At 44.0% G+C, this 112,938-nt stretch overlaps 3 protein-coding genes and 1 pseudogene across 3 annotated transcripts; all 4 read left to right on the forward strand.

Moving 5' to 3' along the window:
• Positions 1 to 320: 320 nt before the first annotated feature.
• LOC149310142 (coiled-coil domain-containing protein 12-like) lies at positions 321 to 26,832 on the forward strand. The gene is made up of 7 exons (XM_089533783.1): positions 321 to 419; positions 15,868 to 15,941; positions 19,443 to 19,522; positions 20,821 to 20,882; positions 21,988 to 22,022; positions 23,314 to 23,390; positions 24,892 to 26,832. The coding sequence occupies exons 1-7, from the start codon at positions 324 to 326 to the stop codon at positions 24,969 to 24,971; spliced, it is 504 nt and encodes a 167-aa protein (XP_089389909.1). The 5' UTR covers positions 321 to 323; the 3' UTR covers positions 24,972 to 26,832.
• A 1,600-nt stretch (positions 26,833 to 28,432) lies between these two features.
• Positions 28,433 to 52,396, forward strand: LOC149310143 (D-serine dehydratase-like). The gene is made up of 9 exons (XM_089533784.1): positions 28,433 to 28,616; positions 30,115 to 30,339; positions 31,487 to 31,638; positions 32,843 to 33,123; positions 34,546 to 34,723; positions 41,890 to 42,011; positions 45,543 to 45,732; positions 47,377 to 47,482; positions 47,982 to 52,396. Exons 3-9 carry the CDS (start codon positions 31,490 to 31,492, stop codon positions 48,069 to 48,071), a joined length of 1,116 nt encoding a protein of 371 aa, XP_089389910.1. The 5' UTR covers positions 28,433 to 28,616; positions 30,115 to 30,339; positions 31,487 to 31,489; the 3' UTR covers positions 48,072 to 52,396.
• Positions 52,397 to 56,666: 4,270 nt separating this feature from the next.
• On the forward strand, positions 56,667 to 97,418 carry LOC149310144 (tumor necrosis factor receptor superfamily member 16-like). The gene is made up of 6 exons (XM_089534028.1): positions 56,667 to 56,765; positions 78,882 to 79,014; positions 80,331 to 80,714; positions 92,337 to 92,559; positions 96,306 to 96,451; positions 97,073 to 97,418. The coding sequence occupies exons 1-6, from the start codon at positions 56,667 to 56,669 to the stop codon at positions 97,375 to 97,377; spliced, it is 1,290 nt and encodes a 429-aa protein (XP_089390154.1). The 3' UTR covers positions 97,378 to 97,418.
• LOC149310145 (U1 spliceosomal RNA) lies at positions 73,591 to 73,732 on the forward strand (annotated as a pseudogene).
• Positions 97,419 to 112,938: the final 15,520 nt, after the last annotated feature.

Below are 112,938 nucleotides of genomic sequence, written 5' to 3' on the forward strand. Positions count from 1 at the left end.
TTGAAGTCCAAAACACCTGAAGGAGCAAAGGTTTGGGAGCTTTGCTATATTCTATAAAATAGATATTCTATAATATAATATAATATATATGTATTATAATATATATTCTATAATACATGTTAGAATATAATATATATTCCATAATAAAACATATAACTGATCTCCTTTTGCAATTCTTTGGAGGAGAAGGGAAAGGCTGTCCTCCTCCCATCGATGAGCTGGGCGCTCTGCTCGCCTCCCTTGGGTTCGTCGATCGATGAGCTTGGCGCTCTGCTGACGGCCTCTGCTTTTTGGCCCATTGCGCCTGCGCAGTGCGCGGCAAGATGGCGGCCGCGCCGGGAGGGCTGCAGGAAGAAGCGCTGAAGCGGAAGGAGCGGCTGAAGGCGCTGCGGGAGAGGACCGGGGCAGCAGCCAGGCAGGTGGGTCGGGGGTCCCGGCTGGGAGGGAGGGAGGGAGGGAGGGAGCCGCTGAATGCCGGTGGCTCCGGAATGCGAGGGCTTCCGGTACTTGACAGAAAGGGGCGGAGCCTCTGGTGATGTCACTTGTGACGTCATCGTGGAACCATGGGATTTGTAGTTTGGTGTACCTTCCGCTGTATCTGCATAACCTTCTCAACTTTCTTTTCTGTTGTATTACATTTGTGTTATTTGCTTCAAAGAGGTTGCATTATTTCCTATTTTGTTATTGTTCTTGGCTATTATTGCTATGGTTTATCTTGTATCCTTTGTATATATTGGTTTTGCATACTTTTGTTTTATACACACACACACACACACACATATATATATATATTGCTTGTTACCCTTTTCAGCAACTATAGTTAAAGCTTATCCCTAGTACCCTTTCTTGTTTTTTGGTCTTTTCCAGTCCATTGCTTCAACAGTATCCCATGGGATCCTGGGATTTCTGGTTTGGTGGGAAGTTGTATAGACTCCTTTGGGTGTGTCTACGCTGCAGAAATAGTGCAGTTCGTTCCTGCTTTAATAATAATAATAATAATAATAATATAAAATTTTTATTTGTATTCCGCTTCTCTATCGAAGATAATAGAGGCAGCTTACCTATTAAAGCTCCATACAAATCCTCAAGATCCCCTTCCGTCCCTCCCCTAATTAGCAGAATTAAACAATGAAATATTAAAACAATCTCAAAATAAAATAATCCAATTGAAATGGACAACGAGGGATTAGGCACAAGGCAGTCAATGGCAGCCCTTTCAAAGCTAAGGCCCCATACAGACAGGCCAAAAGAAAGCTGCTTTGGGTCACTTTGGAGGTGTGCTGTTTCAATGATGCATGCGTCCTAAGAGTCCAGAAGCTGCGCCAAAGCTGTGCTCCAGTCCTAAGAACATGATTGTGGCTTTGGTGTGGCTTCTGGACTCTGAGGACACATGCATCATTTAAACAGCATGCCTCCAAAGTGACCCAAAGCAGCTTCCTTTTGGCCTGTCTGTTTGGGCCCTAAGATAGCAATAAGACGCATCTCCTCCGTCAGGCCATTCCATGGTCTGGAAGCGGCAAAAGAAAAGGCCCTCTGGGAGGTTGGGGTTAATCTGGCCTTTATAGGTTGCAATAATCCCCCCTCCCAGAGGACCAAAGTGCGCAGGGAGGATTCTATGGAAGGAGGCAATCGTGCCAATAGGTTGGGCCCAAGCCATGTAGGGCTTTAAAGGTCAGAACCAGCACCTTGTCCTGCGCCCAGAAGCTAATAGGCAGCCATTGGAGTGATGGGGTCACTTCTAGATTTTCCCATGACCAACCTGGCTGCCATATTCTGTACCAATTGAAGTTTCCGGACTAAGCACCAGGGTGGCCCCATGTAGAGCGCATTGCAGAAGTCGAGTCGTGAGGTTAGCAGAGCGTGTAAGTGATGGGGTCCAGTCCCATGGGATACTGGGATTTGTAGTTTAGTGGGGGGGGGTGTTTAGGCTTCTCTGGGTGCGTCTGCGCCGTAGAAATAAGGCAGTTTGGCACCGCTTTAAGTGCTGTAGCTCCATCCTGTGGAATCCTGGGATTTGCAGTTTCCGTCAGATATAACTCTTTGTGCTTACTCTTAAGACTGGATGGATGAGAGAGTAGAGAGGGTCAGTGCTTCCAGGAGAGATTGTACTCTTGCTTTTCATCAGGGGATGGCTCCTCCTCTTAAATAAGAGTTAAGATGCTTTACTTACATTGACCCCATGGATGTCGACTGAGGCTTTTGGGGTCAATTTTTGACCTACATTTTTAGACTTATACATGAGTATATACAGTAATCGAGTTTGAGACCACTTTAACTGCCCTGGCTTAGTGTTAGTGAATCCTGGGAACTGGAGTTTTGTGAGACATTTAGCCTTCTCTGTCAGAGAGGGTTCTGGTGCCACAACAAACTACAGTTCCCAGAATTCCCTAGCACTGAGCCAGGGCAGTTAAAGCAGTCTAGATTATTCCTGCAATGCCTCAGAACAATACACAGATTAACGTGGAAATCACTCCTCCCAATTTAGAGTCATATATATATCTTATATACCCCACTCACTTCCATGCCAGCATTCTCTGAAAATGCCAAAGCCACAGCTGCTGGAGAAATGTCAGGAATAAACTCTTCTAGAGCATGGCCACAGAGCCCCCCAAACCCACAAAAAACTATTTGGGATTTAGCTTAGGATAGTTTGTGAGATTTTTATTTAGAGGAAAGTGAAAAACATTCATTTGCTGTCCAGCCACCACAGTAAAGGACCCATCCTCTGAAACTGATCCGTAATAGAGTCAGGATATTCTGCTAACAGACACAGAGATGCATAAATAACCTAGAAACATTCCTAGTGATGAACCTTGTTATAAGGAACTTTTCAAAGGGTCAGCCAAACGCTTGGAGGAATAGACCTGTCAGTGGTAGTTAGCTTTAATAGGAATCTTGTTTGGAATGTTTTTTGAGGAGCAGAAGCTGGAGAGCAACAGGAGCTGACTATTTCCATGATAATTTGCTTATGAACTTTCCAGGGGTTAGCATGCAAGGTAAGACTACGATGAGGCAATTCCTTTGTTTTCCTCATTTCAGTAATTCCTTTAAAAGAAGCCTGCCTGCCTAGATTTAGCCCATGTTGGTTTGCATGCATCCACTGCTCCATGTTAAAATCTGCATCCAGTCCTGAGAAAACTGGACAGTGTGAACTGAACTGACAATAATGTAAAAGAGGAATGCCATTGGCCAGTCCCAGCTGTGACTTGCCCAAGTCCTGCATGTCATTGTTTGTTTTCAAAGGAGAAAACCGTTGCTCTGGTCCCTCCAAAGCCTTTTGTCTTTTAATTAAAAAGGAAGATGATAGCTGAAGGTTTGCTGGTGCTCTCCTTGCCGCTAGTGCCCCTGAGAAGCTATGGTCCCATGAATTATCCATGCTTAGAATAAAGTGATCTGTCTGACCCATCTGGCAAGATAAACCGTCTGCCTCGTCGCTCATGGTTTATTAATAGTTTGACTAATAAAGTTTTCTAACAGCTCTGGGAAACAGATTGCTTTAGACGAGGAGGCTAGATTCTGTAATTTGCTTTGGAGAGAAGCATCTGGGTGACATAAAACAGACCCAGCGACAGGCACTGCCACCACTGAGGATGTTTCCTGGGCAAATCCTATTGAAATAAATAGTTGTTGCAATATTATTGCTATACAATAATGGTCGTAAGACGCAGCGTGGCATAGTGGTTTGAGTGTTGGGCTTCAACTCTAGAGACCAAGGTTGGATTCCCAGCTCAGCCATGAAATCCACTGGGGGACCTTGGGCAAATCACATGCTCTCAGCCTCGAGGAAGGCCATGGCAAACCTCCTCTGAAGAAATCCTGCCAAGAAAATGCCATACAGGTTCACCTTAGCGTCACCATAAGTTAGAAATGATTTGAAGGCACACAACATCAACAACAAAGTGTATCTTGGAGGTATGTTGTGGAAGGCAAGAGGAAAAGAGGGACATTACACTATAGGTGGAGCGACTCAGATCAAGGAAGGTGTGTCCCTGAGTTTGCAATGCCTGAGCAACAAGACTGAGTCTCTTGGAAAGCTCACCTTCATAGTGGTGCCATAGGTCAAAGTTGGCTTGACTTGGTGATGGAACACTGCATTTAGTCTCTTGGGAAGGTCTCTGTACTCTTTGTTACGGAGATAGCTTTAGATGACCAAAGAAGTAAATTCTACATACCTTCCAACATTTCACAGATTAAAAACCAGGACACATGTGGCCAAGAAACATCAGAGTGTGATTCAGATGGCAAAGGTTATTAATGGGAAAGTACACACAAGCTATTTGCTACCTAAATCCCCTAAAGGCGCCAGATCCCACCTGATCTTTGGAGATAAGCAGAGTCATCCCTGGTTAGTACTTGGATGGGAGACTGCCAGTGAGTACCAGGTGCTGTAGGCTACATTCCAGAAGAAAGAACTGGCCAAACCATCTCTGAGGGTTCCTTGCCTAAGAAAATGCTATGAAGTTCATGGGGTTGCCATAGGTTGACAGGTGACCTGAAGGCGCATACACACACAACTTGGTTAGGAAATCATTTGTGCCTTACATGTTCGGCTTTGTTTTCTTCTTATTGTGTGCCTTCAAGTTGTTTCCAATTTATGGTGACTCTGAGGTGCTGTTTGAGTAAACAGTTGTTGTCAAGGCTCAGGTTGGATAAAAATGAGCGGATTTTAAGGGGGAAGTATGCTTTTAAAAATTTACACCCGCTTTTTAAAAATTTAAATCAGGGTTTGTTTGGTTTTTTAAAGAAAAAAACATTTTAAAATTATTAACTAAAAATAACCGATTAAAATGAGATCAGAATGTTATATTACAGTCAGTTTTTATAATCGATTGAAGAGCAAGCATAATCTTGCACAGAATGCACCAGTTATGGTCCTGATAGAGTTAAGCATTTTAAGCCCAGTTGAGTTCAGAGAGATTTGCTTTGCTCATGCTTTGGTTTCAAGTAGCAGGGCAAAGAGTACTTAAACCTTTCCATGGAAACCAAATTGTTTAACTTTAGTCAGATCTTATCCCTTGAGGACAGAGTCAGAACTCAAGATGACCTTAACAGATTAGAGAATAGGACCAAAATAAAGTGGATTTCAGCAAGAATAAATGTGAGGAGCTACATTTAAGTATGGGGAAAATCAGATGTGCATGCTTTTGAGATGGGTGACACCTGGCTTGGCAGCAGTATGCGTGAAAGGATCTAGGGTTCTAGCAGATCACAAGATAAACATGAGTTAACAGTGTGGTGCGGCACCAAATAAACCAATGTAAGTCTAGATGTAGTAGTACCACTCTGTTGTTCTTTGGTCAGACCTCATCTGGAATGCTAAGTCTAGTTTTGGGCGCCACAGTTCAAGAAGGATATTGACAAGCAGGAGCTTGTCCAGAGAAGGGCAACCAAGATGATCAAAAGTCTGGACACCAAGCTTTATGAGGGATGACCTAGGAGCTGGGTATGTTTAGTTAGGAGAAAACTGAGAGGTGGTGTGATAACCATATCTAAAGGGATGTCACATAGAACCTAGAATCATAGATATGGAAGAGACCCCGAGGGGCCATCTGGTCTAACCCCCTGTCATGCAGGAATACACAATCCAAGCACTCCAAACAGATAGCCATCCAAATTCTGCTTAAAAGCCTCCAAAGAAGGAGACACAACCACACTCCGAGGGAGCGTGTTACACTATCGAGCAGCTCTTACTGTCAGGACGTTCTTCCTAATGTTTAGGTGGAATTCCTTAGCTCGAATCCATTGCTCTGGGCCCTATTTTCTGGACCCCCTTTGGCCATGCAGGAAAACACAGTGTAAGCCCTCCCTGCGACCAATGGCCATCCAGCCTGTGTTTAAAAATCTCCAAAGAAGGAGATTCCACCACACTCAGATGGAGTGTGTTCCACTGTCAAACAGCCCTTACTGTTAGGAAGTTCTTCTTAAGGTTTAGGTGGGATCTCTTTTCCTGTAGCTTGCATCCATTGTTCCAGGTCCTGTTCTCTGGAGCAGCAGAAAACAAGCTTGCTACATCCTCAGCGTGACATCCATTCAGATACTTAAACAGGGCTATTATATCACCTCTTAATCTTCTCTTCCCCAGGCTAAGCATACCCAGCTCCCTAAGTCACTCCTCATAGGCTTGGTGATTTCCAGACCCTCACCATTTTGGTTGCCCTCGTCTGGACACGCTCCAGCTTGTCAACATCCTTATTGAATTGTGTCCCCTAGAAGTGGACACAGTATTCCTGGTGAGGCCTGGCCAAACCAAAACAAACTGAACAAGTTTGTTTTCTGCTGCTACAGAGACTAGAACAGTGGAATAGACTGCCTTGGTGGGTGGTGGACTCTTCTTTGGAGGTCTTTAAACAGGTTGGATGACCAACTTTCATGCAGGTGGCTTAACTAGATAGTTCTTGCAGCTCCTTCCAACTCTTAAGATTCTACAATTTTCAGTAGTTTATGCCCAGAGGATGGTGACCAAAATGATGAATATTCTGGGAACCAGGACCTATAAGGAATGATCCCCAGAACTGGATATATTTAGCCTGGAGAAGAGAGGACCAAGAGGGATATAGTAGACATTATTGAATGTCTAAGAAGCTTTCACATGGGAGATAGAGCAAGTTTGTTTTCTGCTTTCTCAGGAGTAGTACTGAAGCAGTCATTCAAGTGACAAGAAAGGAGATTGTGACTTCCTGACAGTAAAAGTTGGTTGACGGTGGAAAGGACTGACTTGAAGGGTGTTGGCATTTCCTTCACTGGAGAGTCTTAAATAAAGGTTGGAGAGCCATGGTCAGGGATGCTTTTCGGTTTTCATGCATTGGCTGAGTTTGAACTAGATCTCCCTTGGGGTCCGTTACAGTTCTGTGATTGAAATCAATGCTTGTTTTGTTCTTTGGGGGGGCGGGAATGGCGGCAATAATATGTCGTCAAGAATTAGAAACCACTGCCTATCATCTTTATATGCAGATCATAAACGTTCACGTTCTGTCACTGTACAGCACAAATTCTTTATTTGCACGCCGTCTCTTCCAACTCTGTGATTCTATGATTCTAAGCATTGTTCTGCCCAGCGATCATCAGCTTTGGTTCTGGGTTTAGATTGTGCTGCTATGTAGCCTCCTTGAACTGCATGTTAGCCATGCCCTCCAAATGCCAACATGCCTTCTTGATTCATGTTTTGCATTAATGAACTCTTCTCTGGGTCAGCCAAGTGTCCCAGTCAGTGGGCTCACAGTCATAAGGATGAACCCTAAATGCATACAGTGTGGTCTGTTATTCTTGTCTTGGGGATGGTAGGACTTATAGTCTACACAGTCTTGAGAGTACCAGGTTGGGGAAGTGGGGTACTCGGTGACCGGAATTTCTCCTGATATTCTAGGAGTTGCCTAAGGTTTTCATCTGCCTCTTCTGGAGGCAATAACTTCCAGTTCAGCAATTGCATATTTTATTTTTTGAACTACCCCAAACCCAGGGATTCAACTGGATTCCTCCTCCCTTCCCATACAGATTTTATTTCTTGGAAATGAGGTGTTGCTTGAAGTTGAGAAACTCAGGCTCTCACATCGCCAGCAAAGGTTGTAGGAGGTGTTGAAATCTCTCGGTTCAGTGCAAAGGATGTGACAGCTTTGAAGACTTGCAGTCATATTTTTAAACCTGTTGGCGCCAGTCGGTATACTGGTATAAATAATGAAAGTGGAAGGGGATTAATTGCAGATAACAAATGCTGAGCAAGCTGGCAAGACTGGGAGAATTTTCTAAACACATTTTACAAGTATTTGGGGAATGTGGAATTCATAGCAAAATACCTTCCTCATAAAACTGCACTATGTTTTCTTCTGCCTTCCCCTGCTAAACCCACAAATGCTCCAGTCCTGGACATTTCTCCCCTCTGTATGTTTATACCTTGCAATATTTCTTTCTTGGGACCCTGCAAAGGAACCAGAACTTATTTAGGTGGGGAAGTATTGGTTCTTTGGGGCTTTGTCTTCTCTTGCAGGTGTGAGTAGTTCTGTGACCCAACAGAGCTTGCTGGAAACTTCTGGAGCTAAGCTCAACATTTACGGCAGTAACTCCTGTTGCCTTTGTTCATCTCCATGGGTTTTGTTATCTTCAAACTGTCTGCTCATTGACTGCAGAAGTAGCTTAATTCAAGAAAGGAGATGACCATTTGCTTTGTAAAACCACTACAGAGATGTCTACTTGCCACTGCAACTAAGTTAGAATCATAGAGGTGGAAGAGATTGCAATGATAATCCAGTCCAATACATAACTAAAGCACTCCCAATAGATGGCCATTCAAGTTCTCTTTAATGACCTCCAAAGAACCAGGTTGGAGTCCACCATCCTTTGAAGCACTTCATTTTACTGTCAAACACATCTTACAATCAAGAAATTCTTCCTAGTGATTTGGTGGTGTCTCTTTTCTTATCATTTAAATCCATTGGTTCATTCCATGGATGTATTCACACTGCAGAAATAAAGCAGTTTGACAAAATTTAACTGTTATGGCTCCATTCGGTGGAATCCTGGGATTTGTAGTTTGGCGAGGTATTCAACCTGGTCTGTCAGAGATGTGTTATTGGTGTCAGACTTTTCTTTGTACTGTTCCACATTGAGAACACTGGCTGTTTTTTGAGGGGTCCATTGGCACAAGAGAATTAATAGTGCTGTTATTCCCTTTAAATGCCATGGTTCAGTCCTGTGGAATCCTGGGATTTGCAGTTTAGGAAGGGGCATTTAGAATCCTCGGCCTGAACCCTCTGTTGTCTCACCAAACTATAAAGCCCAGGATGCTGTCAGATGAAACCATGGCATTTGAAGTGGAATAATAGTGCTATAATTCTGTAGTGTGCGTTAGCCCCAGGGTTGAAAGATTGGCCATTTGGCTGCTTGGTTTTCTAGGATTGCCTTTTTTTTTGGTGGAAGCTTTATTGCAAAAGCTGGTTATGTGTCCCTCATATTTTTCTTAATGTACTTTGGCAATTTTCTGTCTGTCCTTCTTTCTCTTTTGCTTGGATAGGAAGGAGTTCCTCCGATTCAAGGTAATCTTTAATTGTTGGGTTCCTGACCAGCGCTGAGTTCCCCTCTTGTTTCCAAGCTTATCGTCGTCCAGAGATAACAGCAAGGACTGGGGCCGCCATAACTCCCTTCATGAAGAAGGGGATTTTTTTTTCAAGGACCTTCCGGTTTTGAAAGTGCAAATTAAATGTTTGATTAAAGCAGTAGTTCTCAAATAGTGGGGCGGGCCCCCCAGGGGGGGCGCGAGGCTCCGTAAAGGGGGGCGCAAGGCTCTGTTATGCAGAGGTGTACTTATAACAATTTTATAGACAAATGATACTATTTACAGTCGTGCGGGGGGCGTGAAATGTTTTCTTCTTCCTAGGGGGGGCATGACAGAAAATAATTGAGAAGCACTGGATTAAAGCATGCTTTTCTTTTTGGAGAACATAGGCCCCAGCTTGATAGCCAGACTTGTGTTTTTGAACTTACCTTTGTCAAACACCTCTGCCTTTTTCTGAACTAGCCAGAGGTTGTGGTTTTTTATATGCTTTTAAAAACATGGGGTCTGGCTAGAGAAATAGCTCTTGGAAACTAGGTTAATGATCAACTCCAAAAATGCACAGTTAGGTTTGTCTTGCGCCCACTTGGGAATGCTTCATTAGTATGTGCAAAGCATGTGATTTACATCTGCAAATGGCTCCCTGTTGTTTTTCCTGAAATTAACCTGTTAGGCTTGTTCAAAAGTGTTATCTGTAAAAGCCACTTCTGACTTAAAGATTATTAGTGGCGAGCACTAATTTAGCTCTTTGCGAACAGCTCAAGCAAAAAAGACAGGCCTTTGCCAGTGAGGACCGTGCAAGATTGGATATTTCTATATTTGGACCAAATTATTTTCCAAACATGGAAATGAATAGCTAACTGGGATGGATGGATGTATAGATAGATGATAGAAAGAAAGAAAGAAAGAAAGGGGACAAATGGCTGAAAATAAGTGAAAGAGCGCTCAGATTTGTTATAAGGCAGCTTCACACTGATAGGATTTTTCCTCTGTTTATTACTAGGTTGCTGTAGGCTTTATTTCAGAGGCAGAAACTGGCAAAACCATCTCTGAGCATTCCTTGCCTTAGAAAACCCCATGGAATTTATGGGGTTGCCATAACTCCGAAGGCACATAAACACACAAAAGATCTGACCTTGGTCCCTTTCCCCCCAAATATTGCAGGCTGGAAGTGGATCTTGCAGAACATGAGAAAAAAGATGCCTTTTTGGAGTACCACTCTCAGAATCTGGGAGAGATACTCCAAAAAGAAGAAACTTCCCAAAGCCCAGAAGGACTGCCAATGAATCCCAGGTGCTTTAGGCTCTATTTCAGAGGAAGGAACGGGCAAAATCACCTTTGAGGATTCTTTACGTTATGTATGTATGTATGTATGTATGTATGTATTTACTTACGGCCCTAGACCAAAATATCTGAGTATTTCATGCCTAAGAAAATCCCATGAAATGCATAAACCCCATAAATTGACATAAGAAGATCTGAAGAAGGCACAGAAACACACACATTGTGGATAGAGAGGGAGTAAGAAATGGAAATAAATGGTTCTCCCGCTTCCTCACTCCCTGAGTGTCCACTCTGCTGTGGTCAAGAATCCTCTTTTGTCTTCTTGCTCCCTGGAAATTTCGAGTTGTCCTGTGTCGATTTGCTGATAGCTTCTTCTTGGCTTGCTAAGAAATGCTTCCTTCTTTCGGAGGGCTGAGAAAATCCCAGGCAGCTCTTTTATTCTTTGGAGTGCCCCGAGGGGAAGTGTGTGCAGCCCTTTGATAAAAAGTCCGAGAGTGGAACAATCCTTATCTGCTTGAAGTCTCCATTTAAAGCCAGGAATGTGGCTGCCGGGGCAGTAGTTTTAATTGGAATCTTTTTATAAACAAATTGGTTTCTAACTGCCTGTGCCCTTGACATCTTTTCTTTTTTCCGGTCCAGTGGTGGCATGTAAGGGTGATGATGCTGGTTTTCTCCATAGAAAGAGCAGGACTACAAGGTTCAGGGTGTTCTGCCTCCTTCTGAGGCAGAAGACCCTGCAGATTTTGCTTCTCTCTAGAAATAAGGAACTATGGTGCAGTACAGACTGCCCAAAACGCGTGGTCTCGCGCCGCTGCCAGTTGCTCCGTGAGGGAGCTGCAGGAGCCAAACCGTGCGGCTCCCCCGCGGAGCAAAAAGAAGCCCCAAAATGACACTTCTTCTTGCGTCCCGGATGGGACGCCGCAAGGCGCTACTCGCGCACTTGCGGCGTCATATCCGGGGCGCGACATGCGGACACTATGCGCCGTTTTTACGCCCCCGTCACGTGCTAGGGGTGAGGCCAGTGTGGACGCTAGGTCCTCGGCCAACCCCTAGCACGTGACGGGGGCACCGCAAAGGGCCTATCTCATAGAATCATCGGGTTGGAAGAGACTGACCCCATTCTGCCATGCAGGATGACCCAAAGCACTCCCAACAGATGACCGTGCAGCCTCTGCTTGAAAACCTCCAAAGAAGGAGACTCCACCGCTCTCCAAGGAACCATTTTCCACTGTCTAACAGCTCTTACCATCAGGATATCAGTGATAAAACTTTGAACTTGGACTCATACATGAGCCCCAAAAGGTTGCTAGCTGGGGGATATGGGGATGCCTGCAGGTCTCAGGACACAGCCAGCTCACCTGATAAACCTGGATCTGAGCTGTACGAGGGCTTTACAGGTCATCACCAACGCTTTGCATTGTGCGCTTGAATGGTATGCCTCCTTCTGGGGCCTTTGCCACTGCATTGGCTAAGGCTGAATCTATACCGCAGAAGTAATGCAGTTTCATACCACTTGAACTGCCATGCTCCATGCTAAGGAATTCTGGAATTTAATTTTGTGAGATCTTTAGCTTTTCTACCAGAGAGCTCTGATGCCACCACAAACTACAGAGGATGAAGCCGTGACGGTTAAAGTGGTGCCAAACTTCATTATTTCTTCAGCCTAGATGAAACCTAAGTGACAGTGCTTTGCTAGCATTTTACTTTTTAAAAAGCATTTCTTCTTTTGCTGGCATTTGTAGGCTTAGTGCAACCTTTTCCCTTCAAAAATCTGCATACTTCCTGACCTACCTTCCTGGGTTCATTCAGCAGAGGGAGCAGACTTTTTTATTAATTTGAGGTTCAAGGAAGCTTTGAGGGATATTTGGGTTTTTGAAGTCCTTTCCCCTGCATATTTGGGTTTTTTTCCTCCTGCAGGAAGCCATAATACACTGCAACTTCCATTATTTCCATAGCAACCCGCTGTGATTTAGCAAGGATTACGACTTCAATGAGGACCAAGCAACATGAGCTGCCGCAGCTTTAAAATTTGCTCTGAGGCATTTGCTCTTGGAAACCAATGGAGGAGATAAGCACATTTGCTCCATGTAGACAGGAATTTTGTAAAGATCTTTAAATTCGATGTGCCCTTACAAAAGGAATTGCAATTTGGGCAATTTTTCAGACGCTATCACCCTTTTGCAAGCACATTCCTGCAGAGATTCAGAAGGAAAGTAGTCAGATTCATGCTGGTAATGGTCAAATGTCCAGCTGCCTGTAATGTTTTTAGCCTGTCTTGTTGGAATCCACTCCATGAGTCTCTACCATAGAGTCTTCTGGCCATTTGCAAAGGATTCTTGGAGAAAGTGGGTAGGACAGGGTTAAAGTTAGCCTGAACAATTTAGTTTGACCCAGAACTTTGAAGAATTAGGGTTTGGGAGGAGTAAAACTCCCAGAATCCCTCAGTCAGCCTGGTCCCATGCTGATCAGAGGATTCTGGGAATTGAACTCCAAACAAGCAAGTTTTCAGAACTTTGTTCTGTCTCTGTTCTTCTTGGGCTCCTTTCTTGAAGGAAGAATCAGTTGCACTCTACACTTGCAAACATTTTGCTGCCCACTGGATGTGATATTCCACCTTTTTCCTTTATTCCTATTAAGTGTCTGATTTGGAGGCAGAGTGTTAACCATGTAAGACAGTATTTCCTAAATCCAAGGTCTTCATAATTTCTCCTAAATAATTAGAGTTCTATGAATATATAAATTGAAATTTATGATTATAGAAGATGGGAAGAGAACTGACTTTTCATGTATTCCTCAGTAGCAACCATGGGAATGCTTTTTATTTGGTTTGGTTTTTAAACCCCTATTTGCTTTCGCTTAATTTTTATATCAAATTTTCCATACTGAGGAATGCATGAAAAGTCAGTTATGCTTGGTTTACCTTCAGAACAAAGGAGTTGCCAGTAACTTGGGAAGGAACCGAAAGCATGTTTTGCTGTGCCTGAAAGCATGGGTCACCACCTGCCACCTGTTAGATGGAGTGCGGCCAAACACAACTTTTCCACCATCTGTCCACCTGCAAATGCAAGGGCGCATAAACACAAGGCTCACACAAGGTTACTTGGTTTGTTGTTGTTAGCCGCCCTTGAGTCAACCCCAACACACAGCAACCCTGTGGATGAGACATCTCCAAGATGTCCTTCACTGCTTTGCTCAGGTCCTGCAAATTCATGCCCATGACCTCTCTGATTGAGTCTATCCACCTGGCATATAGTCTTCCTCTCTACTACCTTCCCTACCATTATTGTCTTTTCAAATGGGTCATGTTGTCTCATGATATGTCCAAAGTACAACAGCCTCAATTTGAGAATCTTGTCTTCTAGAGAGATTTCCATCTTGATCTATACTAGCACCCATTTGTATGTCCTTTTGGCTGTCCATGGGATCCTCAGCACTTTCCTCCAGCTCCACATTACAAATGAGTTGATTTTCGTCCTATCCTCTTTCTTCTCTGTCCAGCTCTCACATCCATACATGATGATGGGGACTACAGTGGCTTAGACTATTCTAACTTAAGTGGTCAGTTGTATAGCTTGACTCTTTAGGATCTTGTATAATTCTTTCATAGCCACCCTTCCTATTCCTAGTCCTCTTCTGATTTCTTTTCAGCTGAAGATCCCAGCTGGCTCACAGAACTGATACTGTTGTCAGAAAGACCAAGAAAGGGGAGACTATGGGATAGTTGGAGATACCTGAAACTGGGCAGGGTTTTCTCAAAAATAGGTTGAATCTACTGTGCGGATAAAGGGGGAAGAAAATAGTTGAAGCATGGCTCAAAATGCTGGTGTGCCCACAGTGCTCTCTTGGCTACTAATTGTTTGCTTCCAACAACAATGTCCTGTCTCAAAATCCTCCCCAAAGCTGCACCTTTGCTACACCTTCAGCAGACCGCAAGCTTTTGCTGGAGTGCAGTGGGGCAATTGGCTTCCTGGATTTGAAGGACTTTACTCTACACCTTCATTATTAATCTTGTTATATTGTGAACCATATTATTGGGAAATCGACCACAATTTTTTAGTTTCCACTCATTCCTCCCTAAGACAAAACATTTTCCCAATCCCTGTTTCATATTTGCCTGCATTTTAAAAAGAATCTGAATAGCTAATGTTTTACATCAGATAAATTCATGGGAGCAGCCAATGGAAAAACACAGAAGACTCTGGTCCTTTCATGAATGCACTTCTTGGCTATGGAAATTAATGTGCATGTATCAGTCTGTTAAAAAATGTCATTGCCCAATGTGCTAAGGTGTACAGTCATAGAGTTGGAAGAGACCCCAAGGATCTCAGTCCAGTGTTGGCTGGTGGGTGAACTTGTAGAAAAGATGCCCTAGTTTAGGAAAAGTGGTTGAATTGAGGAGTTGGTTTCTTGGGGGAACAGGTAGAGGTAAATGGCAGAAGCTGAAGAGAAACTGGCCTGGCCAAGGGCATCTTGATGTGGTGGTAACAGATTGTTAATCATGTTTTAGGACTAGGATGGACGTGGCTGGAGAAGCTTGTATAGGGCTTCCAATCTATCAAAAGGGGACCAACCAAGAGAAATCTTGAAGGAAACAAGAAATGGTGTTTGACGTTCTGCTAGTTCCTGGCTTTTGCCCTGGACTTGATGGGATTCAAGTCAAACAGAAGATTTCTCCCATACCCTATCAAATGACAATTTTTAACTTCAGTTGTATGAACTGCCTTCTTCTGTAAAAGGCTTGTTCTTTGCAAACCCTTTTTCTCACATCATCCAGTCTGGCTGCTTCACACCTCCAGATCTAAGGGAGGAAAGTCACTCCTCTTGTTCTCATGTTGCTATACAGACAGAGCATGGTCCCAGTTTTACTTGCTGCCTTGGTATGCTGTCTCTGTTTCTTCACCCTATGAATTCAGTACAGCTGCATTGAAGTGCCAAAGGAGGCAAGGTTTATTCCAGCATTTATTGTGGATTTGACCTTTTTTAAAAGAAAAAGAGAAAGACAGAAGTTCTGCTGTATAACAGTGCAACCCAGACTGTTGGTGGTTTCAGCATCATTATTTTGAAACATTGGTTCAGTTAAAATAATAATAAATCCATCTGATGTAGCCCTTCAGTAGGGTCTCTGTTGGGTATTTCCCTCTCCCATCTCTGGCTTGTTGTTTGATTTGAACTTGGTTGAGTAAGGACGATAATGAAAGTACAAATGCTGAAACACATAAACCGCTGTGCACGACCCAGTTGCCACCACAGAGCTAATTCCATTTTCCCCTTGCTGTGTTTTGCCTTTCCAATTTCTCTTGCGTAGTCAACTCTCAGTAGGAAATTGCAGGGGAGGGGAGTGCTTTTGGAGTGAAATGTGATTAAGCCCAAGTACTGAAGGGTTTTTTTTGGGGGGGGGACGTGGTAGCCTGCGACACCATTGGCATGCTGTTCTTGTGGTCAGCCCTGTGTGCCTTCCCCTACCCAGCTAGCAAAGCTTTCCACCTGGTGAGTTATATCATTTCTCCAAATTCTCTTTCTCTTCTCCCTGCTCCCAGCAGAATAAAGATGAAGCTGCGCCAGAAGCCAAACAGTTCCGAAGTGACAACGAAGAGGAAGAGACACCAAAGTACAAGTAGGTTTCTGCTCCTGCTCTCTGCCATTTAAGCATTTTCTCACCTTTGCGGTTTGGCATAGGGATGTACCTCTTCATAGAACTTCATTCTTACAACCAAAACTGAATAATTTTGTTACTGTTTTCTCAGTCTAAGAAAGAAACAAACTGTTCAGTTTTTGAGGACTTTCTTGGGGTGAGGAGAAAACAATAGCAAAATTACTCAGTTTTTGTTCAGTGTTTGAACATCGTTTGGTGTTTGGGACTCATTCCACCCCCCACCCCCCCAAAAAAGCCAGCATGTGGCTTTTGTTTGCCCAGAAAACAGCATTTCGGGCACATAAAATTATGTTCTGTGCACAGAAAGCTTGCTTTCTATACCAAAATTGTATTTTATGCACAGTCCGCATCACGTTCTCCCCCACCCAGAATAAGTTCCAGTCATACTCTCCTCATCAGGGGGTTCCCAACACTGGGGGTACCTACCTACTCTTTCCTCTGTCATAAGACTAAATTTACACATTACATCCCTAGTCTAGCTTAGCCCTCTACAAATCCCTGTTTGCAAATCAAGAGCCATGTCATGGACTTGCTCAGGAAGGAAAAGCCAGTTCGTTTCTAAGGTCCGAATTTGCTTTTCCTGTCAACAGTGCTAGAAGGTAAGTGAGTTGTGAGATGTCATGTTACCTGATCCTGAGGGTGGTGAATAATGAATGCCTTGGATATTGCCTTACCTGTTTTTGCTGATTAGGGCTGACGGGTGGAGCATACTGTAAAACGGAGACCTCAAGTGGCAACGTAAGACAGAATTGTAGAAATGTTGAGCTGGGGGGGGGGGGGGGAGAGAAAAGTGCATACTTCCGTTGTCTCTTTGGCCTTGTGAATGGAAACACACTGACAGATGACTGGCTAGGTTCTCTCTGTTTACTTTTGAAATATCCAGTAATGGAGGTATTGTTACTATTTGAGTGTATATGTTCTGTTGTTTGAAAGTTCTTGCACTTAAAAATGTTTTCAGGCTGCTATTCGAGCCCACACCTATGGAGGAGGAAAAATGTAGGCACATAGCCATTTCTGAATCCTGTTCGGAGGAAGGAGGTATCAAATCAGTTTGATCCCAATGTCTGGAACCTAAGAATTTGAAATACTGCACCAATCCTGCATAATCACTCCTATTCCCCCCTTTTAGTCCTGCAGTAGTACTGAGAGGACATTAGCAGAGTATTAGTAATAATTTTCTTAAGCCACATATATGCATACTATGTCTGTCCCAACAAGTGAAGGGCTAAATATCTGTCACCCTTGGTCTCACCTGTGTCTTTAGCTCCTCACTCACTCTGCCACCATCATTTTATATCTTCCTGATCCCTGTCTTCCTTCCCTTGTCCTGTTTCTCCTCTCCGTTTGGAAATAACATTGGCATGGGTTCTTGGTTGGCTTGAGTCCCAGTGTTGGGGAGCAGGCAGGATATAATTGAAATGATAATGACAATAATAATAATGGTGATGGTGGTGGTTGGCATCCTGTTGTTTAATCCCAACTAGAGTAGACCCATTGAATCAGTTGTTGGACAGTGAATTAACACATACGGTAACTCACTGTTATCTATGTGTTGACTCACTGTCAACAGGAGTGAGCCTGGTAAGAACAACAGTGATGAAGATGATGAAGGTGCAGTGTAGAAGGGCAGCCAGCAAAGCAACAGAGGTAACAGCTCAAATGTGGTTCAGGGGTGGATACTTGGGTAGTAACTGAGGTGGCCAATTTTCTGCCCCTGAGCCTCTCTGCGGAGCTGCTCAGACAGCCCCAAATGGTTTGAAATGGTCAGCAGGCTAATCCAATTAACCAGTAAAGCAGACTGCCCCAAATGGCTCCAATGACAAAACTGGAATGGCTACAAGTCCACTTTAAAAATGGTATATTGTAAGCCTGAGGACAGGGGAATGTCTAATTAACAATTTGTAAGCCACTCTGATAGCCTTTTGACTGAAGAGCGGGGTATAAATAAATAAATATTATATTTTATATTTTTTTTATGTTAAACAGCACATTGGGCCTCATGTCTAATTAGAATTGGAAGTGCTGCTCCCAGAAGCTTTCTCTTTTATTTACTTTCTCATTTGGGGCACAGAAAGGATTGTCCAGGAGTTTAGAGGGGCCAGGAGCCATGAACACAGTCCCTGAGGCCATCTGCGGCCCCAGTGCTGTGTTCCATGCACTCTTGGTGAAGGGGGAGAAATCTAAGGCAAGTCTAGCTTAAGGGCACAGGCTTGGGCCCTCTTGTAGGGGACGATGGGGGAGCCTTCTCTGTCCAAGGAAAGTGTGTGTAAAACTTTCTCTGTTTCCAGTGTTCTTGCACAATGGTCCTGGGCAGAGTTTTTCCAACCTGTCAGTGGCCTTATTAGTTCCAGGCTGCCTCCCGAGAATGCAGTCTCCCCACTGTGACATGCTTTGAAGACATGCTGGAGATAGCATCTCTCACAATTGCTCTGACCTCCAGCCTGCCTTGATGTCCTGGAGCATTGTTGTCCATTCTGTTGCCACGTCAGGATACGGTAGACTGAGGATGTGGGGCAGCATTTTGTAACAGCCAGTTGGATGTTTTGCCTGTTCTGTTTTGTGGATGGAAGTGGGCCAAGTCCATTAAACTGGAAGCAAAAGGGTGGTCCCTGGTCCTCTTAGTTGGCAATTCTGAAAAAGGCCTGCTTGGATCCAAGGTGCTGCTGATCAGTCTTGAATCTGCTCTCTTTGGGGAAGATAACAGACCCACATGGTGGCTTATCAGCTTCAGTTTCATTAAGATGGCAGTAATTGTCTAGACTTGCTTCAGGCCTGGATTTGGGGCAGAAATCTACTAGTTTGTGCTGATATGCAATCTTTGCAAGAAGATATGCACCCGGATCACTTCCCTATAGATGCTCCAAGACCTCAGAGGTCTTCAGCATCATTAGCCATTGTATCCTTCTGAACTGGCTGTAAAGAGTTGGAGACACTGCTTTGCAATGCTTCTTGTTCAGTTTGTCCAGGTAAGTTCCACAATGTAGTTCACTCCCCTCCCCCCCCCCCCCAAATAGATAGGCTAGTTCATATGAATTCCTCTCCCAATGCCAAACCGGCCTTGTTTCCTGGATGACCTTTTCTGCTCCAAGCCCTGGGTTTAACTGTTCTCTCTTGACCTGTTGCAGATGTATGCAACACAAAAGCAAAATAATGCTTTAAACAGCCTTTTTTCTGATGCACCTCTGCTGAGCACTACACACAGCCTGTCTGTCCTCCCCAAACAAGTATAAATGTGTTTGGAAAACAGTCCTTGTGATTTCCTCACGTTGTACTTGCTCAGCACACGCAGACACTATGGATAGATCCTATCCAGAATTAAGTATGCTTGGCTTTTTGTCATGATAAAATCCTGGGGGACCCTGTCGAGGCTCAGGCAAGGGACCATACAGTAACCTCATATAATCGAAGTGACAGCATGTGCAAGGGTTGGAGCTTTCTCAGTTCTCCTCTTCTCTTTTCTAGGGAGCTCAAGTTGCGGAATTATACTCCAGAAGATGAAGAACTCAAGGGTCGGACGGTGCCTCAAGCCAAGCCTGCCTCAGGTAAGGGCCTGTTTGGAAAGAAAGGTGTAAGAGCTCTGCTGAAATAGACTAGTCTTACCTAGAACTTGGAAATTTTACTTTTAAAAAAGCTATGGGCCACAAGTCACAGAATCTTCCAGGTAGCATTTGGGGGGCTTCTGAGAACTGGAGTCCAAAATACAGCCAGGTTCTTGACTCACCCAGCAATGACCAAGTGAAATCCCAACAGAGGCAAAGTCACAAAGGCAGAGCCCACTTTCTCTGGCTTATGCTGCCTCTGAAGATTTAAAATTTAAATACTGGCTTGAACAACCACATTTTTTAAATTAGTGGGTGGTGATCCTGGAACCAAACTCCCACAGATGATGAGGGCCCACTGTAATAATGGTTTGTGATTTGTGGTTTTTCCACTTTCACAGAGGTCCTATGTCCCTAACCCCAGCAAAGGTGGAGGGCCCACTGTAATTTGCTAGAGATCAGGGCGCTTCATGGCTGCCCTGATACAGGTCTGCTTTTCGTTTCATTTCTTTTTTAGACCAAACTGGTCTGGCTGAGAACAGAGCTGTATTTCATCTATAAACCTTTTTTCTGTAGCTTTCCTAGAGGGCATCATGGGAATTGAAGTGCCACACAATTCCCTAGGCCTATTTCCACTTGCTAACCCTCACTAGATTATAACCATTGATTCAGTAGGATTCACATAAGTGTTGACTTACCCTTCAGAAGTTTATTAAGTGGATCTGTTCTAATTGGAACTGGTAACTGGATTTCAGATGTGGAGATCACTGGAAGTTTCATGTCTCCTTAATTCAAGAGTCTCCAAATCCAAACAGGACCCCCTCCATATGTGTTGAATAGCTACTCCCTGCACCCTCTAGTTAATCTTTAAAAAGCATATTTTGGGGGCTGAAAAAGGACCCCCATACCTCAAGGCTGTTTTTAAGCCTAAGAGACACCTTTTTGGTAAATCGGGATTCAACGTAAAACAGCTGGATGGTATTAATGTGGCAAAGTTAACCCCACCACTCTCTAGGGGACACAGGACTTCATTTTCAGAGGGGTCTTTGACACAGTTTGGGGTTCTGCATGAGGTCCATGGACTGCCTTTGTTGAAGGGCAGGGTCAGCTTACAATGCCGCAGTCCCATGAGTGTTGAGAATCAGAGATTTGCTCTGGAAATCCCTAGAGAGCTTTCCAGCCCCCCTCCCGCAGGCTTTGTTTGTGTTATCCTGATGTGTTTGTGTTTGTTTGTGTTTCCTTTGTTTGTGTTATCCTCTGAGCCAACTTGTAAAGTTCTGCTTTTGTCTTCTGCCCTCTAGTGGAAGACAAGGTGAAAGATCAGCTGGAGGCGGCCAAGCCGGAACCGATCATCGAAGAAGTGGTATGTGTTGACCTTCCCTATCTTTCAGTCAAGGGTCGGAACTTGGAGTGGGAGTGGGGGTCAGGGACTCACGTTGCCCTCTCACTGCTCTAGCAGGTTGCCTAAATGTATGTTGGGTGGCCAGAAGTGACATCAGTTGACTTTTAGCTCATAATCAATTTTAGCACCAGATCAGCCATTTTTGGTGGTATCTTGGAGGTGGGTTAAAGAGTTTGGGGAGTATAAGGAGGGAAATTCTGAGAACCAGTTTAGCGTAGTGGCTTGAGTATTGGATTTTGCAGAACAGGGTTCGAATAGCCATTCAACCATGGAAACCCATTGGGTGACCTTGGGTAAGTCACACTGTCTCAGCCTCAGAGGAAAAGAAACTTGCCAAGAAAACCTCAAGATAGGGTTGCCTTAGGGTCACCATAAGTCAGAAACAACTTGAAGGCACAACAACAACAGCAAGGAGGGAAATTGCTCTGAGCCACCATGTTTGCATGGCAGTTAATATGATTTTGATTCATTTTCAGATAATTTTACACCTGAATTTCCTTTTCTGGAATCTTCGATTAGTCTGGAAACTACCCAGGGTACTGTGTGGATGCAAGGAAGGGATTTGGGGGTTTTGCCATTGTGAAGACATACTTTCCTAACCCCTGCTGTAGATGAGGTCTTTGGATCTCCTTTGTTATGATAATAATTAGTAGCACATAAGAAAAGATTTTGGCACCCTATGAGAGGAGGCCTAAATACCATGAAAGCACCAGATCCTGTCTGATCTTGAAAGTTAAGCAATGTCAGCCCTGGTTAGTACTTGGATGGGAGACCATTAATGAATACCAGGGGCTGTAGGCTATATTTCAGAAGAAGGAACTAGTAAAACTGCCTCTGAGTATTCCTTGTCTAGGAAATCCCGATGAAATTCATGGGCTTGCCATAGGTCAACAAGCAACCTATGGCTTGAAGGCACATATGTATGCATGGAGACCTCCAGATCTTCTTCTTATCAACAGTCCAGTACAGACCTTGCAAACACAGGGCAGATTTGGCTTCCTTGGACAAGTCTATCCACCTGTAATGCTGTGTATAATTATTATTTTTTTCCTTTTGCTTTTTATAGGATTTGGCAAATCTTGCACCCAGAAAACCTGACTGGTGAGTATGAAGATCTGAAAAGGCCTGGAGGTCCTTTCCCATCTCTAATTTTTTTAAAATATAGAAAGATAAAAGTAATTAACCAGACATGTCCAATGATCCACTAATATGGTCATCAGTAATGATCAGACTCTGGCAACCAGCAGGGAAAAACTCCAGTTTACTCCACAATAGCAAAGAGCCAGTGTGATGTAGTGGTTTTGAGGGTTTGACTACAGCTCTGGAGACCAGGGTTCGATTCCTCTCTCAGCTATGGAAACCCATTGGGTGACCTTGGGCAAATCACACTCTCTCAGAAGAAGGCAATGGCAAATCCCCTCTGAACAAATCCTACCAAGAAAACCCCATGATAGGGTCACGAAATATTGGAAATGGACTTGAAGGCACACAATATCAACAACAGGAAAGTCTAATGCAGAAACAGACTGGATTGCAGCTTCTGTCAGCCCTTGTCAACTTCTGTGCTGGCTAAGGCTGATAGGAGTTACAGTCCAACAACAGATTGGAGGGCCACACTTCCTTCATCTCTGGCTGAGGGAAAATTCCAACTGTGGTGTCTTCAGAGGGAATTACAAATCTGACACTTACATTGCATGGCAAGGATCTTAACTAGGTTCAATCTCACTTTCCTTTTCTCTCTCAAGTTCTTTTTTAAAAGCTTTACAGTAGCCCCTTCCAATTCATGGGGGATCCGTTCCAGACCCCTTCGCAAAAATGGCAATTCGCACATATTCAACTCCTGTAGAAAAGAATGGTGTGCCTGCCCATGGCGTGTGTGCAGGACTGCATGCAAGCATGCGCTGCCATTTTATTAATGGCTGCATGTCCCTTCCACGAAGAGCAACACCGCGGATTCCAAGTCCACAAAAAGGGAAGGACAACTGTATTTGGTTTGATGGCCCCTGACATTTTAAAAATGATGTTGACTCATAATAGCTATGGTGATAATTCCTTTCTTTGAAATGTACTTCTCTGCTCAGAGCACTTGGAGATATTGCATGGGCCATAAATCAAGACTTTCCTCAAAGGACTGTCAGTTCAGTTCAGTCGCTTGCTTCTTTTTTCAGCCAATGGCTGTTTCTTCTCTAACACTCTAGATATGTTCTGAGTTTCCTGCAACCACTCCAGCATCTCAGGGTCCTGTTTCTTTCTTCACTTTCTTGGCCCCCAACCCTACGAAGGACTGGCCCTTGTGGTCTCTCTGTTGTGGCTCCACTCTTTCCTCAGTACACAGGTGTGTCTATGCTTACCTGGGCTCAGTTGGTTTCAGTTTCCTCCTCTTTCTCCTCAGGGACTTGAAGCGAGATGTAGCCAAGAAGCTGGAGAAGCTCGAGAAGCGAACACAGAGGGCAATTGCTGAGCTAATACGTGAGTGATTTGTTGGCAGGTGGAAAGGTTACAGGACTGGGAACAAGACTCAAATGGTGGAACCAGAAGCTGTGAACTATGTTGAGAATGTGACCATTTTCTTCCCCTCAGATGGCTTCCACTCCTATTCTTCTCCAGGGCATCCTGGCATCTTTGCTCCAGTAGTAATTTTGCCACACAGTGCCTACCTCCTACTATAAGAACTGGATTTTTATTACTCTTTCATAGATACTGAGTTAAATGTCCACATTTTGCATCCTGTTCCTGTACAGTCATTTTGCTACCCCAAAGACTTCTGCTTCTAGAACTGGGTTGTCTTGGGAAAGAGCCTGTACAGTGTCTAGAGGAACTTTGTAAATGATGCCTAAAAGTGTTAGACTACAACTCCCATCATCTTGAAGCAGCATGGCCAGTGTTGAACAAGGACTAGGGAAGCCTAGGTTCAAACTCTCCACACTTACTCAACTGTGGTAACACGGTGGCTTTTATTGGAACCAAAGAGGCATCAACATTTGTATAAAGTGTTTGGAGTAAGAGTGGGGACCCTAGATAATACCTGATCCTTGTTTCACCTCTGTATCTTTCTTGGATCTATGTATTCAAGCCTTTTGCTTCGTTCTTACCTGCAAAGATCACATCCCCCTTCTTCAATAGGTTTTCTAGTCTCTTTGTCCATTTTGTGTGGGAAGGAAGCATCCCTGGGGATCTAATGCCAATAAAGGTTGCTAGTTTATATCCACACATGAGAGCCAGCTTTATATTCCTATACAATGCTTGTGTTACCCCAAAGGCTTCTACTTCTAGGGGCTCTTTTAACCAAACATAGGTCATCTTCTTTGTCCATTTTCTTTCTGATCTTAAGATAGATTTCCCAAGGCAATAAATATGTTTTTTTTAACCTTACAACCAAAATGGTGAAAGGTGTGGAAACCAAGCTCTATGAGGAGTAGCCTAGGAAGCTGAGTTCCCAGAATAACTCCTATCTCTACCACAATAAGCTCATAGTGCACTAGCTCTGCTGTACTCTGCTTAATATGGATACCAGATATTCCTACAACTTTAAGCCACTTGCACTGTTTTACTGACTTACCCTTCAGGGTGGTTGTGGGTATTAAAAGGGGAGAGAACAGTGTATATTGGTCAGTACTCCATAGAATAAAGGAGAGTTAGAAATCTTCTCTCCAAGAAGCGTTGGTGCTGTTCTGTACTCTGCATCCTTCTGCTTCATGATAAGGAATGTGGCAGCAAGAAGCACTAAGCTACTTGCCTAGAGAAACCCCAGGACTGTCTAGATGGAAGTCCTACTTGCTGGGAGTATTTGGATAACTGAGCATTCAGTCCTGTAACCATGATGCTGTAGATGCCTACGAAAGGGAAGGAGGGTGGGAGAGAGGGAAGCTTATATCCTATGGTGTGAGGTTATGCTTTTCATTCTCTACACATTGCTTAAAATGATGTAACCATGACAAATGCTGAAGGGATGTCTCTGCCTCCCTTGTAGGAGAAAGGCTAAGAGGCCAAGAGGAGAACTTGGCATCGGCGGTTGACTCAGCAAAACAGGACGGAAGTGATTCGGACTGAAGTTCCCCTTCAAGCCAAGTTGGGAAACCTTCTCGTGATCCTCTCGGGTTTGGCTCAGGTGGTCAGTGAAGAAATTTCCCACAGTTTCCTCTGCTTACAGGGCTTTGTTGAAACAAGAGGGCCAGGCATATTTGATTCAGATCCACAAAATATAAAGGCATGCTGATGTGTATGTGAGACTCATAGCAGGGAGACAAAAGCGTGAGGCATCTCAGGGAGTTGTTTTTATGTAGGAAAACCTCGGGGAGATCAAGGAGAAAAGGAAGATAAAAGGACTGAAGAAGTGGATTGCAATTACTTTCAGGCCTGTGTCCAGGGGAGATAACATCTGCCCACAGAAATGATTGAACAATGCCAGAAGAAAGCCTAAGGAATCACTGTAAAAGTAGATAACCCCAATTTGAGAAATTGCTGGGTAGGCGGCAGCCCCTTGAAATTATCTCACATGTGTTACAGGTACTTGCAAGCTGAATAAGTCCATGAGCAGAACTTGGAAAACTTGATTTTGTACACTACAACTCCCAGAATACCCCTGCATGGCCAGTGGCCATGCCAGCTAGGAGAGCTGTGCAAATGGGTATATTTTCCAAGCTCTGCTGATGAGCAGGACTTTGCAAACCTGTTTGCTGTAGTAAGTGCTCAGTAGCCATGGTTAGCCAATTCCATGTGTGCTCAGAGGGTGCCTTTTCAAAATAACTACAACAAATCCAGCAACAATTGAATGTGGTGACTGTTACAGGAGGCACTCAAATGCAGTTTGGGCTCCCCCAGATTTGAGCAGAGCACACCTTCCTGATGATTTTGACTTCTTCTGAATGCCTTTGCCTACCCAAAACGCCAGGCCTCAGCTGCAAGAGTTCTCCTGACTGATCTGTTCCCCCTCCACAGCTACAGACTGAAACCATCTCTCAAGGGGGACAATGTGCTAAAACAGCAAGATGTCTTTTTAAAATAATCTTTGTTCAAGAAACACAAAACAAATACACAAACTTTTAAAATAAACAGCAAACATTAATAAAAGAGAATCCTCCATTCCAACCATATCCCATTATATCATTCCTATGGTACCCTTCCTATCGGTCTTAAACTTATCTTTTATCATAGTTTCCTAAATCCCATTCACATCTAAAATCTAATATCTTAGTCTTCTAATGGAAATCACATCTAAGATGCTATTCAGACTTCCATATTCCTTCTAACATACTTTTAACCATTATCCCTCCTTAACCCTCTTTCCAACTTTTTTCATATTTCATGCCTCTTCCATATATCTTCTACTTTCCCCCTTCTGTTTCTCATCCCTTCTTTGAACAGCAAGACGTCTTTGAACATCCACTCTGTGATCCAAGTCCCTCCCTACACTTCCACCCTTTCAGGCCTTGGTGGACCTGAGTTGGCCTTTTAGGTGGCCCTGGCATTGAGGTGGTGCAACTGGTTGCCTTGGCAGGAGCTCCTGTCCTCTTAGTGTGGTGCACTTGAAAAAATACGATCCTCCTTCCTCTTGGTGTTCTAGTGACAGTAATAGATTGGTCCCTGCTACATTTTGCATGTGAAAGAGGGGCAGTATTACTTTATGGGTCCCCTGAACCAGTTCTGAACGGAGAAGACAAGAGAGGAAAGAAGACCTCTGATGTCTTTTGTCGTAGTTTAACAGCCAAGCAGTCCTATATGAGTCCTCTCTCATATTGTTGCCTTGAGATGTTAAGTTTGCATCTTAACATCTCAAAGCAACTTGGAATATATGTATGTGTAGACACACACACACACACCCCTATGCCACTCCTTGAGATCTAATTTTTATTCTCAGACCAAATTGTACTGGTTAATATGGAATTATTTTTTTATAATAAAAAACTACAAAAGTGATGAATAAAGCCTTGTATGTACTTTGTAAATTATATCCTTTTGGGGAAAAGGATGGGAAAGGCAGCATCATGCTCAGTGCCTTATTCCTCACAAAAGTTTCACGTACCAGAGGAGCAGCTCTGTGGATTTCTAAAGCTTTCACATATTCTCCTCCCAACACTGGAGAGGGTTTTTGTTTTCATCCGCTTCTAAACAGCTGTTATCTGCAGCCAAATTTCATCCAGCTAATACAAGCTGCATTCTGCTAAATATTTATGGAGGTTTCAGTGAGGCGTATGCTTGGTGTGTACTTCTGACACACTCTTGACTTCTTCACACAGTACTGGAAAGCATGTCTCTCCTTCTTTCACAAGAGGAATCCTGATTGAAGAAACTTCTGGGTGAGAAAAGTGGTCAAGCAAGCTGGGCTGGATTGGGCTGCAGTCCCAGGATTTCACACTGTTGGCTTTGCTTGTCGGAACTGATGGAACTCGCAGTTAAACAGCTACAGACACTAGCCACCTCTGAAGTTCTGGAAACAGGCAGAAACTGCTTTTCTCTTTCCTCCTTCTTCCAAAAACATGTTTTGGGATAATTGGAAATACATGTAATTTTTAAACCTAAACTTATTTTACTACTTTTGCAACAGAAAATGATTCAGCAGCTACCATATAAGCTTGCATTATTAATTGAAAAAGGAAAAATATATAGAAGCTTCACACACAGTGTCTGTGAACATTTAGAAGGGAATGCCATAATCACAAAAAATCAACATGAGCTTCAGAGAAACAAGTCATGTCAGACCAACCTGATTTCTCTTACCAGCTTGGTAGATGAAAGGAATGCTGTGGACATAGGATATCTTGGTTTCAGTAAGGCCTTTGTCAGGGTTCCCTGTGACAAATGTGGGCTAGACAATACAAGTGATTGACCAGCTGAACCCAAAGACTCCTCTTTGTCCTGGAGAGAAGTGACCAGTGGGATGCCAAAGAGTTCTATCATGGGCCCAGTGCTATTCAACGTCTTTAACAGCAACTTGGACAAAAGAATAGCGGGGCATGCTTATCACATTTGCAGATGATGCCAAATAAGTTTGAATTTTGATCCTCTCCTCTAGGGTATTAGCTGCTACTTCTAATTTGGCATCGTTTGCAAATTGGATAAGCATGCCCTCTGTAACTGTTCATCTAAGTCATTGATAAAGAAGTTGAATAGCACTGGGCCCAGGACAGCCCCACTGGACACCACACTGGTCACTTCTCTCCAGGCTGAAAAGGAGCCATGACTGACCATCCTTTGGGTTCGGCCGCTCAACCAGTTACAAATTCAAGTAACAGTTGCATTGTCTAGCCCACATTTTGCTAGCTATTTTGCAAGAATAACTCATCGTTATAGGTCCCAGAGTTACTTCTAGTTTTCAAGACTTGCAAACCTAGTAGCAGGGGGTAAAGAGCATCTAGGCTTTGGGCTGGAGAGGCTCTATGCCCCCTCCAACCCACTATAATTGGGGGTGATATTGGAACCCTTCATTTTCCCATGTTTCCCAGTCCAGATGCTGCAAAAAGATTAAGATTAGAAACAAATCTCTGCTCTTCCCCCTCCCACCTGCAGATGGCGCTGTTGGTGTTGCCTTTGAGGAAAGAAGAGAATCCGTGCGGGCGGAGCGCAGCAAACAAAACAAGGCACATCCCGCATAGCCTGGAATGCGCATGCGCATATTGTCTGAGCCCTTGGCAGTTTTGTGGTTCTCTACTCGAGACGAGGAAGGACAGTTACGCGGGCGGTGCAGTTCCTCCCAAGGTCAGGTTTTTGTTGCAGAATTAACGCAGTTTGATACCGCTTTAACTTGTCATGGCTCCATGCTATGGAATCCTGGGATTTGCAGTTTGGGGATATACTTACCTTTCTCTGTTAGAGAGCTCTGGTGCCCCAAGAAACTACAAAGCCCAGGGTTTCTTTTTAAAAAATGGAGCCATGGTGTTTAAAGTGGTGTCAAACTGGGTTAATTCTGCAGTGCAGATGCAGCCAAATTGTTGCTGGTTGGAAAGAAGAGACTTGAGGGGTTGGATTCACTGAATCGTATGGCTTTGCTCCCCTTCTTTTCACTCCTTGTCCTACCTTACAGGGTTGTTGTTCAAACTGGATGTAATAAAGCTGCCAAAATAAATGAAGCTGGACACTTTCTGGGCATGGAATAGATTAAATTATATAGAGACTCCTTAGTTTTGAATTATTATTAAAAGTACAAAATAAACAAATATAAAACATACAAGTAGCAAATTCACATAAATAACAAACAATAAAAAGGAAAACAAACAAACAAAAGACTTATATGCAACCAATTGACAACATTTGCAATAAGATTTTAAAGACTTTTATGCTTTTGGTTAATTAATAATTTCTACATGTGACTGACAAACCAAATGTCTCATTAAAGTTGTGTAATTCCAATTTTCTAATTATGTATATAATTTCATTTCTGTAACTGTGTTGATATTATTATCCAAAAGAAAAATCAGTTATTTTTGGTATCATATCTATTACTTTCCCTTTTCCCATTATTGTTTAAGCCTCACGTTAAACTACACATCCCAGGATTTCATAAATGGTACCATAAAATTTTGGGCTGCATCCACACTGCAGAATTAATCCATTTTGACACCGCTTTAAACTGTCACAGCTCCATCCTATGCAATCCTGGGATTTATAGTTTGGCGAGGCATCAGAGCTCTCTGGATAGAGAAGGCTAAATATCCCAAAATTTCATAGCACTGCGCCGTATTAGGCTGCATCCGCACTGCGGAAATGATCCGGTTTGACACCACTTTCGCCTGTCCTGGCTCAGTGCAGTGGAAATCTGAGATTTGTAGTTTTGTGCGACATTTAGCCTTCTCTGTCAGAGAGAGCTCTGGCGCCACAACAAGCTAGGAATCCCATGATTCCATAGCACTGAGCCGTGGCATTTAAAAGTGGTCTCAAACTGGATCATTTCTGCAGTGCAGATGCAGCCCATATATTGAATATGGAGAGAGAGAGAGAATGAGATCCGATGTGGAGTCCAGAGGAAGCTAAAAGAACAAAAATTAATTTAATGTAATGATTTAATTTAAGCAAGTCACACTCTCTCAGCCCCAGAGGAAGGCAGTGGTCTTTTGGCAGTGGCTTAAAATGTTCCTTCTCACTTTAAACTCTTCTGGGATCAGCTCCAAAAGGAGTCTGCAAAACCTTTCAGTGTGCAAGAATTTCTACTTTTCTAACTTCTAATTTGATTTCTAATTTGGGGATTTGCCTTTTTCAGGGACAAAGGTCAGGAATCCAAGAGGCGCCAGACAGACAGACAGCCGGAGCAAAACCTCTCCAACCGCTTTTCGCACCCTGAACCCGGCCACACGAACTTTGCATCGTCCTGCGACAGGCTCAGCGTTGTACCAGTCGCCGCTGATCCCTGCGTTTCAAAAACTGGACTTTCACCCCGTCCTGGGAATAGCTGCAACAGAGGAAGAGAGGCTCTTGCAACTACAAGGTAGGCGTCCTTTCCCAAATTAAGTACAAAAAGTCCAATAACCTCCAAAATCCACCAAATAGTGATGCCTTTGTGGGGCCAACCAAAATGCACAGAACACACGTTGCAAGCTTTCCAAGCTCAACCGGCTTCTTCGCCAGGCAAAGCTTGCAACATGTATATTTTGGTCCATTTTGGTTGGCCATATAAACCCACACCTGTTTGGGTGGATTTGGGGTGTTGCTGTACTTTGATACAGGGCCAGACAAGGCTACCCCCGGAGATGTTTCCCAATTTAACCAATACACATTGGAGTAACTAGACCTTGATCAAAACAACAAGGTGATAACCTAAACCTGAAACAAGACAGTAAAAGAAACAGAAAGGTCTAGGAAAAGAATATGCTAAACAAATGAATCATAAAAATAATTTTAATGTCTAAAAATGCATTCAAATAGTGCAATGAGAAAGAATTCCCTTATATCAAAATATACAGTGTATAAACAATGCAATGCACTGTGCAAATATGCATGAGAAACAAGGAATATAGGAACATCCAAATGTGTTTCGACATGCGTCTTCCTCAGTGGTGAAGCGAAGCTAAAAAAACGGGAATGTAGTAAAGTGAGTTAGTATATAATTCACATATGAACACACCATATTGTAAAATAATAATCCAACAGATATAGCTGTGATAACGGCAGAGTAATTATCCTATTACCAAAGAGTCATCCAGTATCTGTAAATAGGACGGCTTATAATAAAAAAAATTCCTGTAGGAAACATATATAAATGTAAATGTTTAAAACTTATTTAATTCTTTAAAAATATTACTTCCCCATACTTACTGCATCCTGGATGCTCAAAAACGTTAGATAGGCTATTATGGAGCTTGGCCTGAAACACTGCATGTGATGAGAGAGCGCTCAGTATTACAATGGGTGCATCTACTCTGCAGAAGTAATGCAGTTTAAAACCGCTTTAACTGTTGTGGCTCTGCTCTCTGACACCAGAACTCTTGGACAAAGCAGGGTAAATATCCCATAAACTACACATTTCAGAATTTTGTAGCCTGGAGCCGTGGTAATTAGTGTGATATCAAACTGCATTAATTCTGCAGTGCAGATGCAGCCTTAGCTACAGACTCTGTTTTCCTGTCTTTCCTCAGATCATGTGGACCGGACGGCGCATGGAGGAGCTGCCGAGTCCAGCTTTCACCGTAGATCTTGACGTGGCGAAGAGGAACGCACAGCGGATGAGGGAGCGCTGCTGGGAGCTTGGGGTGGCCCTCAGGCCTCACATGAAGACCCACAAGACCCTGTGAGTGCGGCGGGCACCTTGGATCATGACTAAGGAACCTCTGCAATACCTTTTCCCTCCAAGGCTGCATCCACACTGCAGAAACAAAGCAGTTTGACACCACTTTAACCACTGTTGCTCCATGCTGGGATTTGTAGTTGGTGAGAGCCAGTATGGTGTAGTGGTTTGAGTGTTGGGCTACGACTCCAGAGACAAGCGTTCGATTTCGCAGTCTTCCATGAAACCCATTGGGCAAGTCACACTCTCTCAGCCTCAGGGAAGGCCATGGCAAACCACCTCTGAACAAATCTTGTCAAGAAAACCCCAGGATAGGGTCACCATAAGTCTGAAATGACTTGAAGGCACACAACAACGACAAATGGGACCCAGAGTGGATTACAACGGCAATTAAAGCAAGCTCACAAACAGTACAGCAAGCTAGCAGAAAGCTCACAAAGTTTAAAAAGGATTAAATAATCCAATTGAGCATTAAAATAAAACCAATTAAAACACATTAAATGCATATTACACAACCCTCTACCGCACCCAGTTAAAGACTGAAGGCATGTTTTAGTAGGAAAGACTTTGCCTGCTGGTGTTAATAGAGCAGAAAGGGAGGGAAATAGCCTCTCCCACAGAGTTGGTCAGTTTAAACCAGGTTGTTATTTTTGTTGTTGTTGTATCCCAAAATTGGGATACAAAGCAGCTTACGAACTAAAAGAAATACAGTTAAAACATATAGAAATTGACATTTTCTTTGTTAAAACTGTTATATTAACCATGTTTGTTTAAACCATGATTTAGACCAGGTTTATTTAAACAGAGTTTGTTTAATCCATGGTTTAAACTGGGTTTGTTTAACCCATGGTTTAAACCAGGTTTGTTTAATCCATGCTTTAAACCAGGTTTGTTTAACCCATGGTTTAAACCAGGTTTCCTTAAAGCATGGTTTAAAACAGGTTCGTAATTCAGTGGGAGGAAAGAAGAGGTGAAATCTTGCCCTTCCCAGTAGGCTCTGGCAAAACCAAAGTGCTGCAACCCATCCTAATTGCTTTTTCTTCCTCATCAATAACTCTTTGCTATCTTGACCACATTCTGATGTTGCTCGGTCCTGGTTTTTATCTATGAAATATTACAAGGTATAGGTCTTTCCATCCTTTATAGGAAGGGAAAGATCCACCTGCCACCCTTAATGTTAATTCTCTTTTGCACACTCCTCCTCCAGGGAAGGCGCCCGCCTCATGACTGGAGGCACCCAGCGCAGGATGGTGGTCTCCACGTTGGCCGAGGCCCGGCTCTTCGCAGACGGAGGCTTCGACGACATCCTCTACGCTTACCCACTGCCCTTCGACAAGGTGGAAGAGTGTGCCATCTTGGCCGAAAGGCTAGACGCTTTCCACGTTCTGGTGGACAGCCCTGAAGCCCTGGCGCTCCTGAAGGAGAGACCGCTGGGCAAGGACAAGCGATGGAAAGTGTGGCTGAAAATAGACTGCGAAAATAACCGAGGTATTTTTCGCACTCAAGGCCTGTTGAGGTGTAAGATTACGCATGTTCTTAGTGGGGGCTGTTGGGCTGCCATCTTGGTGAGAGAGCAGTGTGTCTTTTATATTTAATTAATTAATTAATTAAAATACTAAAATATTTCTCAGAATGGGACGTTGGCAACATCTATCTAATCAGAGTAAGCCTGGCAACAACCCCGGGGTCTACTCCCAGGAGCAAGTATGCTTATCCCTCCACATTTGCAGCTTTGACTTTTGCAGATATGATTATTCACGGATTTTATTAACATGTTCTCTCCAGGAATATCTCGGTCCTCCAGCGCAATTCTGTGGTCACTTTTAGCCAAAAGTCGCACTGAAGGACCTAAAGATTCCTAGAGAGAGAACACTCCACTCGGCATTTGTAGCTCCTACAGCGCAACTCTATGGTCAATGTTTGACAGATGTTGACCACAGAGTTGCTCTGGAGGACCTAGATTTTCCTAGAGAGGTAAAAACATTGTGATTTTGTTGTCTGTGGTTTTTCCACATTCACGGTGGTCCGGTGCCCCTAACCCCAGCGAATGTGGAGGGACAAGCATATAAATAGGAAGAGAGGAGTGTGTGTGAGTTAGGGACCAGATAGGGACAGAGCTCTGAGTTCAAGGTTTATTAGACCCTGAGAGGTTTTGACAGCCAAGGAGGCTGAGGTATACTGCTGAGAGAGGTATCATCTGCAAATTGGATAAGTATGTTGGATAGGGGTTTTGAGTACCCAAGTTAAGGACTAGGAGTCCTTGGTAAACAGTGTCCAGGAAAATCCTGAGGGATTGTAGCCAGAGAAAAGGCTGGGGAAGCCTCCCATAAAGGATTTGAGTGGTGTGTGGCCTTAAAAGAGGTCAAGTGTGGAAACTGAAATTGGTGTGACTATGGAAGCTGAAATGATCCCAAAGACAAGCTAAAGGGACGGTCAACCTGTGTAACAAACAAGGTATGTAAACTCCGTATCCAGTGCGAACACCATCCATTAAAAGAAATACTGTATTCAGCCTGACTTGTAAATAAATCTATATCGTTATTTCCACAAGCAGCTATTTCAATATGGAAATGGAAATGGCACTTTTAAAAGTAGCATATCCTTGTTCTGTGCCTTTGAGTCATTTCTGCGTTAAAGTGAGCCAAGGCGAACCTATCGTGGGATTTCTTGGCTGAGTTTGTTAAGTCTTTGCCTTCCTTTGAGGCCGAGAGAGTGTGACTTGGCCAAGGTCTCTGTGGATCTTCATGGCCCAGCAGGGAGTCTCCCAGTGTCCAAAGTCCAGTGCTATAACCACTCCACCACGCTGGCTCTCAAGGCATGCCCTACAACCCATTTCAAAGATGAACTTCCAGAACATAATAAGACTGGTGCAACAAAACCACACTCCCTTTCTCTCTGCTTCCTTTCCAGCCGGCTTGAGACATGATGACCCAGCTGCCCTTGATCTGGCCAAGGCGATTGCGGAGGGGACCACGGAGCTTTCCGGAATATATGCCCATTGTGGCAACTCATACAGCTGCCAAGGGGTGCCCGAAATACAGTCAGTCGCTCGGGCCACCACTGTACTGACCCTGAAGTTCATGGACAAGTGAGCATTATTATTATTATTATTATTATTATTATTATTATTATTTATATCCTGCCTTCCTCCTGGTCCAGGGACTCAAGAGTATGTGGCTTTGGATGGCTGCTTTACCCACTGGATGAGCAATGATCCCGTTTGGTGGAAGAAGCAGAATTTAGACAATTTGTGGGCTAGACAGAGTTGTTATTTTTAAAAAATATTATTTTTATTAATAATGAATAAACTTAAATGTATAATTAAAAATTGCATAACGGAAAAGGACAAAACAACAGCAAGATTAACAACAAATACAATGATACAGATGCAAAAATAACCTTTTTTGATGGAATTACAAGTTTGATAAATCAGGGGAATGCTGTGGATGCAGTATATCTTGATTTCAGTCAAGTCTTTGATTAGGTTCCCCCTGATATTATTCCAAACAACCTGGTAAAATGTGGGCTAGACAATATAAGTTGCGTCTCCCTAATCCGGAATTCCGAAACGCTCCAGAATCCAGAACCTTTTTCGTGAAATAGTGATACCTTTGGTTTTTCTGAGGATTCAATGTACACAAACTTTGTTTCATGCACAAAATTATTTTTTAAAGTTTGTGTAAGTTGTATAGTGAATATGTATGTGATTTGTATGTGTTACAAATGTGGTGTGATTTCTTTTGAATGTTTTTTTTAAAAAACAGTATGAATAAAAATTATAAATAATAAAAATATAGTGTATAATATTTTATGCAAAATGCTTGGCACCAGAAGTCTTTGGATTTCAGAGTTTTTTTGAATTTTGGAATATTTGCATCATCTTGGAGATGGGATCCATGCCTAACCATGAAATTCATTGATGTTTCATATATACCTCATACACATTGCTTGAAGGTAGTTTGACACACAATATTGTGGATAACTGGGTGCATGAAAAAAAGTGTGTGTACACTGGACCACCAGAAAGCGAAGTCCCAGCCATTCAAGCGGACAGGTATGGAGTATTTCAGATTTTGGAGTTCCAGATAAGAAAAACCAGAAGGTTAATCAGGAACAGGCCTCTTATCTCAACCAGTGTCTGATTGCATTGTCCCCCAAAATATAGTATGTTTTGTGGGTGAGTTGCTTTTTCAAAGGGTGGTCTTTGTGTGCGTTTTGTCAGGATGGACATGAGGGGGCAGTAGTATGTCAGCATCAAAGCCCCCATTTTGGGTTCTTGGCAGCAATACATACAGATGGGGTGCCTGCATGTGTCTGATGGTGGTGGGGGAGGCTTTTCTGTTCATGGGGCAAATTTCTCTCAGATGTTTCTTGTATTCTCAAATTAGTTGCAGACAGGAAGTGGCATGAAGTTGGGGGGCACTGAGAAAGGATGGGTAAAGGAAAGGGGGGGAGCATGCAAGACTTTCCAGGGCTTTAATCATCCACATGCAAAGCAGACGGCGGGAAGAGACAAATGCACGAAACACGGGTCTTTTTCAAAGACTTTGGGATCTGAGCCCCTTTGATGTCTGCAACAGGCCAGATGAGAACTAGAACTTGGAACTGAAACGCAGGTGTTCTCTTGAAATGATAGAGCTGGAAGAGACCCCAAACGATATCCAATCCAACCTCCTTTGGCCATGCAGGAAGATACCATCAAAGCCCTCCTTGTGACAGCCATCCAGCCTCTGTTTGAAAATCTCCAAAGAAAGAAACTCCACCACACTTCAAGGAACATTGCTGAACATCTCTTACCATCAGTTCTTTCTAATGTATTAAACTGTATTAAAATATATGTATTTTCAAGTCATGGATTATTGAATCCGTGGCTGCAGAATCCATAGAAGCAGAAAGCTAACTGGATTTAAAATGGTGGCAACATGAATGCAAACACCACCATCATTTAATAATATGGGATGCAACCATGCACGTTTTTGTCATCTGCGGAGGGTTCCAGAACCGAACCCCCACAGAGCCAGAGGATGCGCTTTTGCTGCTGTTGCCATTATTATTTCTCTCCTACCTCTCCTTATGGATCGAGGCAGGAAACCAGAGGTTAAAACACAACAAAGGGATGGACACATAAAACCTGTTAAAATATGTAATACCAGTGGAAAGAGCATGCAGATTAAAAACAGCCGATTCATAAATTTAAAACTCATGGTTTAAAAATCCTCTGGATAGACCCTCTGCCTAAGACAGTGACCGCCAAGGCCTCCCATGGTGGCCAACTCCAACCCATTAATGACCCCTCTTGCAACGTTTCTGTCCCTGTTTCCATCCGCCTCCCCCCCCCAAAAAAAACCCTCCATTGCCCCACAGCAACAATAGTGCTTTCAACTTGTTCTTCCAATTTAAAAGAGGCCATAAAAAAGCTGGTTTCTGGCTGCCTTTTATGACCCCACTAAGAACTTCCTGGGCTGATCTCCTGGTGGGAGGACAAAGGTGTTAGATGGCCTGGCCTTCACAACCCTCCAGCCCATGGTCCCTTCCTCAGGTGAGCCCCTGTCCCTTTGAAGCCACCGCTTCAAAGCCAGCACACCCTTCCAGCTGCAAAAAAACAAAAGCCTTCATGCTTTGGGTACCATTCCCTCCCTGCTTGTGCAAAGTCACAATCCCCAGTTCACACCCAGAAGGGAAGAAAAGATGCAGGAAGGGATTAGTGTTGTTGGGCCACAAAACAGGGCTGGGATGGAAGGGAGGGGGCTTCAGCTACTTGGATGAAGGAAAAGAAGGCATGCTTATCACATTTGCAGATGACACCAAAGCAGGAGGAATAACTAATACCCCAAAAGGCAAGATTAAAATTCAAAATGACCTCAATAGATTAGAATGCTGGGCCAAAGCTAACAAAATTTCAACATGGAAATATGTAAGGTACTACGCTTAAGCAGAAAAAAATGAAATGGACAGATATAGGATGGGGGATCCCTGGCTTTACAAGACTACATGTGAAAGGGATCTAGGAGTCCTAGTAGACCACAAGTTGAACATGAATTAGCTGCGTTGGCCATTTAACAAATCCAAACAAAAATCCAGTAGTGATACCTTTATTGGCCAACCGAAATGCACAATATACTTGTTGCAAGCTCTCAAAGCACCATGGGCTTCTTCAGCAGACAAAATGTTAAAAGAGTATTATGCTGCAGCTAAAAAAGCCAATCCAATTCTAGGCTACATCAATAGAAGTATAGTGTCTAGATCAAGGGAGATATTAGTCCTATTCTGTTCTGCTTCAGTCAGGCCTCACTTGGAATAATACTGTATCCAGTTATGGGCACCACAATTCAAAAGGGGTGTTGACAGGTTGAAGCGTGTCCAAAGAAAGGTGACCAAAATGGTGAAGAGTCTAGAAACCACCAAGCCCTATGAGGAGCAACTTAGGGAGCTACTGGGGATGTTTAGCCTGTAGAAGAGAAGGTTAAGAAGTGATATGTTTATTTGAAAGGGTGTCACATTGAGGATGGAGCAAGCTTGTTTTCTGCTGCTCCAGAGAATAGGACACAAAGGAGTAATGGATGCACACTAAAAGAGATTCCACCTCAACATTAGGAGGAACGTCCTGGCGGTCAGAGCTGTTCAACAGAGGAACACACTCCTTCCTTGGAGTGTAGTGGAGTCTCCTTCTATGGAGGTCTTTAAACAGAGTCTGGATGGCCATTGGTCACATGGAGGGCTTTGACGGTATTTTCCTGCATCATGGCCAAAGGAGGTTGGATGGATAGCCTTTGAGGTCTCTTCCACCTGTATGATTCTGTGATTCAAAACCATGTCCAGAAGTTCCCAGAGATGCTCAGTCAGGAGAGGGCAACCCCACCCCAGAAGTTTGGCTGCTTATTTCTCTGCATGGAATCAAGACTAGATTTGTGTACCATGCAAATAATAATAAAATAGTTGGCGCTCCCTATCTGTGGATTCTTTACCCACAGATTCAAGCATCCACAGTTTGAGAATATTCCAAAAATATATAAATTCCAAAAAGCAAACCTTGATTTTGCCATTTTATATAAGAGAACACGCTTTTACTTGAACATCCACTGATTTTGGTGTCCTCGAGGAGTTCCCTGGAACCAAACTCCAGCGGATACCAATATATTTTGGAATTTATATTTTTAAAAAAATATTTTCAAGCTGTAGATACTTGAATCCATGGATAAAGAATCTGTGGAGGGCCAACTGTACTCTCAGACCTAGTGTCATCATACCAAAAATGATAATAGAAAGAAAAGAATTATCTTTCTTTTTAATAAAAAATAAAATTTTAAAAGTCATAACAATACTGTGACCATGGCACATATATTCACTGGATAAAATGAATTAGTTCCCAAAAGGTTTAATTAAAAGCCACATTTTGACTTGGTGCCAGAGCAATACCAATGTTGGTGTCAATTTGCTCTCGGAGGGAAGGTCTTCTATGATAGAGATGCCACAAAGGAGAAGGTATTGGGGAACATTTTTGCTTTGACATTGTAGGTTGAATTCTGAAACCATATGAGTAATTCAGTGACTTATCTAAAAGTTCAAACCAAGATCCCCAAGTTCCTTTTAGTTGGGATCAGACTAGATGCTCTCAAGGTGGAGTTTTCTATGATAGAGAAATGTTCGTTTCCAAAGGCCCAAAGTCAAGGAGCACAAGCAAACTAGAGTTGACCCATATGGATGGTGGGGGTGAAGACAGTAAGAGTACTGTGGCCAAACCACAGCAGGGCATCACAGAGTTATTTTTGGCTCAGCCGCCTGTGCTTTTCCCTCCTCCTTCATTTCTTTCTCTCTGTTCTCTCCCTGTTGCTGACCAGATCTCTTTCCAGGAAGGAATGCCTGCCAGATGTTCTGTTCAAATGTCCTCCCTCCTCCTTTCCAGAGCCAGAATACAGTCAGGATGGAGGATGGATGAAAGCTAAAGCACCAGACCAAAAGATACGTGCCTTTTTTCAAGGGCAAATGCCGCTGAAGCCGCTTTGCAAATGGAACTGATCCTGGAATAATAATAATAATAATAATAATAGTAGTAGTAGTAGTAGTAGTAGTAGTTATTTTTACCCCGCTTTTCCAATGTGATCAAAGCGGCATACAAAATATCAATAAAATACGTTACAATCCATAAAACCAATGACACAGAATTAAAAAGAACAATACTCAGCCAGCTGAGTGGGGGAATCCAAAAACAGTACAAGAGTCGTGCCAGGTGGAGGGCGAAAACCATATGATCAATAGTCATGGGGGAAAGCTTGGGAAAAGAAGAAGGTCTTAAGATTCTTCTTAAAAAGATCCAAAGAAGTGGTGGAGCAGAGCTCATAAAGGAGATTGTTCCATATTCTTGGGGCCAAGATGGAGAAGGCCTGTTGTGAGGTCCTCACATAACGTGCATTTGGGACCTCCAGCAAATGTTTCCCTGCCGACCTGCGTGTGCGGGGCGGATTATATGGGGAGCCTTGCTTTTGGGGATACTGAAAGTTATTATTATTATTATTATTATTATTATTATTATTATACTTTATTTATATTGTGCTGTAGATTTACACAGCGCTGTACATACAAACAATAATTTGCACAAAAAGTTGTGCAAAAGTGCCCCCAAAAAGGTGCAAAAGTAACTTTTCAAAGCCCAGTCACAAACATCTCTCAGCATTGGCACCCAGTATATTGGGAACCCTTGTCCTTCCTGGAAGCATTGCTTTTGTGGATTCTGGAAGTTGTCTATCTCTATATATTATCATCTGGATTTCATTGTCTACTTTAAGCTCTGTAACTCCATCCTATGGAATACTGGGATATGTAGTTTTACAAGGTCTTGAGCCTTCTTTACCAAAGAGGGCTGATGCCTCACCAAACTACAATGTCCATGATTCTGTGGGCTGGAGCCATGGCAGGTAAAGTGGTGTCAAATGGCATTATTTGTCCAGTGTAGATGCACCCTTGGGCTTCTTGCCCTGCTTTTATCCCTCAAAGAGGATAATCATTAAAAGAAAAGGAAAACTCACAACTAAGACCTTTAAAAATATTTTGGATAAGAAAATGAGATAAATCAGATTGCAATAACCGTTGGATCCTACAATTCCTCTCTTGCTGTGTTCTCCAAAGAAGCTTTCAAGAAAGGAAGGTGCTTTTGAGACAAGGCGGTTTGGCATTCCAGCAGCCTGAAAAGGTTATTTGTTATTTATAGCTGGGCCTGTCTCTCCATGAACCTGGATCCTGTTGATGTTCTCCAGGCCCTAAGACGAAGTCTCTGGCTTTTGCTGATGCTGGAAACTGATTCAGTTGCCTGTTGAAAAATCTCTCCTCCTTTGTAGCTTGATGTGATGCTGGAAGAGCGTTCTGCAGATACCTTGGGCTGCTAAAAAGGCAAATAAATGGGATAGACTCCATCAAGGAAACCATGGCCACCCTGAGTCTTCTAGGTGGTGGTTGCAAGTCTCTCATTCATAGGGTCGCTATAAGTGGAGGTTGACCTGAAGGCAGTTAACAAAGTCAACAGATAATAGCACCAAACAGTGGTGTAGCTATGGAGGGGGAGCTGGAGCAAAATGAGCACATTGCCCCTCCAGAAACCATCATCTTCAGCATCATTTTGGGTATTTATGTTGTTGTATGCCTTCAAGTCATTTTTGACTTATGGCAACCCTAAGGCCAACCTATTGGGGTTTTTTTGGGGGGGAGGGGGGCAAGGTTTGTTCAGAGAGGGTTTGCCTTTGCCTTCCTTTGAGGCTGAGAGAGGTAAAGTGGTGTCAAATGGCATTATTTGTCCAGTGTAGATGCACCCTTGGGCTTCTTGCCCTGCTTTTATCCCTCAAAGAGGATAATGCCCAAGGTCACCCAGTGGGTTTCATGGCTGATCTGGGAATCGAATCTTGGTCTCCAGAGTCATAGTTCAATACCTCAAAGCACCCTGGCTCTCCTGTCACAACTATTACCATGATGTTTAGTGATATACGGGAATTACAATTTATGAGTCACATTATATTGCAGTCCGCCTTGAACTCCATTGTAGGAAAAAGAGTGGATATAAATCCTTGAAATAAAATGAATCAATCCATCAATAAGAACAGAAAACATGAGTCCGTAGTGTGGTTATGGGAGGAAGTCAATGGAAGGGTGGCACCATGAGTTACTACTGCACCCGGTGATATTAACCCTAGAGATGTCACTGCTTCTTCTTTGCCAAATGTCCTTCTTTTCAAAACCAAACGTTTTGTTTTCTTCCATGGCTCCCAGACTGAAGGAGGCCGGTGTGGCGTGTGGCGTGAGCAGCATTGGCTCCACTCCTTCCTGCAGCCGTCCTGTGCCAGAGATGGCCAAACTCACCGAAGTTCACCCTGGGAACTATATCTTCTATGGTAAGCTCAGAAGAGTAAAGGAAGCCAAGACTTTAAGGGTTTTGGCTCCATCCTATGGGAACCTGGGATTTGTAGTTTTACAAGGTCTTTAGCCTTCTCTACTGAAGAGTGCTGGTGCCTCACAATACTGCAAATCCCAGGATTCCATAGGATGGAACCATGGCAATTAAAGTGGGATCAAACTGCATTATTTCTACAATGTAGATACACCCAAAGAACTTTTTAAACAGTTGTTGCAATGCGGGATGCAGTACTGTTTGCCTCATTGGCTATGTTTTAAATGCTTTTGCATTATTTTAAATAACTTCTGCATTTAACTGGATAGTTTATTTAATTGGTTTTTCAAAAAACTTTTCTTTAAATACAGTCATAAGGGATATTTAAAGCTGAAGTCCCATGTTGGGAAACGGGAAGATATAAACTGGACACAGTATGCCTCAGTTAACAAACCTTCTGATAAAGAAACTCCTTTGTGTAAAGTCTTTTTATATCAGTCCAGCCATTCCCCTTTCTTCTTCATCCTCTGTCTTTGCTGTACGTTTCTAAGCAGCATCGACATTGGGAAGACGGCAAAGGAGGCCTGGAGAAAAACAGATATTTAATATCAGGTGGAAGGAGTGTGTCTCTAACAAACAGTTCAGTGAAATTTAAGCTGGAAAAGAGTGGGATTTTATCCTAGCAGATCCTACTTTAGGTTGTGTGCCTGCCTACAACAGGCAAGACAAAATGGCAGCGGCTTCCAAAATACCTTATTGAACCTGCATGCACAGAAAAAGAAAAAGAAAAGGGGAGATGCTTCACCAGATATCATAGCATGTTTAAGTGTAGATCTGTAAGTGTGGTCACACTGGGTCCCATAGCACTACAACTTCCAAAATCTGCTCCCAACAACACCTAAAAGGCACCTGACTACAGAGGAAAACTTGGTATGGGAATGCAAGTATGAATTCTCTTTGCAAGGCTCAATTTCTGAACCATAGCCTCAACAGGGACAGCCTCTGCTGAGGAATACAGTTGGCCCTCTGTAGCCACGGATTCTTTATCCAGGGATTCAAGCATCACAGCTTGAAAATATTTTTAAAAAGTGATAAATTCCAAAAAAGCAAACTTTGATTTGTAATTTATATAAGGGACACCATTTTGTTATTCCACTGTGTTTCATGGGACTTGAGCATCCACAGAGGTTGGTATCCACAGGGGGTCCTAGAACCAAACCTCTCAGCAGATACCAAGGGTCCACTGTACACATGGGAAAGATTACAATTGGCAAGCAAAATCCGCCTGGGTTTTGCTAACATCTTCCACCAGGATGAGCAGTGCGTTCGCTCAGTTGCTCTCGTCTCAGCCTTCTTTCCTGCATAATTTATGTAGATCTGATGCTCCCTGGCCTGCCTAACGCTTTCCATGTGTTTCTCCCCCACAGAGATCATTCCAAAGCAGATTCAAAGAAAAGGAGGAACAGAAAGGATGTGTCTAGAGAAGCTTCCCTGATAGTGCAAGAAATCCATAGTCGTTTCAGGCAGCCATTTTCACCAAAATGCTGATAAAGCACCGTGTTGCATCTTTGAGGCAAACCAAAACTTGACTGGAGTGTAATAAATTCAGTTTGGGGGGTGAAAACTCCCACAATCCCCCAGCACAGGGGAGCGGCATAGTGTTCCCTCCACATTCACTGGAGTTGAGGGCACAGGACCTCAGGGGGGAAAAACACAAATTAAAAAATACGTTGTTGTTTTTTTAATTGAGAGAACACCTCTCTAGGAATCTCTAGGTCTTCCGGCACAATTCGCTGGAAGCTGAACATGGAGGTGTTCATTCTAGGAATCTGTGGGAATCTGGGAGAAATTGTCTATAATAATAATAATAATAATAATAATAAATTTTATTTATATACAGGACCGTTTTTCCAAAAGATCAAAGCGGTTTACACAGAATAAAAACCAGTTACAAACACATCAAAAAAATAGATAAAACCAGTAACACAATATACACTATACAAATCTAAAACAGTCATTCAATAGGGTGAGGCAGAGAGTTGATGGGATGAAAATACCCAACTTCATTTTCCAGAGGGGAAGGCTTGACAGAAGAGGAAGGTTTTAAGCCTCTTTTTAAATGTTTCCAAGGGGATGATAAGGTGGAGCTCCTCAGGAAGACTGTTCCAGATTTTTGGGGCCGCTACTGAGAAGGCCATCTGGGATGTAGTAACATATTTAGAAGGTGGGATTTCCAGCAAGTCCTTCCCGGACGTCCTGAGTGTGTGGGGCAGATTATATGGGGAGATGCGGTCCCTCAAGTAACTCGGGCCCAAGCCATGTAGGGCTTTATAGGTAATAACCAACACCTTGCATTGCGCTCGGAAGCGAATAGGCAGCCAGTGCAGATCTTTCAGAATAGGTGTTATATGGTCAAACCTGGAAACACCAGTGACCAATCTGGCTGCCATATTCTGTACTAGCTGAAGCTTCCAGGCTTGGTACAAGGGTTGCCCCATGTAGAGCGCATTACAGAAATCTAAGCGAGAGGTTAGAGTCGAGCTGGAGGACCTAGAGATTTCTAGAAAGAATATATTGATCAACACTGAATAATCAGATCCACACCAGTTAAAGCTGCAAATGTGGAGGGCTGACCATAGTCCAAAAATGGAACTTCCCCCAAGCCCCGAACTGATGGTTTACATCCAAAAAAGTGAGTTTTCCAAACTCTGGAGTGGCCCATACAGAGGTGTGCAACGTGTAGCTCTAAATGTTGATGGACTCCAGTTCCCATCTCAGCATTGGCTAGATCTGATTGGGAATTCCACTCCAAAAGCATCCAGATGGTTGTCCCCACAAACCCACACTCCTGCTCTGCAGAGGGGTTCAGAGACATCGTCCCATTGGCCGAGCTGACTGGGGGATTTGGGCTGTTATGGTCTGGAAAAAAAGGAACTTTTCCATGCTCTGTGGTCCCTACTGCTCAAGAGATGACATGCTAGTGACCTTTGCCCTTGACTAAAGACATAAGGTGTATTCTCAGTTCTTAGAATCATAGAATTGTAGAGTTGGAAGAGACCGCAAGGGCCATCCAGACCAACCCCATTCTGCCATGCAGGAACTCTCAACCAAAGCATCCTTGACAGATGGCCATCCAGCTTCTGTTTAAAGGAAGGAGACTCCACCACTCTCCATTGAGGGAGTGTGTTCCTCTGTCGGACAGTCCTTACTGTCAGGAAGTTCCTCCTAATGTTGAGGTGGAATCTCAGTTCCTGGAGCTTGTATCCATTGTTCCAGGTCCTGTTCTCTGGAGCAGCAGAAATCAAGCTCGCTCACTCCTCAATGTGACATCCCTTAACCATCTTTTCTCCAGGATAAACATCCCCAGCTCCTTAAGCCTTTGCCCATAAGGTATGGTTTCCAAACCCCTCACCATTTTGGTCACCCATGTCATATTTCTTCCGGCCGCCCAGTGGCAGCTGAGGTCTCAGCTGTCGTCGATGTATCTGGCATGAGAACCACCAAACACCAAAGCCATTATCTCTCTCACTTCCAGATGTCCAGCAGATGATGATTGGGTCTTGCCAACTAGAGGACATTGCCGTCCGAGTCTTGACCAGAGTGATTGGCCACTACCCGCATCGCAACCAGATGCTGGTGGACTGTGGCTGGACCGGCTTGAGTCTCCACAGCCTGGGCCAGTTGCCAACAGGCTATGCACTTGTGGAAGGCCATCCTGACCTCAGGTGAGTAAAGCACCTCGTGATCTCACTGGGACAATGTTACAGGTTTGGGGAGTGCTTCAGATCGTGGCTGTGATCCAGCATGACTCAGTCTCACATAGTAGTTGGGCATTACACTGATGAGCCATTTACCACGATCCCCAGATCTTCTGTAGATCCCTTGAAGCCCCTGTCCCCACAGCCATATGTGCCTGGAGGAGGCTGGGGAGAATGAGAGATGTGTCTGGCGATGTCCCTGTGGCCAGTTGTGAAACGATTATATCATTACCTGCACTCCTATGGAGTTTTGCCATCTGGGGTAATCATTTTGCATCTGGCTATGGGGGATTGAGAAGGGGGATTATTTTTAATGTAATTGTTTTGTTTGTTTATTGCTATGTAATTTGCTTTGTTAATTTTATTGCTGCTGTGAATTGATATGTACTTTTTGCTATTTACTGATATTGTGAATTGCTTTGTTATTTTATTATTATTGTTTATCTGCTTTGTACTTTATTGTTGTAACCCGCCCTGATTCCTGGTGATTGGGCGGGCTCTAAATAAATCCTTATTATATTATATTATTTTGCATCTGGCTACAGGGACACAGCCAGATATTTCCCTGATCCCCCACCACTGTCCTTTAGGCAAAGGTTATAGAATCTTAGAGCTGGACAGTCTAGATATTTGATGGACTGAGATGTAATCATTTTGGATCTGGCTACGGGGACACAGCTAGATATTTCTCTGATCCCCCACCACTGTCCTACAGGCAAAGGTATAAAATCTTAGGGATTTATTACACTGGGGCTAATTTCGGCATTAAAGAGAGATTAAAGCACGTTTAAAGCATCCTGCAAATATAGCGAAAATGGAAAGTAATTGTGTGAATGATTATCACACGCGATTGCGCAAATAAAGTGATATCAGAAATGCGTTGTCGCTGAAAACTCAAAAGTAAAAAGATGCATGTTAATGCTTCTTTGTGACTACTTTAATGGCAGGTTTTGTGTGACATTGTGTGGAATCGTTTTGCCTAATTACGTGATTTTTCCAGGATATTCATGGGCTAAACTGATTTCCTTCACGTGATAAACTCTTTAGATTTGGAAGATCTTGAGTTTTCAGTGGCTGAGGTAATCATTTTACATCTGGCTACAAGGACACAGCCAGACATTTCTCTGATTTCCCCTACAGGCAAAGGCTATAGAATCTTAGCGCTGGAAGGGTCCAGCCCCCTGCCATGCAGGAATACGTAGGATGGTCCATGGGACCAGTTTTGGGAAGGGACTTCTGGAGTCTGGGGACAACCACATAGAAGACCGTCTCTTTTGTGTTTCCCCCAGATGTACTCGTGAGAGTGATGGGATGGGGAGAAGGTTTCAGAGTATGGGAGAATATGGTCCTTCAGATAACCTGGACCTGAGCCACAGACCTTGCTCCAGACCTCTTGTCTTGCTCCTTGCCTTCTCTGAACCCACCCCAACTTGGGTCTGGCCTTCTTAAAAAAGAGGCGCCCAGAATGAATGCAGAAACTGCCAATGTGCAGCTGGCATGAACAGTGTTGTTGCAGAATTCTGTGCAAGACTGGCAAGGCAATAACTTCTGGAAGAGCCCCCAGCCAGATTTCCTAACTGATAGTTCCCCTTCTGGTCTCCTCCTTTGCAGGTTAGTGAGCATGACCCAGGAGCATGGGCGGATCGAATCCACCACCGGGAAACTGGATTTTGCCAAATTTCCCCGGGGCAGCCTCCTTCGCCTTATTCCTTATCATGTAAGTATAGCTCCTATTATTCGTGAGTATGTGTGCACACTTCCATGCTTCTAAGATTACTTGAAAGGAGGGGGTTTCCCACAGAGGTTGGAGATGTTGTGGTGGGTTTTTTTTTGGGGGGGGGGGTTACAACAGCCAAAATCCCCTAGCCATGAGGGCTTTCTGGAAAGGGGAGGGTCTTCCATAGTCTTTGGGGATGTTGCTTTTTTGACTACAGTTCTCAGCATGCCTTAGCCACCAAGGCTTCCTGGAGAAGGGAATGTCTCCAAAAGAGTTGGGAATGTTCTCCTTTTGGGGGGGGGGGGGGGAACTATAGCTCCCAGAACCTTCCAGCCAGCAGATTCTGGGAGTTATAGTCCCAAAAAGGCAACATTCCCAAGCTTGGGTCTCTGAGCGTGCACAGACTGCTGCATCCTCAGTGTCTCTAACTGTCCTCCATCAGTTGATCGTTTCCTTCATCTGACTCGCTTTCCTTCCCACTCTCTTGTGTCTCTGACAGGCCTGCGCAACGGCTGCAATGCACCCCATTTACTACGTCCACAGCCAGGGTTACGTGGTTGAGACTTGGAAGCCCGTTCGGGGCTGGTAGGAGGAGGGCAAGGAAAATCCACAAGAGGACAGCGTGGCCAGGCTTTCTGAAGAACGAGGGACAATCGCATCTCAACGCTCTCAAAGTCTGAGCAGCAATTTCAACACCAGCTCCCTGAAGAAATGAATTCTTTCGTAAAGTTGTGTTGACCCTCACACTTCTCTCGTGTCTCTTCTGAATGGCTACACAAAATGGGTGTCCAGCAGCATGTGTATTCAGTTGTCTGGAAATGAATTCTAATCCTAGTTGGTTACAGGCCTCCTTGAATGTGTTGTTATCCTTGATTCTCATCCTTTCCTCGGAGGTTAGCACCGCATTTCTGAAAAGAGATAAACTTGCTTTAGGACAAGGATGAGAATCACTGGCTTCCCTAGATGTGGTCGGATTGCAGCTCCCAGCACTCCTCACCACTGACCTGACTAGGAATTGGAATTTTACTCTAAAGCAGGTGTGGAAACCATGTGAGCCTTCAGTCGTGTTTGGACTGCAGCTTCTAGAAACCCTAGCCAGCATAATCAGTGGAGAGGGATGCTGGGAGCTGTAGTCTCTGGAAGACCTTATGTTTCCCAAGTGAAATACATTGTTGCCTTGGAGTGTGGTGGTTTTTAAACAGTGGCTGGATGGCCATCTGTCCCAGGGAGAGCTTCGATTGGGTCTTCCTGCATGGCAGAAGAGGGTCAGACTGGGTGGCCCTTGGGCTCTCTTCTATGAACACAATGTAAACAATAAACATTATTTTTTAACACTAAAAGCATATCAACCACATTCAGAAGTTAAAGGCAGACAGATGAAAAGAAGTCAAAATGATTTAAACCTAAGCACATGTATGGATTTGAGTAAGGCTAGTCTGGTCCCATAGGTTATCGTGAAGTCCAGTTTTTCACTTGGCACCAGAAGGGTGTCAAAGTTGGTGCTGATTCAGCTTCTAAGGGGTGCCACAGGTAGGCAAGGATGCTATTCTGTGGTTAGGTTCATACAGGTTGAGTGTCCCTTATCCAAAATGCTTGGGACCAGAAATGTTTGGGATTTCGGATCGAACAGACATAAGAATCATCTTATACATATTTAGTCTCCCTTATCTGAAATGCTTGGCACCAGAGGTATTTTGGATTCCCCCCCCCCCCAATTTTGGAATATTTGCATATACCAAATGAGATGCTTTGGAGATGGCACTCAAGTCTAAACACAACATTGATTTTTCTTTCATATACACTTTATACACATAGTCTGGGTGTAATTTTATATACAATGCTTTTAATAATTTTGTCCATGAAACAAAGTCTATGTACACTGAACCATCAGAAAACAGAGGCGTCATTATCTCAGCCACTCATGGGGACCATTTTGGATTTTGGAGTATTTTGGTATTCTGGATAAGGGAGATAAAATCTGTACTTTAATTACGGTTGTTAACTTTTTGAGGAGGTGATTTTTTAGCTATGCCTGTTTTAACCTTTGTAAGCCACTTTGAGCATTGGGCTATGACTCTGGAGATCAGGGTTCGATTCCCCACTCAAGCATGGAAAACCACTGTATGACCCTGGGCAAGTCACATTCTCTCAGCCCCATCAAACTCTGTGATAGGTTTGTTGCCTGTGTGTATATTGTGTGCCTTCAGGTCATTTCCAACTTATGGCGACCCTAAGAAGAACCTGTGAGGGGGTCGCAACCCCGGGGCTTGCCAGCGTGAATGCTACATTGTCAGAGGGTTTTCTTGGCAAGTTTCTTCAGAGGGGGTTTGCCATTGCCATCCTCTGAGGCTGAGAGAGTGTGACTTGGTTCCCCCAGTGAGTTTTAATGGCTGAGCGAGGATTCAAACCCTGATCTCCAAAGTTCAATGCTCAAACCACTACACCATATGGGCCTTAGGTCACCATAAGTCAGAAACAACTTGAAGGCACACAAGAACTATAATTTAACTCCAGCCTCACCAAGAGCATTATCATTATCTTGGATGCCTTCCTCAACCAAGCAAAAAGAGTGGAAATGCTTTCTTCCTGGTTATGCTTTATTAGCTTTGTCAAATGCTTCACAGCAATGCAGTGAAAACGATAAATTTACACAATTACTCAGGAATCGATCGGTCGAAAAATTTGAGAGAGATTGGTCGAAAATAACAGCCTACTATATGAACTCAACCTAAGGATAATGAAACATTTTATTATTACTGCAGTGATAATAATATATGGAGTAAATTATGCTAAGTTAATGGATATAAAGGTTTCAAGGGGAATATAAATTGGGAATTTAATGAAAAGGAGGTTGTCTTGCTTTTTTAAGGAAGCTTAAGCACAAAGTCCAAAATTAGGTTGTATATACAGTAACCGGCAGTGAGACACGATTGCCGAACATACAGAGATGTAGATAGAAAATCAATTATAGATACATTAATGCAGAATTATGTATATAAAATACACATCACAGATAATGTCCATAATGATGTATAAAAAAATAGCCAGTATATTTAGGTATAAGAACCGACAGAGAGAAGAGGAAGTACATTGACTGTAATGTATAGGTTTATTTGACTGTTTGGTAATGTTTTGTGTTTCTGTTTTATGTTGTTATTATTATTATTATTATTATTATTTTAAAAAAAGAAGAAATTGCCCAGACCGTAAGGGAGAAAATATATCCAGGGGCAGCTACACTGCATATAGCAAAGCACATCCACAAAACCGTGATACCTGTATTGGCTGGCTGTTTGGTGGATGTTGTATGTTGTACTTTGCCGTCTGAAAAGATGTGTGTGGGAGGAACAGTCTCTACTTGCAATGCTGTTTTTGGGTATGAATGACTGACCTCCATCTGCTTTTTGTGACACCTTTCCCTGCTTTGTTATTTTAAAATATTTATTATTTTGACATGAAATATTACAGACTAACTTTGGCAAAACTCCTCTGAACAAATCTTGCCAAGAAAACCCTTTGATAGTTTGCCTCGTTTACCAAACGTTGGTCCTCCAAATTTTGGGACTTGAACTGGCTGGGGGCTTCTGGGAGTTGAAGTCCAAAGCACCTGGAGAACCAGAGTTTTGGGTACCATTGCCGTAGGGTCTCCATAAGTCAGAAATGATTTGAAGACACACAACAACAACAACAACAACAAGAAGAAGGATGCTAATGGAGAGGATTAAACACCTTTCCTTGTTAAGGAGACCTGTGCAAAGCTGGAAAGTTTGCACATTTTTGGCTAGATCTGGCCTAAGAAGATTATTTCCTTTTCGCCCAAGGTGGCTTATGGTTCAAGGTGGTTGTTTTTAACCAAATCCATTGCCCCATCCTAGGTCTCCCAGCTGTCTGCACCCAGCCTGGGCCCTTAGGAGGATGGTTTGGGGCATTAACAAATGGTTGGCCTTTGCCACCCTGCAAAGCCCAGGAACAATGGACAGGAGGTGGGAGACTTCAAAGGGCTCACGGAGGGAAAGATCAGAGCTGCATAATCAGAACTCGGCACCCTGCCGGGAAGCAGGGGGCAATAGAATTTTATGATCCACTCCCTGGAGTCCTTTCAAGTCTTCAAGGGATTTTTGGATTATGGCTGTTTTGGGGGCCCTGACTCAGCTCCTAATCTCTCCCCCCCCCCCCTCTGTTAAGGAGGGTGGAAAGGAGCAAGATTCGTTCTCAAGTCCACAAAGCCAAAGGGATGTGAAGACGACCGTGGCCTGGCTGGGCTTTTTCACAGAATCTCAGAGCTCAAAGGGACCACAAGGGTCATCCGATCCAAGCCCCCATCGTGCAGGAAGACACGAGTAAAGCACTCCTGAAAGATGACCATAGGTTTAGATCAGCGCTTCTCAACCTGTGGGTAGTGACCCCTTTGAGGGTCGAAGGACGCTTTCCAGGGGTTGCCTAAGACCATCGGAAAACACAGATTTCCGATGGTCTTAGAAACAGAGACGAAAATAATTTTATGGTTGGGGTCACCACAACATGAGGAACTGTATCAAAGGTTTGTGGCATTAGGAAGGTTGAGGACTACTGGTTTAGATTCTCATGGATTTCTGAATATACGCACAAACATACCACAGTGGACCCTCCACATTCGTGAAAGTGGAAAAACCGCAAATATAAAAATAGGAATTTTTTTAACCTGAGAGAACACCTTTCTAATAATCTCTAGGTCCTGGAGGGCAATTCTGTGGTGAAGATCTACCAGAAGATGGCCGTGGAATTGCACTGACCACAGAGTCATGCTGGAGGACCTAAAGATTCCTAGAGAGGATGTATTAGTCAAATCTGTGAATAATCAAATCTACAAAATACTCCAAAAATGTGGCAGGCCAAATGTATAAAGAGGGAATGTTTTTATTTTCCATGTAATCTCAGAGCTTCAGGAGCCATTCCAAAATTTCAGGTATAATTCTCTTCTTTCCAATGTTGCGCATAGATGGTTCTTGCCGCCACAATCATGTAAAACAAGACCCTGCCATGTTCCTTTTCTAAATTTTCATTACACATTCCCAGCAGAAGTATTTCAGGTTTGTTTTCTATTTCTGTTTGTACTGTAAGGTATGGGCAATTTCTGAGGGTCCTGGATTCCAAACAGACCCCAATCCTTTGCAGCCCACATCTCCACACACAACCCATAGTCCCCCCAAAATAGCCTGAAACTTCTCTAGGAAGTGAGATTTATCCTCTAAATGCAATTCCCTTGGGTCTTTTTCTTTCTCCCTTTCCTTTTTCCATGCTCTTTTTGGAAAGGAACAGGCCTTTTTAAGAAAGCAGAAACTGACTTTTTTTTTTTTTTTAGGAAAAGGAAGCAACCCTTTTATGCTGGGGATGCTAGGATTCGAACCTGCAACCTGCGTTCAGAGCCTCTGCTTATCCAAACTGTTTAATATCAGTATCAATAATAAATATTGTCAGGGATGTCCCTTATTTTCAGCTTTGGACTTTTGGAAGCTGCGTGCGGATGCATCTGCACTGTAGAATTCATGCAGTTTGACACTGCTTTAAGTGCCAGGGCTCAGTGCTACAGTATTCTGGGATTTGTAGTTTTGTGAGATAGTTAGTCTTTTCACCTTAGGGTCACTGTAAGTCGGAAATGATATGAAGACACACAGCAACAACAAACATAATAAAATGCAGTATAGAGCCAGTGGGGTGTTGTGTTTGGACGTCGGACATTTTAAAATAATTCTGTGAATGAAACCTAGTTTGAGGACGGTACTTTACATCTCAGTTACTATCTCAGCCGTCCGTTTGTACAATTTTGGATTTTGGAATTCTGGATAAGGGAGACGCAACCTGTATTTTGTGTGTATTGTTGTTGTTGTTGTTGTTGCTACTGTTAGCATTTATTGATAGAGGGCTGCAGGATTTGCACAGCACTTTGCATTGTAAAAATCAAAATGAAATAAGAATAAAAACCTGCCAAACTGCGCACAGTCCTCTAAAACATAAATATTTCAAAATTAAAACATCTCTAATAAGTATATGAGGAGCAGAGTGGTGTAGTGGTTTGAGTGCCGGACTATGACTCTGGAGACCAGGGTTCGAATCCTGGTTCCGCCGTGAAACCCACTTGGTGACCTTAGGCACGTCACACTCTCTCAGCCTCAAGGGAAGGCCGTGGCAAACCTCCTCTGATCAAATCTTGCCGAATAAAATCCCCATAATAGGGTCAACCTGAAGGCACACAACAACAGCAACAACAGCAATATTAACAAACCCTTGCCAAGTCACACCTTGGTGTGAGTCTCTTCTCTTCCTCCCCATTTTTGCTGCCAATGCCATTTCCATTCCCCCCAAGCAGCCTTTCTTTTCTCTAAATTCACAGTCAACTTGTAAACATAAATAAATAAAATAAAAAGATTTATAGCCCTTTCCTGGGGCCCTTTGTCTCCAAACTGTGAGAAAAAAGACCCATCAAGACTTTCAAAGAAAGAAAGAAAGCTTTCCTGAATTTAAGAGATCAAGGGATGGAAAAAGAAAGACCTGTTAGGTCAGTTTCTCTGCCCTTTGGGTGGGAACCAGCTTATATCTTTGGGCTTCTCCATCTCCCACCTGAGAAAAAGAAAAATACAAGCCATAGTCAGTGGAAAGAGGGGGAAAGAAATGTAGTTCCTCTGGTTTTAATCACAGAAAGAGGTTTTGAGAGCTTCTAGTCAAAGCAAGACTCTTGGAAATCAGTCGCAACCGGACATCTGCAAACAAGAAAGGATGGAGCAAGCTGATTTGCCAGAGCATGGAGGAAAAATTTTGCCTATAGTATGTATGTGTGTGTGTGTGTGTGTATAATTGCATTATTTTTTGGACTACAGGTCCCAGAACCTTGCCATCGCCTTCCTCAAGGTTGCTCAAGGTTGTCCAGAATTGCATAGGATGGAGCCATAGAGTTAAAGCAGTGCCGCCGTGTGCCTTCAAATCGTTTCTGACTTATGGCAACCCTATCGCAGGGTTTTCTTGGCACGCTTCTTCAGAGGGGGTTTGCCATTGCCATCCTCTGGGGCTGAGAGAGTGTGACTCGCCCAAGGCCATCAAGGTCTGACATCTTCCAAAATCCAGAATTGTCCATACTGGTGGCTGAAGTAGGGACACCTTTGCTTTCTGATGGTTCAGCGTACAGACTTTTTGTTTCTTGCACAAAGTAATGGTATGACACTCATCCCTCCACATTTGCGGCTTTGACTTTTGCAGAGGAAAATCACCGATTTTATTAATATGTTCTTTCTAGGAATATCTAGGTCCTCCAGCGCAACTCTATGGTCAATTTTAACCAAAAGCCGCAGTGAAGGACCTGGAGATTCCTAGAGAGGACACTCCGCCAGGCATTTGTAGGTCCTCCAGCACATTTCGATGGCCAATGTCTGGCAGGTGTTGACCTCAGAGTTGCACTGGAGGAGATTCCTAGAGAGGTGTTCTCTCAGGTAAAAACATTGTGGTTTTGTTATTTGTGGGTTTTCCACATTCATGGGGGCCCTGTGCCCCTAACCCCTGCGAATGTGGAGGGATGAGTGTACAATTACTATTATTATATTACACATACCCCACTTTCTAAGTGATGCTTTCTTCTTATTCTAGTCTTGGCTTACAACATTCTTTTTTTGGTGAAGAATTGCCACTTCTAAGGCCCATATTGCATGTCCAAGAAGGCTAAAATCTTCTCCAACTACACACTGAGTCTCCCTTATCCAGACTTTCAAAATCTGACATATTCCAAAATCCAAAACTGTCTATATGAGTGGCTGAAATAGGGACACTTTTACTTTCTGATGGTTCAGTGTACCTAAACTTTGTTTCTTGCACAAAGTAGTAGTAGTAGTAGTAGTAGTATACATACCCCTCTTTCCCCCCAAAATTGGGACTCAACGTGGCTCTTTCTTATTATTCTAATCTTGGCTTGTATTATTTGTTGATCAAGGATTGCCACTGCTAAGTCCCATATTGTATGTCCAAGGAGGCTGAAATGCTCTGCAACTACAGGCTGAGCCTCCCAAATCCCAGATTCTAAAACCAGAAATATTCCCCAATCCAAAGTGGTCCACATGGGTGGCTAAGAGAATGGTGCATTTGCTGTATGATGGTTCGGAATAAACATTTATTATTATCATTATTATTATTATTATTACCATCATTATTCATACCCCACTTCCCCCCCCCCCAAAATGCATTTTGCATTCCTTTTTGACCAAGGCTTGCCACCTCCAAGGCCCCTCTTTCATGTCCAACAAGGAGACTGAGATGTCCTGCGGCTCCTTGTCTGTGGCAAAGGCTGTGGCAAACCTAAAGCAGACCCTGGCCCTGGGATGCCACCCCACTTTGCCCTTGCCAGGCAGGGGTGGCCTCGATGGCCCTGCGGTGTGTCTGTGTGCATTGTGTGTCTGTGTGTGTTTTGGGGGGGATTGTGAGTGCAAGAAGAGAAGGAGAGCATCAGAGCAGCCCCACCCTTGGGAGGAGCAAAGGAGGAGGAGAGAAGGAGTGAATGAAAGAAAGAAAGGAGGAGAGAGAGAGAGAGAGAGAAGTCCTCCGAGGAGGAGAGGCAGCAGTCCAAAAAAAAGGAGGAGGAAGAGGCTGAGGAGGAAAGGCAAGGAAGGCGTTTCCCTGCCTTGCCACCCGCAAGAAGAGCCCTGCTGCTGCTGCTGCTGCTGCTGCTGCTTTGCAACCTCCTCCTCCTCCTCCGGGGCTTCTGGCTGGAAAAGGAAAGGAAAGGAAAGGAAGAAGCAGCAGAAGACAAAAGAGGCCCTTCCTTGCCTCCGTCCTTCTTGCCCCTGCCTTGCCTTGCCTTGCCTTGCCTTGCCCTTCCTTCTCTGGCTCCTTTGGGCCAGGAGCTGCCCCTTTGGGGGCTTCTTGGGGGTCCCTCTGGGCAACAGCTGGAGCCTCCTCTTCTCCCTCTTCCTCCTCCACTGCTTTGGATTTCTTGGAGAAAGAGAACGGAGCCCTCCTCCTCCTCCTCTTCTTTCCTACTTGGGAGACAGAGGTTAGGAGAAGTCTGGGGAAGTGGGGCCAGTTTATAGTCTCTATCCATCAGTTCTTTCTTTCTTTCTTTCTTTCTTTCTTTCCTTTTCCTTATTCTATCCCCGGAGCCAGAAGCCTCTCTTCCTCCACTTCTGCTTGACTTTGCTTTCAAAAAAGCCAGCTTAGCGCGCAAGGGATGCGGATCCGCAGGAACGGTTGCCCCGGGATGGAAGCGCGACAGGTCCGGTTCCTCCTGGCTTCGCTCCTGGTGCTGCTTCGAGTCCTGGATCCGAAGGTAAGTCTCTTACCATTGTCTTCCTACAGCCATCTTCACACCAGATAAATATGGCTGCATCCACACTGGAGAAACAATCCAGTTTGGCACCGCTTTAACTTGTTATCTGGCTCTTTGTTATGGAGTTAAAGAGTTAAAGTGGGGCCAAACCGGGTTATTTCTCCAGTGTGGATGCATCCTATATCTCTATCTCTGAGGCTGAGAAAGTGTGACTTGGCCATACACACAAACATAAGGGTTGAGTATCTGGATTTCCAAAATCCAAAATTGTTTATATGGATGGCTGAGAGAGGGATGCTTTTTCTTTCTGATCATTGAGTGTATACCCAAACTTTGCTTCATCCCAACATTATTTTAAAGTGTATATGTATAAAATTACCTTCAGGCCATTCTGTGCATGAGATGTACACAAAGCACAAATGAGATTCGTGTTTAGACTTGTACAATAACATGCACAAAACAGCGATGCCTTTATTTTGGGACCATGCAAAATGCACAATAGACATGTTGGGATGTGATTCCCTGGATCCGTTGAGACCGAGGTCAGATACCCTGGATCTAAGATATATAGGGGGAGACAGCATGGCATAGTGGTTTGAGTGCTTGACTCTAGAAGACCAGGTTTCACATCCCCCCTTGGAGATGGAAACTGCCAGGTGACACTTTCTCAGCCTAAAAGGAATGCTATGTCAAGATTCTTGCATGTTTGGAAAGCATGTCCTATGATGGGTGGCCCTGTGGGTATGTTTAGCCTGGAGGAGAGAAGGCTAAGAGCATGTGCAAAGTACAGTACTTCACTTGGGCCGAAACAATTAAATTCAGTGAGCCACTTGGGTCCCTCCTGGGAGAAAGGCGGCATATGAATGAAGTAAATAAATAAATAAAATATAAACAATGAATGCACAGCTATAGGGTGGGTGACACCTGACTTGACAAACAGTACATGAGAAAGTGGTCCAGGCACCACAGTAGACCACAAGTTGAACATGAGCCAGTAGTGTGATGCGGCAGCTAAAAAAGCCAATATGATCCTAGGCTGCATCAATTGGAGTGTGGTGTCTAGACAGAAGGAAGTAATAGTGCTGCTGTTTTGGTCATCTGGAATCTTCTGTCCAGTTGTGGACACCACAAATCAGGAGGAATATTGACAAGCTGGAGCAAGTCCGAAATGGTGGTCTGGAAACCATCAAGAGGTTTAGGAAGATGAGAGAAGAGAAGGTTAAGGGGTGATAGGATAGCCATGTTTAAATATTTGAAAAGATGTCATATGGAAGAAGGAGCAAGCTTGTTTTCTGCTGCTCTTGGGAATAGGAAACGGAGGAATGGATGCAAGCTCCAGGAAAAGAGATTCCACCTCAACATTAGGAGGACCTTCCTGACAGTAAGGGCTTTTTCAATAGTGAAACACACTCCTTCCTCACAGAATAATGGAGTCTCCTTCTTTGGAGGTCTTTAAGCAGAAGCTGGATGGCCATCTGTCAATGGGGATGCTTTGATTGTGAATTCCTGCATGGCAGAATGGGGTTGGACTGGAGGGCCCTTGGGGCTTCTTCCAACTCTATGATTCTAAGACTCTATGTTTAGCCTGGAGAAGAGAAGAAACGATTAAGAGGTGATATGATAGCCTTAAATATTTGAAGGGGTGACATACTGAGGATGGAGCAAACTTGTTTTCTGCTGTTCCAAAGAATAGGACACAATGGAGCAATGGATGCAAGCTCCAGGAAAAGAGATTCCACCTCAACATTTGGAGGAACTTATTGATGGTAAAAGGTAAAAGGTGTTCAACAGTGGAATACGCTGCTGCCTAAGGAGTGTGGTAGATTCTCCTTTGGAGGTTTTTAAACAAAGGCTGGAGGGCCATCTGTCACAGGAGTGCCTTGATTCTGTGTCCCTGCATGGCAGAATGGGGCTGGACTGGATGACCCTTGGGGCCTCTTCCAAGTCTAGGATTTCATGATCCTCTGAAGAAATTTGGCCACGAAAGACTAGGAGAGGTTTGCCAGAAGGCAGAGTTGACTTGAAGACACTCAACAGCAAAGTCTGTAGTGTGAGTCCTGGTTTTGTAACTTCAACCCTAGTAATTTGGAAGGTGAGTTTGTGGCTTGAAACCTAGGATCTGATTAAGTGGGGCGGAGTGAGTGCTAAACTTTGACTGGCAGGCCAGGGTTCAAATCCTCATTTGTCCATGGAAGCCCTCTGGGTCTATTCTCTCAAACCTGGAAGAAAGCGATAGCAAATCCCCTTTGGATAAATTATACCAGGAAAACTCACAGCATCAAAAGCGCATTGACTTGTTCATCCTCCAATGTGATATATGCCATCCTATGCCAGCAGTAGCAATGCCTTAGGGTCATTATAAGTTGGAAATGACTTGAAGGCACACAACAACAGTAACAACAAATGCCAGCAATGCCTCTTTACATTATACAAGCAGGACTGTCTCTATGCAGAGAGAGTTAATGGATACAAATCTGATATTACAAATAACAGCACAGCAAACCCAGTTGCAGAACATTTCAAGATTCCTGGAGATACAACAAGTTGCAGTCCTTGAACAAGGGAATTACAAGGGAAGACTAGAAAGAAAAACAGCTGAACTGAATGATATGCAAAGGCAATGGCTGCATGACACACTACATGTAATGCAAGAGTCCTTGCTCCTGCAGATATAGGAAAATGAATCTTCTCAGAAGGAGGTTTGAACACAGGGAAACTGGCTTTTGCTAAGCAGATTTATAGTTTTCAGACGTCGATACATCAAGATCTCAAAGACCTGTATCACCTCTTGCAGCCCTTTGAAAATGTAGGGCAGGGGATATGATTTGCATCTTTCTGGATCCTGTTGCAGTCAGCCCTCCACATCTGCATCTTTGACATTTGCGGATTTGATTATTTGGAGATTTGATCACTACGATCTCTCTAGGAATTTTTGAGGTCAATGTAGTGTAGTGGTTTGAGCGTTGGACTGTGATCCTGGAGAACAGGGTTCGAATCCTGGCTCAGCCGTGGGAACCCCCTGGGTGACCTTGAACAAGTCACATTCTCTCAGCCTCAGAGGATGGCAATGCCAAATCCCCTCTGAAGAAACATGCCAAGAAAACCCCTTGATAGGCTCACCTTCTGTTGTTGTTGTGTGCCTTCAAGTCATTTTTGACTTCTGGCGACCCTAAAGTGAACCTATCATGGGGTTTTCTTGGCAAGGTTTGCTCAGAGGAGGTTTGTAGGGTCACTATAAGTCAGAAACAGCACGCAACAACATGAATCTCTAGGTCCTCCAGGGCAACCCAAGCTGGAGGACCTAGAGATTCATGGAGGTTTCTCTAGGCATTTATAGGTCCTCTAGTGTGATTCTGTGGTCAGCTTCCAGCAGATGTTGACCACAGAGTTGTCCTGGAGGACCTAGAGATTCCTAGAGAGGTGTTCTCCCAGGTTACAAATTGCAGATGCTGGCGAAACGTCAGGAAGAAACTTCTAGAACATGGCCACATAGCCCCAAAAACCCACAAAAAGCTACAAATTATTTTGTTTTTACTTTGTGTTTCTTCCACTTTCACTGGGTTCATCGTCCCTGACCCTGGCAAATGTGGAAGGCCCACTGTATTGTCCATCCCACTCCCACAACTTTATAAATATACTTTATAACCAGAGGTCTTACATCACTCAGTACTGCATCCAAAGAAGTAGGTTCATATCCATGAAACTGTATGCAAAAATAAAGACCAGTTAGTCTTAAAAGTCCTGCCTCCCTCTGTCCCTCCTGTTTTCTCAGGAAAACTCTGTGAAAAGCTTCCCTTAGGGTTCACATAAGCCAGAAACAGCTTGAAAGCAAGCCATATGGGGCTTTATAGGTCATAGCTACCACCTTGAATTGTGCCTGGAAGCAGGCCAGTAGCCAGCATCAATAGAAGGATAGTGTCTGGTTCAAAGGGAGTAATAGTACCGCTTTACTCTGCCTTGGTCAGGCCTCACATGGAATATTATGTCCAGTTCTGGGGTTCACAATTCAAAAAGGATGTTGAGAAGCTGTGTGTCCAGCGAGGGTGACCAAGATGGTGAAGGGTCTGAAAACCACCAAACCCTATGAGGAGCACCTGAGGAAGCTGAGTAGGTTTAACCTGGGGAAGAGAAGGTTAGGAAGGGACACAATGGGTTAAGAGCCAGCAGTGTGGTGCGGCAGCTAAAAATGCCAATGTGATTCTAGGCTGTCAAGAAGTTCCTTCTAAAGTCCAATCGAAATCCACCCAAGTCATTTATCAGTGTTATGGATGAAGACATAGAGGGATTGCTTATGAAATTTGCAAATGGCACCAAATTAGGAAGAGTAGTTTATACCCCAGAGGAGAAGATCAAAATTCAAAATGCCTAAATAGATTAGAAAGCTGGGCCAAAGATAACAAAATTTCAACACGGAGAAATGTAGTATGTTAAACCTAGGGGGGGGGGAAATAAAATGCACAGATATAGGATGAGGGACACCTGGCTTGACAACAGTACATATGAAAGGGATCTAGGAGCCCTAGTAGACCACAAGTTGAACCTGAGTCAATAGTGTGAAACGGAAGCTATAAAGACCAACGCGAATCTAGGCTGCATCAACAGAAGTATAGTGTCTAGACTGAGAGATGGCATAGCACCACTTTAATCTGCTTTGGTCAGACTTCACCTGGAATAATACTGTGTCCAGTTCTGTGTCCAAAACCATTCAAGAAGGTTGTGGACAGGCTGGATCATTTCCAGAGGAGTGCAGCCAAGATGGTGAAGGGTTTGGAAGCCATATCCTATGAAGACAGACTTAGGGAGTTGGGTATGTTTATCCTGATAAAGAGATGGTTAAGAGGTGATACAATAGCCCTGTTTCAGTATTTGAAGAGAGTTGAGGAAGGAGCTATTTTGTTTTTGCAACTCCAGAGAATAGGACACGGAAAAATGTGTGCAAACTATGGGAAAACAGATTCGACCTAAACATTAGAAAGAACTGATGGTGAGAGATGTTCAGCATTGGAAGATGTTCCTGGGAGTCTCCTTCGTTGGAGGTTTTCAAACAGAGGCTGGATGGCCAGCTGTCACAGGGAGGGCTTGGATGGTGTGTTCTTGCATGGCAAAATGGGGTTGGGCTGGATTGCTCTTGGGGGTCTCTTCCATCTATGAGTCAGACTGGTTATACTGGTATACAAACTATTGATCATAGGCTCCTTGGAGCAGGATCTCTTCTACTCTGCAATCCTCCTGTCCTGTGTAAAGTGTTTTGCAAAATAAAACACTGCTTGTTTGCTTGCGTCTTACGTTTTTAAAATACATTCTAGTGGCCAGGTTGTCCAAACATGGAATATACAGTTGCCTGTTATCAAAGGCTGAGTTGCAAGCTTGCTAGATTTGTGGTGGAGTCTGCTTCTTTGGAGGTTTTCAAACAGATGGCCATCTGTCACAAGGAGGGTTTGGATGGTGTCTTCCTACATGGCCAAAGGGGGCTGGATTGGATGATCTCTGGGGGATCTCTTCCATCTCTAGGATTCAATGAAATGGGAATAGTGGAAGAACCTCTGGTAGGGTTGGCACACTTTCTCTGGACCTGGGGATGAAGCCCCATCTTTTCATTGCATGTCTTCACATCAGGAGCCCTGACATCTTGTCTTCCTTCCCTCCCGGGGCTTCGGAGGCCCTCTCAAGCCTGGCTCGAATTAAAGGTCGGGATGATGGTATGCATGTGAGAAAGAAGACTGGCTAAGGCGGCCCTCCTGCTCCTTCCCTCTTCCCAGGATTAATGTGGAACACATTTCTTCTGGTCTGGTATTAACATTTCTGCCCAGCCAAGCCCTGTAATTATGCGGTCAGACCCTATAAAAGCGGCCTTTATCCTTCCTACTTCCTGGGGAAGGTAATTAACATGGCCTGGCGAAAGAATTTTATTTTATGCCCTCTCTCTCTCTCTCTCTCTCTCTCTCTCTCTCTCTCTCTCTCTCTCTATATATATATATATATATATATCTGTTCTTATTAGCTGCAATTTTCAGCTGCTGGTGGCGACAAGGGGAGAGGGGGATTATTGTTTAGATGGCACAGCAAGAGATGTTTTCGAGGAGGCCAAAAATATGCAACGAATGCAGAGAGGAGACTGGATTCTTCTTCTATGTTTTAGCACCAAAACTGCCCAAGGGGAAATTTATACTTTGTAGAAAGTTGGGATGAGAAGATTGAGGCATCCAGTGGTTTCTGTGTCACGTGGGAGACAAATCTGCTCCGGATTTTAGTGTAATTTGTATAAAAAGTCCCAGATTCATCCTCCTCCTTTAAAGTTTGTACTAACAAAAAAATAAAGTTCGTACTAAAGCACAGAACAGGTTTACTGCCCCACTGACATACATACAGGCTGCATCTGCACTGCAGAAATAATGCAGTTTGACACCGCTTTAACTGCCATGATGCCATGCTATGGAATCCTGGGATTTGTAGCACAAAGAGCTCAACCTCAACTGTTTGGTGATTCAAATAGTTAAAAGGAACTGTCCACCCAACTATCAAAGGGACCCTGTCTCCAAAACAGGGCAATTCCTTCAAAGTTCAGACTGCTACCTGGAGCAGATTCTACAGACCCCAAAGTTGCCAGTGCTAAACAGGTACGGTCCAAACACCCTTCCTTGCCCATTCCATCTCTAATCATATGATTATAAACATCATTAAAATATTATCTGGTTGTAATTCTAAATGATTCCACGGTTCTAATTCTACCCCAATGCAAACAATCCATTGCAAAATACAAAATGCAAGCGAAGCCAGCCTGCCTTATCCAACGCAGGTGGATCCTATATAAACATCCGCTTGCATCACTTGCTGCTTCCCATGCCAAATAAATCTGGAAATTTCTTGGCAGGCGCAACAATGTGCATTCATTTGGCACAGAAAAAGAGCAGCAACTCAATTTGCTTGTTTGCAGTTTTGCCTAGATTCCTTCCTTCCTTTGGAGAAACACAAGTTTTTAAAGAAAGGGTTTGCAGAAGCCAACGGTGCTCTTTTTATTCGTTTTAACTGTAGAGGTCAAGTCTCCTTTATCCAGAATTCCAAAATCCGAAACCGTTTTCATGTGTGGCTGAGATAGTGACATCTTTAGTTTCTGTTGGTTCGTTGTGCACAAACTTTGTTTCCGTGCGTAACAGTATTAAAACATATTGTACAAAACTACCTTCAGGCCATGTGTATAAGCTGTACATGACACATAAATGAATTTTGCATTTAGACTTGAGATCCATCTTCAAGATATCTCATTATTAATATGAAAATATTCCAAAATCCCCCCAAATTAAATAAATCCAAAATCCAAGTGTGACGTTGTACAATAATCTTTTCGTGAGGACAGCATAAGGATCAGATAATGACAGAATAATTGGGACGTTGTCTGACAATCTGCGCAATTGCGCGATAAAGACGGGAGCGATCTGCTTCGCTCCTGTTGTGCGATAATCTCCAATGCCTTGGAGGTTGGTGGAGTCTCCTTCTTTGGATGTTTGTAAATAGAGGCTGGATGGCTATCGTTGGGAGAGCGTTGATTGTGTCTTCCTGCATGGCCAAAGGGGATTTGGTTGGATGACCCCTTGGGATACCTTCCAACTCCATAGACCTAAAGGAAAGCAGTCCCAAAACCCTGAAAGCTAGAGAGCTAGGAGCCTGAGATCTAAGAGACAGGTGGCTATTTTGCACAGATGTCAGGATTCCTGAGTCTTGTTTCCATTGGTGTTATTCCAGAGACAGGCTTTCATCCTATCATTTTTTTGCTTAAAGGTTAAAAGGTAGGCAGGGAAATGCAGGTTGAGTTGAATTAATTCTTCAAGACGTGATGAACATGAGATCAATTGAGGGGTGAGAGAAGGCGGTGGGCATGCAACGCTCACCTGGAACGCAGGAGCAAAAAAGATCCTTCTGCAAATAGTTTTGGGCTCTGTAGAAACATGCCCAGGGAAAGAAAGAGTCAAAGAAGTCCAAAGAGGAAGGCTGGGCTTACAGTAGGAAGGAAGGGAAGAGCGCCAAGATATAGATGGAAACGGATCCTCAGGCCCCAAGCACAATGCTTTTCGAAAAATACGTGCATTTCCACACAGAAAAATCCAGACAACTGCAATCCACGTTTAGGAGAAATGGTTTTAAAAGCACAATTGCACACCTTCCAACCTTTTTGGATGAAGACATATGTGGCCAAGGTGGCAAAAGTTATGAATGAGATGGCATAGTGATTGAAGTGTTGGACTCTGGAGACCAGGGTTTGATTCCTGGCTCGGCCGTGAACGCCACTGCGTGACCTTGGGAAAGTCACACTCTCTCAGCTTCAGGGGAAGTCAATGGCACATATATAGAAGCACAGAGTTGGAAGGGCAAACCTCCTCTGAATAAATCATGTCAAGAAAACCCCATGATAGAATTAAGTCGGTAATAACTCGAAGGCACACAACAACAGCAACAATGAAAATAAAAGCTAAGAGATTCTGCAGCAGTTTGCTTTTGCCTGAGCTTACTGGCAAAGTCAATACTTTGTACCCCTGTTCTCCCCATGAAGTTAATGGAGTGCAAACTGTTTTTGCACCTTGCACTCAGTTTGCAGCAGTGGAGGTAAACTGAGGATGAAGGGGGGGAAATGGGAGAAAGAGAGAGAAACTGGGACATTGTGAAAGTAGCTGGAAAAGTGGAATGACAAAGGATGAATGGGGACAGTCCTTACCAAATCAGGACAGTTAGAAGTTGTCTTTAAGTCTGACCATCATGGCAGGCATGCCTGGGGGAGACATAGGATCTTCTCAGTTCTGTTCCCAGGCTGTTAAACCTTTTTGCATGGGAGGCTAAGGCTGCATCTACACTGCAGAATCAATGCAGTTGGATACCACTTTTAACTTCCATGACTCAGTGCTATGGAATCCTGGAATTTCTAATTTTGGGAGATGTTCACCTTACCTGTCAGTGCATTCTGGTGCCCCAACAAACTACAAATCCCAGGATAGAGGCATGGAAGTTAAAGTAGCATCAAACGGCATCAATTCTGCAGTGTGGCCATCATTCTGCATAATCTCCTTTTAGGAGTCAAGGGTTTTGGGCTATTTACAGGTTGTTGCCTCTTTAAAGGGAGCATGCGCAGCTGTACATCTCATTTTACTTTTTTTTCATTCAATCCTGTTTTTAACAAAATATCTCATTTAATTTTTCAAAAAAGTTATTCCAGTATATAATACTTTTTGGTGGGAAACTAAAACAATGTTGTTTTGCCTGACCTTTGTTCCTTAAAATCAGGGCTGACCATTCTGGCTATTCTAACCGTCTGTGGTTTTAAAATTATTTTTAAAACATTAGTTAAATCTATTTCTCGTTGTTCTTCTGTGCCTTCATGTTGTTTCTGACTTTATGGCAACCGTAAGGCAAGCCTCTCATGGGGTTTTCTGGGGCTGAGAGAGTGTTTCCATAAGTTGGAAACGACTTGAAGGCACACAACAACCAACAACAAATATTACTTAACATTCCTATTGCAAGCTCCTTGGGGCACAAACTTGTCTGTTGCTTACTTTACACTGGCAGGGGAGGGCAACTGCGCATGGGATAGGGGCCATATTCCCACTTGGCACATAGCCAGCAAGCTGCACCAGCTGTGGTTTGGGCACACTTTGAGTGGCTTTTGGGCCACACAAGATTGCCAAACAATGGGGGGGGCATCTGGGGATTTGGGGCACTGACCTTAGGCATCCCAAGGATGACATGTGGCTTGGGGGCCCCAGCTATGCCCACCCTGGCTGCAAAATGCCAAAGATGTAGGCCACATCCCTGCATCAAGGAGACAAGCACAATTTTACTCTCACAGACTGATGCAGCAATTGAGAAATGCTGCCTTACTAGCGAACTAAGATGTCAAGTAACTTAATGCGCATTATGCATTGAAATACATCCATGTACAGTGTGCATCGGTGCAGAACTCCACTTCTGTGCGCAAAATGGGAAATATAGTTAGCCCTCTGTGTCCATGTAGAGGGATCTTGTAGCACTTTTGAGACTTAACTGAAAAAAGGTGTTGGCAGCATGGGCTTTCGTAGGCTTCAGTCTGCTTCCTCACATATTCAAAAGATATATAAATTCCAAAGAGCAAACCTTGATTTTGTCATTTTATATAAGGGACACCATTTTACAATGCCATTGTATTTCATGGGACTTAAGCATCCCTGGATTTTGGTATCCACAGGGGAGTCCTGGAACCAAACTCCAGCAGATACCAAGGGACCCCTGTACCTCCTTTGCACAAGGGTGCAATATTTCGATCCACAACAATATGACAGTTGATGCCAGCCTCCATCACCAACAGGATGCCCGCTGTCTTGCTGACAATGAATGCGCATTCAGCCAAAAATTCAGATCTTCTCCTGGTTCCCTCACTTTGCAGCCTAATTTCTGGTGATGACTCATTGAGAAATGCGTCAGAGACTTGTCCATTTCTCCCTTTACTCTGTAAAGTCCTACTGATGCATGGAAGATTGTGCATCAGGGAGACGGGGCGTAATTTTATGCTCACAGAGTAATGAGACAGTTGTGCAATGCTGTGTCACTAGTGAATTATGATGTTGTACAACTTAATGCTCATTGCACACTGATATGCATCCATGTGCAATGGGCACAGTGATGCATTCCGAACTCCACTTCAGTGTCCAACTTAGGAAATACCTCTGTTGCACAATGGTGAAACAGTTCAAACCACGGGTCTAAAGTTATTATTGTTGTGGGCCTTCAAGTCATTCCTGACTTGAGCTTCTGTATGGGAAGAATTCCAAAATGTCCTCCATGTCAATCATGACAAAAAAGCGTGAATATATAGTTGTTGTTGTTGCTGCATGCCTTCAAGTCGCTTCTGACTCATGGCAACTCTTAGGCTACCTTCTCATGGGGTTTTCTTGGCAAGATTTGTCCAGAGGAGGTTTGCCATTTCCTTTCCCTGAGGCTGAGAGAGTGGGACTTGCCCAAGGCTACTCTGAGGATTTCCACGGAAAAGCTGGAGTTAGAATCCTGGTCTCCTAGAGTCCTTGGAGTTTATCAGACAAGGGAAATTATAAGTATAATCCAATGGTAATCCGAACGCAATCATGGGGTTTAACGTTATTGTACAGTAGACTGCCACACGCAATTTCGGGCAATGGCAAGCTATTTTCGGACAATGGGAAGTGAGTTCGAATGCAATGCACATTCACGTAAATTTGCTGAACTAGCAAATGCACATGAATGCATTCTGGCCCCACTTTCTTTTCATTCGAAATTAAGAGAAATTCCTCCTGTGTGATAAACTCCCCAGTTCAACATTTGATGCTTGCATCTGTCACCAACAGGATGCCAGCTGCAAACGGCGAATGCACATTCTGCTAAAAGAAATGGCAGATTCTCGAGGAGCAACCCTCTCCCGTTGCCCTGGCTTTGCACCCTGGTTTATGGCCGTGACTCAGTGGAAAATGCTACAGTGGAAAAAGTTTGCTTCCTACACAGAGTTGCTCCTTCCAGCTGCTGTTTTCATCATGTTCCATCAAGCTGCTTTTTCATATATGGGGGTGGGGGAAACACGCTTCCAAGAGAGAAAGCATCTTGCCTGGTCTGTCTAGCTTCTCTGGCTTTGGGGCGCATGCAGAGAGGAAGAGGCGAGAGAGATCTGAACCCTGGAAGCAGAGATGCCAAATTTCCCAACATTTGGAAGCCATTGGCGGAATTGATGTTATTTTATTTTAGAGGAAACGAAATGCTTAGAAAAAAATTTAAAACGCAATACAGTCAGGTATGGAATCTTTATCCACAGATAAAATTGAGTTATTTTAGATTTTGGAATTCCAGACAAGGGAAATCCTTGGGCAAATCACACTCTCTTGGCCTCAAAAAAACCCCATGATAGGATCGCAATAATTTGGAAACTACGTCAAGGCACACAAGAACAAGGAACTAATTAATATTCTGTGTTTTTTCCTCATTCTGGGGCTGAAGGAGCTTTCCAAAAATTAAAACAGATGCAGCTAAAGATTTTGCATCTACAAAAGCTGAAAAATATATGATCAAACTATTTAAATAGTTGGAAGCATTGCCTTTAAAAAGAAGAAACCGAATATAAACAGCCCAGCACATGAAAGGCACGTATCCCCCCTAAAGCAGACAGTCCTCAAAAACGTGCCAAAACTTGCCTAGAAAAGAATAGCAGGGAAGAGCATCTAGGAAGAGGTGCCCCGAGTGTCTTTACATTATTATTTGGGTTTACTTATATGCCACCTGTTGACTAAATCGGACCCACACCGACTCACAAAAGATACACCATGAAACCCTCGGATTTGCAGTTTAAGGGAGAAATGTTTAGCATTCTCAGCCAGTGAGTTTTGGTGCCTCTCCAAACTACAAGCCCCAGCCAGGACCCCAGAAGGTGGGCTCTCTTACTATTTCACCACCCCATTTGTGGATTATAAAACAATGCTGGGATGTGTCACAAGGGACGACTGGTCTATGTTTGATCCGTATGTGGAGCAGAAACAAGAAACAGGACTTGAAATTGCAGATGTTGCTGTCTGCTGAGCATGAAACCCATTCCAAAGTCCACATTGTGGTCATACTTTTGCCCAGGCAACCAAAAAGACACAAAAATCTCTCGTGTAAGCTTCTGAAATGCGTGATGATAATGATGAAGAAATGTGTGTCTTTATGTCAAAACGTTTGCCCTGAGATTGTTGTGGATCTTTGGCTGGCCTCATAAAATCACTGAAACTAAGATTTCCATCCCAGCCAATAATCTCAGAAACTATCATAAAGAATTTGAACCTAAATTTTATATACAAATAGGTTTGTTGTTATGTGGCTTTCAGTTCCCAACTTATGGCAAATCTTGTTGTTGTCATTGTCGTTGTTATTGTGTGCCTTGAGGTCATTTCCGACTTATGGTGACCCCAAAGCAAATCTATCACGGGGGTTTCTGGGGCTGAGAGAGTGTGATTTGCCCAAAGGCACCCATGGCTGAGTGGGAAACCGAACCCTGGTCTCCAGAACTGAAGTTCAAAACTCAACAACTCTGTGTGTGTGATGTGTGCCTTCAAGTTGTTTCCGACTTATTTCAACCCTAAGGTGAAGCTATCATGGGTGTTCTTGGCAAGATTTATTCAGATGAGGTTTTCCATGGCCTTCCCTTGAGGCTGAGAGTGTGTGACTTGCCCAAAGTCACCCAGTGGGCTCTATGGCTGAGCTGGGAATTGAACCCTGATCTCCAGAATTGCAGTCCTACACTCAAACCACTGCACCACACTGCCTATACCACACTATTTTAATCTATCACAGGGTTTTATGTGGCTTTCCCAAGGTCACTTATGGTGGAGTAGGAAATTGAACCCTGATCTCCAGAGTCAAAGTCAATGCTCAGGCTGCCTATACCACACTATTTTAACCCATTATGAGGTTTTCTGAGGCTGAGAGAGTGTGCTTGGCCCAAAGTCACCAGTGGTAACTCTTATTGTAGGCTATTCTTGGCAAGAGGAGGAGGATGCCCTATGAGGAGAGACTTAGGGAGCTGGCTACTCTTTGGGGGAATGAAGTTTCCAGAATCCCCTAAAACAGATGGAACCGTGTCCTATGAGAAATTATTTAGGGAGCTGGGGTGTTTAGCCTGGAGAAGAGAAGGTTAAGAAGTGATATGATAGCCCTGTTTAAATACTTGAAGGGTTGCCACATTGAGGAGGGAGCAAGCTTGTTTTCTGCTGCTCCAAAGAACAGGACCTGGAAGAATGGATGCAAGCTGCAGAAAAAGAGATTCCACATCAACATTAGGAGGAACGTCCTGACAGTAAGGGCTGTTCGACAGTGGAATAAGTTGCCTTGGAGTGTGATGGAGTCTCTTCCTTTGGAGGTCTTCAAACAGAGGCTGGATGGCCATCTGTCAGGGTGCTTTGATTGAGAGTTACTGCATGGCACAATGGGGTTGGACTGGATGGCCCCTGTGGTCTCTTCCAACTCTATGATTCTAGGATTCTATTGTATGTAACCATAGTAAGCCATTGCAGTGTAGTGGTCTGAGTGCTGGACTACAACTCTGGAGACCAGGGTTCAAATCCTGTCTTAGCCATAACACTCACTGCAAGTCACACTCTCTCAGCCTCAGAGGAAAGCAATGGCAAATCCCCTTGGAACAAATCTTACCAAGAAAACCCAAGATAAATTTGCCTTAGGGTCACCGTAAGTTGGAAATGGCTTGAAGGCACACAACAACAGCAACAACAATATTCTAATAATTTCTGGAGTAAAACGCTTCCTAAACTTCTAATAATTTCCAGAGTAAAATGCTCAGCAGCATCACATACTTGGATAGATATAGGAAACCATTTATCTAATTATAGATAAAATCAGCACTAATACAGCTTGTAATTGCTTTGTCGCATTCCTGTTTTGTACTGTTTTATTTAGTAAGACATGTTTCTGTGTTTTGTATGTGGCAGGGGTTCGAGTTGAGCCCTCCCACTTCATCTCTAGCCAGAAGGTCTTCAAAAAGTTAGTTTTGGGACTACAGCTCCCAGAATCCCTCTGTGGCCAGGTGCCTGAAAAGTAGATTTTTTTCAGATAGAAGATTATATGTGCTCCTGAGCTGAAAACATGCCAAAGGATTGCTTTAGCTCTGGGTTCTTGCATTTAAAGGGGGTTAGTCTGGATGACCTTTGGAGTCCCTCCCAACAAAAGGTTAGTTTGGGGAACTGCAGCTCCCAGAATCGCCCTGCGAATGGGCCGGGGGATTCTGGGCATCCATGCTAAAAGGTAGATATGCGCCCATAGGTTGACAACCTGCCAAAGAGATGCTTTAGTGTTGGAGTCTTGCATTTACAGGGGTTTAGTCTGGATGATCTTTGGAGTCCCTCCCAACCCAGTGATGCAGGTGCTGCAGTTCAAGGGAGGCTTGTTTCTCCACAGCTTTTCTTTCAGAAGATGAAAGCACAGGAGACCTGTTTAACCAGTACAGCCTTTCCTGTGTATCATGGGAGAGGAGGGTGATGCATTTTTGCAATCCGGTGTGTATGTGTGTGTGTTTGTGTGTTGGGGGGAATGCAGAGGACAAGTTTTCCCTCCGGCTTCAAAAGCCACACACCATGCTGTTCTTTTTTTAAAGAGAGAGCGAGAGAGCATCTCCAGGTGTTTTGCATTGATGAAGGAATGTCAGTCTCCCTCCTTTCCCATCAGCCTGGCCTGCCGGCGGGTCCTTAACTCTTCCCAGTTCCTAGAAATGGGTAAAACCAGGGCAGGGTGATTCATGCACTAGGAAAGCAGGAAAAAATAGAAATAGAAAAGAATTATAGAGTCGAAAAGGATCCCAAAGGTCAGCCCAACCCTCTGCCAATGCAGGCATCCACAGCTAAGTGCATCAAGGGGGTGCTATTAGGTAGCATCTGGTTTGCAAAACAGATGCTGTTATTCTTTTTCTTGCATTGATATTCCGGAGCTCAGCTCTGAGGAGATCAGAACCATCCAGCTTGGTGTGGCGGACTGAATTTCTACCTACATGGCTGCTAGATGTGCTGCACTACAGCCCCCATCATCCCCAGCCAGTGGGGTCACAAGGGCTAGATGTCATAGGAAATGAAGTCCAGTTTGGGATTGTCCGGATTGAAAAAGGTTTATTGGCCATGCTGGGGCTATAGTTCAAAAATTGTAGTTCAAAAAAAAGGAACTTTGACAAGCCGTGAAGAGCAGGATAGCGTCTTCTGTGGGGTATAATGCAGGTCTGGAATGTGGGTCCAATGGACACCTGGTTGCAATGAGCAAAAGTGGATAAAGATGTGATGAGGCCATGGGCATCAGCAAGGGAGTGCAAGGAGTGTGGAGCGCACTAGGGCCGCATTCCCACTTACAAATAAATCGCTTTGTGATCTGAATTGATAAATTGGTTCAGCAGTGGAGTGTGGTTCAAACTACATTTGCCCTGATCGCATTTTCTTGCTGCAAAATAAAATAAAATAACCCACTTGTGGTTCACATTGACAAGTGAATCGATTCGAAATGGACCCGCTCCAACTGGCCAAAGGGCAAATTTAAATTGATTCTGATCCACATCTGGTTCACACTTATGCGGAATCTATTTATCCAAAAAGGCGTGGGTTAAATGGGTCTAGTGTGTGGCCCCCCTCTTTGAATTGCTTCAGCGATTCAGTTCAAGTGCGAACCATGGTAATTTAAACCGGTGCAAACCAATTTGTGATCTGGTTGGGAATGAGGCCTAGGTGACAACTCAGAGGGGGAATGTCCATCTCAGCCCCTCTGCTGCCAGCCTGGGGGGCTCTGCAAAAAGGAAGATGATGCCACCATTGTAGAGCATTGCCCTGCCCTGCCTTCCCTTTCCTTCCATCCCTTGCCTTTCCAGGGCTGGGCAGGTGAGGCAGCAGAAGAGTAGCGCAGTCCATTGCCTCACCCACTTACCTGTGTGTGTCTTTCTGGTTCTTTCAGGACAGGCAGGGCACTGAGAGGGAAGGAAGGGAGGGTTGGGTGATCCACAGCTTTGCCCACCTGTTCAGACATCTGAGTCTGGCTGCTCCAGCCAGACTCGGATGGTTGGACAGATGGGCAAGGCAGTGGACTACCCAACGCTCCCTTCCTTCCGTCCCATTGCCCTGCCTGTCCAGAAAGACCCAGACGGACAAGTGTATCTGATTTAAGATTGCACAAGCCCCAGGCTGCCAGCGTAAACCAGCTTGCAAGCCTTGAAGTGCAGCCTAGGAGATTCCATGTGCTCCTTAGTGGCAGGTGGAGAGTTGGATCCACTGTTGCACTACAGGAGTGTTCACTCATCTGTACTACTTGGTGCACTGTTGGTGGCACAGTACTTACCTGGCAGGGAAGACATCATGATCATGAAGGTGGTTTTCCCAGGGTGAGGTTCCATTGCATTCCAGGAGTGCTGACCCCTGCGATTTCCCCAAATGTGGGAAACACGACTGCATAATTTGTGGTACTGCACTGCAGCAGAACTCTATAGCTGGCACAATAGCGCTATCCTGTACTGCAGCAGCACATTATCAGTGGTGCATTACCACATTCCTGTTCCTCAATGCCACACTGTTGTCGACACACAAGTGTGATCCTGTACAGTGCAGATGCACTCTTAGTGATGCGGTAGCAGAGTGCAATACTGCAATGACACGCTGTTGGTGGCACAGTAGTACAAATTCAATACCTTATCTGCCAGTATTTCACAGATGAAAGTTGGGACACCTGTGGCCAAGCAACATCAGATCGTGGTCAAGATGGCAAAAGTAAGGAAGCACAACAAGTTAGGAGAGTCTGTAGCAGTTTGCTTTTGCTTTCTACAGGGAAGGATAAGATTCTCCTTTCCTCTTGGCTGAGTTGAATACAAACTGCTTCTGCATTCTGAACTCGGGTTGCATCAATTGGAATAAGCTGAGGTCAAAGGGGGGAGTAGGAGAATGAGAGAGAAACAAACATTTTTTAAATCAGGGGTAGGAAACCTGTGGCCCGCGGGCCGGATGCGGCCTGGCAAGGCCTTGGGACTGGCCCCAGCCTGGTCCTGCCGCCGATTGCCGCCGGAGCCTTTGGCCTCTTGCGTGAGGGCGTGGGGCCTTTGGCCTATCAGGAGGAGGCGGGCAAGGGGGGCAAGTGGCGGGCAAGGGGGGGGCAAGTGGCAGGCAAGGGGGGCAAGCGGCGGGCAAGGGGGGCAATTGTCTATAGAAGCTCTGAAACATGCATTTATATTAACATTTTTTTAAAATCAGCAAATTTTTTAAAAAGTGTCCCCCATTTGAAAAATTTGTCCTACATTTGTCCTGGTTTATTTATTTATTTTTTAAATTATTTAATTATTTATTTTTGGGCTTCAGCCCCCCCAGTTGTCTGAGGGACAGCAACCTGGCCCCCGGCTCAAAAAGGTTGCCTACCCCTGTTTTAAATGGTTGAAAAAGTGAGATGACAAAGGTTTAATTGGGACTATCCTTGCCAAACCACTCCTCTCCTCTGATTCAGTTTGCTCTGAGCTGAATGCAAGTTCCTTTTGCACTACTTTTGCAGCAATTGAAGTTGAGAATGGAGGAGGAAAGTGGAGGGAGGAAAGAGAGACTGGGATATTTTAAAAGCTGATTTTGCAGCAATTGAAGTACGTTGAGGATGAAGGACAAAAGTGGAGGGAGGAGGTAAAACTGGGACATTTGAAAAACACCTGAAAAAGTGGGGTGGCAGAAGATTAACTCGGACTGTCCTTGCCATATCCGGAGCATTGAAGGCACAATACCACAATCCGGTACTACAATGACATGCTATCAGTGGCACAATAGTGCAATCCAATACTATAGCTGCACACTATTGGTAGCACCATTGCACAATCTGGTATTACAGTGACACACTGTCACCATAGCTGAGACCTTCTCTTCAGCAATACTCCATAGAGTCTTGGCTCTAGCTTAAAACATTTGGAGGATTCTTGGACTTCATCCACACTGGAGAAATAATGTAGTTTGGCACCACTTTAACTCTTTCTGGCTCAAGGCTGTGGAATTCTGGGAGTTGGAGTTTGTTGTGGGCCCAGAGCAGAGCAGAGCTTAAGGAAGGAAGGTCCCACAACAAACTCCAGCTCCCAGAATTCCACAGCCTTGAGCCAGAAAGAGTTAAAGCGGTGCCAAACTGCATTATTTCTCCCGTGTGGATGCAGCCCAGGTTGCAGAAGGCTGCAACAACCATTCTTTTCTCTCGCTGTCTCTTTCACACATTGTCACACAACATGGAGCTGGGTCTCCTTGCTTTTTTCTGCTGTGCCTTTAAGATGGCTTTGTAATCATTAACTGTCTCCAGATGCATGGGAAGCCAATTAATTTGCTTTGTTCTTGCTTGGGGGCAGAGAGGAGGAGAACACGTTTCCAAGGCTGAGGCTCTTGTTGGAGGAAGGGGGACAAACAGAAGAGAAGGAGGCCTTTGAGGCACAAAGCAGAGTTCCCCTTTTGGAAAGATGGATCAGCCCAATCCGTCAGCCATACTAAGAAAGGACCTGATCCTCTGTGTAAAAGTTCCCTCTTTGGGAGATTACAACTCCCCAAATTCCCCCTACTTTTGCAAGGAAGGATAGGTTGCATAACTTTGCGTTTAACTTGAGAAAGTTACATAACTTTGTTTTGAATTTGGGAAAGTTTACCTCTTTGGGGACTTTGTTGTTGTGTGCCTTCAAGTCATTTCCAACTTATGGCGACCCTAAAGTGAACCTATCCTGGGTTTTCTTGGCAAGGTTTATTCAGAGGAGGTTGGCCATTGCCATCCCCTGAGGCTGAGAGAGCGTGCCTTGACCAAGGTCACCCAGGGGTTTCCATGGCTGAGCTGGAAATCGAACCCTGGTCTCTAGAGTCCAACACTTAAACCATTACACCACACTGGCTCCTTTAAATGTTCCCTGCTGGGGGATTCTGGGAGTTATAGGCAACAACAGCAGTTTATTTGTATAAGGTGCAATGACTTATTGGGCATTAGGAGGTCAGTGGCAAACAAACTGATACTATACCATTCCATCTACAAAATGTCTTCTTTATCATTCATTATTATTGTTTTTATAAAATTACTGCGGATCGTTTGGGCTGTTGTTGTTGTTGTTGTTGTTGTTGTTGTTGTTGTTAAGCACCCTCAGGTTCATCTCAACTCATGGCAGCCCTGTGGATGAGACATCTCCAAGACTCCTTATCCACCACTCTTCTTCTAAGTTCTTGCAGATTCGTCCCCATGACCTCCTTCATGGAGTCTATCCTTCTGGCATGTGGCCTTCCTCTCTTCCTACTTCCCTCCTCCTTTCCTAATATGATTGTCTTTTCCAATGAGTCCTGCCTTCTCACAATATGGCAGAAGAACGACAGCCTCAGTTTGTCATCTGTTCTAGGACCCATCCCTTTGTTCTTTTTGCTGCCCATGGGATACTCAGCCCTCTTCTCCAGCACCACATGTTGAATTAATTTCCAGCGGCCCTCCACTTTCGCTGGGATTAGGGGCACAAGGACCCTGGGAAAGTGGGGAAACCTTTTTTTTTACATGAGCGAGAGAACAACTCTGTAGCAATCTCTAGGTCCTCCCGGGCAATTCTATGGTCAAGGCCTGCCAGAAAGTGGCCATGAAATTGCACTGCAGTGTGACCTTTGGCAGAAGTTGACCATAAGTCATGCTGGAGGACCTACAAATGCCTAGACAAGTGTTCTCTCTAGGAACTTCTAGGTTCTCCGGCACAACTCTATGCTCAGCTTCTGGCAGAGTTGCACTGTGAATAATCCGTGAATAATCAAATCCGCAAAAGTCAAAACCGCAAATGTGGAGGGCCAACTGTATTCTCTTTTTGTCCATTTTCTTAACCGTCTTAACATCTTCTCTACCTTTCTTCTTGAAGGTTAGGGGGAAAGGGAGGGAGAGCTCTGTGTGTGTGTGTGTGTGTGTGTTTGTGAGCTGTGTCCCAGTGTGTGACATGCCTGCATTCCAAGGGTTATTAATAGAGACCCAGCCGGGTAGAGACCTCCATAGAGGAAGCCTGGCTGGGAGGAAGAAGAAGAAAGGAAGAATGCCACTGTCTCTGTGAAGTCCAGGGGCGTGTAACTATTTCTGAAGGCCTAGGTGGGGAGGATTCCAATGCCCCCTTTGCCTCCAAGGGGGGCTAAAAAGAAAGGCATTGCGTTCTCTCCCCCTCGACCCTCTCTGCTGCTGCAAGAAGCAAGATGGACCCTGCAGCAAGAAAAGCAGATTGCTTTCTCCCCCCCCCCACACACACACACAGAAACACACAACCCATTAAGAATTATGCCTCGGCAAAATTCTGCAGCATGCTAGAAACTACATACAGACTCCCCACATTTGCAGGAGTTAGGGTCACAGACACACAGCCCCAGCAAAAGTGGGAAAGCAGCAAATATAAATAAAAATCTGCATGCAGTTTGGAGGTTGGAAGGCTGCTATGTATGGCTAGATCGTAAAGCAGTGGAGATGTCTGCATTCAGTTCTGGACATTTTAAAAGGATATGGACAAGTTGGAGCGGGTTCAGAGAAGGGCAGTGAGGATGGATAAAGTTATAGGGAATAAAATAGATGAGGAGAGGTTGAAGGAGCTGTTTTTCTTGAGTCTGGTGAAGACTAGGGGGTGGCTTATCATCATAGAGCTGGAAGAGATCTCAAGGGGCCACCCAGTCCAACCCCATTCTGCCATGCAGGAATCCACAATCCAAGCACCTCTGACAGGTGGCCCTCCAGCCTCTGCTTAAAAACCTCCAAAGAAGGAGACTCCACCAGACTCCAAGGGAATGTCTTCCACTGTCAAACAGCTCTAACCACCAAGAAGGTCTTCCTAAGGTTTAGACTGAATCTGTTTCCCTGTAGTTTGAATCCATTGCTCTGTGTCCTAGTCTCTGGAGCAGCAGAAAATATGTTTGCTCCATCCTCAATATGACATTCCTTCAAATATTTAAACCTGGCTATCATATCCTCCTCTTCCCCAGATTAAACCTATCCAGCTCCCTTAGGCTCTCCTCACAGGGTTCGGTGGTTTCCAGACCTTTCAACATTTTGGTCAGCCCTCCTCTGGACACACTCCAGGTTTTCAGTATCTCTTTTGAAATATGGTGCACAGAACTGGGCACAGTATTCCAGGTGAGGTCTGACCAAAGCGGAATAGAGTGGCACTATTACTTTCCTCGATCTAAACACTACACTCCCTTTGTTGATGCCTAGGATCATGTTGGCTTTTTTAGCAGCTGCATCACACTACTAGCTCATGTTCAGCTTCTGGTCCACTAAGACTCCTAGATCCTTTTCATATATACTGCTGTCAAGCCAGGTGTCACCCAACCTATATCTGTGCATTTCATTTCACCTTCTACACAATTGTACTTTTTGAGTTAACCAGCGAATTGGACTTGGTGGCCTACGAGGGCCCTTTTGATTCTATAATTCTATGATGCTCCAATGACCTCCTGTTATGGAAGAATTTGGGATCACAATGGGTTGCATCTCTCCCCTCCCCCTCCATCCTGCCTTACCCTACCCTGAATGAACTGCAGCAATTCCTTCCTTTTGTGGTGGGTCCATGAGACCTTTGCTTTGTTCTTTTGGCTCATACAGTTACATCGTTTTGTCTGACCTCTTTTTTAGGTTTTGGCACATCAAGGTTGTGAACATGGGCACTTCACCTCCTCTGGAGACTGCTGCGAAGTCTGCCCTCCGGGTTATGGGGCCACCGTTCCCTGTGGAAGCACCAACACTAAGTGTGAACCATGCCAAGAAAGTAAGTGCAAGAAGTCAAGAGGCCACACACACAGAGACAATGGAGTCACTAGGGTTGGCGTCACCTGAGCAGTAACCCTTATTCTGTCACCCCCGGGCTCAGACTGCCAGGCAGTGGTCACTCAGGAGTAGATTGTGGCCATTGTGGAAGGAGATTACCGCACATCTGTTTTTACCCGATCTGGGTATCGGCTTGAATGGGTGAAAACAGATCTTATCGCATGCCTTTTTGTCCAACTCAGCCTTAACACGTGCCAAATCTGGACTCTTGGCGTACTTTTTGAACCTACGATATTTTCCCATCCTTCAAAAAGTACACCAGGAGTCTAGATTGTGTATGTAATGCATGTAAGTTGGGCAAAAAGGTGTGCAGTAAGATCTGTTTTCACCCGTTCAAGGCTGTGCCCAGATGTGCGATAATCTCCGAAGAGAAAGGCTCCAGTCTACTTGTCACTGATGGCTGGTGGACCAGAGTACCCAAGGGGACTGTCCATGTCCTGGGTTGTTCTGGTCTACCCAGCTTGTTCACAAATCTCAAAGGGGTCCAGGTACCATTCAGTGACAGGAAAGGCCTTCAGAAGAAGATATAAATAAATATAAGTTTGCCATGGCGTGTGGACAGTGTCCCGCTAGCCTCCTTACCACCTTTGGGCAAATGGACTAGGTCCTTTCCAGTACCTTCAGTCTCCAGGAGTCCCAGTCTACCTATGGAAAGTCCACACTGAAAGTCAGACCCAAACCCCATGTCACCCCTTGCGGTCTGTACTCCCCTCGTGATTCTCCTGTTGAGTTTCCTTTTCTATACCACTGAAAATTATGGGTGAAATTCTTGAATGTGATCAGGGGATTGAAAACAGCACCATAGCATCTTGGGGGAAAATAAGATACTGTGGGGAAGTGACTAAGGTTGCATAAGCACTGCAGAATAATCCAGTCCGACACCGCTTTAATTGCCACAGCTTCATGCTATGGAATTCTAGTTTTGTGAGATGTTTAGGGAGAGCTCTGGTGCAACAATAAACAAGAGATCTGTGGATTCCATAGCATGGAGCCTTGGCAGTTAAAGTAGGGTTGAACTGGATTGTTTCTGCAATGTGGATGCAGCCTCAACCTGTAGTTCTGGTGACAGAGACTGGAAACATTACTTCTAGGAGAGTTATGTTGCTTCTTTTTTTTTAATAAAAAAACAAAATCTTCTAGGCTCTCTCTAGAGAATACCAAATCTGGGAAGGGCACAACAGGGTACCAGGTCAGCTCAAGACAATATGGCAGTGGTTGGACCGGCATGAAAATAACCTCTCCCTCTTTCCACGACAGGTGTCACGTTCTCTTCCACCAACAGTGCCACAGAGCCTTGCTGGTCATGTTCCACATGCCCAAGTCGCGTGGCTGTGCTGGAGACATGCACCGCTGCCCGCGACACGGTCTGTGCCACCAGCTGCCCCCGTGGGCATTACCTCCCTCCGGGAAACAGGAGCCATCCCAGCGGGCAATGCGTCCCTTGCCAGGTGTGCCCAGAAGGCTACGGGGCAACCAGGCCTTGCAGCCCCAGTGCCAACACTGTCTGCCAGAAATGCCCTGAAGGTTATTACTCAGAGGTGAAGAGTTCTTTTGAGTCCTGCCTCCCCTGCCAGCAGGAGTGTGGCCAGAATGAAGTCATGATCCAGGCTTGCACCCCTCTTTCGGACACTCTGTGCATGGGTATGTATAGGGACTGTGGGAAGGACGGCTAAGATGGCGATAGGATGCCATAGCAAGAACTGAGTGGCAGGCAGGGCAGAGTCGATGCAGCTGCTCCCAAATACTTTAACCAGGCAGCTTTGCAAGGACTGAGGTGCAGGCAGACTAGGGCATATGCAGCTGCTCCCAAACACTTTACCCATGAATATGGGATACTTTATTAATGGGAAAAGTGCCAGGCAGAATGAATAGGTTGAAGAATTCTATGGTTCATGAGTCATTCACAGAGAAATGGTTTCCATTCTTAGATTACATTAATAATAATTCTCGTATTGTCAATCCACTGTCCCATCATTTAGAATTTTGGAAAGATGTTGTAATGCAGCTTGAAGTATCTTTACAGTCCTTTGCTGTAGACTCCATCCCTTTAATCCTCTTCTGTTAGTATCCTTACTTATTCTTTTTCCCTTCTTTTTACTTCATTATGTTCAGTTCTTGTTTATGCATCTTTTGTTACCTTAATGGTTACATGCAAGTTTGTAATATTTCTTGTGAGATGCACACACACACACACACACACACACGCAGATACTTTCCTCATTCAACTTTGTCAGAACTGAGGTGTAGGCAGGCTAGGTCATATGTGGCCACTCCCAAATACTTTGCCCATGCAGCTTTGCAAGGATGAAGCGGTAGACAAGACACAGAATATGAACTCCTATGGAGTTTATCACATGGGAGGCAAAGTGTCCAAATCCCATGAATAAAGGGGGGTTAAATCCGGGAATATCCCACAAAAGTAGGATTGTTTTTAGACAATGTCTCCCAACATACTAGACTTAACCCATGATTAAAGCGGCCGAAACGCACGTCTTTTTACTTTCGGGAATTTCCTGAAAGTAAAAAGTGGACAAAATGCACACTTTAATTTACGGGTTAAGTCCGGGATAATAGCGGCATTGGGGGGCAGCATCTAAAAACCATTTTGCTTTTGCTCGATATTCCCAGATTTAACCCCCGTTTATCCACAGGATTTGGGCACTTCCCTCTTGTGTGATAAACTCCATAGAATCATAGAGCTGGAAGTGGTTTCATGGGCCATTGAGTCCAACTGCAGGAAATCCCATTAAAGCATCCTCAGTAGGGAGCTGCGCAACCTTGTTTTGGAGACCTCCAGAGAATCATAGAATCATAGAACTGGAAGAGACCCCAAAGGCCATCCAGTCCAACCCCAGTCTGCCATGCAGGAACTCTCAATCAAAGCATCCCTTCCAGGTGGCCATTCAGCCTCTGTTTAAAGACCTCCAAAGAAGGAGACTCTATCACATTCCCAGGCAGCATGTTCCACTATCACACAGCTCTGACCGTCAGGTTGTTTCTCCTAATGTTGAGGCGGAATCTCTTTTCCTGTAGTTTGCATCCATTGCTTCAAGTCCTATTCTCTGGAGCAGCAGAAAACAAGCTCGCTCCGTCTTCGACATGGCATCCCTTCAAAGGAGATCCCACTGCCTTTCTCTCTTTGGTTCCATTCCCAAACCTCTCTCTCTCAAACAGTCCCTTCTGATGTTCCATCAAAATCTACCCTCTTGTACCTTTGGACTGTTAGACCCACTCCTACCTTTCGGGCAGCAGAGTCCTGCCCTTTCCTCTCTGTGGCAGCCCTGGAGGTATTTCAAGAGGGCATCCATGCCAGTTCTCTTCCCGAAGCTGAACATGCCCAGCTCCTTCAACCTTTCCTTATAGGTTTTGTTCTCCATCCCTCTTCTCATCCTTGTTGCCCTTCTCTGAACCCACTTCAGCTTGCCTATTTCTTCTTATCATTATCCACCCTTGAGTCAATCTTGATCCATGGCAACCCCATAGACCAGACGTTCCCTGTCCTCCACTGCTCTGCTGAGTTCCTGCAAATTCATACCCTTGAGCTCTTTTATAGAGTCCATCTATCTTGCATGCAGCCTTCCTCTCTTTCTGCTTCCCTCCACCTTTCCTAGCATTATTGTTTTCTCCAGTGAGTCCTGCCTTCTCATGATGTGGCCAAAGTAGGACAGCCTTCTTACCAAAACCCAACCCTGCACAAAAACCATAACTACAATGCTAGACTAAAGGATGAGAATCAACCAGTGTTTAGATAATTTAATGCCTTCATCCTCTCATGCACAGCAACACACAGAGAGACCTTAGTTCTGTTTGTATATCCCCAAGTAACACCAAACTTATTAAACACAGCAACATCTGGAGTCATTTCATGAAAGTTATTTAGCAAAGTGTGTGGCAAGTTGGTTATCTGGTGTGGAAAGATCTGGAGTAATCTTTGATTAGGTTAAGTTGGGTCTACTCTTAGTCTAGTCATCTTGGCTTCCAGGGAGATTTCTGGTTTGATCTGTTCAAGTACCCATTGGTCTGACTTCTTGGCTGTCCGTGGTAACCTTAGCATTCTTCTTAGGTATCACATCTCAAATGAATTGAAGATGCCAGCCGCAGATGCTGGTGAAACGTCTGGAAGAAAATCTTCTAGAACATGACCACATAGCCCAAAACCCCCACAAAAAACTATCAAATGAATTAATTCTGCTTCTATCCACTTTCTTAACTGTCCAGCTCTCGCATCCATACATGGTAATAGGGAATACAATGGCTTGTACAATGCTGACTTTCGTATATTTTACATATATCGTACATTTTAGGATCCTTTCTAGTTATTTCATAGCTGTCCTCTCCATTCTTAGTCTTCCTATGATTTCATGATGGCAGTCCCCACTCTGATCAGTGTTTGATCCTAGGTATGAGAACACTTTTACTATTTCTATTTCCTCATTGTCTAGGAAATATAGGCGCGTTACATACTGCCCCGAAAAGGTGGGCCCAGAGAGATGCTGCAGCAGCCGAACCGCTCAGCGTCTCTCCAGACCAAAAAGACCGCAGAAAAACCAGGTTCTTCTTGGCATGCATGGATGCCATCATCAGTGCGCCATTGGCACACTGTGACACATCCATGATGGAAGTGCAGCACCCAGAAGTACAGACGCTGCACCGCGCTTGCATTATGGATGTGCGCTGCATATGGATGGTGCTGCGTAAAGATGGCACCATCCATACGTGCTAGAGTTCTGGAACGTGTGGATGCTGTGCGCTCCGGAACTCTAGAATTGGCCCCAGGCTGCTGCAAACCAGGGGTCTGTACTGGACCATACTTGGTTATATTTTTCTTAAAATGAGAACTAAATGCAGGAGTCCAGGTGACGCCTGACCAGCTAAGTCACTTTCAAGGGCTTTCCACCTGCAGCTTTGCAAAAAACAGAGGGGCAGACAGGTGAGAGTCCGTCCCACTTTTCTTGCTGTGCCATTGGATTAAAGTCTCTGGTGTGTGTGTGTTTTTCTTTTCTGGCAGCTTCACAACTTTGTCCCAACTCTGCACCTATCTGGGATGGAGTGTGGCAGGACTGAGATTTCACTTGGTGCCCAACAGTTCAATGACACTTTTAACATTTTAAACATTTAAATGACACTTTAACATTATTCTTTAAATATCCAAAGTATTCTAGCAGCTGAAGAATTCTGTGCAGCCCCAAGGCCTGCACATTTTCAACACCAAGCAACATGGTTTCGGCAGCGGCATTGCTTCTTCAGCACCTCTTATCCTTTGAAACTGATTCCCCCCCCCCCCAAAAAAAAACCCCCTCCAGGGTTTCATTGCAAGAGTTTCTGAAGGAGAGCACTCAAAAGTGTGGATTTAATTGGCCCCAAATCCGTTTTATCCCGTTCTCCTTTTCAAGCTTTGTTTTAGAGCAACAGTTGCATTTTTTTTGTCGGCTGGGACAGAACCTCCTCGGGTTCCCCTTAATCCGCCTTTTGTCTCTGGTCCTGTTTCTAATCCCACTTGGATAGGTCCCTCCAAACTCCTCAGAAAGGAGGAGGTATTAAAAAAGGTCTGCTTTGGCTGGCGGGGAGGGAAGGTCAGGAGCAATAGCTGATGCTCTGCCTCCCTCTGGGTGCATTTATCGGCCGGTGCCTGTATGATCTCTCTTCCTTTGGTTGTCTTCTTCAAAACTATTTTTTAAAATGGAGTGAGCAGTTGCTGACTGCTGCAAACCTGGGAGAGTTTTGTGTGCCCATATGTATGCAGGGAGAAGAAATGGGCACGAAGGAGCCTCAAAAGCAGACAGAAATCCTGTGCAATGTTTGCACGGCGAAGGGGTTGTATGGAAAGGAGAGAATAGAACAGCAGGGGGAATGGTCTCCTGTCAATGATATTATTGGGGGCTCAGAGATATATGCAGCTTTTGCAGGAGCGGTGATTCCCCGACTCACCAACATCCACCCTACTTTTCTCCTTCCTTTCAACCGTAAAAAGATTTTTCGACTGTAACATAAAAGAGGCTTTGCAGCAAATTCTAAATCCACTTTTGAAAAAAGAAGACCCAAAGGGATTCTGAGGGTGAGGTGGAGGGCTTGGTTTTTTAAATAACCATAGCAATAACGATAACAATAACAACATATTTAGTTTTATTGGTCTGTGGCACAACATCCATTGCAAAATATTCTGACAATACATCTCCTACAATAAATCTGCCACTACCTTCACCTTTATTCATGTGTGACAAAAGATTCGCAGCAAATGTGTCTAAGTGTAGCTGTGTTGGCCATGCAGCAAAGTACAGTAACATCCAGAATCCACAAAACAACCAAAATGGGCCAACCAAAGTGCACAGAAAATATGTGGGAGCTTTGAAAACTCGTATCATTAATTTTGTACGGAGCAGAGCGTGAGCCCTGGTGCCATAATAACTGGGAGAGCAGCATGGTATAGTGGTTTCAGTGCTGGACTATGACTCTGGAGATCAGGGTTCAATTCCCAGTATGGCCCTGAAACCCACTGGGTGATCTTCAACAAGTCACACTCTCTCAGCCTCAGGGGAAGGCAATGGCAAACCTCCTCTGAAGAAACTAGCCAAGAAAACCCCATGATAGGTTTGCCTTAGGATTGCCATGTTAAGGAAAAAGCAACATGGGATATACAGTGAAAGAAATAAAACATGTATGTGAGAGTCAGCATGACTAAGCAAAAGCAATTAAGGAGCCACACAGGTGTGAAAGGTAATGTAATTAGCAGTCCTAAATGCCAAGGACAGAAATGCAGAGTGAATAATTGAAAGCACCTGAGAATTGTTAAGTGGACAAGGTGAAATGATGAAATCATTAATTATGGGATGAACTATGAGAACCAATCAAAATGGATGTACACGCCCACTGGGTGGAAACTGGCTAAGTGGATGGGGTTTTACTATGACTATAATAATTGCTTTGATTCCCAATGTATTGTGTGGGTAGTTGTTGGATAGTTGTGGAGATTGTAGAGATTGTGATTTGTAGGGCATTAGTATTGTATATAGTAGAATAAAGTAGATCTTTTATATAAGACTACTGAGTTGTCTGGTGTCTTGAGTGAAGATACAAGAGCCAGCTGGATCCTGGAGAAGTGGGAAGACTTCTGTGGAAGCAAGAGTGAGAAGGCTTGGAGGGTTTGTCAGGGTCTTCAGCCTATTCTCTGTAACTCTGCTGCTTTAGAGCAAAGCTTTAACCACTGACCAAAACTGGTCAGCGCCGGTGCGTAACAAGGTGGTGAGTTCGAGCCAGAGGTGAAGAGCTACAACTGAACCCTTCCCACAAGGCATCTGACTCCATCTTGGCCTCTGAGGGGGAGAGAGGGTGGGCCAATGCCATCAGGCCTATCCTTAAGATACAGAGCCCTCCATCTGTCCATCTGCCTTGGTCCAGGCCTCAGAGGGAGAGAAGAATGCTGGACCTGATCCCCTTCCCCTCAACCTTTCCCTTCTCCTTCTGTGTCCTGTCTTCTTAGATTGTAAGCATGAAGGCAGGGAACCGTCTAATTAAATGATTTTATGTACAGTGCTGTGTAAATTTACAGCGCTATATAAATAAAGCTTAATAATAATAATAATAATAATAATAATAATAATATCCTTAGACCTCCCTGGAAGATCTTTGCAAGTTGCAGCAATGAATCAGTTAAACTTTGCAAATTGAATCAAGCTGCGGAATCCTAAGTGAGCTGTAGTTTTGTACACAGCCCTTTCCTCTCACCTGGAGCCAAGCCTTCCAGATTTGGACCTTCATCGCCTGTCGGAAGATGACCCATGGGAACTGGAGACTCAAGGCTGGATCCTGAGATCTGGCAACACAACTTTTGGAAGTGGTGGGACCAAGTGAGCTAGAATTATAGAATCATAGAGTTGGAAGAGCCCTCAAGGATCATCCAGTCCAAACCCATTGGGCATGCAGGGATATAGAGTCAAAGCCCTCCCTGTGACAGATGGCCTCCAGCCTCTGTTTAAAAACCTCCAAAGAAGAAGACCCCACCACCCTCCAAGGCAGTGTCTTTCACTGTCGAAAAAGTCTTATGGTCAGGAAGTTCTTCCTAATGTTGAGGTGAAATCTCTTTTCCTGGAGCTTGCATCCATTGTTCCTGGTCCTGTTCTCTGGAGCAGCAGAAAACAAGCTCACTCCCTCCTCAATATGACATCCCTTCAAATATTTAAACAGGGCTATCATATCACCTCTTAACCTTCTTTTCTCCAGGCTAAACATCCCCAGCTCCCCAAGATTTTCCTCATAGGGCATGATTTCCAGACCCTTCACCATTTTAGTTACCCTCTGTTGAACACGCTCCAGTTTCTCAAAATCCTTTTTGAATTGTGGTGCCCAGAATTATTCCAGGTCAAGTCTGACCAAAGCAAAATAGAGGGGGACTAAGACTTCCCTTGATGTAGACACTAAACTACAATTAATGCAGCCTAAATTGGATTGGCTTTTCTAGCTGCCTGCATCACACTGTGGACCTAGGCACCTAAAGACCTAATCGACTTTTTAGCTGCTGCATCACAACTAGGGTGGACCAAACCAGCATAGAGCTTTATGGGTCCTAGCCATCGCTTAGACCAGCTGCTGGTGGAGCTGTTCTGGCAATGGAGTTGTACAATCCTGGACAAAATATTCCAGGTGAGGTCTGACCAAAGGCTCAGGAACCAGCCTGAGTTAACCCTCTGGCTGCAGTTCTTTGAAAAAAGGAACTTGGTGAAGTTAGCAGTCAACAGAGTTGGAAGAGACCCCCAAGGGCTATCCAATCCAGCCCCCTTTGGCCATGCAAGAAGACACAATCCAAGCCCTCCTTGTGACAGGTGGCCATCCAGCCTCTGTTTGAAAACTTCCAAAGAAGCAGACTCCGCCACAAATCCAGCAAGCTTGCAACTCAGCCTTTGATAACAGGCAACTGTTGATTCTGTGTTTAGACAACCTGACCACTAGAATGCATTTTAAAAATATAAGATGCAGGCAAGCAAGCAGTGTTTTATTTTGCAAAACACTTTACACAGGACAGGAGGATTGCAGAGTAGAAGAGATCCTTCTCCAAGGAGCCTATGATCAATAGTTTGTATACCAGTATAACCAGTCTGACTCATAGATGGAAGAGACCCTCAAGGGCGATCCAGCCCAACCCCATTTTGCCATGCAAGAACACACCATCCAAGCCCTCCCTGTGACAGCTGGCCATCCAGCCTCTGTTTGAAAACCTCCAAAAGAAGGAGATTTTATCACTTCCTGAGGCAGCAGCATCTTCTACTCAGTTGCACTTTTGTTGTTGTTTTAGAGAGATCTTGTAGCACCTTTGTTTGTTGTTCACTGCCCTCAAGTCGATCTCGACCCATGGCGAGCCTATGGATGAGACATCTCCAGGACCTCTGTCCTCCCCTGCTCTGCTTAGTTCCTGCAACCCCATAAAACCTATAGTGACCTCCTTCATAGAGTCCATCCTCCATCTGGCCTGTGGCCTTCCTCTCTTTCTACTTCCATCCACCTTTCCCAGCTTTATTGTCTTTTCCAGTGAGTCCTTCCTTCTCATGATGTCCGAAGTACAACAGCCTTCGTCTTGTCATCTTGGCTTTCAGGAAGGTTTCCGGATTGATCTGCTCCAGGACCCATTTGTTTGTCCTTTTGGCTGTCCATCAGATCCTCAATACTCTTCTCCAGCACCACATCTCCAATAAATGGATTTGCTTCCTATCTTCTTTCTTAACTGTCCAGCTTGCACATCCATCCATGGTAATAGGGAATACTGTCGCTTGTATGATTCTGGCTTTTGTGTTCAGTTGTATATCTTTGCATTTTAGAATCTTTTCTAGTTCTTTCATAGCTGTCCTCCCCATTCTTAATCTTCTTCTGATTTCCTGGCTGCAGTCTCCATTTCTATCAATGTTTGATCCCAAGTATGGGATTTCTTTTACTATTCCTGTTTCTTCATTGTCTAGGTTGAACTTGTCAAGATTTTCAGTGGTCATTATTTTGGTTTTCTTTATGTTCCACATTAGGCCTGCCTTTGCACTTTCTTCCTTGATCTTCCTTAGAAGGTGTTCCAGGTCTGTGAGGTTTTCTGCTAGTACTGCGGTAACATCTGCATATCTTAGAACTGAAGGAAAGTAATTGGCAGCATGAGCTTTTGTAGAATAAAGTCTACTTCCTCAGTTGCATGTTGTTGTTGTTACTGTTGTGTGCTTTCAAGTCATTTCTCACTTATGGTGACCCTAAGGTGCATCTGTCACAGAGTTTTCTTGGCAAGCTTATCCAGAGGGGGTTTACCATTGCCCTCCTCTGAGGCTGAGAGAGTGTAACTTGCCCTGGTCACCCAGTGTGGCTTTCCATGGCTGAGTCGGGATTCGAACTCTGGTCTCCAGGTCATAGTCCAAGGGTCAAACCACCGCACCACGCTGGTGCTTAGGCCTTAGCGAAATACCAAGGAAACATTTAAAAGGTGCTAGGAGAAGGTTTGTTTCCTTTGAGAAAGATGGTCCCAGGGCATTTCTAGTTGCACAGCTCCGCCTCTGAGCCAGTATTTTCCTTTTCATAGCTTTTTTCCCACCAAACCCAAATTCTCCTCCTTCAGTTCGCTTTGGCAGAAGCGTTGAGTCTTCCAATTGTCTGCTTTGAAAAGGCATGATGTGTCAGCGGAGTAACTGATCCTTTCCACATCAAAGGCAAACTCAGCAAAAAGCAAAGCGAAAGAGAAAAGAGCACACACACACACACACACAAAGTGCAGTTTAGTAAAATGGTTTGGGAGTTTCGTAAGTCTGCCAGCGTCAGTTCCAGGCTTGTAGATTCCTTATCATAGATACTGAAGCTTGTTGAGCGGCAGCCAGGTCCAAGTCATTCTCGGAAAAGCTTTTAAAATCTCAATCGGCCGCAGAGGCAGATCAAATATTTCCACGCTTAATAAGCCTCTCCTTCCGGACAGATCGCTGCCACGAGTTCGGTCTCGCCGAAAATTTCATCATCTTTAAGTATGGAGAGGGTTTTCCCCTTTTCTGTTTTCTAGTCTCGATGTGCCTGCAGATTTTGTTGCCTTTGTGTGTGTGTGTTGTGTATCACATCATTTCATCTTCAGAGTCAGAAAATGGTAGGCAGAAGTATCAATCGACCATACATATTTCACATGCAGAATATCTTGAAAATTTAGGATGACCCAAGCCAGTGGTGGTTTGAGAGTTGGATTAGGAGGACTCTGGAGACCAGGATTCAAATCCCAGCTCAGCCATGGAAACCCACTGGGTGACCTTGGTCAAGTCACACTCTCTCAGCCTCAGAGGGAAGCAATGGAAAACCCCTCTGAATAAATCCTGCCAAGAAACCCCTGTGATAGGTTCGCCTTAGGTTTGCCATAAGATGGAAACAACTTGAAGGCATGCAGCATCGACAACAGCAAGAAGCAAAAGGGAGAGGAGGCGAGAAATCAGGTTTATACCTCTCACCTTTGGGGGAATTTGTGATACAGTGGTCCTCCACATTCTCTGGGGTTAGAGGTGAAGGACCCCCGAGAATGTGGGAAAACACAGATAAAAAACCCCACTACTCTTTTTACCTAAGAGAAGACCTCTCTAGGAATCTCCAGGGAAACTCTGTGGTCAACATCTGCCAGAGGTTGACCATAGAATCATGCTGGAGGACCTACAAATGCCTAGAGCAGTGTTTTCCTCTAGGTCCTAGGACCTTCTATGTTCCCCAGAACAACCCTATGGTCAACCTCTGGCAGAGTTGCGCTGGAGGACCTAGAGATTCCTAGAGAGAGAGCATATTAATTAAAACTGCAAATAAATCTGCAAAAGTCAAAGCCGCAAATGTGGAGGGCCAGCTGTACTGAGTTCAAGATGTGGTCATGGTACAGTGCCCTTAGTTGTCTCGAGTTGTTGCCTTTCACCGTAGTTGTAGGTTTTTGCTATGGAGTGGAGGAGAATTCTGCCCCCCTTCCCCAAAGTTTTCCTACAGTCCCCAATTTATTTTTTGCATTCAATTGAATATTTTAGAAATAACACGCAAAGAGAAGAAGCAGGCAAAAGTCAGCAAGGAAATGCAAACACTGCAAATAGAAAAGCTCAAGGGTGAAGGGTCTGCAATATTTTCCCCTCTGCGATGCTAGAAATTTGCCCTCTGAAGGGATTTTTCACAGAGACTGAAAGTACATTTCATTGAATTGAGAGTGAAGTCTTATTTGGAGGAGCTGTGCTTTCTTTCCAAATAACTAGAAAGTATTGCTTGTGAAATACCTTCACATCTGCTTGTTATTTTGCTTTTGAACTGGGGGTTTGTTACCCCTTCAGTAGAGAAAAAAGTAACTTGCCACAGGTAATCCACTTAATAATGAATGACCTTTAACTTTCAAGCTCTGGCCATGCTCCCCCCCCCTTTTTTTTTTTTTTTTTTATCCTACTACTGTAGTAGTTTTACTGTACTGTCCCCAAATTCACAGATGAAAATGGGAATACATGGGGCCAAGCAACATTGAGGTGCAGTCAGACAAAAAAAAAGAGGACAACAATTAATGAGGAAGAAGAGACTAAAGTACTATCTTAAACTGAGAAACCTTGGAGTTAATGTACTCGGTTAATTAAAGCCTGAAAAAAGAGAAAAAACCCAAATAAATCTATATGGGAATAGGGCACCCCTCCTCTCCTCTCCTCTCCTCTCCCTCCTTCTGAGTTAAATGAGTATGAACTATTTCTGTACTTTAAACTGATTTGCAGCAATTGAAGCAAGCAAAGGATGAAGGAGGAAAGTGGGAGGAGGAGAGGAAAAGTGGGGTATTTTAAAAGCCACTGAGAAAGTGGAATAACAGAGGATTACTTATGTCTGCACTTTAAACTCATTTGCAGCAATTGAAGCAAGCCAAGGATAAAAGTGGAAAGAGGAGAGAGAAACCAGGACATTTTAAAAACAGCTGAGAAAATGGGATAGCAGAGGATTACAATCTACGTCTGCACTTTAAACTCATTTGCAGCAATTGAAGCAAGCCAAGGGTCAAAGAGGAAAGCAGGAGGAGGAGAAAGAAACCGGGACATTTTAAAAGCAGCTGAGAAAAGGAGACAGCAAAGGATTAACTGGGGATTAAACAGGATTATTCTGTGCAAATTTACAATGTTTTATAAATAAAGTTTAATAATAAAAATAATGAAGATTAATCAGGGCAGTTTGAGGTTTTTCCTATGGTAACTCCTTACATCTTTTTAAGGTAAACAGATGTTCTGCACCAGTATAGCTCACTAAATTGCATATCTGGATTCTCTTTTATTCCTGCAGACAAGGAACTGCAAATCCTGAAGCGGACCGAGGGAGAGCCCCGGAAGGATTTCCCCAAAAGGACGCCTCATTTTGATTTGGAAGGCAGCGTTTCCCCCAATTCTTCTACCTCGGAGTTCGTCCCTCCGTTAGCCGAGGACAACAGCAAGAACATCATCCCGGTCTACTGCTCCATCTTGGCCGCGGTGGTGGTCGGACTCCTTGCCTACGTGGCCTTCAAATGGTAGGTTGGGCGGGGTGAGCAAAATAGATCCAGGCTGGAATCCTGTTGGTTACACCCAACAAGAGTAGATCCTTTGAATCAATTGTTGGATTCTGAGTCAACACATAGGTAAATCTGATTGATCCAGTAGATCAGCTCTATTCAGGACTAACAGTAGGATATAGAATATTTGTTTTGCGTAATCATTTTGCGTAATTGTTTTGTGTAATTACGCGATTTTTCTGGTATATTCACGGGATAAACCTCCGATCTCCTTTGTGTGATAAACTCCAAAGAAGAAATAATTCCAGCAAGTGTTGCTTGTCACACAACCAGGTAAGAAGCATCACCTGCTGGAACTCTCCCTTTTACACGCCCTTTAAAAGCACAGGAGCTGTCTCTAGTTTTCAGTGTGGCAACCCTAGGCTTGGGAGAAAAACTAGGAAAATTAGGAAACCCTGTGAATTTTCTTTTTTCTTTCCCATGTCCATTGGTCCATGTGAGGGAACTAAGTGGAAACCTTTGTGTCAGTGGGGCCAGGGGAAAAAATGCCCCTCTAACACTCACAGACACAGACACACACACACACACACACACACACAACAGGAGTAGTGACACAATTTGAAGCGAAAGGAACGGGCGAGGCCAAACCGTCCCCCGCTGCGTCCATCCCGCTGTTGGAGACCAAGTCCTGAATAGGATTAATCCTCCTCAGTCTGGACTCGGCGGGCCGAGATTAAGCCCGGCTTCTCTTCTCTCTGCCATCCATGGAGGCCGAGATTAATGGAGGCTGAAAGGATTCCCGGCCGCTCGCTGTTCTATTCGGAAAGTGCCCCAAAAGCGCCGCCTTTGTGGCTTCTCTTTGGAACGGATTTATTTCCCTCCAAGCCAGCTTCTTTCCTCCCACGTGGGTCCACTCTTTGTATTCCTCTCACACTGATGTGGGACCCCAAGCCAAAGACCCTCCTGCTGATGCTTTATGGATTACCCCGTCCTCCTCTGCCGCCCTCTTTCCTTTTGCCATTTCTGCACTATTTCTTATGAAATCATGGGGTTATCTCCCTGGAGCTACACTAAAAGACTTTCCCTCAGAGTATAGGGGAGTCTTCTTTGGCGGTTTTAAAACATAAGCTTAATGGCCATCTGTCACAGGGAAGGCTTTGATTGTGTCTTCCTGCATGGTAGATTGGGGCTGGACTACATCGCCTTTGGGAATCCCTTCCAGCTCTAGGATTCCATGATTCTATATTTGGAGGGAGCCTTGGAGAAAGAGATGCTTCCCATGCGCAGGTCCATTTCCAGCCCATGTCTTTGAGTGCTTTGATTGTACAGTTGGCCCTCCACATTTGCAGCTTTGACTTTTGCACATTTGATTATTTGTGGTTTTGATTCATATGTTCTCTAGGAATTTCTAGGTCCTCCAGACCAACTCTGCCACAAGATGATCATAGAGTTGTGCTAGAGAACCTAGAAGTTCCTAGAGAAAACACATTTGTCTAGGCATTTGTAGGTCCACCAGCATGATTTCTATGATCCACCTCTGGCACATGTTGATCACAGAGTTGCACTGGAGGACCTGGAGATTCCTATTGAGGTATTATCTCATGCAAAAATAATGGTGTTTTTGTTTGTTTGTTTGTTTGTTTGTTTGTTTGCAGTTGTTTCCACAATCATGGATCCCTAACCCCAGCAAATGTGAAGGGATAACTGTATATTCCTGCGTTGCAGAATGCGGTTGGATTAGATGGCCTTGTAAGGTCTTCCATCTCTAAGAAAAGTCTGGAAGTGATGCCCTATAAGGAGCAGCTTATGGAGCTGGGGATGTTTAGCCTGGAGAAGAGAAGGTTAAGAGGTGATAGGATCGCCCTGTTTAAATACTTGAAGGGATGTCATATTGAAGAGGGAGAGACTAGGACCAGGAACAATGGATGGAAGCTCCAGGAAAAGAGATTCCACCTAAATCTCAAGAGGAATTTACTGTGAGGGTACCACCTGTTCGATAGTCATAGGATCATAGAGTTGGAAGAGACCACAAGGGCCATCCAGTCCAACCCCTGCCATGCAGGAACTCTCAATCAAAACATCCCCAACAGATGGCCATCCAGCCTCTGCTTAAAGACCTCCAAGGAAGGAGACTCCATTACACTCCGAGGAAGGAGTGTGTTCCACTGTTGAACAGCCCTTACTGTCAGGAAGTTCTTCCTAATGTTGAGATGGAATCTCTTTTCCTGCAGCTTGCATCCATTGTTCTGGGTCCTGTTCTCTGGAGCTGCAGAAAACAAGCTTGCTCCCTCCTCAATATGACATCCTTTCAAATATTTAAACAGGGCTATCATATCACCTCTTAACCTTCTCTTCTCCAGGCTAAACATCCCCAGCTCCCTGAGTCGTTCCTCATAGGACATGGTTTCCAGATCTTTCACCATTTCAGTCGCCCTCCTTTGGACACACGGCTCCAGTTTCTCAATGTCCTTTTTGAATTGTGGTGCCCAGAACAGGACACAATATTCCAGGTGGGGCCTGACCAAAGCAGAATACAGTGGCACTATTACTTCTCTTGATCTAAACACTATACTTCTATTGATGCAGCCTAAAAGTGTCATTATCTCAGCCACTGATGTGGATGATGTTGAATTTTGGAATATTTTGGAATTTCTGATAAGGGAGACTCAACCTGTACAGTGACTGGAAGGAGGCCTTTTTTCCTTGCCTCCCTCCCCTTTCTTGTTCTCCCTGCTCTCCCCCTCCCTTTGTCTCCTAGCCTCCATCTCTTCCTTGCCCCCCATCCCATCCCATCCCAGCTGTTTCCCCCTCCCATCATTGGCATTCCTCCTGCCAGATTTTCAGAGCCATCTGTCTTCGGATGCCAGCAGGGGAGAGGATCGATGGGGGCCTTATTATCCTGGTCTTTGAGAGCTTGCAGAGAAAAGGGGGGGAAGCTCCTTCCTCCTGCTCCCCCTCCCGACATTGATGTTTTCTCACAATCAGATGAACTTGGACCCCCTTTTCTATCCCCTCCAGCCCCCTACCAAACTAGAAATCCTTGCAATAAGCCCCACGTGAGTTGAAGGAGCATGGATTGCAAAAGCTGGCTAGGTCTCAGGCAGGGTTTACCTTTTGGGGATTTATTTTGATTCATTTATTTAGTGATAATTTTTAAGAGACTGAAAACACAGGGTGATTCAAAAATAAGAAGAAGGGTACAAAACCGAATAAGAACCACATTACTTTTGCTCCATTCTTTTTGCGTCATCTGGTATATGGAATCATTTTTCAATTTACTATATATACTCATCTATAAGTCTAGAAATTTTAGTCAAAAAATTGACCCCAAAAACCTAGGTCAACTTATCCACAGGCCAATGTAAATACTATACTTTAACTCTTATTAAAAAGGGAACCATTCTCTGGTGAAAGTCAAGAGTGGAATCTGTCCAGAAATCGCTGAGTTTCTTCTACTCTTTCTTCCATCCAGCCTTTAGTGTGAGCCAAAACAGTTACGCCTGCTGTAATATTGTAGGTTCTTTGGCATTGTTTTCCTTTGCTTCATCATTTAGATCCTTTGTAATATGCACCTAAGTTTTACCCTCGACTTATTCAAGGGTCATATCAAAATCCATAATTTTGCCCCCAAAACCTGCCCTTGACTTATACATGAGGTTGACTTATAGTCGGGTATATACAGTAAACCTCAGGTCCAAAGAGATCTTGCAGCAACTGGCACTGCTCTGCTCAGTCACCTTTTCTTTCTCCCCATTTTGCATCAGCTGGACTACATGTAAGCAAAAGCACCAACTGGCCAAGGCCCGGGCAGGAGAGATGGTGACATCCCCTGAAGGCGAGAAGCTTCACAGCGACAGCGGGGTCTTCCTTGATACTCACAGCCTCCAGGAGCACCACCCGCTCAACAAGGGTGAGTGAGAGTCACAGGGGGAAAAGAGGGAAAGCAACCCATTTCAGATTCATAAACGACGGTCTCTTAGTAGGTTGGAAACAGCAGCTTACCATGGGTGCATCTACACTGTAGAAATAATGCAGCTTGACACCCACTTTAACTGCCGTGGCTCCATCTAACAGAAGCCTGGGATTGTAGTTTGGTGAGGCACCAGCACAGTGTGGCGACGAAGGATAAAGACCTTGCAGGATTCCAGAGGATGGAGCTGCAGCATTTAAAGTGGTGTCGAACTGGATTGTTTTGCAGTGGAGATGCACCCCATGAGTGCATAGTCGTGAAACCAGAGAGTAGCCATTTCATGGGCAGTTGTGCATTCTTGGATGATCCATAATGGTTTGACAGAACCTCCAGTGTTCCTATTGATTCACTGGGATTGCAGAAACAGCCACTGTACATGGGAGTCATTGTGTGATGGGACTATAGATTGGCACATTGGCAGATAATGGTTGCATAGTCACAGTATTGATAGTGGCAGATGGGTGGCGTAGTGTAGGACTTACATTCAAAGGAGTGGCATAACTCATTTGTGCAAATAGAATCTCTCTGATGTGTTCTCTCTTTCTGTTTCCCCGCAAGCAGCACACAAGATTGAACCCCGTCTGTACACGAATCTCCCGCCCCAGAAGCAGGAAGAGGTGGAACAGCTGCTAGAGGCTCCCCCCCATGGCAAAGACTGGCGCTGCCTGGCCTATCACTTGGGCTACGAGGAAGAAACCATTGATACCTTTGGCAGAGGGGAAGCCCCTGCCCACACTTTGCTGTCTGATTGGTCTTCCAAGGAGGGAGCCACGCTGGAGGCCCTGAGCACGGCTCTGGGGGCCATTGAGAGGCCAGATGTGGTGGAGAACTTGAACGCCCCCACCGAGGTCAGCTCCGTAGTGTGATGGAGCCCCTGGCCCAATGGGTGGACTATTATTGTTTGCTGTTTGAGTTTGACTAAAAGGGTGGGGGGACAAAGGGAAAGGGAAAAAGCCAAGGAAAGCCAGGGACAGGGGGACCTACTTTGATTTTAAAAATGCTGTAAAGTGTTTTTTAAAGGGGGGGGGAGTGAATGCTTGAGTATACAACTTGAGCAAAGAGTGGACTTTGCTGCAGTCAGTGAGCATCAACATGACCTTCTGGATGGATGACCTGTGGGAATGCTGAAGAGATGAAACTGTATTGTATGGAGAGGAGAAAAAACTCGCTTTCTGATTTGGGGACTTCCATGGTCTAGAGATCATGTTGGTTGATATCTGTGTCTTTTTTCTGGGGATGTGTTAATAAGAACTCTTCCGTTGCAGCACATACTTAGATTAAATGGCCTTTAGGTGTCTCTTCGCAATCTTTTAACTAGGCTGTGTGTAGAAGGCATATAGCAATAGGGCCAGATATGACATTGGATGCAGAAGTCTCCCCCACGATGAGCAAAACCAGAAGAAATTGTATAATTCAAAAAGAAAAACGAGAGCTTTCAATGGAGGATTAATTACTCTTTTGCCGGGAGATTTGGGAAACTGCCTCATCTCTATTTTAAAAAGTTGTTGCAGGAAAGAAATTGGAATCTGGAAGTATATCACTTTCATATTCAGCTTCATTCATCCATCTTCTCAAATTTCTTTTTGGTGGGGAAAGTTGGCTATGGCCACATTCTCCACCAAAAGCTGTGTTTTGTCACGTGCCGCTGCTTTGCTCCAGGCGATCAATGGACATAGGTTGATGCTGCATTTGGGGGATATGGAAAATGCCTCTAGCATCTTTCTATCTAGGAAATCTGTGTATGGGCTGAAAAGAAGGAATAGGGCCTCCCTTCTCTTTAGTCAAAATAATACAGCGGGTGAGATGGACCCAATAGTGTTATTGGGGTGATTTTAGCTTATGGATGGACAGGTTCCTTACCTGTAACTGTATTCCTTCGAAATGGGAGCAAAGCTTGGCTTTGTTGCTTTACATGAGGAAGACATAACGCCCAGAAGTTACCTTAGGCCAGGTTAGACTGTTGAGCATGCATACTTCAGAGACATGCTTTCCCCCATTTTATTGGTAATCATGTGGCACATCCATTCTGATGCATCTAAAAAGCATGCTATCAACTCTCAAAGGGCATATAAGTTTACATAGAGGGCCATGGATACCAAGAGGAAGACTCGGAAATACCGTTAGCATAGAATATAGAGTATTTGGGCATTAGTGGGCAATGAGCATGGTTTTCTGTGAGCAAATATAGTGCAAATATAGGCACTCTTTTTGGCTTGTCTGTGAAATACTGCCTTCTCTCCTGGCCTCAAAAGTGGCACCATGTTATTAAGATAGCCATGTTAGAGTGGCCACTAGCCATGACTTGGAATGGGCACCATTTTTGTTTTTTAGGCTAAATATGTGGCTTTACAACCAGCTTCCAATGACCAATCAATGCTACAATTCCTTGCCTTTCCTTTACATTGAGAATGCTGTGAAAATCACATCTAACCTTGAGTGGCAATGATTATTTAAACCCTGTGAGATGAAAAATTGAATTCCCAACCCAAGTGTGAAAACAATCCCAGTGGTTTGTTGAAAAAGGGCGACCAAGATGCTAAAGGGTCTGGAAAGCACCAGTTCTATGAAGAAGCTAAAACATCTCCAGAGAAGGGCGAGAGACATGATAAAAGATCTGGAGATCTAGCCTTACGAGGAATGATTTAGAGAACTGGATATGTTTAACTTGGAGAAGAGAAGACTATGAGGTTACAGGATAGCCATTTTTAAATATCTGAAGAGGTGTCACAATGGAGACAGAGCAAGCTTGTTTTCTGCTGCTCCAAGGACTAGAACATGGACCAATGGATTCAGATTACAAGTGATTCCACCTACATTTTAGGGATATCTTCTTGTCTATAAAGAGCGGTTGGATAGTGGAATGGATTGCCTTGGAGAGTGGCAGTCTCTCCTTCTTTGGAGATGTTTGTGGAGAGGTTGGATGGGCATCTTTCAGGAATGCTACAATTGTGTATCTCTGGATGACAATGTTGGACTAGTTGACAGAGAGGACTACATGACAGAGTGTTGGCCCCTTCCAAATCCAACCCTTCATGGCCAGGAGTTGGAGTAGAAGGCTCCTGAGTTCCCTACCAATTCTTGATAAATGTTGATATTTCTCATGATGAACCAGCTGATGGAGAATATCCTCTAGCCTTGTGTCTTTCCACTCACTGGAGGAGTAAATCATTATTCTTTTGGAATGATTCCTCTTGTTTCTGCACTGCAGTGGTGATAGTAAGAGAAAGAAGGCATCATATAATGGTCATGATCAAAGGCAGGCCTTGGAGAAACAGGTTTCTCAAAGCTGGTTTTGTTCGCCTTACCTGTGCAACCCTTGAAAAAGTGCCACGACTGGCATAGGCTTCCATCAGGATTCTGAGCAGCGTCTACTGAGGAAGAGATTTCCCTGGAGGAGGGATTTATGGGTTTGATGTGCTTCTTGTAGATTCCTCTTTTCCAGAACTTCATAGAAACAGTGAACCACCATTGAATAGGACTTGGTTCTCTGACATCCAAAGAAAAGAGACAGTTGGTGGCAAAAAGAATATATTTTGATCCAGAGCACGCCTCCAATATTTCAGAGCTGAAAACAACGGCACGCGTGGCCAAGCATCACCTGAGTCTGGTGAAATGGTGTCAAATCCATAAGGCTACCGAAGCTCAGAAACTCAGGTTCAATAGTAAAAACCCTGAATCCTTTATTAAGAAAACTATAGATCCAGCCCAGTGACTTTTATTGTCAGAACTAACCAGCAAAAGTTACAACCATATAATTAAACTACACGTAGTTCAGACTTCAGGTGAGCTTTAATTCTCATCCGTCAAGATGAATAAACACATTTCTCTTTCTTTTCTTATAGCACCCCTTTCTCTTCCTTGTTTGAACCAGGTGGTTTCCCACAAATGATCTTGAATGGGCTTCTTAACACCTTTCCTGGCTTATCTCGGCACCTTTGAGTCCACAGTTCTAAAACATTCCTAAAACATACTATCGCTACTACATATCCCATCATTACATTATGGTTGGACAAAAGCATATGCAACTCTTGACCCAGGCAACAAGAGGGCCAAAAGTAATGGGGAATAACACAAAGATTATTATTTGAAACAGAACCCTGGAATTTACGATGGAAGCCTGTGCCTGGAATTTATGTGTCTGGTTTAGAAAAGCCTGAACAAACCACCAGAATGATCCTGCTGGGAAGGGCAAGGCTCTGCCCCTCCTCTCCTTCTGGCTAATGGGGTGCAAGTTACTTTTTCACTGTAAACACAGTTTGCAGCAATCAAAGCACGCCAAGAATGAAAGTGGGAATTGGAGAGAGAAACCGGGACATTTTAAAAGCAGTTGAGAAAGTGGGACAGCAGAGGATTAACTGGGTCTGTCCTGGCTAAACTGGGCAATTGGAAGGGATAGCCTCCTAGTTCACAAAAGCAAAGATGTCCCTCACTTCCCCCTGCAAACAGAAGCGGGACTTGAGCTTTCCAACATGAAGCTAGCCCTCATGACGGTTTGGGATCAACCAACTTTTGAGGCTACAGGTATTGCTCACTTGACTGAACGCTTCTCAGTGCAAACAGTCACCTGCATTTAGAAATAGGGAGAGAGGTTCTACTATGACCTTCTGTTGCGGGTGTGAGTGTGTGTTATATTTAATTTTATGCAAGAGAGCATTCAACCACATGGCGCCTAAAATCGTAGACCAAGCAAAGGGCAACCAACCTCCTCCCTGAGGGCTAGGCACCTGTCTGTCGGTGATCCTGTTTATGGGTGCCTTTGGTGCCGTGCGACCTGATCTCTCTTGGCTTGTAAACTTGTAATATACATAATTTTCTTTTAATTCTTTTATAAAGAAGGGATTTGAGACTTGGTTGCTTTGTACATGTGTGTGCGCATGCGTGCGTGCGTAAGTTACATTTTTCATTTATTTTATTTTGGTTGGTTTTTGTCTGATGGAATAGTTCTCTAATACTCTACTGTAACTGTTTCCCCTGTACCAAACAAGTCACATTAAAAGCAATTTGGGTTAAGAAGTGTCATTTTGTTGCCACAAGGAAGAGAAATCTTTTAAAGAGTTGGAAAGTGGATCCATGGGGTTATGGGACAATGTGATGGATCCCTATAGAGTCCAGTATGGGAGCTGGCTGCTTGGGCAATAGGGCATTACAGCAAACAACATTTTCACATAAGGAGGCTTGGCCTTCATAGGAACTTAACCCCTTATTTTAAGACCATAGCCCCAAAATGACTATATGTGTCTGTTACTATCATAGGGCCAGCCTCAAACGATATGGAGGGGATAATGGGATGTATTTTTATAGTACTATATGATATATTTTATATTGCATTTTATCACTGTTGTAAGCCGTCTCGATCCTGTTGGAGAGGTGGGGTTGTTGTTGTTGTTGTTGTTGTTATTATTATTATATTGGGGGATCCTTAGGATTCCTGGGGATTTACCATGAAACCAGAGCTAAGAACCATTCATGTTTTTATTCAAGACTGGCTGGGGATTCTGGGAGTTGTAGTCCAAACGTAATTTCCCTCTGTCCTGCCAGTTTCACGGCGGAGCAGGGACTCAAACCTGGTCTTCAGAGTCACAGTCCAGTGATCAGATCACTACACCATGCTGTCTCTGAGATGAGACCCATCCATGTTTTGCATGTATCTTACACACATAGCCTGAAGGTAATTTAATGCTTAAATATTTTTGTGCAAATGTTGTGCACATTTAACCATCAGAAAAGCCACAGGGTCAGCCAACCCTGAAAAAGGGTTTGTTTTGTTTGTTTGTTTGGAGGGAAGTTTTTGGATTTTGGAATTCTGGATACAAAAGACTCCATTGTTTTTACAATGGTGTCGTAAGATTGTAGAGAGCTAGTATGGCCTCGTGGTTTGAGCATTTGACTATGACTGGAGACCTGGGTTCAAATCCCAGCTGGGCCATGGAAACACACTGGGTGACTTTGGGCAAGTCACACTCTCTCAGCCTCAGAGGATGGCAATGGCAAGCCCCCTCTGAAGAAACCTGCCAAGGAAATCCAACAACAATAATTATTTATTTATTCATATGCTGCCTCTCCTGGAGGATCGAGGCGGCTCACAACATCAGGTAAAAGACTATAAAATACAACAATTATAATACATTCCATTAGAATCATAGAATCATAGAGTTGGAAGAGACCGCAAGGGCCATCCAGTACAAACCCTGCCATGCAGGAAATCACAATCAAAGCATCCCCGACAGATGGCCATCCAGCCTCTGCTTAAAGACCTCCAAGGAAGGAGACTCTATCACCCTCCGAGGGAGTGCGTTCCACTGTCGAACAGCCCTTACTGTCAGGAAGTCCCTCCTAATGTTCGGGTGGAATCTCTTTTCCTGTAGCTTGCATCCATTGTTCCTGGTCCTGTTCTCTGGAGCAGCAGAAAACAAGCTTGCTCCCTCTTCAATATGACATCCTTTCAAATATTTAAACAGGGATATCATATCACCTCTTAACCTTCTTTTCTCCAGGCTAAACATACCCAGCTCCCTAAGGCGTTCCTCATAGGGCATGGTCTCCAGACCCTTCACCATTTTAGTCGCCCTCCTTTGGACACGCTCCAGTTTCTCAATGTCCTTTTTGAATTGTGGCGCCCAGAACTGGACACAATATTCTAGGTGGGGCCTGACCAAAGCAGAATAGAGTGGCACAATTACTTCTCTTGATCTAGACACTATGCTTCTATTGATGCAGCCTAAAATCGCATTGGCCTTTTTAGCTGCCGCATCACACTGTTGACTCATGTTCAACTTGTGGTCTACTTGGACTCCTAGATCCCTTTCACACGTAGTTTCATTCAGCCAGGTGTCACCCATCCTATATCTGTGCATTTTATTTTTCCGCCCTAAGTGCAGGACCTTACATTTCTCCGTGTTTAATTTCATTTTGTTAGCTTTGGCCCAGCTTTCTAGTCTATTCAGGTCATTTTGAATCTTGATCCTGTCCTCTGGGGTATTAGCTATTCCTCCTAATTTGGTGTCATCTGCAAATTTGATAAGTATGCTCCCAATTCTGTCATCCAGGTCATTGATAAAGATATTGAATAGCACTGGGCCCAGGACAGAGCCCTGTGGGACCCCACTGGTCACTTCTCTCCAGGATGAAAAGGAGCCATTGTTGAGCACTCTTTGGGTTCGGCCGGTCAACCAATTACAGATCCATTTAACAGTTCCTTTGTCTAGCCCACATTTTACAAGCTTGTTTGCAAGAATGTCATGGGAAACCTTGTCAAAGGCCTTACTGAAATCAAGATATACTATATCCACAGCATTCCCTTCATCTACCAAGCTGGTAATTTTATCAAAGAAAGAGATTAGGTTTGTCTGGCATGACTTGTTTCTCTGAAACCCATGTTGACTTTTTGTGATTATGGCATTGCCTTCTAGATGTTCACAGACTCTCTGTTTAATGATCTGCTCCAGAATCTTTCCTAGAACTGATGTCAGACTAACTGGACGATAATTGTTGGGATCCTCTTTCTTCCCCTTTTTGAAGATGGGGACAACGTTTGCCCTCCTCCAGTCTGCTGGGATCTCTCCTGTTCTCCAGGAGTTTTCAAAGATTATTGCCAAGGGCTCCGATATTACTTTTGCCAGTTCTTTTAATACCCTTGGATGTAGCTCATCTGGTCCTGGAGACTTAAATTCATTTAGGTTAAACAGGTATTCCTGTACTATCTCTTTACTTATTCTGTGCTGAAATTCCCCTATTCTGTCCTCTGCTCCATTATCCTCAGGTTGAGCACCGTTTTCCTTTATTGAGAAGACTGAGGCAAAGAAGGTGTTGAGTAATTCTGCCTTTTCTCTGTCTTCTGTTAACATTTTGCCATCTTCTCCACGCAGTGGCCCTACCGTTTCCTTCTTCTTCCTTTTGCTGCGGACATATCCAAAAAAGCCCTTTTTATTGTTCTTAACCTCTCTAGCAAGCCTGAGTTCATTCTGCGCTTTAGCTTTTCTGACTTTACCCCTACAAATGCCTGCTATTTCTTTGAATTCCTTTTTCGTGATTTCCCCCTTTTTCCATTTCTTATACATGCTCCGTTTAAAATTTAGCTGAGCTGAAAGTTCCTTGGTCATCCATCCTGGGTTCTTGCAAACCTCCCATTTTTCTTTCTCACTGGAACTGTTTGAAATTGTGCCTTCAGTATCTCCCTTTTGAGAAACTCCCATCCATCTTGAACTCCTTTATCTTTTAGTATTCCTGACCATGGGATCGCCCCCAGTATTTCTCTAAGTTTACTGAAATCCGCTCTCCTAAAGTCTAGGATGCGTGTCTGACTCTGCCTGGCTTCTCCTTTCCACTGTATTACAAACTCCAGGAGAACATGGTCGCTTCCACCTAATGATCCCACCACTTGCACTTCATTAACCAAGTCATCCTTGTTGGTTAGGATCAGATCTAAAATAGCTGATCCCCTTGTTGCCTCTTAATTCCCTCCCCCCCCCCCCACCATACTACAATAAAATACCATTAAACGATCAAAAGAATTTTTAAAAATTAAAATAATCAATCATCAATGATAGATTCTCCTTAGAGTCTGCCTAAGTTGGAAATGACTTGAAGGCACACAGCACACAGAGAGAGTAAAATTGTGTCCCTTGTATACAATAGCAAAATCAAGGTTTGGTTTTGGGGATGGGAAACAATGGGAATATTATCAAGCTGTGGCTGGTCAAATCTATGGATGCAGAATCCGTAGATGCTGAGCAGCAACTCTAAGGACAACCTTTCTGTGAAAAGAAAACAGAATTGGTACATTAATCAACGCAGGATGCTTGGGCCTTTTTTCCTTTTGAGTTCTCATGGAGAATTATGGTAAGAGTGCAAGCCGGACGCCTCTTAAGAACTCGGTCAGGAGCCGAAGCAGAGGCAATATTGCTTGCTGGGGGGGGGGGGGGAATAGTAATAATTTGAGCCTTGCCGGGGGGCCCTTATAGCAACCGGTCACATCAGCTCCCTGCCAGCATTTCCCAGCTGTCCAACAGATGTTGCAAGTCTTCTCCCATTGCAATGTTCTCTGAAGTTGGATCCATTTAATGACTTGCAGGAAGGGTGCATTAAACAGTGCCAGGGAAGATCCTGAAAAGCCAGCGTTTGGAAGTGCACCAGGGCATGAGAGCGCTAGCAATCCCAGGAAAAACAACAGCCACAAGGTTGCCAGGTCAGGACTATCCCAGGCCCTGAGGTTTCGTTGCCAAAGCCTGAGATCTTGGAGCCATCCCTTAGGATGTCACAGGTCAGGATGGTTATAATGGTTAAAAATGGATGGTTAAAAGAGGCAACCACTGGTGATCTCATGAAGCATGACACTGGCTCTCTCAACACACTATAAATCCCAGATTTCTACAGTGGGCCCTTAGTATCTGCCGCGGTTTGGTATCCCACCCCATTGGAAACCAAAATCCGCAGATGCTCAAGTCCCATTGCATACAAATTTGTTATAAAATAGTGTTCCTGGCATAAAATAGCAAAACCAAACTTTACTTTTTGGAATTTATAATTTAAAAACATATTTTCAACAGCAGATGCTTGAATCCATGGACCACCCCAATGACTGCCCCAAGATGCCTTGCTTAAATGGTTTTAATCGTATTTTTATAATATTGTTGTATTATAATTATATGGATTAGTTTAAGGATGGGGGTGGGTGGGATTTATTTTATTGTATTGTATGTTTCATTGGTGTAAGCCGTCTCGATCCATTGGTAGAGGTGGGGTAATGAGAATAAGAACAAGAATCCATGGATGAACAGGGCCATCTATATGCCATTTAAAGCAAACACACACACACACACACACAAACAAACCCAAGGCTAATAGATGAGGAACTAATCTTTGGGCCTTCAGATTTGTGGCTTCGATTATTCACGGATTTGATTAATATGTTCTCTCTAGGACTCTCTAGGTCCTCCAGCGCGACTCTGTTGCCAACTTCTGCCAAAAGTCAACTGGAAGACCTAGAGGTTCCTAGAGAGGACACTTCTCTAGGCATTTGTAGGTTCCCCAACACAATTTCATGCTCAGCCTTTGGAAGATCTTGATTCTTGACCATCAAATTGTCCTGGAGCACCTAGAGATCCTTGAAGAGGTATCTTCTTGGGTTAAAATAAATAGTGTTCTTTTATTTATGGTTTTTCCACTTTAACGGAGGTCCTGTGCTGCTAACCCCAGCAAATATGGAAGGTCCACTGTACAATGTGAAGTCAAGGGCTTTCATGGCTGGCATCCATAGTATTTTGTGGGTTTTTCAGGCTATGTGGCCATGTTCTGGAGGAGTTTATTCCTGAGGTTTCATCAGCAGCTGTGGCTGGCATCTTCATGAAGATTGCTGCCTGCAAAACGACAGAAATAAACTCTTCCGGAACATGGCCACTTAGCCTGAAAAACCCGCAAAGTACTATGTCCACTGTACAGTTTCTGAGCTCCAAGATGAGCGACTTAGTTACATATCAAAGATGGAAACACTGACTTACAGTATACAGTACTTAACTATGTAGTGTGTGTGTGGCTTTGAAGGCAAGCCTACTAAGGCTGCGTCCAGACTACAGAATTAATCCAGTTTGGCACCACTCTAACTGCCATGGCTCAAGGCTATGGAATCCTGGGTGTTGTAGTTTGGAGAGCTATTTAGCCACCTCTGACAGAGAGCCCAAACAAACTCAAACTCCTAGGACTCCATAGCACTGAGCCACAGCAGTTAAAGCGACATCAAACTGCATTATTTCCTTGGTGCAGACGCAGCCGTAGATATGATGATGGCTTGGAGCTGCAGACATGGCAGGGAGCCTGCTGCGTTCACCATGGAAGACTGCCAGTCTGTTTCCTGTGCCTAGCATGGCACACATGTGTGTGTTTGGCATGCGCTTGCCTCCAGAGCCCTGTGGCCTCAGCCTTGGCGATCAAAGGCATGCAGTAGAGAGCAGAGCAGCTGGAGAGGCATCTGTTCTTAATGGGAGCCAGGCTGGGAAACTGGATCTGGGGCAGGCAGAGAACAATGTTAGCCGGAGGAAGAGGAGGATGGGATCTTAGAGGAGGGAGAAGCACGTTCCCCCTCGGCCTTTCTTTCCCACGCGTTAAAATCAGTCACCTTCTCAGCAAACTTGGAAATGTTCAAATGAAAAGGGGCAGCTGCATTAGTTTTGCAATCGTCCCTCCGCATTTGCGGCTTTGACATTTGCATATTTTGTTATTTGTGGTTTTGATCAACATGTTCTCCCTAGGAACCTCTAGGCCCTGGACCTTGACCACAGAGTTGCACTTCAGGACCTAGAGATTCCTAAACACCTCTCTAGGCATTTGTAGGTCCCCCAGTATGATTCTATGATCAATCTCTGGTAGATGTTGACCACAGAGTTGCACTGGAGGAGGACCTGGAGATTCCTAGAGAGGTGGTCTCTTAGGTAAAAAGAATGGTGTCTTTTTATTTGCAGTTTTTAACCATTTTCACAGGGAGGAACCACTGTATATTTAAACCAAGATCAGAGTTAATTAAAAGCTGAATGCTAGTATGAAGCTAAATAATTAATAATTTAAATTATTATTATTATTATTATTATTATTATTATTATTATTATTATTATTATTATGGCCTTGCCCAAGGTCACCCAGAGGCTGAGTGGGAATAGAACCCCGGTCTTCAGAGTTGGTCTCTCTGTGTCGCTCTGAGTTAAAGATGAAGGCAAATGCTCATATTTTGCTTTGGGTTTTCTGGAAAACTCAGAGTAAAAAGTAAGCCAAAGGATGGAAACCTCGAAGGAGGTCCAGGGATTGTGTGGACAGCACACAGCCAGACCAAGGCAAATTAGAGGCATGCAGGAAAATGTGGGAGAGCCAGCATGGTATGGTAGTTTAAGCATTGAACTATGACCCTGCAGACCAGGGTTCGAATTCTAGCTCGGCCATGCAAACCCATTGGGTAACCTTGGGCAAGTCACACTCTCTCAGTCTCAGAAGACAGCAATGGCAAGCCCCCTCTGAACAAATCTTGCCAAGAAATACCCAGGAGAGGTTCTATAGGGTTGCCGTAAGTTGGAAATGACTCAAAGACACCCAACAACAACAAGGCGCTAGAACTCTCTGGCTGAGGACTCTAAACTCCAAATCCCAGGATTCCATGGGACACAGACATGGCAGTTGAAGTGGAATCATGGCGCTGTTATTGTATAGTGTGGAAGGGTGTCAAAGCATGACAAAAGTGGGAAAGATGATCCCAACGTTATCGGAAGAGACAGGAAAGGAACTTTAAAGGCAGACATGGATTCTACTATCGGAATACTATCTGATAGTATAATATTGGGGAAAGAAATAGTCAGGGCTGAGTCACATTTTCTAGCTTATTATTATTATTATTATTATTATTAATTTGTATGCTGCTTCTCCAAAAAGATAGAAGCAGCTAACAATAAAACATCCATAAAATGCAATAGCACACAATGAATGTCTCATTGCCCATTGAATCCGAAACCCTTGCAACCTCCCCACCCACAATAAATACAGCGGAATTATTAGCAAGTGTTAAAACAGTTAGTAAAAGCCGGGCAGAGGCAGCGGGAGGTTGCTAAATGATTAGTTAAATTGACATTGTAATTGCCATTATAATAAAAATGTGTAACCTAAGATAGGAGCTCAGTGATGAACCATGTCAGATTTATTTAGGAGGTAGAAACAAAAGAGGCCAGGGAAACAAAAACTGGGTATAGATAAGTAGGTTATATAATGGTTAGACTTTAGAAAACTATAATCATGAAGCATCTTTTAAGCCAGATGGAGAATAACAACAACAACAAAAGAAGGAAGCCACTGAAATAATTAGAACTTTTATTTAAAGTACTTACAAGGTTTGATATAACATAAATAGGTTGGACAAAATATAAATGGGCAAATGAGAGAATGTAAGCCGCCTCGGTCCCTGTACTGGGAGGAAGGTGGGGTATAATTAAACATTATTATTATTATTATTATTATTATTATTATTATTAGTCATTATTGTATCCTTTTCTTCAATGCCAAATCCATCTGAGGAAGTAGACTTAGGAAAGCTCATGTTGCCAACTTCTTTCTTTCAGTTGGTCTCAAAGGTGCTATATTTTGATGCTTCTTCTTTGTTTGCTTGCTTGCTTTTAAGATGTAATGAAAAATTTAATGTACGTATTTAAGATCGGAGAATTTGTTGGGTGAATGAAAGTTATAACAACAAAAAAGGAACAAGCAGATATGGATTCGGAAAGGTGGGGCATTTTGTTCAGCGGCAGAATTAAAGATGAATTTTCTTCCCCACCGAAGAGTTCAGAAGACTTTAATCCAGACTTTGGGGCAAGGAGGAATGACGGACAAGGAGAGATGCTTGTTTTCCGACTTCAAAACAAAACCAAATTTACACATTGCTTGATCTATGGTCAGCCTTTTCGATGGGAAAGGCTATCGATACCAGAATAGCTGGTGCCTGCAAAGTATCTCAGAGTCATAAGTCTGTCCCAAAGGTGTGAAGCATCCTTCCTGTGTGCAACTCCAAACTGTTAGCTCTATGAAAGTTCATGCTGCTAACTTCTTTCTTTTAGTCTCAAAGGTGCCATACTGATTCCACAGACTAACAGAATATGGACAGGACTAGTGTAGGGACGGTGGGATGGCGGCAGCAAGGGCAAACGGGAAATCTGCAAAAGGTGTAACAGTTGAGGAAGAGCTACAGTTCACTCCCTTACCTTCCGCAAATGTCTGCTACTCCATGGAAAGGGGGAAAACACTCCAAATACAGACAAATGGTTAATAAAAATGTTAGAAGTAATAGAGATGGGGGAATTAACATAGTGGATAAATGGGAAATCATCAGAGATGGTTAAGAGGTGATATGATGGCCATGTTTAAATATTTGAAGGGGTGTCATATTGAGGAGGGAGCAAGCTTGTTTTCTGCTGCTCCAGAGACTATGAGACAATGGAGCAATGGATGGAAGCTGCAGGAAAAGAGATTCCACCTCAACATTAGGAAGAACTTCCAGAGAGTAAGGGCTGTTCGACGGTGGAACACACTCCTTCCTCAGAGAGTAGTGGAGTCTTCTTCCCTGGAGGTCTTTGAGCAGAGGCTGGATGGCCATCTGTCGCAGGGGATGCTGTGATTGAGAGTTCCTGCATGGCAGAATAGGGTTGGACTGGATGGCCCTTGGGATCTCTTCCAGCTCTAAGGGATTCTATGATTCTATGGGAACAGTAGAGAAAGAATGGGCATTTCTTAAAGAATATTACAAGAATACATGGAAATGATAAAGTAAAGAACTATGTGTGTGTGTATAAGTATGGTTTATATAGGCATATATGGACAGGTTGCTTACTTGTAACTGTTTTTCTTCGAGTGGTCATCTGTGAATACACACAAATGGGTTGTTTACCGTGCAGGTGCAGATATAACCCATTTGTGTGATTTGCAAAGTCCTTGAAGAAGAATGTTTGTGTGTGTGTGTGTGTGTGTGTGTGTTTGTATGGGTATATGGTTAAGTAAACCTTATACAGTGGACCCTTGTTATACTCTAGGGTTTGGTTCCAAGATCCCCTGTGTATAACAAAATCCACGGATGCTCAAGTCCCATTCAATATAATGACAGAGCAAAATGGTGTCCCTTATAAAAAATGGAAAATCAAGGTTTGATATTTGAAATGTATACTTTTTTGGGACATTTTCAAACCGTGGAGCTTGAATCCGTGTATAAAAAAATCCGTGTATAAGAAGGGCTGACTTATAGACATTAAGTTGATCATATAAGAACCTCAAGGAAATTAAGAAATCAACAATGTGCCGGAGAAACAAAAGTGGTTAATAGTAAAACAAAAACAAACAAACAAACAAAAACAACCCCAAAACAAGTTACACAAACCAGAGAAACAATAGAAGTTTGGAAATAGGTACAGAATTTTTCTTTTGGATACTCTTGTTCACCTGGACCATGAAATATCAATGTACTTTAGTATAAAACAACAACATTTATGATATTTTGCTTTTAAGAAAATAAATTGTAATAAAAAGCAAAGTAAAATAATGGTCTGCTACCCCATCTGTAAATAACAACAACAATAATAATTTTATTTCTATCCCACCTCTCCATAGGATCGAGGCAGCTTACAGCAAATATTAACTATACTGTCTCTCTGAGTTGTGTGCCTCCTGGTCATTTCCAGCTTATACTGGCTTTCTAAGTACGATGTGAAAATGATTATAGGATTGTTGTGCATTCAACAGTTGTGTGGAAGGGAGGATTTCATCATCTGGTTCTTACATGGCTACCCACTTCCCAGCTCTGTGTCCTGCGGAGTGGATCAACACGCAGGCCGTTTCTAAGGACATATATAAACACGGCTGCTTTGCACATGTGCTTCTATGCAAGGTGAAGAGCACAGCATTCTTGCAAGCACATCTGGTCCAATGCGCAGCAGGATTAGCAAATGCGGAAAGGGAATGCCAGGGACACTCCTTATAGTCTTAACTGGGGGAAGTCACTCAGTGCAACCCAGGAGTGCCATCTGCTGCCCACATCTCACATTGTGAGTAGACAAACCTCAACATAAAAAGAGAGAAACCAATTTTTGAAAAACAGAGCTTTGCAAATTAACTGGGTCTGGAAACCATGAAACCCTATGAGGAGCGGCTTAGGGAGCTGGGTGTGTTTAGCCTGAAGAAAAGCTTTAGAGGTGGTATGATAGCCCTGTTTAGGTATTTGAAGGGATGTCGTATTGAGGATGGAGCAAGCTTGTTTTCTGCTGCTCCAGAGAATAGGACACAGTGGAGTAATAGATGCAAGCTACAGGTAAAGAGATTCCATCTAAGGCCTCATTCCCACTTACATTTAAATTGGTTTGGGATTTGCCTTTGCTCCATGTCAGTGCATCCATTCCAAAAGGTCTGTCGTTCCCACTGTGAAAGCAGAGCTTTTCATTATCCCCTTGTAATTGTTTTTTTTGGGGGGGGGCATGATTGTCATCCCTACTAGTTTGCGCCACTTCAAAATGCATGTCGATCATCTGTGTGTCATTGGTGACGCAAGTGGCAACTCGGCTTGGGAACCATATATATATATATTTTAAAAATTGATAGAAGATTGGATTCATTGGTTTTGTAACTACTTGCCGGACTGAGCTGCTGTCGGCCCGATCGTCCGGCTTGCTGCCTGAGTAATTGCAAGTAGTTGCAAAATCAATGAATCGAATCTTCTAGCAATTTAAAAATCATGTGCCTATGGTCACACCACAAGCACAAAGGCAGCGCTGGGGGAACAGTGGATCTACCAAGAACTGAGGAGGGATGGTAAACACCCCTCTGCCATTAGTCCCTTCCCTTCAGAATAATGCGTTTCAGATCCGTTGTTCCTACTTGTTGAACATGCTTCGGAATCGATTTCCCCCCCAAAAGAACCACCA

This window comes from Sceloporus occidentalis, unplaced genomic scaffold, assembly GCF_023333645.1.
Source record: "Sceloporus occidentalis isolate IW3139 unplaced genomic scaffold, rSceOcc1.0.p SCAF_7, whole genome shotgun sequence".
Taxonomy (NCBI): Eukaryota; Metazoa; Chordata; class Lepidosauria; order Squamata; family Phrynosomatidae; genus Sceloporus; species Sceloporus occidentalis.

Coding starts and splice junctions, on each gene's coding strand:
- LOC149310142 (XM_089533783.1), top strand. CDS start 324: ATGGCGGCCGCGCCGGGAGGGCTGCAGGAAGAAGCGCTGAAGCGGAAG. Junction 420..15,867: donor CCGGGGCAGCAGCCAGGCAG/GTGGGTCGGGGG, acceptor TGCTCCCAGCAG/AATAAAGATGAAGCTGCGCC. Junction 20,883..21,987: donor AACCGATCATCGAAGAAGTG/GTATGTGTTGAC, acceptor TGCTTTTTATAG/GATTTGGCAAATCTTGCACC.
- LOC149310143 (XM_089533784.1), top strand. CDS start 31,490: ATGTGGACCGGACGGCGCATGGAGGAGCTGCCGAGTCCAGCTTTCACC. Junction 34,724..41,889: donor ACCCTGAAGTTCATGGACAA/GTGAGCATTATT, acceptor CATGGCTCCCAG/ACTGAAGGAGGCCGGTGTGG. Junction 42,012..45,542: donor TGGGAACTATATCTTCTATG/GTAAGCTCAGAA, acceptor TCTCACTTCCAG/ATGTCCAGCAGATGATGATT.
- LOC149310144 (XM_089534028.1), top strand. CDS start 56,667: ATGCGGATCCGCAGGAACGGTTGCCCCGGGATGGAAGCGCGACAGGTC. Junction 79,015..80,330: donor GTGTGAACCATGCCAAGAAA/GTAAGTGCAAGA, acceptor TTTCCACGACAG/GTGTCACGTTCTCTTCCACC. Junction 96,452..97,072: donor GCACCACCCGCTCAACAAGG/GTGAGTGAGAGT, acceptor CCCCGCAAGCAG/CACACAAGATTGAACCCCGT.